Below are 144,179 nucleotides of genomic sequence, written 5' to 3' on the forward strand. Positions count from 1 at the left end.
TCCATTCTATAAAGAATATAAAAGAGGAACTTTGAACCTTTCTGAATTATGAAGTGTGTCTTTAAGGAATCCATGGGAGTCTGTGTTCACTTTTTTTTTTTTTAAAGACAATAAAAACACACCAAAATGGTCTCCTGCTGAATTGCTGAAAGCTTTTTCCATAAAATATAAACTTCAGAAAGCAAATTCTAATAGTGTAGACCAACAACCTTTATTTACAACCATGTAATAAATGGGTCCAGGAACTCATATTCTATAAAAACAGCACATTGAAAAGGGTCTAATCAATTTGAACACTGTCATCTAGTTTTATGCCAGAACAATTATTTTTAAAAGCACAATTTTTCAATTTTATTTGGTGTTGAGCTTGTCCCTTAAAATATGGGTTTGGTTTTAAATTTAGGTTAAAATTAACCTGGGCTCTATTCCCCTGTCATTAAACATATGCATATTTTTCTTCCTATATTTTAATCTGTTTTAGTTTATTGCCTGACCAAGAAACACCCAGATATTTCAGCATATGCTTTTTTTTGGAGGGCGGGGGATACTAGGGATTAAATTTAGGTGCGCTCAGCCACTGAGCCATGTCCCCAGCCCTTTTAAAAATATTTTATTTAGAGACAGGGTCTCGCTGAGTTGCTTAGTGCCTCGCTGTTGTGAGGTTGGCTTTGAACTCGTGGTTCTCTTACCTCAGCCTCCCGGATCAGCATATGCTGTTGATGCTTTGCAACCTGAGCACTGTAGTGGGGCAGAGTGAGAGTCATTCAGGAAGGAGTAATGAGCTTACACTCAATGGCTGCAATTCACTAATGAGACTGATTGTGCCCCAGGCAGCACTGGATTTGGTCTGACTGCTCCATAGAGAAATAGCCAAGAAGTGGGAAAATATAATACACCTGGCTTTAGTTACAAAGACCACATACACTATCAGAGCTCATCCCTAGAAACTCTAATGTACTCTCTATGTACTGCTTGGGAGACCTTCTTTAAGAACCACCTGGTGGTCTGGTCCCACCAGCCCATTTGGGGAGAGCAAGGTGAGTTTGTGTTACAGTGTGAGCACCCAAATGCTCTCTGCCTGCTCCAGCACAGAAACAGTGCTACTAGCATTCCCCCAAGCAAGTAAGTGATGTGGTGTGTGTGTTCTTAATCTCTATTTTAATGTCTCCAACCAGCTAGTGGTTAATTAGCAATTTGCTGCCCACCAATATGCAAATGAATGACAAGCAAAGGGTCTCTGCCTCTGTAATTATTTTGCTGATTTACAAGCCACTTTCTTCTCTGTGTAGGTTTTTCTGTGTGTGCATTCATGCATCAGGGATTTCATTATTTTTAGAAGTGTACTCTCTGCATTTTTATGCTTTAATAAAAAAGATTTCAGTAATTACAGTGTTTTGAAAAAAATGTCTATATATACACATATTTTCCCCCCTCGGCTCCAAATGAGTTTGTCAGTTGTTTTTTTTTTAAATATATAAAAAAGTGGAGAGTTAGATTTATCAAGGGGCTGTAATCCAAATTGCAGAGAGTCAGAGGCGCAAGATTGAAAGATACACATCTCTGCTGCTGCCAAATCCTTATCTGGAATCAGAGTCTTGTAATATTTGATTTTCTCCCAAGCAGCTTTGGTGAGTCGAGCCACGATCTGCGTTATCCATCTGCCTACTTTGGAGCAGGGTGTTTTACTATTTGGCGGTTTAAACGCTTTACATTTTTGGGGGGGGGGCGGTAATAACATTCTGGTGTTNCTTTACATTTTTGGGGGGGGGGGCAGGGCATTAAGAAAGGCTCTCATGTTAAATTAAGTCAATTAATAAATGGAGACACATTAAGCAATCAATTTTGTCAGCCTATCTCCCCAGCATTATGTATGGTTGGCTGTAATCACAAGATAAATGCAATGTGCTGATCTATGGTAATGTTCAATAATACATTCTCCGCCAGGCTCAATTCATCAGGGAGTTTCGGTAGGGGAGGCATTTGTTATTGGCTGTCTCTGCACCTCAAGGATAACATTTCTGTCCTTTTGATTGGCTGCCCCACTGCTGCAAGATTCTAACCGTCTTATTTTGATGATGAATATGAAGGCACGCTAAGCCGGGCTGGAGCGGAGTGTCTCAGAGGCTGCGCTCCTTCCAGAGCCCAAGGACTCACAGCTCCCTCCTCTGCCTTCCTGTGCCAACAACCCCCCAAAAGTTGTGATGCTTTTCTTTACCCAGTGCTTTGGGGCTGTGTTAGATCTCATTCACCTCCGGTTTCAGCACTACAAAGCCAAACGGGTTTTCTCTGCTGCTGGGCAACTTGTCTGCGTTGTCAATCCCACGCACAACCTAAAGGTGAGTCGCTGTCTCGCAGCATTGTGCATGCATTCTGCTCAGGGGCTCGTCCCTCCTCTCGGCGGCCGCGGTGAGCCTCCAGCGTGCGGAGCCCCTTCCAAATACCGGTTCGCGGGTGCTGGGACCCTGTAGTCGTCGGAGGTGATTGCCTGGGCTCATTCTCGCTCTCTAGCTGGCTTGGTGCTCTTGCTGACGGTGTGCTGTTTCCCTAAAACACTGGAGCAATGATCTAGTGTCTTCCCCACGCCTGCAACAGGAGCAGGATTGGCGGGTGGGGGTGTGGATGAAGGTGGTGGAGAGAGTATGTGTGTGGAGCAGGGCGTGGGTGGGTGGGGGGTGTACCCACCACTCTTTCAAATGTTTGTGGGCAAGTGCTCAGAAGATAGGATTTGAAAAGTTACCCAGATCGCTGTCTGTCCCATGTGCTGGGAAAGGCAGTTAAGTACAGGGATTTTGGAAGCCCCTGCTGGCTAGGGGGCTACAGATCTAGCAAAAAGTACCTGCAGGACTGAGCAGCCCCGAGACAGGGAATTGGTGAGGGGGCTCCTTCTGCAAAGTATTGGCCCTTGTCCTTGGACTTGGTGTGTTCCTGCCAGCTAGATGGACACCTTTCTCCTGAGTACAGGAGGAGGGGGAGGAGGGCTTTGCTTCAGTTGTGTAATAATGAAACCAGCTTGGAGCCTTGGCTGCCTGAAGCTCTGCTGGCAGCTGGGTGCTGAGCTGCTGGTGGCTGCCTGGCTACTCCTCTGACGTCCTTGCCTCTGCATGTGTGCCTTCTGTCAAGGCCCTTTAAGAGAGAGTCAAAACATGGGCTCTAGAAGGATCACTACAATCACAGCCAGGGCTGAGGGGGAAATGAATGAAGAGCCACTGGCCAGGGGTGATGGAGAGGAGGGGGGGAAAATGGGGTGAGGCATGGTGGGAGGACTCAGCTGAACTCCCCACATGAGAAACTCTGAGCCACTTTGGCTCTGTCCTGAAGTAAAAGGTGGGACTCTTTCTTTGAGAGTTGCTTTTGGGTGCTCCCCACTGTACTGGAGGATTGAGGGCAGGGGGAGGGGCCAGTCTGTAGCAGGAATGCTGGACAGTGTGCACGAGGACAGATCTGTCCTTCTGACCACTGCTGCTGGGTAGAGTGTTGGATGTTGCCTGTCACTTTATGAACTCTCACCTGGCAGCTGTCCTTAGCTGCCACCCTACAAGCCTGTGCTGATCATCCCTCCAAACCCCATTCCTGGAAGTCCCTAGGAAGGACAGCTGCCTGGAGAGCCTGAGGCCACATGCCAAGGCCAGCCCCAAGTGCAGGAACCATGGACTGCACTGGAACCAGCACACTTGATCCGACCTAGGAACCGACTTCCTGGGACCTTAGCTGTGACTAATACCATCTCACTCAATGTTTCCTGCTCTCTCTCCCTCTCTCCCTCTGGGTCTGGCTCATGCGCGCGCGCTCTCTCTCTCCTCTCATTCCTTTCTTCCTTTATAGCTTAGTTTTATAAATGAGAACTCTCTACCAGTCATCCCTGACAAAGCAAGTGTATAGCATGCATATTAAAATATAATTCTGAATTCCATTTTATGGTCGCTTTTGAGACCACATTCAAACTCCCATTATTTTGTCACTTTACATTAGTTAGTTCCCTGTGGCAAGAAATTTTGTTTACTCCTGTTTTGCATTTTAATACCTTTAAAAATTGTTTACGAGACTTAGCATTTCTGAGGTTTGAATTTATATGGTTCATTGCCTGCAGCTGATGATGGAGGAGAGAGGGGTGCGGAGGTCTTGGTGTGGGGTGAGGGGAAGCCATCTGTGGATATTTTGGGGTGATATCTCCTTGGATATTGACACTTATTCCTGCTGCAAAACCCAGGGGTTCAGAGTCAGGGCTGGAAACCTTGAGTTAACTCTAACCAGCTGTGTGACCTTGAATGACTGAACCTCTCTGAGACTCCCCTTCATCACCTCCAACAGGAGCATAGGAATAATGCTCCACAGCATTGTGAGGCTGCCAAGAGATATGAGGGGCAAATGTGCTTTGTAATACTCTCCTTTAAAAAAAAAAGTATGTTTTTGCATATAATTTGTAGGAACTTCAAAAGTTGTCACTTGGAGCCTTCAGGCAACTTGGAAATCCTATAAGCAGGAACATAAAAATAGGTGACATATGCTTTGAGGGGCTATTTTGCACGGCTCACTTTTTCACATACACTCTCATTTGATTTTTCATTTCCCATTAAAAAAAATCCACCTAGGGAGTTTTGTTATAAAAGAATCACCACTGGTTGGGGTGGGGGGGAAAGCATGTGGAGTGTAAGAATGCTGTCAGGCTTGGGGCACAGCATAGAGCTCAGAGGGGTCTCCATAAGCACCCCACGCTCATCCAGGATCTGGGTGGCCCAGCAGTTAAGTTTACCTACTCCTCACAGCTGAGGCCTAACAGTCATTTGCAGAGTTTCTAAAGGAACAACCCTCTAGAAGTATCACCGCCCCACTGCTTAGATTAAAAAGTGCACAAAGGCTGACAAAAAGGTTCTCTTTGTAAAAGTTAATTTCCATAAATAGACCACAGGAGTATGCCTTCAATGTAATAAGCTGTGATCTACCTAAATAAATAAATATCCCTCTTTCTTAAAGGTGGGGGGGAGAGAGAACGAACAAACTGTGGCAATATAACCCAGAATAGCTATTGATCTGTGGTGCTTCCCCACACTTTGTATGACAGGCTGGAACATGAAATTGTGACCAAGGACAGAGAGACTGCAACCTTGTTTTCAATTTTGCATGTAGCTACAAAGAAGTCTGGGAAGCCTGCATTTTTCTTTGTGGAAGTACTTTTACACTCTTTATCTTTGTCTGGGTTTTCCTGGGAATTCTCACAACATCCAAGAACCTGAGGCAAATGCTGGGTTATCATCCAAATTCACTTACTGAGAAGAGTAACTCGTGTATTTACTATGCTTTTATAGGTCACCTTCATTCTCAATCATATTATGGTGATTACTCAGTAACCTGGGATTCCTTCAAGCCTCATGCCTCTTCTTTTAAGTGGAAGGCAGAGCCTTCCTGGGGCCTGCAGATACCATGGTTAGAGCCATTACACCACTAAGCCTACCCTAATTAAAAGGGTCCTTTGGAGTAAGTGGCATTGTGCTAGAGAGACTTCAGCTCTAAGAGAATGCCAGGCAATACAGCGAATAAGATTGTGTCCCTGTGTCTGTCTCCGTCTGTAGGGATGATTCTTGCAAAGATAAGGGTTTCAAATGATACCCCCACTTTTCCTTCCCGCTTCATGAGAGACGGCCCCCAAGGAGCCAGCTTTCTTGGCTCCATGCCCTCTGCTTCCCAGGTCACAGAGTTATTGCAATGCGGCGAGAAAGCTGCAGGCGGCGCTCTTGAGGCTGCCGCGCCTGGGTCTGATTCAGCATTCCTTCCTTCCGCGCGTCCTTTGCTTGTTTCCGACCCAAGAAGCCTTTCTCCCCTGGCTCCTCTCCCGTTGGCACTGGCTGCCCTGCGCAGCACTGCCTTCTGCCCCGCCTACAGACGGGTAGTACCCTTTGAGGGTGGGCGGGATGGCCCGTTCCTGCAGCCAGATTTCTCCCAGGGAAGGGTCTGCAGCCGCAGCCAGAGCCCTTCTGCGGTCAGGCTTCAGCACTCCTCCAGCGGACAGTGACTGAGAAGAGATGTCTGTGCGACTTCCTCCTTTTAACCACAGGCTTTGAAAACAAGTTCCTGAAAAAAAGAAATGCTTTCTGCAAAAATACCCAAAATGCAAAATGCTTTTTGGCAAACTTCCAAAAGGCCCTCTCTGATACCTCCACGCAGTGCCCTCCTCTGCGTCCTGACCTGGGAACATAAGTCTTCCCACCTCCCTGGGAGGGGAGGCTATTCCTGCCTCCAGCCAGCCAGATCCCTGCTGCTCTTGTCTGTGGTAACCCATTAACCTTGGGCTTACAGACAGAAACACGGAATGGGACAATGATGGGTTTAAGTGCCTGGCAGATTTGAGACCTCTAACTGGGGCATTTCAGTACCATTCCTGTGGTATCCCTGTGCCTTTCATTCTAAGACCAGCCTAGGGGGGAAAATGTATTCTGAGTGGTGGAGCCGGGGAGGGAAGAGGAGGTGATCCTCCAAGGAGAGAAACAGGAGAGATGTGAGATGTGTGGCAAAGCCAAACATCACCTCTAACTGTTTATTGGGGTAATCTTTGGAAATCCCTTGCTGCCCTGGGGCTTTGCTAACTGCCTGACACAGCACAGCAGGGATGTGAGCTGAAGACCTGAGTAAAACCTGAGCTTTGTTTTTAGAGATTTAGAAATGGCCTTTGGAGCGTGCAGTGTGAGTACCTACTGTAAAGCAGTTAAGGGTTTCTGACAGGATTGTTTAAGAGCTGGGCTGTGGGTTACCCAGTTCTTATTTATTCACACAGCCACCTCTGAGGGCTCTGTTCCCAGTCCTCTGACCAATTTCCCCATCTTCTTTCTCTGCCTAGACTGGAGCCACCTCCTGCTCATTAGCACTTGACAGGGGTTGGGGAAAGGTAAGCGAGGGAGTGGGTAGAGGCTGGTGGTCTGCACTCTCTGAGCTTTATCCTAGAGGCTGTCTGCAGCCTCTTCCAGCCCCTTGGTACTGTATGACACTCGACTCGATGGGCACGGAGCAGTCGAGCAGCTTTTCTGGTTAATGGTGATTGCAAATGAGGCTCCCGAGTCACATAATAGGAGGCCCAGAGCCCTGAGCAGTAATTTGGTTAGCTGTGTGCTAGTGATTGAGTTGCAGGGAAGGCTGAAGCAGGTGACTTGCAGAGGGGAGCAGATTACCTCTGTACTGCGTTTACCCAGCAGCCCCCAAGCAAATTCTGTGGTATCCCTTAACCATGGTCCCTCCATCTATAGAGACTATTTGGGAAAATTAGAAAACTGAGACTGAGCTCTTTCTTTGAAATCCACAGAGAGGTCAGAGTTATTTGAATGGCATCCCTGGGATAAGACATAATATATTTTGAGGAATTAACAATATGGAGAAAGGGCACAGAGGCGCACACCTATAATCTCAGTGACTCGGGAGCTGAGGCAGGAGGGTCATAAGTATAAGGCCAGCCTCAGCAACTTAGTGAGGCCCTAAGCAACTTAGGGAGAGCCTGTCACAATAAATAAATAGGGCTGGGGTGTGGTTCAGTGGTTAAGCACCCCTGGGTTCAATCCTGGTATAAAAGAAATTATAAGGGAAAAATGTAACTCTCGGTAAAGGTATTTTACCCTTAAAAAGTCAGCTTCACTCGATCAGCTCTGCTCCCCAAGGGATCAGTGAACCTGTTTAGATGCGAAATTACTCAGAAGAGGGGTCAACCTGGAGAATGGAGACCCACCTTACCATGGGGTCTATGGCTCAGGAAATGTCAGTAGAATGTCAAAGCTGGGAGATTAAACCTTATTTTATAATCAAGGACGCTACTTACGTTGGTTTCCTGTGGCTGCTGTAACAAATTGCCACAAACTGGGCAGCTTAAAAACACAGTAAAGTACAGAAATTCATTGTCTGTCTCACAGTCCTGGAGACCAGGCACTGGCAGGGCCAGACTCCCTCAGAACTAGGGCAGAATCCCTTTGAAGGCTCCATGCACCCCTTGGCTTGTGGCTACATCCCTCCTATCTCTGCCTCCATGATCACACGCCTCCTTCTCTTCTCTGTGTTGTCTTCTCTGGGTGTTTATCTTTTGAGGACCCAGGTGACTGCACTTTGGGCCTGCCTGGATAACACCGGATGAGCTTCCCCTCCCAATCCTTAGTTTATTCATACCTTTGACAATATGATAGTCACTCTTTTGGTGTATAAGATAATATTCACAGGTTTGAGGAATTAGGATGTGGACATACCTTTGAAGACTACCATTTGACCTCCTGCACGACTTTTGCAAAGTTTGCCTATTTAGGGACAGAAATTAGGTCTCCTATTGCCAAATCTGTATCACTAAACTGCTTCAAACTGCCCAAATTACCCAAGCTAAATGTCCCAGGAACATACTGTAGGGGCAGAAACTTGCTAGGGCTTCTTACTGTACCTTATCACCCCACTTGGGGCCAGCAGCCTGGCCTCATGGGCTGCATCACACACCCTACCGTCCCCTTTCACCAAACCCACATTTCTTAGCAAATCACAGCCTCTACATCCTCCTCCTCCTTTATTCCTCCATCCTTCTTCAAATTTTCTGTCCTTTTCTATTTCAAATTCCTTTTTTTGCCGGGTGGGGGGGTGGGGGGATGGGGAGTGGGCGGTGAGGGTGGGGATCAGTACTGAAGATTGAATCCAGGGCCTTGTGCATGCTAGGCCTTGTGCATCCTCGGCCTCCTGAGTAGCTGGAATTATAGGCGTGTGTCACTGCACCTTTCTTCTTTTTCAAATTCATTTACAAATAATATAATTCATACACATGCATACATACCATATTTGAAAAATCAGATGCTAATAAGGTATAAGTAAAAGGGTAGAGCTTTATATTTTATCCTTGGTGCCTATGTTATAAGTCCACAAGATCAATATGGGGAGAAGAAGCGAATTGGGGGGGGGGAATCATGAGCGCTGGGCGAGTGAGTTCAAATCCCAAATGTGCCACTTGCTGACACCTGGCCTTGAACTTAGCCTCTTAGAGGCTCCAGGTCCTCATCTATAAAGAAGAGAAAACGGGGCTGGGGATGTGGCTCAAGCAGTAGCGCGCTCGCCTGGCATGTGCGGGGCGCTGGGTTTGATTCTCAGCACCACATAAAAAATAAAATAAAATAAAGATCATGTCCACCAAAAACTAAAAATAAATATTAAAAAAAAAGAAGAGAAAACAATGTTCCCCTTCTCTGATGGCTAGGAGAATCGAAGGAGCTCACATCCGGCAAATGCCCATTGTGGAGGAGAGTCCCAGCAGCAGCTTCTGTCAACATGCTTATTAGAGTAACTGTGGCTCCCCACACCCCCAACCTGGCAGTCGCCCTTGGCCTTCCCTCTCTCTCTGCCAGGCAGTACTCACGATTTCTTTCTAGTATTTATTTGTAAATTGCCTTTAGCCTTGAAGGGAATTTTAATAAGATAATTTCTTGCCATACACAGACTTAATGTTTAGCTTCAAAGTGCTGAGCCCTATTGGGTTCTGAGTCTAGAAGTCCAGAGGGAGAGGAGCTGGGTCTTGGCAGGACATAGGTGCCCACCATGGGACAGGGGTTGAGTGAGCAGGGTGCCCTGTCATTCACAGAGCCAGGAGCCGTGCAGTGCAGATAAATCTCCTTCTCCACCCATCCTGAAAACTTGCCCCTTATGACTTATTCATGACTTCTTTCCATTAGCAGCAGCTGGAGGAAGCACACGGGTAGGCGGCTCTGGGAGGGGCATCTGACTCCAACCCCCAAACATGCACACTCACATGCACACTCACACTCTCGCACACACAAATGATGGCCACCCTGAGATGTCCACGTGGGTGGACCCTGAGTGGCCTCTGAATAGCAGTGATATTCAGGTCACAGGTGCTGATCCCAGTCGGTGGGATCAGTGCAATAGAAGGAAAAATGGAGATGAACAGGATCCTCCCCCGACCCACCTGTGACTGATCACTCCAGGCTCGGGAGAGAGGAGAGGGGACAGAGTAGTGCTGAGAAAGAAAGAGTAATGTTTCAGCTAAGTATGGGTTTGGGAGTCAAACAGATCTGGGTTTAAACCGAATCCTGCTTTTCTTTTCTTTTTTATTTATATGTGACAGTAGAATGTATTTTGACATATCATATATACATGGAGTATAACCTCCCATTCTTGCGGTTGTACATGATGTGGAGTTACACTGGTCATATATTCATATATGAACATAGGAAAGGTATGTCCGATTCATTCTACTATCTTTCCTATGTCCAGCTCCCCTTTTGTTCCCCTTTGGCTAACCCCCATCACGTTATTTTTATTTTTAAATTTTATCTAATAATATCTTTTAAATAATACATTTTAAATTTTATCTAATAATATCTTTCAAATTCTTTATTTTTAATTGACACAGCAAATGTACAAATATACAGGGTACAATATGATAATTCAACACAAGTACATAATCAAATCAGGGTAATCCGCATTTCTGCATCATTGAGCATTTATCATTCCTATGTGTCCAGAACCGTTGACATCTTTGACCTCCTTGAGTCTTGCTTCCTCACCTGTAAAAGGGTTGGTATAGAGAATACCAACGTGCTCAGGACCTGGCACATTATAATTACTCCATCTACAGTTGTTACATTATCATTGCTATTGAGTCCACGTCCTCAGACATATTACCTGGTGCACAGGGTGTGACTCAGTTTGCCTAACTTGAAAGGGTGAGCAAACTTCCACTACTGGATGTTGGGAATGACTGGGCAGAGACAGAGGTAGAAGGTCCTACCTGTTGAGGGACCAAGTTTCAAACTATTGTGTGTTCAAGCAAAGAAAACCAGAATGATATTCTATGCAAGGTTTGAGTCTCACAAATGAGGCTCAAAGGGATAAGGTGACATGTCCAAGGTCACAGCTGGATGGGCTGCAGTAGGGCCAGTCCAACCCTCATGCTCTTGCTTTGCATTCAGCCACTGCTCTGCCTCTGCCACCACCCCATGAGGGGTGGGCGGCTTGGTTAAGGTCACTGACTCTGTGATGTGTCCCCACAGTGGTGCTGGACATTTTTCCAGAGGGCCCTCATTCTCAGGACGTGGATAAGGTATGAATCTGCTGGGCAGCTGTGGGGCAATAAAACTGCAAATATTCCTTGTGTCTCTAATGCTGGGTTATAATGAGGGCTAGGGACAAGACTCCATGGGATGTCACCAGAGCCACACAGCTATAACCCCCAGACATAGCCTGATGGATCAAGTTCTACCAGCAAAGGTTACATTTTCATCTTGACCATGGGCCCAGTATGAAAGGACCATCAGAAAACAGGTCGGAAAGTAGCCTAGTGTTTTCAGCCAAAGAACAGGGTCTTTGTGGGTAATTTAGAATTGTGGTCTAACTGGAAATGTCAGTTGTACTTGAACAACGCTGTATCTCTTAATAATTTCTTAGACCTTTAATGTATTTTTAATCACGAATCCACAATGAGGCGGGAGCTGTGTGCTGCAGGGCTGCCTGCAGTTGCCTGCGGCGTTGGACTCCACAAGGAGAGAATGGCCTGAGAAAGGAGGGGCTGGCCTGGCAGGAGAGGAGGGCCCTCTGCAGAAGAGCTCTGCAAACCACAGCTGAGGAGGGAGGATGGGGATAGGTTGGCCTCAGAGATGGAACCAAATTCAGATCAATAATTGCAGATTTTACAAGAGACTGGTGAGCAAGCCCGGCCACCTCTGGCTTTGTAGCCAGACTTCATGGCGACCTCAGATCTGACTCACAGAACTTGGCCAAGATGTGCCGAGAAGTCTAAGGTTAGTAGCCACTCAGAACCTCTTCTGCCAGTTAGGATTATATTGTGGTTTTAACCTAGGCTGAGCCGGCTACACATCCTCAACCCTTCAGATGATAGTTTTCTACTATCTCAGTTATGCACAGGATAATAACAATAACAACAATAGCAATAAGAAGTAGCTGCCATATATTGAAAGCATGCTACATCCAGGAACTCTGTTAAATCTTATGCATCTGCCTCTGGGAAATAGTATTTTGTAAATTCATATCCTGGGCTTTAAAGCACTTCTTGACATGTCATCCCTAAGAGTTCACTTTTCACAACAAACAATGGGGCCAACTTACTGGATCCTAGGACTAATATTGGATATACTATTTTTCATTTTAAAATACTTAGCAGGGACCCCATCTCACTCATCCTTATGTATAAAACAGGCACAGATGCTGCAGCTCTTGGTGGTGATCCTGGGCTGGTTCTCTGTATTTCTGTAGGCTGCCCCAAGGAATTGAGCCCCTGTGGCCTATAGCAGTGACTCTGTGCTCTTCCTCTGCTTGCTGGAATCACCTTATCTCAGGCTCTGCTTTAACCCAGATTAAGACTCTGTGTGTGTGTGTGTGTGTGTGTGTGTGTGTGTTACTGCATAACATTTACTGAGCACTTACTAAATGCCAAGCACTTCAATAAGTGATTTACTTGAATTTCTTTTTATTAAGAAAAGTCTCAAGATAATGCCCCAAGTGTATGCCATGAGGAAGCTGAGGCCCAGGCACCGAGAGACAAAGTGACTTGCCCAAGGCCCCATCCCATGCATGAAAAAGTCTACTGCATGCTTTCAACCTCTGTGTTATCTCCTTCTCTCTCTTTCCTGATTTCAGAATAGATTTTCTTGAAGCTTCTGCAAACAGCACAGTATTCCAAATTCAAGCTCTCTAGAAATGATGATTTGCTTAAATACCTTTAGGGACATCTTTGCCACAGCTTTACCTAAATTCCCAACTCAAAATTATCCTGTAGCAAAGGAAGTTTATGCTCCAGGACCTTTTTTTTTAAAATGGGTTACCTGGTTTGACAGGTGGACAGCATGTCTGAAACTAAGACTGACCCCTGATCCGGGAGGTGTGGTTGCCTTGTCAACATCTGACTTGCTGTCCAGTGACATGGGAGCCAGGGACACATTAGAAATGCACATGTTCTCTAAGCATTGGGATAACATTACCAAGATAACATTTCTCTTTTCTCTGAGGAAGAAACAAAGAAAGAAAGAGATCTTTTTATACAAAAAGAAAAAGGCCCCTTTAAGAGAACATGGCTCTTCCCATGCAGCACCTGTTCTGTAAGAGCCACAGGCCTTTGAAACATCCTTTCTCATTAGCAGCCACATTCTATTACTGAATCTTTTTTTCCCTGAAATCAAAGAACAAAATTTTAATGACCAGCTCTTACCTAATTTAGCTCAGCTTTTACCTTGGTTTCTGGTAAGGCCTTCCCCTAATATTCTACAAACATTTTTTCTTTGCAAAAGTGCCAGGAGAAGAACTGAGCTAAGAGGCGCCAGGGTGGGAGTGGGGAGGCCATCCCAGGGGCAAGGAATGGGGCTGGCAGGCTGCTGCAGGGCTGTGCTGGAGGAAGGATGGTCAGTGCTCCTGCTCCCGTTAGTGGCTGGAGGAAAATGCTCAGGCAAGAGCCAAGCAGGGGAATCACCAGAAGATCGACAGGACACACACAGAAGCTACCAAGGGCTGCAGAAGGTTCTCAGGTGACACAGAAGCGGGAAGAATGACCAGGACACCTGAGGAAGGCGGCTGAGACCTGAGTGATATGCCTTCACTCCCCTGCGGGTCCCCCAGGGTGCCTGTTTATGACAGTACCCTTCAGGGTGGTGGCATGGGGCGAGAGGGCTGGCTCTGGCACCGTAAGGGCCAGACTGTCCCCCACCAGGGTCTTGCACAAGGCCTCCTTGTAGGCAGAGGGGCTGCTGAGCACATCAAGAAGTTGTCTCCCTAAGCCAAAGTGATACATCTGTTTATGGTAATTAAATAAATGCCAGTTGGACCCTTCTCAGCATGCTTACTGAAGGAAGAGCCAGAAACACCCTGCTCTCCAAGAATCCGAGAGGGATTGGAAAAAGAGAGGTGAGCTCCCAGGCACTTCCGCCCACTCTCGAAAGTACTTGGCCAAGGAAGTCTACTTTGGATCCCCAGGCAAAGCCGCCTTTGTGTCCTGGCTTAGTCAGTCTCCTGTGTCAAGTCACTCAGCCTCAGCCTCTCCATCTGCCAGACCAGAGGGTGACACTTGCTCTCAACCTCCCTCTAGGATGACCTTGATGTGCAGAGATGGGTATTCACAATTAGATTTATTTACATGCAGCTTTTCAAAAGAAGCCTCTCTTCAAAAGAAGCTTGAGATGGTCAGGAGTGATGGCACACACCTATAATCCCAGTGACTCAGGAGGCTGAGGCAGGAGGATCACATGATGGAGGCCAGCCTTAGTAATTTAGCCAGACTAAAAAGTCCCAGGGTCATAGCTCAGTAGTACAGCGACCCTGGGTTCAAATCCCCACAGCCACAAAAAGAGAAAAATAAGGAGGAGGAGGAGGAGAAGGAAGAGGTTTGAAGAAATTTATGATGAGGTGAATGAATTGGGAACAAAAGTGAAGTAAGCTAATTGCACAAGCTTAGCCCATTCATGGTGGATGAAAGAAATTTAGTAGAAAAGTGAAAACACATGGATGTATTCCAAACACCTCCACGTACTGGAAAGAACATGGACCTTAGACTCAGATGTGGCCTCAGATTTAGTTCTAATATGCAAAACTGTATGACCCTTGGCAAGTTACTTAACCACCTTGAGCTTCGTTTTTCTTGTCTGTAACAAAATATATAACATGAAGTGAATGAAGGATTAATGAGATAAATATATATGAAAGCACCTAGGCCACCGGCTAGCACATGATAGTGCTTTCATAAGTGTTCATTCATCCCTCCATCCTCCCGTCCCTTCTTCTTTCTTCCCTTCATTCTGATTTCATGTGGATTAAGGTAATCTCCAGGAAAACGTCTCACAATGTTTGACTAATGAGGTCAGGAAGAATCTCTGGAGGATTAGGGTGTAGCTCAGACACTTCAAAAAAGAAGCTCTAGGAAGGAGAACATTTGAAATTATGAAAGGAAGGAAACCTTGCACTGTAAGCAAGGGACAAATTTTCATTATAGGTGTGACTCAGTGAACCGATCCAAAGCCACCAGATGAGTCTCTTAAATTCTGAGTCTCATTTTTGTCATCTGAGTGTAGAATTAATATGATGGGTCCCCTTGTATGTCCCCAGATCTCCCAAAGACATCTGGGAGTAGAAAAGAGAATTCTGGGAAAAATTTCCCCCCCAACACAAGAACCTGGGAAGACCAGGAACAGACCAGGGGGACACAAGTTCAGAAGATGTGGGATTCACACTGGACTCTCCAGAGGATGCTAGAACCTGCTGTTCCCCACACCCAGAGCAGGCACCAGGCCAGCAGACATCTGCACATTTACTACTCACCAATTACAAAATAAGGACGATAAATCCAATTCTTTTTATTCTCTGAGATCATGTGGGTATGTCCAGGCAGATGGAATGTGGTATTTGCAAAGTGACCACCGTAAGAGTTCTTGGGACTTCCAAGGCTGTATCCAGCAGCAGGAAATGGGGCCATAGCCACCAGATTAGAGACTAGGGCCATATTTTTCCAGGCTCAGCCCATGCCCTCTCCTCCTCCATGAAGCCTGTCTTGATAACCTCTGGTCCCAGGAAAATCAAGTGCCTCCCTTCTGACTCATGGATCCCTGGATTGCTAAGCGTAGCACTCAGCCTCTGCCGGTTCATTAGTTTATTTGTGCATCTGTGTCCATCTCAGGTGGAGACTTCCTCAAGGGCCCTGTATTCCCAGGCCTAGCATAAATTAATGACCTGCACATAGTAGGTGCTTGCTAAATAATAATTAATAAATGGAGGCTTAGGACTTCATGAACAAGGCAGGCAAATGGGAGCCCTGAGCAGGAAGCTCAGGAGCAGGAGCCTGTGCCCCAGGTGTGTTCTAAGGCAGGAATGTGGTACCAGGAGGGCCTCCAGGTACAAGGCCAGAGCCAGATGAGCAGTGAGACTTACTCCCAAGCCCAGATCCCTCCTGCCTGAGCATAGAGTTCAGTCTCTGCACTCGGACAGTGTGTGAGGTTGTGGATGAATAAACAATAGTCAACAGCAGTGTGATCACGAGGGCTGGACTTTGGAGACACACTACCTGGGATCACTGTGTGGCTTTGAACTTACAACAGAGCTTTTCTAGGTATGTGTAAGATGGGCATAACAATAGTACCCACCCATTAGCATTGCAACTAGGATTGAATGAGTTCATGTAATAAAGTGCTTAGAACAGTTCTTGGCCAAGAGTCAGCTCTGTATGGGTTTATTATTATCTGTTATCATTGCTATTGTTATTATCTTGCCAGATGTGAGGAGGGTCTTCAGTTGCCATGCTTGGTCAAATGATCTGAAGACTGGTTCTCTCTCTACGTTCTGAAGTTCACTTTTTAATGGCCGGGGGAAGAGGCCCTGTCACCATGGTGCCAAAGGTGGTCAGCAGGTTCTCTAATAAATGAGGGGCATTTGGGGCTTTATGGGTGGGGGGGATCAGTTTTTTCTGCCCTTCTAATCTTTCTTGTGGGCTCTCAGATCTCATGAGGACAAGAGAACATTAAAAGGACCCTTCAATTGTGAAAGCAAAGTTCTTTTTTCACTTAGTTTTAAACACACTCACTTATAAAGCACAAACTATGTGCCAGACACACTGTTCTAATTATGCATATTGCCTCATTTAATCATCAAAATAACCCTCTGAAGTAAAGCTATTATTACCGCCACTTCATAAATGAGGAACCTAAGGTACAGAGAGGGAAAGCAATATGTCCAAGGCTACAGAGCAGCGAGTGATAGGGCCAGGATCATGATCATTTAGGAGCTGCCTGTGTCTTCTACCCCTCCATCCTTCAGAAGGCCTACATTTGAGTAAATGCATGAGGAGGTGAGTGAGTCTCATGTAGCCCAGGGTGGGTTGGGCTGCTGGCTATTCCCTGAGTGCCTTGCTTGAAGCCTCCTGCCTCTCTTGCTGGAAGGAAGGGTAATCTCCTGGACCAACCCAGATTTACAGGGATGATTCTGAGCCTCCCAGTTTTGGACCTGAGCTCACTAAAAGCTGTCCAATAACCCGAGAATCCTCTGATACATGCTCCCTTTGGTTTTGGTCTCAAAATATGCTAAATCCTGATTTTCAGTGGGATTTGAGGCCCAGGAGAGTTTTCTCTCTCCCAGCAAGCAGAGGAAGCCCAGGAGCAGGCTACTTGATTATGGGGCCTTCACAATTGAATGGCCTTTTCTTTCCCCTGATAGAGATAGATGCTGATAACTCAATGATGACAAAAACACTGTAAAGTGTCAAGCGCAGCATGTTTAGTTACAAAAGCTAGGAATAATTGCTTCAGCCTTGCTGCTAAGAAAACCAGTTGTTGAGTCCAGGATAATTCTAGTAAGAAATTGGCATTCGGGGATTAATTGTTTAGAATGTAATGACTGCTACAACCCAAACTAATGAGAACAGAAGGCTGTTTCCAATTTGAATTTTGGAAGTGAAACAGGCTTTTCCAGGCTGACTGATCCAGAATGGAAGGGTGGCTATTGCTGGTTTTTGTTGTTGTTGTTTGTTTGTTTGTTCTTTGTTTTTGATCTCAGTGTTGGTTGGACAAAAAAATAAGAAAGCATTTTGCAACAGCAGCTTCTGAGACCGCTAGGTAAAAGTTTGTGCAAGGACCTCAGGAACATTCTTGATTGATTGCTAAAAGTCAGGTTCTGAGCGGCTTGGGGCCAACAAAGCTGCAGGTAGTCACCTTGCTGGGGAAGGAGCTGGCGACTCTGAGCATCAGTCAGATCCATCCCTGCACTTACATCTCTGACCTTCAGCAGGTTACCACTTGCTGGATCTGTTCCCTCCTATAAAAGTGAGGTGGATAGCAGCATGTGCCTTGCCAACCTCCATGGCTCATCCTGAGGATCAAATGAGGAAGTATCTGACAAAGTGCTCAGCAGTCTTCATCTCACAATATGGTAGAGGGGAACATTTGGAGAAATTCCCCCCTTTCTGGTTCTTAGCCTTGATTATTCTAAAAAAGGACTCCACATTTCTTTCCCCCACCCCGCCCCCTCTCTCTCTCTTTTTCCTTTCTTATAACTTCTTGCAAAGCTATGAGAGCCATGTGAAATAACTGTCATGGCAAACAGCAGTACCTCAGTACCCAAAAGGACTCAGGGTGGTTTGCTGAGTCCAGATGTACAATAGCCTGAGAGCCCTACAAGGGACTTGACCTGTTCCAAAAGAGGTAGGGAAGTGGGCCTGAAGCTCTGCCCTTGCCAGGTCTTCAGAGAGCTGAAAGTGCTATGATGGAGGAGACGTGGAAGAATAAAGATGGAGTAGCTCACTAGTTTACTGAGCACCTGCTATGAACATATATTTATATGTTGGGCTCCTACTATGGGGTGGTGGTGCTATAATGGAGAGACACTAGAGTCCTTGGAAGATATCCACGGTATCAGCATTCTCATGGGAAAAGTTCTAAATTCTTCTTTGTTTTCCTAATTCTTAACCTCCCATCTCCATCTCTATTTTCTAGCTGTTCATTGGTAATTAGATTCCCCTGAATTTTTTCAACCAAACAGAAGGTACACTCATTAAAGTCCCACCAAGACTTGAGAACTCTTCTGACATATACATCTCTATCTCTATATATCTGTAACTCTCAATATAGATAGAGATATAGATGTACATATGCTACATCCCCAACTCTCTCTCTGTCTCTCTCTTTCTCTGTGTATAATATATGCATGTATGACATACACAAAAATCCATAAGAGATATTTTGTATATCTCATATATACATAACTATGTACATGAAATTTATTGGCAAGTATGAGAGAAAAACCACCTCTTAGTTTTCTTTGAGGAAAAAAGATTATAGAGAGGGAAACAAGCAAGACTGTTTTACTTCAGATGAATTGCTGGGGATAATGTCAGAAGTGGAGTGAGCACTGGTCGAGAGAACGTTCCAGGATGTAGCAAGTTCCTGACGCTGTGATCTGGCTGGCAGTTGCTGGGGCTTGTGTGTGTTAAAATTCACCAAGCTGCACACTCGAGATTCATGCACTTCACGCACAGGCAGTTTTGGTGTCAGTCAGCTTGGGCTTGCCAGCTACCTGCCCTTGAGCAAGTTACTGATCCTTGGAAACCTCAATTTACTCTATTGCGAAGCAAGTGAGACCAACACATCTACCTCTCGGCTCTGTGGAGGCGCTGAAGGAGTTAGCATCCATCATTGGGAGTTCCACATTAACTACTATCAAATTAGCTCTGTAAGCTATTGCTATTAAAATGCTTTGAAGTGGAAAAGGGGGGGGATATTTCTTTTTGTGCACTTTTTCTAAATATTAAAAAATGAGTTAGTTCTGTCCAAAACTCTCCTCCCTTCTAACCACTCTATCAATACCACTCATTTCACAGACTGATTCCTTTTAAGCCACACTTGAGGATAGATGATGCCTCTTCTGCCTGGTAAATGGGTTTCTGCTTCCCTTTGGACATCACAATGCAACCAGAATTCAGTCCTCAAGGAGGCTAGAATTGCTGCTGAAAGTGGCCCACTGAAAAAGACTTTTGTAGCCAGATGCTGTGGTGCACACCTGTAATCCCAGTGCTTCAAGAGGCTGAGGTAGGAGGATCACAAGTTCAAGGTCAGCCTAGGCAATTTAGCAAGACCCTCTTTCAAAATAAAACATTAAAAGGAACTGGGGTTATAGCTCAGGGATAGGGTGCCACCTTGTTCAAAACCCAGTACCCCAAATAAAAAAAGAAAAGTCTTTGTTGCTCCCATCATGGACCTTGCCTTCTGCCCTGAAAAGGGGTGAATCCTGGCTGCATTCGATTCCTTATGGTAATGTTCTGGCTCTAATCTAATTCCATATGGAGGCTGAGATGAGAGGAAATTTTGACTGCTCTTCTATTGGTAAATAGGGGTAGAAGTTCAAAATTTTTGAACTTCAAAATCCTGAATATACCTTTTTTATCATACTGCTGTTAAATTATGCTATTACCCGATGGAGAATAGGGGAAGTGGGCTTTGATGCAGATTCTCAGGAACCATTACGGGCATCATGAGGGGAAGATGAGCACAACTCTCAAAGAGCTTGACTACCACTATTTTAGACCAGGCCTAAGGCCCATGGACTTTGGCTATGAAGACGGACTCCTAACCTCACACAGTATTAGTCCATCATGGACAGACAGACACTCCAGGGGAGAGGAGCAGGAGAAGGAAGCTGTTCAGAGCAGGCCAGGTGCAGTGGGGAATGTCATGCCTCTATCTCATTTAGTCCTCCCCTGAATAGCAAAGGAATTAGTTATTCTTATTTTACAGATGAGGAAACTGAGGTTTAGAGAGGCTAAGACATGGCCCAAAGTCACAAAACCTGTAAGTGGGAACTGCACTGACTACATACTTTTTGGAGTGCAGTACAAAAGGAAAACATGGGGCCTCTAGTTAAAAATTAACAATTTCACAGTGACAGTAGCACATTACATCAAGAAGAGGGTCCTTGTCAGCTCAGGGACCCATGGGACCACACAGGTCGGATGTCTACAAAGCCACATCAAGTGCAGACAGTACCAAGAGCTGTGGAAGTAGAGGGAGGGAAGGACTCACGCTGGTTGGAAATACTGATAAAATGAAAGCTTTATATAGAAGTAGCAATGAATTAGGAGGAAAACGTCACTCGTTTTCCTATAGTCTGATCACAAGGCCACCCCGGTGACTATTTTTACTGACATAATCAGGGCAAGCTGTAACCAGGAGCTTAGAAGTCTCCTGAGCCTATGGGATTAATGAGTCTGTCCTGAGAGTGAGCCACCTAGACTGATGCTGGGAAGAAATCCAGTTCTGGGTTTATTCTCTGCCATCTAGAACTTTCCCAATCCCTCTGAGGAATGTGACCAACTGGCTCAGAATTGACATGTCTGTATAGTTTCATAGTCATTAAGAGTAAGATCAACTGTAAATAACAACATCAAGCAATGGTGGCTTGAACAAATAAAGGTATATTTTTCTTGCAAGACAGGCCACGAGTAAATGCTTTCTACCGTTATTAGCTCAGGTGCTCAAAATGTCAGTATGGGTCCCTCTGAGATTCTCTTGCTCTTTCCCTCAAATTATTACCATATGGTTACAATATACTTGCTGCAGCTCTAACCATTGTGACTGCACTCAAGACAAATACAAGGGAAAAGGATGATATAGTTCCCTTTAATGAAGAAACAAAAGCTTTCTCAGAATTCCCTCTTCCAAAACATAGCCTCTCAGTTCACACACAGAACTAGGTCACATGGCCACCAGAGCTGCCAAGATCTTCTGAGAGAACAAAGAACAGTGATTGGCTCAAACGTGGGAGTGGCCACTAAATTGCCATCAACCAAACTAAAGCATTGTTAACCACAAATAAAGGGAGGACAATTTACGCTGTTGGTTACTCTATAGACTACTCTAGTTCTTGTGTTCATCCCCATGGATCCCAAGGTCGTGGCTTGTCTGGGTTCAATTTGAGGGCATCTGTTACCCAAGAATTGTAGGAAGCTGGCATCCTCTGCATCACGTGGCCTGCTGGCCCCATGCCACTTCTCCTCTTCCTTTTAGGGTATTTATAACTCAAAGAGTTTAGGTCTCTCTAAATATGCCTTATCTTTCCTTCAGTTCTATAAACTCCTAAAGAGCAAATTTGTATTCAACTTGAAAAAATATATATTTAACAATGTCCATTGTGCTAGGAGTTGTGATTATGTGACTGCCATTAAACATGGTAAAAGCAGCAACATGGACGAGAGGCAAGCTGGGAAGATCAAGAAGGACTTGCAGAGAAGGCTACTTATTCATCCATCCCATCCATCCTTCCATCCACCCACCCACCCATCCATCCATCCACCATCTACCTATCATCTATCCATTCATCCATCCAAATAGTTATTTAGTACCTAATGTGTGGCCAGCACTGTCCTGGGCTTTGGGGATAAATTTGTAAAAGACAGAAACAGGTTCCTGATCTCATAGCATTTATTGTCCAGTCCAAGAAGGAACTGAAATAAATAAATAAATGAATGAATAAATTTAAATGTTTTACCAAGAGTGAAAACAAGTAAGGTTCTACAGACTGGCTCATCCAGGAAACCCTTCTCTAGAACAGTGACACATTAGCTTGAATCTAAATGAAAAGAATTATCCAGGGAAGAACCTAGCTGAGGCCCAGTGGGAAACACCTTCTAGGCACAGTCTAAGGAGAAACTAAGAAACAAAGACATGGAGTGAGTGTTGGGACCAGGGAAGGAAGACAGAGTCCTCTAGATGCTGTGGGACCTGGGTGGAGTCTACCAAGGTCTGGAGGAAAGCTGGATCTTGGAGGATGCAGCCAGGAAACACAGGAGCAGGGAGTAGAGTTGTCCACGGGACAGGGCAGGGCCAGACACAAAGATCTTTGAGAAGGGACCTTGCCTTGGATGCTTCTCAACTCCCTGGTGGAGAAGTGAGCAGGGAGAAGAGCTCCATAGCAGCCAGGACATCCTGGAGGGAAGGTGGCGGGAGACCTGTTAGAGGTTGCAACAACATCCAGAAAAGAAAGGATTTGGGCCCACACCATAGAGAAAGTGGGACACACAGCTGAGTGAAAGAGAAATGGGAAGCAGAAGTGTAATTGAATTGTCATCTCTGGGTGCTTCCTTCCTGGGACCCGACCTATGACAGGTGTGCACTGATGCTCAGAAAAGCAGCAGAGGACAGAGTTGCAGCAGAGAAAGTGCTGCCTCCTAAGTCACCTCTTACTTAGGAATGTTCCCTAAAAGACACTGACTTGTTCATTTTTTCTACCTTTAGCAGGAGAGGGAGATGGGAGAGGTGGGTCCCTGGAGGATGATTGTACAGAGAAGTAGAAGGGTCAGCTCAAATGGCCCCCAGGCTGGACTGGGAGCTGTGCTCCTGGATGGGCTGAAATTGATTTCCTTCCCCTCTATGGAGAGGAGTGTGGGGTGAAGCTGTGGCGTCGTGGTCGCCAACGCGTCTGCCAATAGGTCCCTGCTTTGTCTCTATAATCCACATTCCCATTTATTAACATGATGCTCCCAGAGTCGAGATAATGATTTAAAAGCTCTAATTTTGTTACATTCTGAAGCCTGACTGCCATCAAGGCTGATTGTAATGAGATTTGGGAAGGAGCCTGGCTCTTAGCTGGGGTCAATTCATCTTTGGGAGAAAGTGCTACCATCAAAACGCCCAGGAATTATTAGCACTTAGAGGAAAGCTGCAGAGACCTATTAATGCAAGATGTCTAGGGAGTCCTGAAGTGTGAGGTGCAATTATATTTCTTATTTATTTCCCCCAGCTTCATATTTAAGGGTGAAGAAAAGATGGGTAGGTAAGACCTCGTGAAGATCAATAAATATTTATTAAGCACCTATAATACTGTCACACCGCCTTCCCTCTGCATAATGTGTCACTTCACGAGCATGGACGCGTGAGCACATCATGTTGGTCCCTGTCGCTTCTTAGCACAGCCCTGGAGATAGTAGAGGACAAACATTTTGTTTTGTTTTTATTTTTTGATAAATGAGGGCTCTGAGGCTCAAAGAGATTAAGTCCCTTTCTCTAATAAGTGGTAAAGCTGGATTTTAACCTGGATTTTTTTTTTCAACTCTGGTGCATCATTTTTCTAAGGATATTCTTTATGTGCCAGCCTGATTGAGTCTGGGGCTTCAAACATACATGGTCTCTTTCCAACAGTGTTTTTCAATCTGTGTGAATAATAGACTCATCTAGGAAGCTTTAAACAAAGACAAAATGCTGAAGTCTGGATCCCACCCTCTAGAGGTTCTGCTTTAATTAGATGAGATCGGGTTCAGATGCTTTGAGCTCGTAGAATCTAGGAGAGGGAAAAATTTCATGATAGGTCATGGAGTGGAATGTATCCTACCCCACTTTAGTCATTCTTTGCTCTTATTTTTGCTATCAATAAAACAATGCTTTATTGATAGCCACAGCAGATAGGTCCCCTGCCTGCAACAGGGTCTCATCACAGTAAGTCTTTCCAACAGCCCTTTGATGCAGGGAACACGATTGACACTTATAGAAAGAACCTCATATGGCACAGAGGGACAAAGGGCTTGGAACAAACAGGAACTGACTTCAAACCAAGTTTGGCCAGTTACTACTCATGTGATTTTGAAACTTAAGTTCACTTAAACCTCTAAGTCTAAATTGTATGTAAAATGGGATGTAAAAATTCCCCTAAGTTATTAGCATTGTGAAGACTAAAGAGCTGAAACACATAGTTGAGCTTTGTAGAACTTACTATAGAGATTATTATGATTATTTATTTATTTATTTTTTCGTACCAAGATGCCGCAGTCTGGCTGGGCACAATCAGGAGCCACTTGTCAAAAGAAACTAACTTTATTTTTAGAACCACACACGCCAAACAAAACAGCCTCTCAGGAAAAACCCTCAGAGCCTCAACTGCCACCACCGGCTTTCCATAAGCCTCTCTCTCCCCCACAAGCTTCTCCCCACCTCCCACAATCCTCCTGCTCTTGAGGCCGATTGGCTGGGTCACGTGGGCGGAGCCAAAAAAGTCCCCCAATGAGCAGCTCCGTGGTCTGAAAGGGCAGGGAAACAGCCCAATGAGCATCACCGCAGAGGAGCCAATCAGCTAGATGTTGCTGGGGCCGCTGTGAGCCAATCATCATCCGGCAGCTGGAAGTTTGCTGGGGCCCCTTCGGCTGTGCCTCTCAACACCAAGAATTGATCCCAGTGGTGCTTAAACACTGAGCCATATCCTCAGTCTATTTTTGATTTTGAGACAGGGTCTTGCTAAGTTGCTTAGGGCCTCCCTAAAGTTGCTCAGTTTGGCCTTGAACTTGTGATCCTCCTGCCTCAGCCTCCAGAGCCACTGGGATTACAGGGTACACCACTACACCCAGCTACTATGGAGAGTACTAAAAATGTGATTTAAATGGTACCACAGAGGTGAGAGCTGGTAGGTAATTTGCCCAAGGTCACAGTCACAGCTCAGGCCTTTGATCCACACCCTCACGATTCCACTGGATTGAACAATTGGATTCATACTTTCACAAAGCATTTAATGCTGGCTCTAAAGAGGAAGGAAAGGCTTCCCAGTGTCTTGGGATAGCAAAAGTTGAGACCAAAATGCTTCCAGTGCTTGGGGAATCACAGAATAAATGGAGCTCTCAAGGGCTGAGAGTTTATGTTCGGGTACCTGGAGAATTTTCAAGCTGGAAGGCATATCCATTGTAGATTTCACGAAAGAAAAAGAAATTGGAAAAAAACTCCAGAAGTGGAATGTGACTTAAGGTTTTAAAGTAGTAGCTATAAAAAGACCTGCCTGGGGAAATAGGGCAGACTCGCCTTGCCTATAGCAGTTCCAAGGATTAGCAGAAATAGTGGACAAGTGCTCTAAACACGAAGTGGCAGTTGTTGGCACCAGCTGCATATTAGAATCGCCTGGGGACTTCTCACAGGGCTCCAGCTGCAGGGGCTCTGATCCACACTCTGGGGTGTGCCAGGCAGTGGCTTTGGTAAAAGCTCCCCAGGCAGTTGAATTGAGCAACCAGAGTTAAGAGGCCACAATGGTTCAGCAACATGTAAATAATTATTTACTGTTCAAATCAACCCAGGACTATTGTGGAATGGGTGTCCTCCTTCTACTGAGGTATAAATAAGAGCCAGTAGCTTTAATCTCTAGCAGAAGGGACGGGTTTAACTGAAGGAGGAGCATTGTGTCCAACAGGGGATTAAGAGTCCCTAAATTGGTGGTACATGCTTGTAATCCCAGCAACTCAGGAAGCAGAGGCAGGAAGATTGCAAGTTCAAAGCCAGCCTCAGCAAAAGTGAGGCTCTAAGCAACTCAGTGAGACACTGTCTCTAAACAACATACATAAAGTAGGGCTGGGGATGTGGCTCAGAGGTTGAGTGTCCCCAAGTTCAATCCCCAGTACCAAAAAATATAAAATAAAATTAAAAAAAAAATAGAAGAGTCCCCGAGTGTTTGTTTCTCTGTAGGGTGACCCAAGGAGAATAGACCTCTGTGGATGACTTGGTGGCCTCTGGACTTCATTTGCTCTTTAATAAAGGAAATAAAGAGAGCCTCATGGAGATATATCTAAGGCAGGGGCTGCAGGTTATGGGGGTTGGAGGAGGGGTACAAGAACACAGCAACTTTAAAATCTGCTTCAGAATGAGGATGAGGCTCTGACTGTGTACCCAGCTTCCATGCAGTAAACAGCTGTCATCTATACTGAGGATATCCACTGTTGGAAAAGGAACATCCCTGCCCTCCACATGTATATATGCACGTTTTCAAAATAAAAAATTAGAAATATAAACAATTAAAATCACCGAACATCCTACTGCCCAGAGGTGATCATTATTAATATCATTTTTTGCTTTTTTCCTACTCTGTATGTTTATTTGATAATGAAAACTGTAGCTCACTTATTCAGAGTATTGATCACTCTTGAGTAATAATTTGGAGCTGAGATGAAATCAGAAAAGATTCAAATTCAAATGCAGTTTATTTAGCTGCAAAATAAGTACTCTTAGCTCAGTCTGTTTTCAAATGGTAATATGCTGCCTACTATACTTGGAAATGAATGATTACTGGGGAGATATGTTCACCTCTAAGAAAATTATATCAGAGCTGAAGAACAAGTCCCCAAATCACATACCAGAAAGACTGCGATTTTTGTGCTCATTATTCCTGAATTATGGAAGCAGGATATTATGCAGGTCTGAGTTGAGACCCGGTGTCTTTAGAAAAGTGTCAAATCTCAGCAACTGGTCAGATCTCAGGGCTAGTGCTGGGGAGCTGGGACCCATGACTCCAGAAGCCTAGTTTCTGGGTACACATGTCACTTGCAGCAGGGGACATGTGACATAAGAGCAAAGGCATGTAGTCCCAGCTAGGAACACACAGATGTGAGCAGTCCCCGTGATGGCCGCAGATGACCCTCATAAATCATGCCCAGCTGGTATCCAGTCCCTCATTTGTGCTCCACAAAAGGTGGTTCTGAAAGATAAGAACCAGAAATCAATTCAGCATGAGAAAAAGAACCTCCGGATAGTTCTCAGTGAACACTGGTTCTCGTTTCTCCCTACTCCATTGCTGGGCAACAAACCATCTCTTCACTTCCTTTCTGTCCCACACTCATTGATTATCAACCCAATATTTGAGAACAGTTATTAGTATTTTCCTGGGGGATGCACATCTATGTGATGATAATAATTAAGAGGAGCACAGAATCATTTGCATAATATTTGCTCATAATTAGCACCTTTTTGTAGTTAATTAGGACAATGTTTAAAATTCTTCCTGGTGATTTTCCACCTTGAAGTCTGATTCTTGTTATGGCACCAACATTTTTCAACTGTGTCAGATACTGTACTAGGTCTTGGGCCAATATGATCCAGGCCTTTAAGAAACTGATGATTTCATTGTGGGGACAAAGTTTCAGATAAATATAACATACTCTGATGCAGCTATTAGTACAGCCATGTGTCCCTTAACAAAATATAGAGCTATGTTCTGAAAGATGCATTGCTAGGTGATTTCATTATGTGACCATCATAGTATATGTTCACGCAGACCTAGATGGAACAGGTAAGTCACTCAGTGTGATCTCTTGATGCATCAAGAGACTTGGCAAACAAGAAATATGAGGCTGCTGCCAGCAGAACACAGCATGCAATTTACAGTAAACTTGTTTTTATAAGTAGAAGGAGAATACTTTAACAATAATAAATAGTATGGAAGTACATAAACCAGTAACACTGTCATCTATGATCATTGTTGGGTATTTTGTGCAGTACATAGTTATATGTGCTGTATTTTCCTATGTTACCATAGGTACTGCATCACTAGGTGATAGCAAGTTTTCAGCTTCAGTATAACCCTGGGGGACCACTGTCCTGCAAATGTGTATGTGATGGGCCTTTGATTTAAATGCTACATGGGCAAGATGTACCTATACTAGTGGCCCTAGGGCTGATGTGTATCGAAGTGCTACAGATTGGGCTGGGGTTGTGGCTCAGTGGTAGAACGCTTGCCTAGCATGTGTGAGGCACTGAATTTGATTCTCAGCACCCCATAAAAGTAAATAAATAAAGGTCCATCAACAACTGAAAAACATTTTTAAATACTACAAATTAAGACACTAAACAGAAATGTATTAGGGTTCTGGAGGCTAGTGGTCTGTAATCAAGGTGACAGCAGGGTTAGTTCCCTTTAAGGGCTGTGAGGGAAAGTCTGTCCATGCCGCTCTCCCAGCTTCTGGTAGCCTCAGAGTTCTCAGCTGATAGATGGCATTCTCCCTCTGTCCTCACATCACCTTCCTATGCATGTGTGTCTGTCCCTGTGTCTGAATTTTCCTATTCTGTAAGGTCACCAGTCCTATTGGATTTAGGCCCACCCAGTTGTCTTCATGTACAATGGATCATTGACAAGGACCCTGTCTCCAAGTAGGGTTACAACCAGGGGGTTAGGACCTGAACACCTTTTGGGGGATATAATCCATCCCATAATGGCATGTATCGTATGTACAAAGTGCAGAGGGGAAAACAGAGAGCTTGGTAAGAAAGTCTGGGGAGGAGGGGAGGAGAGAACATTCTAGGAAGAGGAAACATTAAATGCAGAGGACCAGTGGAGGGATCAGTCTCCTAGACAAGGGGAAAGGCCAGGACTCAACAGAAACGGCCCAGCCGCCGACTGGCTCCCTGCTATTCCAGTCCATTCTATGGGGTCAATATCAGAGTATCTCAGACTGGGTAAGTGATAAAGCAAAGAGGTTTGGGCCCATAGGTCCAAGGACTTCTCACTGGCAGAATTCCAGGGTGGCGCAGGGCATCACATGTTAGAGACAAGGAGTCTGAGACCCAGCCAAACTACCTTTTATAGCAGATCCTTTCTCTAAATAACCCATTAAAAAAAAGGCTATCAATCTACTAATCTCATGAATTGATCAATTCATTCAGAGAGCTGAGTGAGCTCCAATCACCATTTAAAAGCCCCACCTCCTCATATTTCACAAGGGGATTGTGTTTCAATGTAAGTTTTGGAGAGGACACACCATATTCGAACTGCAGCACCTGGTAAGGCTAACTAAGTTCCCTGGTAAAACTTGGAGCTCCGAGAGCCCCAGAACCTGAAGCAAAAGGGAGAGGGAAGCCCCAGGTAACCCAGAGATGCCTGCAGAAGCAGTTCAGGGCAGACAGGGGATGGGTGTAGGAGCTTGGTGAAGGAGAGTGGGGTGGTGGGAAGGGGGCTAGCACTCTGGAATTGCTGGCACTGCCACTCATTCCATTCCAGTCGTCTCACACTTCAGTTATAGATCAAGCTAAGAAACTCAAAACATACTCTCTTCTACCTTTTATAAGCACAGCCTTGTGACAACCTGGAAGACCAAGTTCAAATCACAATTCCTAGATTCTGAGTTGCTCCTCAGCAGATGTGGTCGTGTAAGGACAGCAAGACCCTTGCCCATAGCCCACCCTTCTCAGCCAACTTCTGGCTCCATACCACACCCTGGGAGACTCCCCAACATGGGGGTGAGCACCCCAGACCACATTTCAAATCTTCCTCCATCCCCTGAGTCAATACAGCCTCTTGACTGACTCCTGGCTCAGGGGCGGCACAGTGGGGTATAACCCATCCTCAAGAAGTGCTATGGTTGAACGTGTCTTTCCAAATTCAAGTGTTGAAATTTAATGACCAATGGGATGGGATTAAGAAGCAGAACCTTTAAGAAGAAAATATGTGGTAAATGTCCCTCCTTTAGTGAAGGCCTTTATAAAAGAGTTTTCACCAATGACATGTGGCTCGCTTGCCCTTCTGTGGTGTGAGGATGTACCATGCACACCCCTCTGAGGGGTGCAGCCATCTCAGAAGCAGTGAGCAGCCCTCACCAGACCACTGAACCTGCAGGCACCATTATCTTGGACTTCTCAGCCTCTCGTGTTGAGATAAAATACATTTCTGTTCCTTATAGATTACTCAGTCTATGATATCACGATACGGCAGCACAAACGAACTAACACAGGAGGGTAGAGGCCCTGCCAGCTCTGGAAGTGGGTTTGGGGCTTTGGGAGCAAGGACTGGGTCTGTGGAGCAAGATCTAGAAGGTCACAGAGACCGTGCCCCTGAGGTGGACACAGTAAAGGCAGGCCAGAGCAGGTCCTCTGACGCGCAGGGTCTGTGACAACAGAGAACCTGAAAAACTATTTCCATACCACATTGTTTGGTCACCCAGTTAATATGTTTCTCCTAAATCCCAGCTTTTTCTAATTCCTTTGTCTACTCCTCCAAAGTCTGACTTCCTCTTTGCAATAGATCTATATATTTTTTAATGTGGAGTTACTGATTTCTTGCAGAGGCCCTTGATGATCTTCTGAGTACCCCAGTGACCCCCGCTCTGCCTGCAGGCCATCTACCCCGTCAGACCATCCACCCAGTCAGGCCCAACGGTGTGCAGCTCTCAGGCACACTGTGGCCTCCCACGTCTGTGAACTGGTGCACACTGTTCTTTTTTTCATACTCGAATGTTCTTCCCATCTTTTATTTGCTGGAAGCAAAGCCCAGTAGCAAATATGACCCAACAGAACCATCCAAGCAATGGCCTATGGGAGGTTTACTGGGCTGCCATGTTAAAACAACTGGTGCAAGCAGTCCCCGGAGAGTATGATGACCACAGAGGGCCACTGGGACCCATGGTCCTTTGACTTTCTACACTGGCCTTTCTAGCACAGGGATTCCTTGCTCCGTGTCTTTGAGGTCAAAAGCTGACCTGACAATGCAAATCATCACGTCCTGATGCAGCAGGAGGAAGGAGGAAGGGCAAAGGCTAAAGGGCATGTGGCCTGAGGCTGCTGCCCATTAAAGAGCTTTCCAGAAATTTCACCCAGTGACCTCCACTACCTCTCCATGGCCACCCCCTCTGAATGGAAGACAGGGCCATGTAGTGTATAGCCCTGCTCAGATCCCCAACCGACTCAGGCTGTCTTCTGGAGAAAGTGGGGAAAATGGATGCAGAGTGGTCACTGGCAGTGTCTGCTGTGTTGAATATTAACTTCTGGGTTCCCATCAGGGTTGGCATGAGGTCACTTCCTCCAAGAAGCCCTCCATGCCTTGCCCAGGCTCAGTCGTGTGCCCTTCAATTGCTCAGCACCTTCCTCATGGTTCAGCCTTTAGCCAGCACCTTGTAGAGGTGGGGATTCTTGCCCATCTCTCCATTAGAGTATGAGCAGCTGGGGGACAAGGACTGTGTTTCATGAGCTCACATGTCCCTAGCACCCTAGTACATGTCCAGGATGCAAGATTGAAGCAATGAGGCCATAGGCCAAGGAATGCTGGCAGCCCCCAGAAGCTGGGAAAGGCCAGGAATGGAGTGTCCCTTAGAACCTCCAGAGGGAGTGCAGTCTGCCGGCACCTTGATTTTGGCCCAATGATACTGAAATCAGATTTCTGGCCTCCAGAAATGTGTGAGTATACATTTCTGTTGTTTTAAGCCACCAACCTTGTAAAAATTTGTTATAGTACCATAGGAAACAAATGCACTTAATTATCTCTTTAAGTCATTATCTAACCTAACTACATGCAAAAACATAGCAAATGCATATGTATGCGTGTCTTAATTTGGGTTCTCTCAGAAGTAGACCCTGAGATGAGGACATGAACGCAAATAGGTTACTTGGCAAGAGATTCCAGGAAATGTTGGTAGGGAAATGGGAACCTGAGACAGAGACATAAAGGAAGCCACATTAGGTACATGCACAAGAAGGTACCACTGTGAGCAACTGGGGTGAAGACACACACCTGAGACCCATGGGATGGACGTCAGGCATGCTTCAGAGTTGTCTCACCCCTGGGCATCCGGGGATTTCCCCAATTTCTGTCATCATTTGTCAGTACCTGTTCCTGGAGAGAGTTGAAGGAAGGCATTGGAGTGTTGGGGGATGGAGTCACCAGGGATACAGGTGGGAACCTGCAGCCTCCATTGAACACACCATCTCCTCACACATAGCAAACTGGAGCCCCTGGGTGAGTGGATGGGTGCCTAGCTCCAGCAGACCCAGATTCTATTCTCACTTCTAAAATGGGAGTAATGATGATATCCACTTCGTAGGACTATTGGGAGGAGCAAAAACACATATATAAATATAAACTTGTCACACATGTATACAATTGTCCATCAGTATCCCCCAAGAATTGGTTCCAAGACCCTCCTACAGATACCAAAATACCCATAAGCCCAAGTCTCTTACATAAAAATGATTTGTACTTTCATATAATCTATATATATTCTCCCATATACTTTAAATCATCTCTAGATTACCTAAAATACCTAATTCAATGTAAATGCTATGGAAATAGCCACAATATTGATTTTTGGAGAATAATGACAAGAATAAAAGTTCATATGTGTTTAGCATGGCCAATTTTTTTTCAGTATTTTTGATTCATGATTGAATGTGGAAGCCACAGATATGGAGGGCCAACTACATACGTGTGCATGTGCAAACGTGCACTTACAAGGATCCAGATGCTCTTGTAAATGCTTTTGATAAATTAACTCACTTAATCCTTACCGTAATACTGAAAGGCCACTATTTTACTCATGAGGAAATTAAGTAGATAGTAGATAGTAAGTAGTAGCAATGGGATTCGGTGGCCTCGTTTGGATTCCTAGTCATTGCATAGTACTGCCCCTTTCCAATGAAATAATGTTGCCAGATCCAACAGAATAATTATCTGATTGGTAATAAGCACTCAGCATATTGTTGTTGCTGTCACCACTGTAACTGCTACTACCTGAAGCACATGCGTTACAGTAGTACTCTCCCCCACAGCTGTTGCACTCTGAGCGTCACACTGGCTTGGCTGTCCCAGGGCAGGTGAGAAGCAGTTAAATGCTGCCTGTGTGAAGAGAAGCCCTCGCTGAACATCCCTGATGTCAGGGTGGGTGCAGCGCCGTGACATTCTACCTAGAGGAAGCATAATTATAGGCTGTGGCCTTCGAGGGCTGCTGTCGAGAGGGTTATGCTGACATTTACATTCGGATGAATGCCCTTCCTCAAGGGCTTTAAAACTCAGCTGTTCTAATTTATAACAGGATTTTTAAAAATAGATGCACATTATTTTCAGTCTACACGTTAGCCGAAATACACAGTGGGTTGTACGCACCTTTTCTTCTTTGGTTGGAATTTACCATATTTCACCAAATAAATCATCCTTCATTGTCTTGATTTCAGTCCAATCCTTCTCTGTGGTCTTTGTGAACAGAGGAGAGGACCCCTAGAACAGGGTGACAGAGTGGCATGGGACAGAAACCCCAGTTAGACTGCTGTGGTGAATTCAACTTGTCTGGTGTCCATCAAGGTGCAGGAGAGCCATGAAGCAGAGAAGGGCCTGACCTAGCTGCCCTGGTTTCAGTCCTGCCTCCAACTTCCTGTGTGAGCCAGGGCATGGCAGCTAAGCGTCCCTGTGCCTCAGTTCCCTCACCTCTAGAATGGGCTGATGATACCTACCTAACTCATGGCTTTGCTGTGAGAATAAATGAGATTGTGCCTGAATGTGGGGTGTGGCTCCTGGCAAATACTGCATAAATGATATCTGTTGTCATTCTTATTAAATGGACCCCCCACCACTGCCGTGTCACCTTAAGCTCTGTCAGCTGTGTGACCGAAGAAGACACCAAACCCAGAAAACTGATGGACTTGTGTGGATTCTGGAGTCTCATTATGAGGCTGAGGCAAGAATCCAGTTCAGTTTTTTTTTTTTTTGTCTGTTTATTTGTCTGTTTGTTTGTTTTGTCTTCCCACAAAGCCTTCTTGGCTCATAGTGTGAACACTTGTCGTCATCAGGAAAAGCCAAATAGTGTGGCCTTTCCCGGGGGTGAGATGAAGCCATTTCAACCTGGAGTGCTTAGCCTTGTGCAGTGATTAGCCAGAGTTCTCCAGAGAACAGTCTGTGGGCAGGTGCAGTCAACTACCCCTCTGCAGTTGAAGGCCGTGGTTCCAGAACCTCTGTGGATACTAAACTCCGAAGATGCCCAAGTCCCTCACTTAAAGTGACATAGTATTTGCATAGAAACAACACACATCTTCCATGTACTTTAAATCATCTCCAAATTACTTACATACAATATGATGTTAATACTTAGTTGATATACTGTGGTATTGAGGGAATTAACGACAAGAAAATGTCTCTTTGTGTTCAATACAGTCACAAACATTGTTGTCCTGTAGTAACTACAGTTCCAGCCTATGGTTGGCTAGAGCCATGGATATGGAACTCATAGATATGGAGGACTGACTGGATATACGTACACATGTATACACACTCATGGTTATGGTCTGAATGCTGGTGTCCCCATAGATTCATATGTTGAGACCCAATTCACAGTGTGACAGTATTAAGATGCGGGTCTTGTAGAAAGTGATTAAGACAGGGGTGTTCTGCCCTCATGAATGGGATTCATGTTCTTAGGGATGGAAGGAAGTTGCCTGGCCCTAGTCTACTGATGTTTTGATCATGGAATTTCCAGACTACAGAATTATGAGAAAAGATGTCTGTGATTTATAAATTTCTTCATCTAAGATATTTTGTTATAGCAGCAGGAAGGAACTAAGACCCACACAAATATACACATATATACTGTAAATATATATGAGGGAGAAGATTGATTGACTGACGTTAAGAATTAGCTCATGCAGTTATGAAGGCTGGTCAGTTCAAATCTGTAAGGGGGCAGGGAGGGAGGGACACTGCAGACCCTGGAAAGAATTGATGCCACAGTTTGACTCTGAAGACAAGCTAGAGGTGGAATTCCCATTTCCTTGATGGACTTCAATCTGTCTGTCTTCTCTTGAGGTTTTCAACTGGCCCTCACCTTATAAAGGGTAATCTACTTCTGTCAAAGCCTACTGATTTAAATGCTTATCTCATCTAAGAATTATGTGCACAGCATCATTTAGATCAGTCTTTGAACAAATATCTGGTATGGTAGCCTAGCCAAGTTGACACATAAAATTCACCATCACTTCCAGGAAGTTGAAATGCCTCTTCCCAGAAAGAACCCACCATGATCAATTTTTTCATTTCTGCTGGATCTTTGGAGACAAACTTGTGACTCCCCCAGCATCCAAGGAGGCTCTGAACAGTGTGGGGTTGTGAGAAGGGACTGAGAATCTGGGTTAGAGAGAGATGAAGCCTATGCAGGTGACATCACCTTTTTGCATGGGTTATCACTACTCCTTCAAGCCTGCTCCCCTTCCTTATCTTTGCTTATCCTCCTAGAAGTCTTCCTGATACCCCGAGATGGCATTGGTTTTTCTATTAAATGTCCCCTGGCACCCAGTGCCTGTCCCTTGATCTGGCACTTCTATATAATTGCCAGTTTACCTATCAATGAAGTGAACTGTAGCTCCTTGGGGACTGTGCTCCAAAAACGCTTCTTTAACAGATGCATGAGAGTCATGGGTCACATGTCTGCATTTCTTCAAAATTCAGATATTGAAATCCTAATCTTCAGTGAGATGGGGCTTTGGGGGTGATAGGTAGGTAGGTTTGAATAAAAGCATGGGGATGGAGTCCTCATGGTGATATGGTGTCCTGAAAAGAAGAGAAACAGAGAAGATCTCTCTTTCCACCATGTGAAGATGCAGCAATGAGATGCCATCTGCAAACCAGGACGCAGGTCCTAACCAGACTCCATTCTGTCCACACCTTGATCTTAGAGTTCCAGTCACCAGAACTGTGTAAAATGAATGTCTGATGAGGACCCGACCCCAACAGCTCTGCCATCCTGACAGGAGCACAGAAGGCCCCCAGAGGCTTCCATGTGCTGGCTTCTTTCCCTCTCCTGGGAAGGGATGCCACCTCACATTTCCAGCCCAGGGGATACTCACAACCTCTATTTGCTATCTGCACTGGAGCCTGTAAAGATACCCCAGCCTTTCCCCAGCTGGGTTAATTCTTCCCGTGTGTGTCATCTGCAAGACTTTTGTGCCACAGGCACAGCAGAAAATCCTGGGAAATTTTCTGGTGGGAAAGAGGCTGTTTGGTTTCCACAGTCCAGGAAGCAAAACGAACGAGAAACCCAGGAAACAAATTTTCTGTTTGCTCCTCCTGGGTCTCAGGTCCCATCCTAACATTGAGTAAGAGTATCCTCCTCTGGTTGTCGCTGTTGTTGGTGGTGTGTGTGTGTGTGTGTGTGTGTGTGTACATATATATGAACCCCATATGCATCACAGGAAAGCACGGCATTAAGGCAGCTGTACCCCAGGCCCCTAGTGATTCCACGTCATGATGATGATCATTATAATCATTATAATGTTAGCCACCTGCTGCTCCCCAGTGAACGTGAGGATTAATGGGATATCTTTAATATAGTGCCTCGAGTCTTTGGGAGAAAGCTCTTTAGCAGGCAGTATTTTTAGCCTCTTCCTGTTGGAAATTAAAAAAAAAAAAAAAAAGGATACACTAGGAATCGGGCCACATCTGTTCCCTGCCTGTCAAGTCCTAGCCTTGGGACCATGGGCCTGTCATGTAACCTCTCTGTTTCCTTGTCTAAATGGGCTCAGAGGGCTGTTCTGTCCTCTCTTGGGGTCTGGGTGTGAGCAAGATGAGATGTGAAAACCAGAAAGCTTGGTGCGTGCTCCCAAGCTTGGTCCTGCGTTGCCGACCTCAGGCCAAGTGTCTGTATCGAAGAGCCTGGGGACCCCCTGGTAGCTCTTCTTCAGAGTCCCTGGGTCTGCTCCCAGTGTGACTGGCTTGTTTCTTCCTCATGTTCATTGTTTCCTGGGGGTGCCCTTTTGGTGATGGCTTTAGGCTAGAAGGAATGTGTCAGGGAGAGTCCAGACAGCCCCTTCCCACCGGATTGCAGTACAGGGCCCCGCTCAGGCAGACCCCTTCTCATAACTGGAGCAGGCCAGAGGCTTTGTGGTTCCCCAGAGACAGAACGGCCTTCCCTTCACAAGACCGTTTCTCTAAATGACCTCAGATCCCTAGATCAGCAGAGGTGATACATAGATGGAGTGGCCCTCAAAGCCCAGAACAGCAAACTCCTAGCACTTGGAAAGAGAAATTGGAGGGATTAAGAGTGGAAGCCGTCACCTCCAGGCCTATGCCATGACTTCATTGCACCGGGATCCAAAAACGGCCTCCTGAGTTGCAAAGACATTGTCACCCTTTTTCATTTAGAAGTCGTTAAAAGTTCGTTTTCCGAACAGCCTATTCCCTATCAATGAAGTCTGATTACAGAGCTTTCAAAACCTAGTTAGGCTGAATACATTCATTTCTCTTGGGAAATGTTCTCTTTCCCCGCTGTGGCCTGAGTCCCAATTATCATCACCTTTCATCCCAACCAGCCCGTCCTACCTTGTTAAGAAAAGAATCCTCATCACCACCAACAACAGCAACGCCAACCCTTGTGTCCCAGGTAGTGTCCTTGGGTTTTATATGAAGCTTTTTTAATTCTTGAAATCACCCTGTGACAGAAGTTCTACCTTTGTTCTAACTTTGCAGATGAAACCCAGAGAGGGTAAACACCTTTCCCCAGGTTGCACAGTGAATGAATGACTAACTAGGGACTCAAATCCAGCCTTCCATAACTCATTTTCTTAGCTTCTTCCTTATTTTGCCTCTCTCAGGTCTATTAGAACAATCTTTCAACCACATTTTCATGGAATCCAACAAATAGATGTGAGAATGCAAGCTGTATATGCTCTTTTTTTTCTCTCTATCTTGATTTCTGAAAAGTCCATACCAGGTCCTTTCTAGAAAGACACACTGTGAGCCAGAGGACCAGGGGAAGTTTACTTTTTTGTTTCTCCAGAGTTGTCAGTACCTGATTGGCAGCAACAAAAGAGCAAGATTTTATCTGTAGAATTTGTTCAAATTGATCATTTTTTTTGTAGAATATCAATTCTAGGCTCCCACTGGTTACATAGTATAGCAGCATATTATTTCTCTAAGGCTATGTCCCTGACTGCAAGCCCAGCAGTGGAAAAGCCAACCAGTCTCAGGCAAATGCACTGGGCTAAAATTCCAGTCCAAAATTGGTCCCTGTCTCAGCATTTCTTTTCTTTTCTTTTTTTTTTTTTCTAACCTCCCAGAGTGTGATTTGCTCTGATTCCAGGACACATCAATACCCCCATGCCTAAGTCACCCAACACCTGCTCTAGTTACAGAGTCTGAAAAATGCCTCCTGGATTTTAAGTATCCAGAGTGGTTTGCAGCGGCACTATATCAGCCAGTGGACACACACAAAAGTCAAGATATATGGAGGCTCCTGATACAAACAATTCCTCACCCAGGCCTGGTGCTAAGCAGAAGCTCATCCATCCATTCAGCTGACTAGCCTGGGTTGGAATGTCCAGGTAGGGCTGAGCATCCAGAGGAATCTCTCAGGGGACGGCAGAGAGCTCAGGGTCCAGGATCTTGGTTATGCTATTGTCTGAGCTCAGCTACCCTTGTTGAACTGTGCCTTTAGCTTTCTGCCCCAGCACTCTGGGATGGGGAGTGAGGGGTTCTGGGTCAACAAGGAGCCCATGGCAAAGTGACAGTCCTCATCATGAACTGCTGAGGATTTCTTTTGTTTTGCTTTGTTTTACATCTACACTCAACTACATTATTTTAAACATAATGTTTTGGTTTTTTTTTAAATTATTAAAGTAGTAATTGGTCTGTACAGACACTTGTGAAACATAGAAATACACTAAGAAAAAAAATGCCTAGAAGCGTTCCCAGAGTTAGTTACCGTTATCTGATGTTGTTGCATTCAATAATTTTTATTGCAATAAGTTTGATGATTTTTTATGTGTGTTCACATCATGCATGTACAGTTTTATCCTGATTTTTTTAAAAAGCAATTCATTATAAACATTTAGGGTCAGTGTAAAGGTAGGGCCTTGTTGGGTAAGCAGTTTGGGAATTTCAGCACAGTATTCCCTGATTTGAGTGATGGCCTCAGACTGGAAGATGATCCAAATTACTGGTACCCTCAACTGAAACTTTCCTTATAGCAGCAAAGCAAATGATTCTGCCTGTTATCAGGGGCCATCCCTCCATGAGACATAGCTTCTTGGTATCTAGTGGGCACACACAATTTATCTGGGGCATCTGTTGCAACGTCCAGATATTCTTATTTCATTATTCTGTGGACACAAAAAAGCACATCTAGTACTTGTAATGATTTCCAACCCGTAGTCTATAAATTCTGGTGTAGCCATAAGTGTGGAGCAAAAATTATGGAGTCTATTTAAAGGTCTCAGTTCTATGGAGCCCCCAACATCCTCATTCCCCCCACCCTAACTCCCAGCAGCTCAGCCAATTACCTTAAGGCAGCAACTGCTAAAAGGTCAGAGGTTAGGCAAGGCAGCCCAGGATTTATGTCCACCTCAGGACTCATTGACCCACATCAGCTTCTTTTATGAGTTAGGACTGGGCAGGGATCATCAATATTGTTACAACAGGATTGGAAGCCCGCTCATTCCCATGTGAGTAATTCTGCCTAAAGCATAAACACTGGCCTCAGGGTCTCCTTACCCAATTCAGCTCTTTCAGATGTAAAATGGGTACAAATTCTAAACATATTCACAATTGAAGATGGGCAATAAAAGTAGCATTCTTTTCTCTAAAACAGAATTTAATATGTATTTTGAGTTCCCATTCCATCAAGAGTGGAAACAATCTTACCCAAATTGGAGATTCCCTACTTTTCCCAGAGTTGGATCCAAGTCTTGGAAGCCTATGAACAGATGATTGGCATATGCTTAGCAATTGGCTGTTTGAGAAAAAGGTATGCATGCATACATGTACATAAGTTATTATAAATTTTACTGATACAAAGGATGTGCAACACAATTTACTAATAATAATCAAATATATTATACTCTTTATTTTAAATTCCACATACCCACACTTCAATTAGGTTTGCTGAACTCTTGTATCCATATCCAACCTAGAGTTGCAATTCAATCATCATTTGACAAAATCAGACAGCAATGACTGTCCAGGGCAGTAAAGAAGTCACCAATTGCCAATGAACACGTGTGACTTCAATATGTGTTGGTTGATATTCTCTTTTTAACAAAATGAAAGTGAAACATCAAAGATTCATGTCAACTTATCTTTATTACTGAAAAATATGATTTTTTTTACCGAATCAAATGACAGATTTAGAATATTTTCTCAAGTTTCTGTGCTATTCAACAACAACACATACAGCACACTTTTAAGTTTATTTTGCATTAATAACATTTTCCCTATCACTTTTTTTTTTCATTCTACTCAAGGTAATCAAAACAGAAAATCATGCCCTGATTTGTAGCAGTTGCCAATTTCCACGGTATAAATTCTCCTGCCATGGCTAACTCCAAGCTACCCATGTGACATCATTGAACATGAAATTGGGAGTCAATGCTTATTATTATTTAGTATTTCCACCATACAGATACAGATACAGGTACAGGCTTACACATATGTAAAAAAATCTCAAGATCATATGTAATGGCAAAATGTAGCAAGCTGATTAAAAAGTGTAGCAAGCTGATTAAAAAGTAAAGAATATTGTGTATTTGCTGTATTCTTAACTTACAATTAATAAGTTATTTGACTAAATAAATTCACAATTTAATTGTAAGTCCACATCATTAATTTTAACGATTAATGGGTGTGTTTAGCAGTTGGACTCACAAAATCCCTGAACAATAGCTCTTATGAGCTGAAACAATACTGGGCATATGCATTGTCAATGGTTGGATTTGGTGGGCATTCTTTCTAGCTTTTGTCCATACTGACACCAACTCAGAGTGCCATCGTCTCTAGTCATTGGTTCCCGCAGGTTAAGGATGTGTCCTGACTTAAACTTTATGCACTCTGAGTCTTCTCTAGGTCCCTAAGTTGTCTCCATTCACGTCTCTGTCACTCTCAATGCAGATTTTCAAGCTGGTGGGAGGGTAAGGAGATTCTCTTCTCTAATAATATTGATTGCTAATTCTACTCTGCTTCACCTACTGAATAGACTCATGCACGTTTGCATCTATTTTTTTGGACTCTGCTATTCTATCAATTTGCTTTTGTTTTTCATGTACCAGAACCATACTGTTTTAAATACTGTAGCTTTAGTCTATGTTTTACAGTTTGAATAGTCTCCTTCACTATTTTCCAATAACATTATGACTACATTTGTTTTTCATTTAACTTTTAAAATCTATTTAATTGAGTTTTTAAAATCTTTTGGTGTATTTATTATAATTTTATTAAATTTAGAGAATGTCAACATATTTATAGTGAACCATCCATTCTATTGAATAGGTTACACTTTTATTTACTCAATTTGTTCTTTGTGTTTATCAGTAGCATTTTAAACATTTTTTTTCTTGTAGACTTCAGCTGTTTCCTGTAAAATTTATCCCTAGGTATGTTTTTTTTTAAATTTGAATAACTAGTTTTTATTTAACTACATAAAATTATTGATTTATAGATATTAAATTTGTTCTCCATTGAATTCTTCCATATTTATAATAATTTTCTCAGGAGAGAATCTACTTGCTGAACAAATTCCTATGTCTTTCTTTTTCCTATCAGATTTCTTTGGTTACTTTTTGTAGAATGGTAAATTTGGTATAGTGAACATTCTTGATTTGTTCCAGATTTCAGTAATACTTCCAGAATTTTCCCACTAAAAATGATGCCAGGCTACTTATTAAGGAAGTTTCTGTCTGATACTATCTTTTATAACACTTTTATAAGATATAATTCACATATCTTCTAAAGTGTGTAATTCAGTTTTTTTAGTGTATTCAGAGTTGTACAAACATCACCACTCTCTAATTGTGAAACATTTTCATCACTCCAGAAGAAACCCATATTCATTAGCAACTAATTTCATTCTTCCCTCATCCCAGCCCCTGTCAATCAATCTACTTTCTGTCTATATGGTTTTTTGTATTCTGGACATTTTATATACCATTGTAGGCTGTGTGACATTTTACTCAACAAACCACATTGTGCACATCAATGGTCCATAAAATCATGTAGCCTCATGATAGCATAGCATCTCAGTTAATCCAGGTGCCCTCTGTGATAATCTCACAATGGTAAAATTGCCTAGTGACGCATTTCTCAGAATATATCCGGTCATTAAGTGATTCAGGACAGTATATGGTCTTTTGTAACTGGCTTCTTTTACTTAGCATATTGTTTTTAAGGTTTATCCCTGTGGTTTCTAATAATACACTGCATTAATATTAATACTCAATGGTAATTCATCTCAATAATAAACTCACAAAATATAGAGCAGTTATATTTTAAAATGATATGTAAAATCATTCTATTTGTAAAATTTCCAACCACAGTTTACTGTTTAGGAACCATTCTGTTTTCAGTGTAGAGCCATCTGTATCTCTACAAAGGGGTTATAATGGGATAAAAATATGCATTTTTTGCAACTGCTATTGCCTTAAATCTATCTTGTCTCACTCCACTTATTTGGCATTTTTTAATATATAAAAAAATCTGTTCATATCAAATTCCTCTCCACCCTCCTTAAAATCCTTGAGTGGCCCACCAAAGCCTTCATGTTAAGGCCTAAACTCCTGATCAGGACATTTAGCTCAGTGGCCTGTTCTCTACCATTTCTTATCACTCCCTCCCACCTTGACCTTGAACTCATGGACCCAGGATTGGGAGCTATTTGTAGTTTTCAATAGTGCTGATTTGTATGGGTCCTTGCTTGATGTCTACCTGAATAACCTTTTCTGACGCCTGCAACCTGCTCTTGGCCAAGACAATCCCATTCATCTTTGAAGGCCCAGCTCAGTTGGCACCTAATCTGTGAGATTTTTCTCTTTCTGCATCCACAGCCTGGCAGGCTTATGTCTACCATAGAACTGATCACATGTGTCTTATAGTTGTCTATTTTCCAGCCTACCCTCCCTTAGAAAGTATACTCCTTAGGGGACAGACATTGGGTCTTATTTATCATTTAATCACCAGGATCCCAGTTTCTGCCACATGGAAGGTGATGGATAAAGTGATGAATGAATGAATAAAATTAAATCCATACACTCCATCTTGAAGCATATCAGTAGATACTACTGGACATCTTGCTGTGTACCCACCAGTGACCTGAGAAAGACAATGTACAAAACGCAGCCCTCTCTTTTAAACTACTTAGAAGATAAGTCACTCTTTCTTTACACCCTACCAAGCAGGATTTATGGTCTTTGACTGATTCAATACAGACTCCTTGTTCTGCCTTCTTGAGCTTGTCTAATGCATATTAATTTGGGATGGCAACATGCTGAATGCAGATCTGGAAGTAGTGGAGGGGTTCATGAGCCACATCCTGGCCTCTGATCTTTTTTTTGGAATCCTGCATTACTGCACTGTACTGCGTTATCACTGTTTATCCCAAGACACAAGCTGTAGCTCTTAGACACAGCAAATGTGCTTCCCAGTCTGGTGCATGAATACCTCCGCTGGGAATTTGTTCCAATAAATCCAAAAGTTTTGCTCACTCTCTTTCTTCCCAGAGACCTTATCCCATAATCCAAAAGAAGGACTAACTCAATCGTTCCTTCTCTGCCTCAACCAACGTCACCCCATAATATCACCACCCTCAGCGTTAAGTCAGGGCCCCATGACTGGAAAAAAAACTTATTGTCATCCTGTCATTTTATTGAATTGTCTTACTCTGTTACAATTTTCTAGTCCATTCTTTTTTGTGGAATGTCACAATTTCTGTGAGAAACATTTGCCATGCCTGTTGCTTGTGTCTTCCCATGTGTGAGCATGGATTGGAGAGCCTCCATCCAAACTAAGTCTCCATCCAAACTAAGTATCTTCACCTGTGGCCTAGACCAGCGCCCTGACATAGGGAATGCCAGTTAGCAAAATTTCCCACCTGCTTGTATTTGAAATCACATAAGACCCTAGGTATGAAAACACTTTAAATTGGTGAAATGATGGTTTGAAGTAATAGTCTCTGACTAGAGAGGTGGCATAGAAGTAAATAATGTAATGAGTCATTAAATATAGGTTGAGCCTCAGCTCTGTACACGTTTCCATGGTGATTTTTAGTCACTAGGCCTATCGTCTTCAATGTATCCTGAGTATCACAGCCATGCATCTAGGATATGGAACCAATCAAAAGGGCCATAAAATCCCCCTCCAACCTTCCCCCCTTCCTATTGCTCCCAAAGTTCTCCGGGCAGATGGTACCCAACTTATGATTCCTTACCTGTACAGTGCTGTGAAAGCAAGACACGTTCAGTAGAACCTGTTCATTCAGTTTTGAAATCTGGTCTTTCTCTGGACTACCAACATGCAGGATGATGCTGGGCAGCAGCAGCAGCCACAGGTCCCAGGCAGCCCCCAGATCACGAGGGATTGAGTCCCCTACAGCGGACTCTGTGCTGAGCTATGATGTTTGGTAGGTGAGGTGTGTCAAATGAATTTTTTGACTTAGGATATTTTCAACTCATGATGGGTGTATCAGGGTGGAGTTCCATTGTGAATTAAGGAGCATCTATAACCTGCCCACACCTTTTCTACTCTAAGAAAAACTTATTTCTCCTTGTTTTCCTGGGGTCTCCCCAGACCATGAAAGACCAGCTCCTTTCTGTGTTTGAGATGTTCTCCATCCATTGGAAGAGCTTTTCTCTCCTCCCAGATCTCCGCCATTGTTTCTGGCCCATTTCAAGAGTCAGGTTCTACAAGTCAAGCCATTTGATCCTGAAGAGAATGCAGGCTGCATTTCTCCATGCATTGGACATTACAGAAACAAATGGCATCACAGTCAGGAACAGGTGAGTTTCTGGTGGTCAAAATAACAATGTCAATAATAGTCTGTGTAGTGTCCAACATATTCCAGTCACTCTATAAGCATATGCTGATTGATAAGGACCTTGGGGGAAAGGACCCAGAATGTAACATCTAAATGGACCCAGGCAGTCTGTCCTTCCCTGGGGATAGTTGTCGAAGTGAGGCTCCATCCCTCTCTCCATCGTCAGTGTGGCTCCAGGAGAGGTCACCCACAAAGACAGCAATGTTCTGTCTCATTACCGATTCTGTTCCCATGGAAGTCCTTGCCGGGGCCCTTAATTTCTTGTGTTAAAACAACAAACGAGGTGACCCCAGCACCATCTCTAATAGGTAGCACGGGTCAACAATTATTCATTTGTACTAGTGCTTTTCGCATGACGGGCTGAGATTAAAATTTGTCCTCTTCCTGGCAAGAGCTATAAATTAGTTTTATGCCACTGTTAAACCCAGAGGCAAAAATAAAAAGGGGGAAGGGATTGGAAGTGGGGGAGGGCCAATGAGCACGGCCTGGCTGCCTCCAACAACAAAGCAAGCTCCTTTTTGGACCATGAGGACAAGGGAGGAGGGGGCAAAGGAGGTCAGTGAGATTGAGCCCAAGAGAAACTGACACAGTTCCTCTGAGACAAGACCATAGCTTCTTTGAGGATCTGAGTTAAATCTTATTCTTTTTTTAATCTGTATTTTGTTTGTTTATTTTTATGTGGTGCTGAGGATGGAATCCAGGGCCTCGCACGCCCTAGGCGAGCGCTCTGCCACTGAGCCACAACCCCAGCCGCTTGGTTTTCTTTTTATGACTGATGTCTGGCAGGTTTTGCCAAATGAATGAAAAAATACACAATTGGATGCAAGCAGCAGTTGTGTTTCTGAGCCAGCTTTGAATAAAACCAATTATGCCACCTCCATATGAGTTCTCCATGGCCAAAAGAGACACTGAAAGGAGAGCACTCATCTACATTTTTTGACATGTATTGTCCCACAAGCTATCAAGCAGGGAGAAAGTGGCTCATAAGGCTGTACATGCAACACTTAGGCATTTATGTCAACAAGGCACTAAAAAAAGTACACACTTAAATGTCAACCATGATACTGTCAGGATGGGAGCATCCAGAGGGTCTTCTATTCTCTTCTTTGCACAGTTCAGAATTTTCTAAAATTTTTGTGATGAGCATACATTATCTCCTGATCAGAAAAAAATTAAAATTAAATTTAAAAACCATCCACCCCGAGTTATCTGAGGTAGAAAAAGAGAAGGTTGATGTAGCTCATCAAGAGGATGCAGAAAATCACCCATGCTTGACTTTGGAATGTGTTACATACATTTTCTCCCTCAGAAGATTTATCTTCCTAATTATGCTTTGCTCTTTACTTAATATTAGGATTAGTTCTAAGTCCCTGAGCTCCCCTGCCAACTAATGAGCTAAGCTGAATGGGAGGAAGAATCAGCTCAGAAGGAAATGAAATATGAGCTGCAGATAATCCACACGGGGACAATTGAGCGTTGGTGACTGGCACGGAGAGGGACAGGAGGCACCCACACTCTGCCGTCAGACACTGCTACTAACCCCCAGGCCTTGGGAAGGACCCTTTTCTATTCTGTGCTCCAGTGTTTCTGTCTGCAAGCTGCTGTGGTAACAGTCTCCACTTCCTGGAGGGGTCAGCAGGCATCTGTGACCCTGGCCATCTATGACACTGGCCACGCGCTTAGCATGTAGGACTCAGCAGGGGTCAGCCTGGTCAGTGTGTGTTCCAGGCATGTCCTTCCGTGATTGGCATCATATGATTTTTTTCCTCCCAACTGGATTGTACCCTTTAAAACCCATGTTAACATATTTGTCTTGTCATCCAGGAGGGAAGCAGGTATCAATCAAAGAAGCGACTGTCTAGGGAAATGAGAGGAGCCGCCCTTTTATTTACTAAGGAGTGGAGGAACCCATCACCCAGTTCTCCACGCATCCTTCTCACATGTGTCGCTGTCCCCCACCCCACTGGCCACTGCTGGATTCTCTTCTCCATGACTTCATTCCCTTTCTGAGTCAACACAGGGAAATTTAAGCTTCAACCTGAGGCCTACCCATACAGACCTGTGAAATTTAGACAGTGAATTACTGTTAAGTGCTTGGGCTCAGATCAAATGTCCTGGTAACAAAGAGTTCCAGAAACGGGGACATTGTAGAGGCTTAGGTTCATCCTGACTCCTTGTCACGAGGCTGGTGCATTAGCAGAGCTGGACTGGAGACATGTCATTCCTGTTTTATGGAGGAAGGCTTGAGTGCCATTATCAACTTGCCCTCTGTCAGAAATAGTCTTCAATATGTGCATCATTGGAAGAATTTGGGGGCAGCAGTGGAATGGGGGGAGGGACAGAGGAGGAATAAAATCCTTCTGAATCCCTTCTCCTTTGTGCATAATTTATACACAGGTCAATTGTTTCAAGATGACTTAAGGCGGATCCTAGTCCCTTCTTCCTCTGCCATCTGGGGCAACCCAGCAAGGTTCTATCTTCTCCCCCTCCATTCCCACTGGGTCCAGCATTAAGAGAGGAGGGAGAAAGCAGAAAAGAGGAGACGGTCTGCACTCAGGATAAAAGATGAAGTTTGAACTATTCAATTTTGTTAAAGAGTTTATTTGACAGGACAGAGAATAAGGCAGCTCCAAACCTAAAGTGGTTCAGGGCTCCTCTGGAGGTGGTAGAAGGATAAGCCTTTGCAGAGTAAATGCAGAAATGGAACAAAGAAATCCTGTGATGGGTTAAAGTTTGAACCATTGCCTTCTTTGAATGATTCCAGAGGGATGTCCAGGACTGTATTAAATAATGCCCAGGGGACCATCTGTGATTGGCTGAGCTTCAGTTTCATTTTGCTTATGTAGAAATCCAGGGTGTCAGAGCCACCTCGGTCTAAATGGCCTCCTATTTAATTATTATTTTTTATTTATTTTATTTTATTGGTGCTAGAGATTGAACCCAGGGGTGCTTAACCACTGAGCCACATCCCCAGCCTCTTTTTTATTTATTTAGAGACAGGGTCTCACTGAGTTACTAAGTGCTTCACTGGCTTGCTGAGGCTGGCTTTGAACTCCTGATCCTCCTGCCCCAGCCTCCCGGTTGGTTGCTGAGATTATAGGCGTGTGCCACTGTGCCCAGACTATTTAATTATTTTGACAGATCTCTACAAGAAACTGGGCAGGATACTACCCTAGCCATTCCACAAATATCTTCCTGACCTGAAAGCATTTTTTCTCCCTCCTGGAAAAGTAAGTTCTCTGAGGAGAGGGACCATGTTGCTGTGTTCACACTTGCATCCCCTGCACCTCCCCCAGCATGTGCCAAATGCTCAATTCACGATTGATTGAATTCATTCATTCATTCATTCATTCATTCATTACATAACAGCAAAAGGGAGTGGAAATCAGTGGTCCCTGCAGAAAAGCATATGTGTATATACATTACTACTTAAAAGGAGGAGGCTGCTTCTAAATCCTGAATAAGAATACTCAATTAAACTAAATAGTAGGAAATTACAGGCAACCATAAAATATGGTGAATTTATTAAATTTATTAATTAAAACTAAATTCTCTCCTAAAACATGACTCTAAATACTGTGTTAAGAACGATGACAAAGGAACTCCCCATTCTCTGCTTAAGAATTACAGCCCAGCTTCCCCTCCATCCCCCTGTGAAGTCTGCCTGCAGGACTGTGTGTGACTAACAAATCACAGTTATCTGCCCCAACAGGGCGGCCCTATTATCTCCATTGTGAAGGTAACAATGGAACCTGAGGGGACTTGGAGGTTGCTAAAGAATCAAAGACTTTGAGAGGAGGGTCTGAGGTCATTAAGAAGCTTCTATTTGATTCCCAAAGGAAACAGGGATGCCAGTCTGATGCTCAATGAACCAGCAAGAGTGAGTCCAGCCTCTAGCTCTTCAAAGTGTGGTCTGTGACCCCCGAAGCTTTGACATCCCTGGGAGCTGACCCAACCCTGCAGAACTAGAGTCTGCATGTTAATAAGATGCCCAGGTAATTCCTGTGCATGCAAACCCGGGGGAGATGGAAGATCCTTGGTTTAACTCACTCTCAGCAGAGTAGTGAAAGGAGAGTTTTGCTGTCTGTGAAACTGCTGGGAAAGTTACAGATGTATATAAGTGCAGGCCGCAAAGCCAGGGGCTTTGCATTGGTAGAACTTCCCATGTTCCCTCTCTTCTGTGACATTCCCTCGGATGGGGAGGAGCAGGGAGAGGAAGAGAGCCAGCCTCCCACGGTGGCCCAGGAGGTGACCCGAGCTGCAGGATTACACAGGCTGAAGCCACCCTTGCCTGCAGGAAGACTGAGCTAGAGACTGGAGACTTAATCTTCAATTCAGAGACTGAGTCAATTGGAGAGTTTTAGAGTGAGCACTCTCCAGTGGGGAAAATGTGACTAAAATTGAACCAATGCTGAAAGGTAGCCATGGTGAATTCTGGAAAGAAATACATTTATGGGGGCAATTGAATTGCCTTGAAGTAGAATAGGCTAATTATCTTAGCAACACTAATAAACTTGTTCCTTAGAGACACACGGTGACTGTAATAACTGAAAGATGAATATTAGATGAATGAATGGCTTGGCCGGTCTGTAACCTCCCAAGCCCAGGGGGCACCAATTCTCCCTTCTGCCTTCTCATGCCTCTCCCCCAAGCCTAAGAATTTTTATTAAATATGTACCCAGCTACTGGCAAAGATTTAGAGTCAATAAAACACCTGCCCCCTCCTTGCTTATGGGGATTTACTTGGAGCCGACACTGGGTTTTCGTGACTGTGCTGTCCCTCAGATTGGGGTGAGGGCGGTCACACCACAGAGAGGAATGGAGCCATTTGTTTGGAGAGGCATTTACTCAGTCAAGGGTGAGCCTGTCCCCCTGACAATCATGCTGAGGCCCTGGTTTCAGTGCTTAAGTCCTGTGTCTAAGAGTCTCAGAAACAAGTCTGCTGTCCCTAGGACCAAAGGCCAAGTTCTGTACCTCTCCAGGCATGCTGAGGACACCTTCAGTGCCTTTCCTCTGGGTTTCCAGGCCCTTTGTCTCCCTGGGACACAAAGGTCAGGAGCCTGCTTTTCTTACTCTCCCTTTTCCTATCTCTGGCATGATTCTTATCCTTATCCTCCAATCCCCTGAGCTGTTAGCATCAAGGGAAACCAGATGCAGCCTCCAGCAGACGGGCCAAAGGAGCGAATGAGAAGGTGAAAGAAAAGAACCTATAAGGTTCACAGCCCTGTGAGATGTGCCCAGTTATCAGTGACCTGGAGACAATGACCAGACACACCCATCCTCTTTCTCTCTCTCCTTCCATTACCATAGTCCTAAGGCCAGAGGCCTGGGGGTCCCCATAAATCAGGTCCAGCCACAACCCCAAAAGCCAAATGGAAAAACAATGGCAAAAGCAGGAAAGGAACTTTAATCCATATAGCTCTATTGGAAAGGCAAAGCGAGCTGGTATCTCAGCCTTACCTCTTGGGAACTGACATGAACCCTAGGTTTAAATGGAAGAAGATTTGGGGCAGGAGTGAGAGGTCTGTTTAATCAAGCAGTCTTAGTCAAAATGGTCTGGGTGATCAGTATCTGAGTTCTGGTTCTGGGAAGTCCTTATCACTAGAGGGGGCAATCTCCACTGCTCCTCAGGATGTTTATCCATCAGACCTGTGATCTTGGAAGGAGGCAACTTGGGTTCCCATGAGATGATCACTCTTGCTTAGAGCTGGTAGCTCATCATGGGGGTGATCTGCCTGCCAGGCTATGCTATTCCTGAAAGGTGCAGAGCAAAGACTAGAGACTTGTAGGTACCTGTCTATGGGATCTGAAACAGGATGTTATAAATGCTGGAAGTTAAATGTCTTTGAAAATACCTTAGTTACTCTTACAGTGGTGTCCTCCGTCTTGAAGCGGGCACATGGCCAGTTTTACATGAACATTCCTGAAATGATTAAAATGCCCCTGTGCAGAGTTGAACAAGAATCTGACCCAAAGTTTAAAGTAGAAAGGAGGCAGATACAAAATGAAGGCAGAGATGCTGAGCATTTATCCTGCTTTTAGTTACCCACTGGGCATCTGCAGACCCAAGAGTCAGTACTTTTAGCAAAGGCAGACTCCGTCCCCGCTATCCATTCTTCCTTCCTCCCTTCCTCCAGACCTTTCTCCTCCCTTCCTCCTTCTCTCCTTCCCTTCCTGCCTCCCTCCCATCTTTCATTTTCTGTTCTTTGATGTATAGCACACAGTGAAGTACACAGGTGTTGAGTGTATATTTTAATGGCTCTTCACATATGTCCCCCCATAAGATAACCACTGTTCAAACACTTATCACCACAGATTGGCTTTGTACATTTTTAAACTTCATACAAATGGAATTCTTAAATACATACTCTTCAGTGACTACTTTTTCATTCATCATATCTTTGAAATCCACCCCTGTTGTTGCAGGTAGCAGCTGTTCATTCTTTTGTTGTAGTTGTGCGGTAGTGTGTCATGTGAGTATATCACAATTTATTCATTTAAAGGACATTTAGGTGTTTTGAGATTTGGGCTAGGATATATTAATGCTGCTATAAACATTCACGTGCATGGTTTTTGATCACATAACACTCATATCTATCAGGTATTGAATGCAACGGTGAGGGTCTCAGATTTTACACTACTTTCAGGCTCACAAGCTTGCAAGTCACAACTGGATGGATGTGGGTAGGAGACATGAGATTCCTGGGCCAGAGATGAAAGATAATCTCTGACTCACAGCAATTGCAGTGACCAGAGTATTCACAATTTTGTACCAGGTCCCTGAGACCCGGTTCCCATGAGGTAATACAATTATGGTCAAATGATGCCTGTACTTACAAATAGATTGCCTTACAAAACTTTAGAAAACATGATCTTCAACAGTGGACTGTGACCTTTCCTGCTCTTAGTTCCTAAGGCAGATACCATCTGTTTCTCCCAAGGCTGTAAGCAAACTTGTCCTTTGCTCCCAGAAGAGATGCTACTTTTTTAGGTTGTTCAGTATACAAATATCTTTGAAACAATAGTTTGGGATAAGAGACAATTAAGTTCTTATCGTGTAAGGGCAAAGGGAAATTTCCTATGCCCTTTGAAGTTTTACTGTAAAAACTTGACAAAGACAGATAGAAGTTATACAAGTGTATTAACATAAAAGGGGGGAGAATCACAGGATGAGCAAAGATAACACAAGGTGACTACCTACCAGCCCAGTATCATTCAGAAATTTAAACATATGAGAGAAGGAAATGTAGACAAACCTGAAGGGTTATAATTGAACCTGGGGGTGCTTAACCACTGAGCCCCATCCTCAGCCCACTTATTTTCTATTTTGAGACAGGATCTCTCTAAGTTGCTTAGCATCTTGCTGAGTAAGTTGCTTAGGGCCTTGCTAAGTTGCTGAAGCTGGCTTTAAACTCAGATCCTCCTGCCTCAGCCTCCCAAGCCTATGGGCTTACAGGCATGAGCCACCGCATCTAACTTTTATAAGTGATTTTGAAGGGCGCTCAAGGGCTTGAAGAACATACGGTAGCCTCGGATAAAATCTGTCTGGTTGGCAAAGGAGACTGTGATTTGTAAAAGATTCCCTTTAGACTTGAAATAGAAGACAATGGTGTGTGACAAAAGTCTGTCCAGGTGTGTTAACAGAGTTTTATCTCTTGCTGGCAACATAAGTTTAGTTAATGGAAACTTGGGGAAGGGATCAGAGGTAGTTTCTTCTTTATGGGTCCAGATGTTAGGCTGATAAGGAAACTTTGCAGAAAGCCTCTCCATGAGCTGGGAGGGGGAGAAATAGACAGTCAGAGGAAACTAGATTCTGGGGTGAATTCTAAGGTCTCTCCACATGTCAAAGTACCAGACATGCAGAAATGCATGAGAATGGAGAACAGTCTCCCAACAAGTTCATGCCTGGGAGTGGAACTACTAGGTCTAAGGTCTGGCTTTTGTAGATATTGAGTTTCTTAAAGTGATTGTTCCATCAGCAGTGCCCAGGAGTTTCGAGTGTTCCACATCCTTGTCAACACTTGATACTGTCATTGGTTTCACTGTAGCCATCCTGCTGCGGCCATGCCTCCTTCCCACCTCAGGGTCTCTTCCACATAGAACTGCTTAGATGTCCTTTATAATTATGGTTCAAGTCAACATGAATATTATTTTCATTACATGTTCTCAGAAACACATTTCATGATACAGAAAGTAGGTGCTGCGTCCTCGGCAGTGATTACTGATCTTATATCTCAATCAGTTAGCTGTTCAATAATAATAATAATTATGTGATGATGATGATGATGAGAGCATCTACCACTTACTGCTTTCTTACTCTGGGCTAGAGGATATTAGATAGTGTTCTTTTTGTCTCATTCAATTCTTACTTCAACCCTAGGAGATATTATTATACTTGCTTTATAAATGAAGAAACTAAAGCATAAAGAGGTTAATTAATGAGTACAGGATTCATACCCAAGTGGGTCTGACTTCAAACTATAGTTTTTTCATTTTTTTCTACTGTGCAATTCAGTCTTTCTATCTCCCTTGGTTAAATGACACATGTCCTATTTTAAGGGCAGACTTACATGAAGGCCTAATTTTCTAAAGATGGTTCTGTGGTTGGAAGACAGCCATTTGTGTGAAATAGCATGTCTCCCTGCTGCTCCAGATTTGCATGTCTTTGATATTAGCACATGGGTATCTTTGATATTAGCACATGGGTGGGAAAGACCTATGGACTACATCTGCACTTGGATGTGAGCACTGTGTCTCCTGCCATCCAGAACATTCCTAGTCTGAGTTATTCAGGCAAGAGGCAAGTTTTAAGGAAAACAAAATTTTCAGTGGAGAGAGTGAACCCCTGCTTCTCCCACAGTCCTGCTGTCAGAGTCTGGAAGACTTGAGTACAGATGTGGAGGTATGAATCCATCCGAGTGGGAGATTTGGAGACAGTCTGGAGCCAGCAGGGAACCGGCCTGATATTATACTCTAGGAGGATACACTTGACCCCAAGCACTGGCCCAGATTTAAAGCCTGGTGAGAACATGAGCATTGCCTCAGCTTCAGTTGAATCCACAAAGTAGAATTCAAAGATACACCCAGGAATGGGCATGTATGTGAGCAAATGTTGGGCTCTGGTGACCCTCTAGGTGACAGGAACTTCCATGGTCTCAGAATCCACCAGGTCAGAGTTGAATGGAGCTGAGATTTTCTATCTTTAGAGATCCAGGAATGGGAGAAATCAGGAGCAGGAACACGTCCACCCTCCAGGGACATGTGCCCTTACTTGAGTCTTCTAAGATGGAAAAGGTTAAAAGATGCAAAGGAGTTTGTCCATTCATTTAAAAATACATTAAATTCCTTCAGTTTCTAAATAATCTTCCAGAGATACATCAATGAGTATAACCAGGTTGTTATTCCCAAGAAACTTAATGTTGCAGTAGGGAAGACAAACAGGACACAGATAAATAATGACCTACACTCTCTCTGTCCCCTAATATACCTTATCATGGTATTGATAAGTGAAGTGAAATAGGGGAATTCAAGTGGGTTTTTAACAGGTAAGAAAGGACAGCCTCAGAGTAGAAATAACTGTACAGGTGTGAATGAAGTGGAGGAGTGAGCCACATGGGTATCTGGTAGTGTTCCAGGCAGAGGGAATGGAGAGTACAAAGGCTCTGTGGCAGGCATGTGGCCAGCATATCCAAACAACTGCAAGAGGCCAGTGTGCTTCAAGTAGAGGGAGTGAGGTAGGTATGGGAGAAAGGATTATGAGACCAGAGAGTTAGGTAGGTGGCAGAGTATGTTGGTTCTTGATGACCCTTCCTGAAAACCATTAGAATATTTAGTGAGAAAAGTTATAGTCAGTAAGGGGGAAAGAATGGATGCAGGAAGACTCATGTATCCATTTTCTAAGACTGCCATAACAAATTACTACAAACCTGGTGGCTTAAAACAATACAAACTTATTCTGTCACAGCCTGGACACCAGAAATCTGAAATCAAAGTGTCATCAGGGTCACACTCCTTCTAAGCTCTAAGGGAGAACCTACCCTTGCCTCTTCCGGTTCTGATGGCCCAGGCCTTCCTTGGCTTGTGGCCACATCACTCCATCTCTGCCTCCCTCTTCCCATGGCCATCTCCTCTACTTCTGTGTCTTCGATGTCTCTTCTAAGAATATTTATCCCTGGACTCTGGGCTCACTTGGATGATCCAAGAGGACCTCATCTCAAGTCTTAATCACATCTAAATCACATGTGCAAGGAGCCTTTTTTTGAAGAAGGTCTCTTTCACAGGTTCCAGGTCAGTGTGTGAGCACATCTTTGTGGGGGGAGTCTTCCAACTCACTCCAAGTAGGAGGCTACTGACAGGCAAAGTGGGTGACTTGCCTTTGAGTGGTGATGGGCAGATGGTGAATGTGGTTAGATGGTGATGGAGTCAGAGGGAGGAGTCATTCATCCTCTCCATTAAGAGTTCTGGGGCACCTCCCATTTCCCAGCACTGTGCTGGTCCTGGACAAACAATGGGGAAGAAACAGACCATGTTCCCCACCTGGAGCTCACCTCATGGTCCAGCAGGAAGATCAGATGTTAAATAAGTTTGTTGCATGTTAGAAAGGAACACACAACAGCTAGACCTGACCTAATCAGAATAAGGAACCCCTTAAGGATGGATAAAAAAGTTAACTGAATAAAGCAGGTAGGGAATGGGGAGAGTGGAGAGCTTAGACAGAGTGAGCTGAATTTGTGGAGTTTCTGGACAAGATGCCTTTGAATAATTGAGAAAAACAACTTTGATATGTGGCCTAGGGACAACCTAGCCATCAAATTTTCTCAGATCACTCAGGACACGCCTCTGCCCACACATGCCTTAATAGATTTGCTTCCAAAATTTGCATTTGCTGTTTCTAGTTTCTAACCTCCTCTCTAAGGTTAGTACATTTGTCAGCTTTCCATGACTGTGACAAAATACCTGAGATAATCAACTTAAAGGATGAAAGATTTTTTTTTAATGTTTTTTTTTTTTAGTTGTTGATGGACCTTTACTTTATTCATTTATTTATATGTGGTGCTTGTAAGGGTCCCGCGAAACATCGGAGAAAGAGACCACCAAGTGACCACTCATGCAATTGGCAGAAGGGGATTTATTGAACCAGCATGCTGGGGCTCCGTGCCCACTCAAGAAGGGAAAGCAGCCCAGAGCCCCGAGCAGGGGCTGAGCGCTGCTTAAGTACACTTTTTGGGGAGGGCGGAGGGCTTTGTATACATCAGAACAAATCATCATGAGGTGCTGGAAAATTGAACAACAACTCCTAAACATGATTAGTTCATTCATTGGCGGGAACAGTTCAGGCTGGAGTGATAGGTCATTCCTAAGGAGGGGGTTACATTCAAACGGATTGGTTCAGGCCCTGCAAGGCCTGCGTGCAACCACACAGACCCCTTCAGTTATTAAACAACCAGACAATCAGGGGAAATGTTTACTGGGCGGTTCTAAGCATTGTCTTAACAGCTACAGAAATTTCAGGTTTTGCAGGTAACATAGAAACCTAACAATACCTCCTTTACATTTTAACTCAGACCTTGCAGCTTAGAAACTTTTACAACACCCGGTCTTTTACCCTTTAACTTTTACGCTTTAACTTCAATTTCTTTTACCCTTACAGTGCTGAGAATCAAACTCAGTGCCTTACACATGTGAGGCAAGTGCTCAACCTCTGAGCCACAACCCCAGCCATGAAAGAATTATTTTGACTGATGGCTTCAGAGGTTTTAGTCCATGGTTACTTTTGGTCTGTGGGGACACAGAACATTATGGAGACAGGAGTGTGGTGGTAGAGCTGCTCACCTCCTGGTGGATGGAAAGCAAAAAGAAAGAGAGAAGGAGTTGGGGGTCTCAGTATCTCAGGACTTCCAGGGCACATTTCCAACAACCTAACTTCCTTCCACTAGGTCCCTCCTCCTGAAGATTCCACCATCTCCCAGTAGCACCATCAAGTGGGGACCAAAATTTGAACATATGGGCCTTTGGGAGACATTCCAGATCCAAACCATAATAGTTAGGAGACTAACTTGGGCCACAGCAACCTGTTATGTTGTGACTGTTGCCAACAAGCTAAGGGTAGGTTAGGACACTAAGGGTGTCCAGATGGGCGGAGGTTGTACTGTCAGCAAACCCATCACACCTCCCTTGTTACCTTGTGGTCCTGATGTCAATCTGCAGAGATGCTTCCAGTAAATGGAGCTTAAGGTATTTAAATTTTAACCTTTAAATTCCTCATGCAGCCTCAGGTTTCCCTTTCCAATTGCAGATATAAAAATCTGACTATGTAAAAAGGTGCTTTCAAGACAAAGTCTTTCATCTACAGGACTCATTAGCATGCTCCAAGCCTAACAGTTGAAAAGCAGAACCAAAGAATAAATGGAAAGGAAGCTGCCTTCCTCAACTATTTGCTTTGACTACAGACTTGCTCCAAATGTTTGCAGGCTCCAAGCAAAAGTACGAGTGAAGGCCCACACTCTGTAAATCTAAATACTTAAAAGTAAAAATCAAGGCATGAGATAGTTCAAACATGTTCTATCCTCTTGCCTTCATAATTACACTTTCGTAATGAGCTGTGTTCCCAGCCAGCCACCTATCTCACTTTCTCCCATTTCTGGCTTCCTCCTATCCTATGATGGGCCTCATGCAAAAGCAAATGGACACCCCAATTCACACATCCAAGCTCTGCGCATACCCCCTAGAATAGCCGCTCAATGGCCACACCTCCCATCCTATGATGATGATTCCCTGGGCCACTGGGAACTGATGTGGGCCATTGAGAGGAAATTCCCAGTTATCTGGATGGGGTGTAGAAGTGTGGACATTACCCAGCAGGAGGGGCAAGGATATTCTTTGGTTGGGTTGAAATTGCCTCCTGGTGACTGATATCAGAAAATGAGTAAGGAGATTGATTGGGAGGCCTCCAGGCTTTTGTTAAGGCCTCAGCCCTGCTGAGGCGTGGGAGGGAGAGTGGTCTGGATCCATCCAGGAGGCAGACAGACTTCCTGGGTCAAGCCAGCAGACTATGCTTCCCAATCCAATGTGAGAAGCAATTCGTGATCCAAAAAGGAATGCCTGAGACTTTGAGTCAACTCTGTAAAAAGTAGAGGCAAAAAAAAAGTGCCTCTCTGACTTGAGAAGTTTCTTCTTTGAAGCTTTTATTGCACGTGCATGCTGGCAGCTGGTCCGCCTCTCAGTCGGGTTCAAATGCAGCTTCTGGGTCCCATCCCTGTCAGTTTTAGGGTGAGGAACTGCCAGGACACCATCCTGATGAGCTCACAGCTGTGGACTCCTTGTACGCACACACACACACACACACACACACATACACACATACGCACACACTTGTCCAGCAGCTGAGAAACAAAGGTAGAGGATAGAGCCTTCACTGCAGGGGGTCCCCAGGGTTCTGTTTATGAATCATCCACTCATTCATACATTCAAGCAGAAATATACTTACCAAGAGTCTATCAGATGCCAGGTACTGTAAAGTGCTGGATTTGCCCATTACTGGACCAGACACTGTCCCCCTAAATGACTTCCAGCTGGAGGAGAGAAGCCACCAGCTACTGATTTTCAGTGCAGGTTGAAATGAGTAGTGAGTTGAATGTGAAGATCTTTTTTCTTTTCTTTTTCTTTTGGTTCCAGGGATCAAACTCAGGGGCACTCAACCACTGAGCCACCTCCTCTGACTTATTTTGTATTTTATTTAGAGACAGGGTCTCACTGAGCAGCTTAGCATCTCTCTGTTGCTGAGATTGGCTTTGAACTCAGATCCTCCTGCCTCAGCTTCCCGAGCTGCTGGGATTACAGGTGTGTGCCACCATGCCCAGTGTATGTGAAGATCTTAACTGCTGTACGACTACTCCAGAGGCCAGGGAGGGAGACAGGCTCGCCATCTTAGAGCAGTTGATTATCTCAAATAGACAACCCCAGTTAGATCGATGCTGACACACTTGAATGATATAAAGGACAGAACCAGTGTGAGCCTCATAAAGGAAGCTATGATTAATGCATCCATGTGTGCTATAAAGAGGGGTCAAGCATCTGTCTGATGCATACTGGCACTGTGCTAGCCTGAGCAAAGAGTCCCTGTCCTGATGGCACCCAACAAACAGGAAATATTCTGGTCAGCCAAGAGCTGGGATCTAGAAAGACGGGCCCTGCAATTCTAGCTTAGGGATTCAGAGAAGTGGGTTTTGTTTTCACAGTAAAACCCACATTTTCCTTACCAGACCCTCATGTAGCCAGGACGGCATTAATAAGAGGGCTGGCATGGGAGGCTTTTGAGATCATAGACCAATGTTTGCGAGGACATCTGTATGGACCTCTTCTCTATTTTTCACCGGTGGGTCTTGGTTTTAAATAGATTTGTCCTCCAAGTTGTCATTTTCCTCTATTCAAAGTAATGTCCCATATCCCTCTTATCTAAAGAGTCAATGACTTAGAGGCTCCTGTGTGTGCTCATCAGTCTCCATAATTTTGGTCACTAGGAAAGAAATATTGCATGTAATGATATTTCAGAGAGAGATCCCAATACTCCAATACTCCTGAGAGATGGCATCAGACCGTCAGAAGCCCTGACCCAGTGGTTGGACATAGAACATTTAGGGAACAAGCTTTTAAAACCCATTTGTAAAGTAAGAAATCTCCCTGAACGTTGTTACCCGGTCCTCACTCCCTTCCTCGCCATCCATTATGCTGATTGACAAACCACTAACGTCGCCAATGAAGACCCAGGCGGAAGTGTTAATTAGCAGCATCTGGTGTGAATCAGAAATATGGCTAGGAATTGAAGCAATTGTACTCATTATTTCTGGGGTGAGGGCTTTTCCAATAAAATGTTAGGTGATAACCTTGAAGTGAGAATTCCTGATCCAGGAATTGGCAGCCCCTGGAGTATGGTTTTTAAAAGATGGTATATCATATATACAAAGTATTATATATCTATATAATATATCTTATCTATGTATATCTCATATTATTTATACTAAAGTATTCTGAAGAAAGGTGCAGACATGATATAACCTAGGCCCCAAATATAACCGAAATCTGACTCTGGTATGGGGGAAAGGAGCATGAGATACATTCATTAAGAAGTCCTACCCTGGGGCTGTATTTTCTAGCTCACTTTGTGTTATTCCTTCGCTGTTTTGAAGCATTCCAATGTCCTCCTGGGTTTTGTGTACACATACAGAGTTGCACTAGGTTCTGAGGGAGAGAATGGAGAGCCAGGAAAACCAAATGGACAACATTTAGCCTCCACCTCTGACTATCCTTCCCAGAAACAAAATACCATGTCATGTAGGCACGAGTACGCTCCTCTTCTTAGCGGACCTGACTTTGAACTTGGCTCAGGCCTTGACTTTATCCCCATACTCTAATGCCGATTTTTAAAGTCAGCTTTGCATTGCTGAGACCCAAAGACCCAACCAGAACAACTTAGAGGAGGAAAAGTTTGTGTTGGCTCACACCTGAGCTTTGGGGAACATCTCATATCCAAACCCTAACCCTGCCCTGGTGTTATGTTACCCCATCCTCTCTCCACCTGCTCTTCCTTCCTCTGTGTGAAATGCATTCATAGAATCACTTCCTTTTCCCTCTTCACCCAGGTTGAAAAAGCCTCTGTTAATTAATACAAATAAGAGCACGGACAAACTCAAAGCAAGAGCCTGTCATTTAAAATTGGGTGCAGAATCCTCTTTCTGCCGAAATGCATTAGCATGGCCGTGTTCTGGAAGCAAGTGGAAAGGAAAATCAATCCTGTAAGTGAGCTTGCTGACCACAGGGAGTGCAGGCTGGAGAAAGGGTCATGTCATAATTCCAAGGGCAGGTTTTCCCTTTGAAAGCCAGGATTTGGAGGTATAGCCATTACCAACCATGGGAGTGTGGCTGATCAAATTAAAGAATGCGTTTTAAAATTCAATTACACCCTCAGTGGAAATAGCCTCACAAATGCTTGGGGGGAAAGAATTATACCCAGTCTATAAAGCCCAACATTTCTAAACCCAATTCTGCACATTATTCTAAAGGTTAATTCAAAATCTCTCTTCCAAATGGGAAGTTAAATACAGCCAATGGAAGGAAGGCATCCTCTGACTGACTGAGGGGTTTATCAGTCTGTAAGAGTTCATTAGTTTTAATTAGTGTAATCACTAATGTTGCATTAACAGTTTAGTGAAGGAAAGTAATTACTCACACATCCACTGTATTAGATGGGAAGACTAGAATTCATTTTCCAAAAACGATTAGCATTTTGCCAATTAAAAGAATCCCTTCTCCCTGCCAGCAGACCTGTGACCTCCCTCACCCAAAGATCGTTTAAATGAAACATATTTTGCATCAGAAGATGGAGTAGGAAGACATGAGGAATTAAGATTGCATTTATTCTTAGCGCCTTCTTGGAGCACAGCAAGTGCCCCGGTCTCCATGAGTTCATAATGTCCCACTCTATTTGCATAGTCATTCAATTCGGTCTCTTTGGATTATATCCTTGGCTGCTTTGTGATACAGCAGCAATTTAAAAACAAAACATAAAAAGGCTGGCAGATGAAGAAGCCCAAAGGAAGCAACAGGAGCGCTTAGGTGGAAGAGCACTGTTGGTTCTACTGGATGGACAGGGTGGGGACTGGCTGCTGGCCCCACTCTGAGTGCTAGTTTGGAGCAGGCCATCCTCAAGAACACTTTAAAGTGCACAGCTGAGTCCTAGGCCTTCCTGCTGGTTTCCCACTGGGCACTGAAGGCCATCTCAGCCTCCCCTTGATTTGGCAATAAGGCCCAACCCCTCTCCATCTCCACCAGATGGTCCATCTGCCAGTTCTGTTGGAAACTTCTTGTCGCTTCTTAAACATCTTGCCTTCTTTCGCATCTGGCCCTTTCAAACTTGTTGTTCTCCCTGTCAGCAAGACCTTTACCTATTTTGTTAGAGAACTCACCCTTCTTGCTTCACACAGAATAAATGTCCCTCACGCTCGCTAGAATAGCCTCCCCTACTTTCTGCTATGAGAGCCCTTCATGCATGAAATCCTCCCTCAGTGTCTGCTGGGATTGGTTCCGGAAACTTCTGTGGTACTCAAATCCATGGATATTCAAGCCCCTCATGTAAAATGACCTAGTGTTTACATATAACTCATGGACATCCTCCCAAATCCTTTAAACCATCAGTAGATTATTTATAATACCTACTACGATGCAAATGCTGTACATTTTGTTTAGAACATAGTGTCAAGAAAAAAATGTCTGTACATGTTCTATACAGATATGATTTTCGAAAATATTTTCAATCTGTGGTTGACAGAAAGCACAGATACAGAGGACCTGCTACACTGCATTTTTGCATTATGTTATAACATACATGATCCTAGGGGCCAGTGAGCCAGGAACAAGGATGCTCTTCTGGATTCTCAACCCTTTGCACTGTTAGGTGACTACCTTGAGTTGTGGTCATGTTTCTCTCTCCTCCCCACCTGAAGCCTCATCAGAGCTCACCTACCACATCACATAGGAGGGAACAGAGATATTTGCATACAGATAGGCATCCTCTTCCTCCTCCGCCGCCTACCTGCCTCGCTCAGTACCATTTCCAAAGGGAGTCAACACTTGCTTGGTGCACTTGTGACTCCCTTTGCTGACAGGTTCCTGGTTGCATTGTCTGATGGGGGGCACTGGCAGATTGGAGAGAGGGAAAAGGGAGCTCAGGGTATCCCCCCTCCTTCCCTACTGTGACTTCACATGTCTGACATTGGCTGCACAGCACAACACAGAAGAAGGAGAGTGGGCTGGGGAAGGGCTTGTGGAGGTTAACTAGCCCAGAGGCCACTTCTGAGATGGGAATCCCAGGACATTCTGTCATCATGCGTTAGGCCAAGGGCAAAATCAGGTTCTGCAGGCTCTTGTGGTAGCCTGTGTTCAACCAAATTGCCACCCACGTGTGAAGGTCAAGTGACCAGGTTGGAGAGAGGAAGGCATGGACCAAGGCAGAAGGTCACCAAAGTCTTCACCCCCAACCCCATATAAATGGAAAGATCATCTTCGTATGAACACTTGACTTCATTTTTAATGCCATCTTAAGGCATTATTTTATTGCTTCTTAAACATCTTGCCTTCTTTCGCATCTGGCCCTTTCAAACTTGTTGTTCTCCCAGTCATCAAGACCTTTGGGGTTAATTATTTTTGCCAATAAGAAAACTTCCTTCATCACAGCTGCTGGACAAGTACACAGGGAAGTAGACAAAAGTCTTTTGAGATCCAGACTGTGTTCTTCCCAGACTATGATCCTTGTCCCCTTTAGCTATTCTGGGCTCCATTTCCAGCCTCATCTTTTATGTGCTGTGTAACTTTGAGCAAGTGACTCAGTCCCTCTGTGTCTTAGTTTCTTCATCAATAAGACAAGCATAACATATTTCTCTCATGATTATTATAAAGCCCATGTGAGAAAGGGGTCTTCTCAGAGACTGGGTAGGGGCAGCATTTGGGGCTTCCCATCAGAGCACAAGACTAGGCTTTCTTGAGCACAGCTGAAAAGGCAGACCACCTTTCAGGAAGGTGCAGACTTCTGGAAAGACCATGGAGCCTAGCTGGTATTGGGGACTGCATATCAAGTCAAGATGGTGCCTGGCAGTTTGCCAGGAGGAGTGGTTTGTAAGGTAATGCCACCAAGCCACTTAGATGGTAGGGATTCCTTATTGGCTGATTGCTGTAACTGGATGATGCTAATTGAGTCAAGCTGTGTGTAACCAGTTAGGTATATATATACCTCTGCTGTTTTGCAATAAGGCGGCTCCTGCTACCTTGGGTGCCTGCTACCTTGAGTTCCCGCTCAGTTCCTGCTGAGTTTCCCCGCAATAAAGCAGTTCCCGCTTCAACCTTCAATGTTGAGAGCTACGACCAAGTCAAGATGGCGCCTGGCATTTTGCCAGAAGGAGTGGTTGAGGGGTAATGCCAGTGAGCCATTAAGATGATGATAATTAAGTTAAGCTGTGTATAATTATTAAGATAATGACTGATTGCTGTAACTGGATGATGCTGGATTGGGGCAGGCTGTGTATTCAGTTGTGTGTGTATGGACCTCTGCTGTCCCGCAATAAGGTGGCTCCTGCTACCTCGGGTGCCTGCTACTTTTGAGTTCTCACGGAGTTCCTGTTGGTTCTCGCGGAGCTGCCGTGGAGTTCCCGTTGAGTTCTCGCGGAGTTCCCGTGGGTTCTCGAATAAAGTTCGTTCCTGCTTGAATCTACAAGTGGCTCGTGACCTCCTGGTTATTGTGCCCAGCCGGACTGTGGCAAGCTGGAGCCTAGCTGATGGAGATACAGCCCTGGATTTCTTGGGAGGAACCCTCCCTTTACCCAGTGAGTAAATGGTCCAGGCTGCCGGCAGGCAGATGGCAACTCAACAAGGTTTAATTTATCTGTAAACAAACAAAAAACCCCAAACTGATCTTTACTGTGAGAGAATTAATGAAATAATTATTTTCTAAAATCTACTTTTTGTAGTGCCGAACACTTAGTAGATGCTACATACTAGGTAACTCCCTTCTCTGTGTTTAATACTAAAGGGTAACTTATCACTAGCAGAATTCTGGAACATAGTCTGTTGCCTCGCGGCTGAAGGCATGATGTCTCCCTTAGGGGTGAGGATGGGTGACAGCAGGCGGCCCAGTAGCTACCATCAGAGTCAGGAAGGCGCTGCTGGAGGGACTTCCATAGCTTACACTGCTTATGCAAGAACCCAGACCCCCGGAAGCTAGAGCTAACAACTCCAGAGCAGACCTCATCTATGCCCACCTGCCTCTAGGTCACCTCCACCACCAGGTGGCCGTCTCTGCATACCATGTGTATGAATGTGTGTATGTGCTCATGCTCTAAAGAGGGGACGCCAGTCAGCCCCTGGCAGTTAGCCACAGTGAGCTAGAAGAGAGAAAAATTCTTGTAACCATGGTGGTGAGTGTAAAAGGCAGACTTTCACCCTATTTTCTTTGGGAACAAACTGAAACAAGGAGAAAAGACAGGTGCCCAAAGGCACTTCAAGTCTGGAAAGCATTTGGAGAACTAGGGCAGACGGGACTTTTGCGACCTGGGGGTAGCCTAGGAGACCACTACCAGGTGAGGGCCCCATGCCTGGGGGGGCGCTATAAGGCTGCCACCTCCACCCAATGGCCCAGATCCTTCAGTGGCTAATTAAAGACAGAGAAACTCGGGAGTGAGAGTGGGGAGCTGAAGGCAGGCAGAACTGGGGTGGGATACGTGCTCTGTGTTCTGAGTCAGGAGGTGTGGAAATGAATCCCTGTCTGCGGCTTTCCAGCTTGGTAACCTCAGGCACATTGCAACTGAAGCCTGTATCTTCAACTGAAAAATATGAATCATAGTCCTCATGTCACAAGGAGGACCCCTGTCAAATGTGTGATTAATTATAAGCATATTAATGTCTGTACCACCCACACCAAGAGACACGGTGTCTATTGCTAACGCCTTCAGGGTCTGGCCACAGCGGGTGCTCCATACATGCTTACAGATGCCTGATCAGAAGGTGCCATCACAGGTCTGACTGTTATTAAGGACATTTGTGGGCACACTGCCCTGAGGAACAAAGGGTCAGGAGACTGTCACAATGGAAGTGCCTGGAAGTGAGCCCCTGAGAAGTTGCTCTGGAGCAGAGAGCGAGGAATAGGGTAGAAGTGACCATGGTGGGGGACAGAGCCCGGAGTCAAGGGTGGGGCTTCCTCCCTGGTGACTGGGGTCTAACTGCACACAATTGCCTCTGTGTCCCAATGGTTGCCTTAGGACCTGGGAGAAGGATACACAAAACTGTATGACCCCTGATAACCCTGGAAGGACAAATAGATATTATTGAGTTTTTATTCTAAAAATAACAGCAATAATAAAATAGAAAAAAAAATCCATTGACTTCTATTGTCTGCACAAAAAATATCAACAGTATCAAGCAAGCAAAAACAAAAACAACCAGGGTGGGGGGTGTTCTTCATGATTGATGACCATTACAGTACAATGTTATTTGAGGGGAAAATTGGCTATTTGCTATTTGCTTGGATATCTTATTAAAGAATCACAAAGACATAAATATTGCATTTTCTTGGCCCAAGTTTCCAGAATCTTAACCCCCCATCATCCCAGGTACCCACAATGTCCCTCATCTTTAAAAGAAATGAACCTTTCTCTGTTGGCACTAAATAATCTGCTTTAAAATTTTTTTTTAATTGTAATTAATCCCTTATTTTATTTATTTAGTTTTATGTGGTGCTGAGGATCGAACCCAGTGACTCATACTTAGTAGGAACTACAACCCCAGCCCGACAATCAGCTTTTAACATTTTGGTCACCAGGGGAGTCGCAGCCAAGGACAGACACAGGTCTCATGCCCCACTAATACTACTCTCTTTCCTTCTAGTATGTGTCCAGTAGACGTGCCATCACTCAGAGCACTGCAGAGCAAGGCAGCTTCCACCCTCACCATCTCCCCCACCACCATCGTCACCACCGCCACCACCACCACCTGCGCCACCACGCCCACCCCCACCACCTCCACCACCAGGAGGCAGGGCTGCACGCTGCCCAGGTGACGCCCTGCCTGTGCCCCTTGTTCTCCTGCCAGTGGGAAGGCCACCTGGAGGTGGTTGTGCCCCATCTGCGTCAGACCCACAGGGTTGACATCCTTCAGGGAGCAGAAATAGTCTTCCTGGCCACAGACATGCACCTGCCGGCGCCGGCCGACTGGATCATCATGCACTCCTGCCTCGGCCACCACTTTCTGCTGGTGCTCAGGAAGCAGGAGAGGCACGAAGGGCACCCCCAGTTCTTTGCCACCATGATGCTGATCGGGACCCCCACCCAGGCTGACTGTTTCACCTATCGCCTGGAGCTCAACAGAAACCATCGGCGTCTCAAATGGGAGGCCACCCCCCGGTCTGTCCTCGAGTGCGTGGACTCGGTCATCACAGATGGGGACTGCCTTGTCCTCAACACCTCCCTGGCCCAGCTCTTCTCTGACAATGGCAGCCTTGCCATCGGAATTGCTATCACTGCGACGGAAGTCCACTCCGCAGAAGCTGAGATGTGAGGCCAGGAGCCACCAGAAGCCCACACACGGCCTGTGAGCCCCGGACCTCCGGATGTCAGGACACTAGACTCCTTTGTATTCTTCTCCTTCTTTCCTTCTTTTTTTTTTTTCTTTTAATTTTGTCTCAGGTATTTTGTGGTATTTAGTATTTGTCTGCCTCGGGCATTAATATCATGTAAACATCCTGTGATTCCAGATCTTGGTGTGATGTCTGTCCTGTTTTGTTGACATAGTTTTATAGAATGTTTGTAAGATTCGATCAGAGTAGATATTTCCTGCCACCCCCAGTTCCTTTCTCCACTATTTCCAAAAGGAAAAGACTATTGGAGTTGAAAGATGTACTGTCCAAATCGTTTCTTCTTTCTTTTTTCAGTCTGTTTTAAGAGGGAGTCCTGCCTCTTTAGGTTGAGTCTGCTTCTCCCCTCTGCCACACTTCAGGCACTGGGGAAGCATTACACCCAAACCCCAAGAAGTGCTCACTGGGACCCAGTGGGCCTTTCGCCAACCCATTCTGTCACCTCAGCTGGATCCTGGCAGGCCTCCAAGTGAGTACTTAGTTTCAGGCAGATTGCCCTGGCTGCCCATCAACAATCTTTTCTTCATCAAAAATAATTCATCCTGAAACACAACACCCTCCCCCTAAACAACCCGAGTAATTCTCCAGCCACTTTTGCTGCCACCTTACACCCCAAGAACCTGAAAGAGGTCCTTGGAAGATTTGACAGTGCAATCCTCTTGAGTCACACATTAATTGCCAGAGCCCTGGGGCTAGGGCTTCATTTTTTCAGAGCCCTGAGTGGGTGACAAACTTTAGGTTGCAACCTGCTTGCTCTCAGAGCTACGGGACATGCACCCCCGGGGCACTGGCACTAGTTTTCCACCTCCACCCACAAGAATGGTCCAGGAATGACTTGAGGCTGGTTGGTCAGTGCCAGAAAAAATTAGGCTTGTCTGACTCCCTACTTAGTCCCCGGTCCCTTTCTGTAATCCAAGACCTGCTTGGCTGTAAGTCTGATAACTGTAGAAGCCGCAGTTCCTCTCCTGACTTCTGATACTCAACCATTTTGAAAACATCCCAGGTGTCCCAGATAAACAAAGGAACCTCATGAAGAATACAACTAACATTCACAGGGCCTCGGGGCTCCTGAAGACATCACCTTTGCCTTCTTGTGCCAAGTCACCTACCTGAGCCAACCTGGGAATAACTTCTGGTCGTTGTTATTGCATACAAGACTGTGTTATGAGTAAGTGATCTTGGATAGGATCTTCTTGCATGTTGGTTTCTAGAAATCCTTAGAATAAGGAGGAGGACATGTGCTATTTTCTTCCATCTATGGTACTTCCAAAGAGACCTTTCTCTCCATATCCACATGTAAGGAATTAAAGAAAAAGGAGAAACTAACAACAAATAAGAAATAGAAAATAATATCCAAAAAGTGTGTTTGAGCTTTAGTGCTCTTCAAGGGCTCTCTCTCTCTCATTTGAGTCTCAGGTTAATCCTCATCAGTATCCTCAATATACTAAAAACAATAAAAATGCCCAGGCAGGACATTACCTTCTCCAGGTCACACATGGAGTGATCAGACCACAGGTAGAACTCAGATTAACCAACTTCACACTTAGGGTTCTCAAAATAAGAAGACTGCCCAAAATATTTAGCAATGTTCCCACATCAGCAGTGGATCAACTGGGTCTTTGCCCTAGAACAGTTGGGAGAATAAGAAGAGGAAGACTAGAGTGGAGTTGCTTTTAGGGGCATCTGGTCAACCTGGGAATAGGCCAGCCCCAGGGAGATGATGTGGGGACAGTTATGTGGAGGTCTCAATGCCCTTTCTTGTCTCTCTTCATCCACTGCCAGGCTTCTTAGATTCCCAAGAACCCCTGCACAGCCCTGGGTTCTGGTTGTCTCATTCACACTGAGGTGCTAGACTTACTGACATCCTCTGAGGAACATGTACATTCTAAGAAGACCTAGAGAGACAGCAGCACTTAATGGGAGAAAGGAGTTACCCATATTTGAATCACAGCTTTTTCTGTAGGTATGGAGAAAGAACCATCCCTCTCCTTGAGCCAACATGAATGATTATTGGTGAAATGGATGTCAGGCCATACAAGGAAGGTTGTTTTTAACAATCAGTATTCACATGAATCACTATCTTCAGATAGAAGTCATAATAGCACACACGGCTACCATTTATTGAGAGTTCACTACATGACCCAGTGGACTAAGTATTTGAATATACTATCTCATATAATCTCCCTAACAACTTTATGAAATGGATACTGTTTATTATACCCACTTTATAGGTGAGAAACACCTATATGTCTGCCTCCACAGTCCAGGCCTCTGACCAACATCAACCATGTCATTCCTATGAACTCACGACCCAAGGCTCAGAAGGACCTAGCCATGAAGTACGAATGGCTTAGGAACCTTTTAGTACTGTGGTACTAAATATGCTCTTTCATTTCTCCTTTTTCTTCCTTTTTTTTGCCAACTTCAAACCCAGTGGTACCCTAGAGCTGCCATGTGTTCTGGTTGTTAAATTCTTAGCAATTTTGCAAGCTGATTATTAAGTACAGCCATTATTAAAAATTAAATTGTATAAATTTTCAATTAAATAAATTATATTTAATGCACAAGTAATAAGTACCCAACCTAATCACTTCTTAATTATTTCATCACTCTTTGCTTTCTGGGCTCCTGACATTATTTGTATCAGTCAGATCCAAAAGATGAACTTGCTACACAAGGATGTTCTACAGCTCATCTTCCAACTCCACATTTAGTGACTTCATTGTGATAACTCAAAATTGGCCATGGTGGGAGAATTTGCACCATGGAAATTAGCAAACACAAGCCAGGGGTTCCCCTTCTCTCCCTAAGAAATCAGTTGTTAAACATTTACCAGTAGAGCATTATCTTGACGTTGCTAATGCACACAACAGGGTAGGACTCTTGCAGACAGTGGCCTTTGGGAGAAAGCAAGACCTCGGTGGCCATATTGATAGGGGTAGAGATGACAGTCAAAGAGCAAATTCTCAGAAAACCCAAACCATCCTGGAGAAGAGATTCTGAGGCTTGTAAGGAACTACAAGAGCATTTCCTGCCAGAGGGCACCCTCCTCCACCCCACCAGGATCTCTCTCTATCTCTGTGAGTACACAGAGCTGTATTTGCTGGCTTTTATGGAGAATCATGGCCCATAAAACTAGTCCATTAGCAATTCCAACCCAAAAGCAGAACTAAGCTCTATAAATAGAGCTTAAATCTCCTATCACTTAGGTGCCCCTCCCTAGTTCTAGATCCTTACACATAGGTCAAAACCTAATCTAAAGAAATGTTCTATTTTGAAATCAGAGATTTAAAATATCCAAAATCTGAGAAGACACAGTAAGCAGTAGTTTCAGACATCACATAAAATGAGTTCCCATGAAACTGGGGCCCTCGGCAGGAATCTGAGAGACAGAAAATGTAGTCAGTCAAGAGATGTCACACGAAGAACAGGGCTTAGCATTTTCTTTTCCTGCTTTGGCTACTTCACTTCATTGCAACCCGACAAGGACCCTGCAAGGGTATACAGTTTCCCCTAGGGCAAAACTCATGGGACAGAACAGGCTAAGTCCCTGGAAAATGGCAGAATCTCCAAAGTCAACTGTGAATCAGTGACTCTGATCCCAGTGATTTCCATGTAAGGGATGGCAGAAGTGAGGCTCTCTGAGGTTCCACCTGGAGCCAGTTTCTGGTGGGAGGGGGGTATCACAACTGGGCATCAAAGAGTTAGGCTTTGATTGACATTCAGCTCCAAATTGCATCAAGTGGGGTCTCCCAGAAAGATTGTCAAATTTGTTCTGAAGATTTCCTTTAAGAGTTGGTTTGCTATCCATTGTGTTAACCTGGAGGATGGCCAGCTGAAGAAAACCTCCACTGAAGAAAGATCCCAGAGATCTATTGTAGATAAGCATTGATTTCCTCCAATATCAGGTCATCGTATGAGTTATCTACAGGGGTTAGAGTTTGTTTTTTCCAATACTGTGAAAAAATTTCACCTTGGTTATACTATAAACGTTCCTTATCCTTTTTTAACCTTGGTTTAAGGTATGAGATAAGAAAGAGAAAGGAAATTGAGAGGCATTTTACTTATCCTGAAACTGATGTGTATATAGAATTTTCTAGGCTTTCTAATGTTAAAGCAGCAGCAGCGAACGTAGAATGCTACTTTATCTATACCCTGTCTCCCATGGAAAATGTCATTAAATCACATTTGATATTGTTTCCTGGAACCCATTGGAGTTGTTTTGTTGTTGTTGGTGGTGGTCCCCCCCCCTACACACACACACACACACACACACACACACTCACTCACACACTAGTAAGCAACATGAAGGAAGTGCTATTATCAGAGAGTCGCCAGCTGTCACATTTGACTTAGGTTTCATTATCTTCCCCTCTCATTTTATATTTAAAAGTCATAATTAGATGCACAGAATAAAGCACTACCAGAGGTAAATAGAAGCCCTGGCGACTAACTTGCCCCAGTCCTATTGCAGTCTAGTGCTGTCCTGAGAAGAGAGACCAAAGCCCTTCTCCCCGCATGGTAAAGACTTGCTTCACTCCCCTTCTCCAGTCTCCCAAGTCCCTTATCTTAGCTGTCCTCTGCCTCTGCCTAACAACACTGTCCCTGAAATTTACTTCTGGGCCTATCAGATCAGTTGTCAAAGAAGCCTTCATGGTTTAATTCTGTAATTTCAGGCCACTGTTAGTTACTCGCAAGATCAGAATTGAGCAAGAGTTCTAATCCTATTGCCTGTCAATTCATTTTAACCTCAATCTTCTTCCCTTCCTCCTTATTCCCTGAACCTGTTTCCTGCTCTCACAAAGGCTTAGAGAAAGTTCCTTGAATGGATCTGAGTGATCAAAACTGACCCCATGGCCATCATGAATATTCATAAGCCGGGGCACTTTTTAGGCCCTGTCCTCTCTGGGAACCACTCTGTACCCCACAGTGGCCGGGTTATTTGCCCTTTGCCTCACAATTCCACACTAACTCTGCTTACGTTAATGCTGGAGAAAGACTCCCCTGAGGGAGAACGTGGTCCCCGAGAAGCCCAGCAGAGGGAGGAAGCCCTAGCTTGATCCCGCCTTGACATCCAGAATTTTGGATCTCAAACTTCAGTGTGCTTAAGAGTTACCCGTAGAACCCATGGGATTCTGCTGAGGCTATTTGGCCGAACATCAGGTTCTCAAATCCAGAGCCAGAGATCTGGTGAGAAAACAGGTCACCAAAAACAAAGAAGCAGGTGAAGTCACCTGGGGAAGATAGCTGGGTAGTTCTTTAAAAGAGGCAGGAAAGCAGGAAAGAAGTGACTGCAAACGGTCATACTTGCATTCAATGGAGAAGCAAGAAAAAACTAAACAGAGTCTAAAAAGAGCATAGAGGAGTATTAGGCAGGAGTCCTCTGCAACCCAGTGTGAGAGGGAACTCAGTTCTGTCATCTGGGGCTGCAATAGCAGGCAGAGAGGACAGAGGAGCAAGAAAAGGGGGGTTGGCAGGCAGATGAGGATGTGGGAGCTCCTCAGCCATGATGGATGAACCAGCCCAGCGTGGAACAGTCCCCAGTGCCGAGTGCCACACAGTGAAAATCCCCACAGCCTGGTGCTGATAAAGGGACTAAAACCCTATAAATCTTCCTTTGAGCACTGAAGTAAACCCCTGTCTGGTCCTAATTTATATTTAAATCTCTGCCCCCAGCCCTGACACAGAGTCACCTCGCAAATCCCTAGAGAGGCTTTTATTCATCATGCAGGTCTCCCCTGGCTGCCTGGGTAGGGGTCACCATTTCATGACCTTCCGACCTTCCTGGGGAATGTGAAATATCAGATCTCATTCTCCTGCAGCTCTGAACTCAGCCCCCTGTAAGCTTCGCCTGCCGGGTGAGAAAGAAGGAAAGCGTTGAACTGGTTCCCTATTGGCTCGGGGTAGACAAGGCAGACTTTGCATTTGCTGTGTAAGGGCCAGCGGGAAAAGCATCTATTAAGTATCAAAGTTGGGGGCTTTGATTACCACCCAGCTAGAAGGTAATTGAATCTCCCATTCTGTCTCTTCCTCGGTTTCAATTCTATTTCCAGTAATACACAAGGGGTAGGCATGTCTTGATTTTTAGATCAGACTTTACAGTGTTAACTTTAAAAAAGATTGACACAGAGGTCAAAGGAAATAGCATTTATTTGAGAAACAAAGAATTGCAATTCTAGTACACAGAAGCAGGGTACTCAGAGCAGTGTCCCACGGGGCATGCACGGGGAGGTTTCTTTAACAATATTTCCACAAAAGTTGTTTTCAGAGGCAATTCATTAGCTGGACAGAAATTCTAAATCACAAACCTCTTCTGATTGGTTTGTTAATTACGTTACTTCTGGCTGAGAGATGTTGAAGTCAGCGGCTGCCCAATTTCACCTGTTGAAGTGTATTGGAGCAGGTTTGAGTACAATCTTCTTGAGGTCTCCCTATTCCATTTAAGAAAGACTCAGCCTCAGTGGGAATTAAAGATTTAAAAAATAAAACACAATCAAACCAGAAATCAAGTGCCTCAAAATGTCACAGTGTCCCAGTTACTCAAACGCAAACCACTGCCTACCTCAAGGTCCCCATGGTCCCGTTTCCTGCAAACAAAATCTAGGTTAATCAGGGAAACGCAATGGAATTCTCCTGAAAGGTGTGTGCATTCCTTAACATCCAGCTCCACAGCATCACCATCCCAGGAAGGGTGCTTTAAGGAAAGAAGAATAAAAAACCCATTTCTGGAGGGAATTTAGAGAGGATGGAGCTCAGGTGGGAAATGGGCTTAGAGGAGAAAGGGAAAAGAATAGTCCTGCTTAATAAGATACTGGACACCCAGTTAAATTTTAATTTCAAATGAGCAACCAAAACAAAATTTGGCATACATATATCCTTTGTAATCTTTGGGACTTATTTATACTAAAATAATATTTATATCTGATTCAAGTTTAACTGGGAATCCTGTGTTTTTTATTTGTTAAATCTGGCAAAAGTAGGAAGGAAGAATCCATCAAATGCATTCACTGTTCTGAGAGTACAGGTTGCTGTCTGAAGCAAGCACGCAGGAGGGAGAACTCCTCTGGGCAAACTCATTCTCTAGGGAGCCCACTGTGTGGCCTGTTGCCTCTGGCCACAAGTCTATTAGGTCCTGGGCCTGTTCACTGGTTGAACAGTCCTGGGCTGGAGCTTGTCTCTGCATCTTAACAAGATCAGTGTGGCTGTGGACCCGAATCTCAGATAACATCAGCACTTGGGCAGAAGCCATCAATTTAGAAAATAATCCAAAGTTTTTGTGCTCCATGAAGAAAAGCATTAAAGAACAGAAGGTATGACTGAGTGACTAAACATTATTGGATGCCTATTGTATGTTGGGAAGGAAAGATCTAGTCTTACCCCTCAAGGAACTTCTCGGTGTGCTTGAAAACTAAACAAATGCACTTAGACCTGCATCAGGCAACTATGGAGTGGGCTAGACGTTCCCAGTATCAGCTATTGGTTTGGTTGTTTGCTTCTGCAGATTTGACCCATAAGCAGACAATAAGCCCAAATGTAATTGGCACTAACTATTTACAGCAATAGGAACATTTTTGTGCAGGTTCCCTGAGCCCCAATTCCAATAGGATAACAATGCACCAAGGGCTAGGTGTTGCCTGCACACACAGAAGATGTGTGTTAAAGGAAAAGAACCCTGGGATTAGGACAGGAACTCTCATTTTATATAAGACTACAAGCAAACATACCTATCCTCTCCTCTGGAGAGAGGGAAAATATTTCATTACCCTGAAATGTAAGCAAATCTCTCTGAGGACGGATCTATCTTCACCATCCAGCAATGTAGTTTGGTCCAGAAGAGTCACTGTCGCCATGTTTATATACACATTTCAGAAGAGAATTCTGGAACAATTGGCCATTCATGCCTAGACATGTAGAAACACGAGTGATCTGTGTACATTTGTGTGCCAATAGCAAAATATGGCCCAACACAATGAAAGTTAATGGAAGACTTTAACCGGTATGGTTTCAAGGGGAGCTTGGTAGCAGCTCTTTTAGTTAAAGAATGATGTATCCACCACGAAGTATTTGAGGTGGTCCCTGAAGACGATGTAAGTAATGTCCCCAGACTACCAGCCCATTTTACCCACTAGAGCAGGGGTCCACAAATTTTTTCTGTAAAGGGTCTGAAGATAAATGTTCCAGATTTTGCTGACTACCTGGCCTCAATCAAAACTCTTGGTTCTGCCATTGTGATATGAAAGCCACCTTTGACAATATGTAAATAAATAGTTGTGGCTGTGTTCCAATAAAACTTTATTTATAAGGAATAAGAAGTAGGCTGAACTTGTCCCATGAGATAAATTTTGTCAACTCCTGCTCTAGAACATGACAGCGAACATCCTAACAGATACAATAAGATGATCTATTATTAGAAGTGGTAGAAGGAATTTATTCAAGTGAAAGAAACCTAGATGGAAAAACAGTGAGGGAAAAAAAAAAGAGAGGAAATATTTTCATGAGGTAATGCTTGGGGTCTTTTACCACTCAACAATTTCATAATTGTTTAGGAACTTGGTAAAGTAACCATAAATTTTACAGGTATTCTGAGATTTCCCTCCTAAACGTAAGAATGAAGTCAGAATCCTACTGGAATCTTCATATTAGTCCGTGCATTCACCTCGAAGATTCTGTGGGAACAGAGCAGGCCACAGAGAGCCTTTACTGTGTGATAGGTCCTGAAATAAATGATGAATGGGACCTGGAGTCTGAGGGTCAGGGACCCGGCCCTAACACCAGGATGACACTATAACAGGGAAGGGGATGCATTCATGGGGAGTCCTGCATGTACATTCCTGAGGCAGAAGACATTTCAACTCCAGGGCTCTGTCTTGGGAAATCCAGCTCATTACAGGAGTTCGACTTTGGAACAAGACACTGTATGAAGCTGATCAACTCTTTTCTTTCCCAGTGTTTTAAGATGTGCCCAGGATTTGTTTGAATTGGGTTCAGTAAGACATCAAGCCTGGACACAACTGCCTTTAGAGAAAGGCTTATCCTGTAGTTCCCAAGAGGAGGGCACACACACACACACACACACCATCCAAGACCACACATGGAAGTACCAGGGTCCCTCAGGAGGCAGAGAGATGGGGGAAAGCCTGGGAAAAAGCTTTCATTTTTACTTTCATGGAAGGACTCGGGGAGGCAGAGTAAGCAGCTGAGTCGGTGTAGGATTGGCTAGTTTGAACAGTTCTGGGGGGAATCTCTAAGTTATAGGACTGACCTCTAGTTGTACCTGGAGGGATTTAGGACAGAGGGTAATGGCTAGTCTATAAGAACTTAATTAAAGGGGTAAGGTATGGACTTAGGTTTGGTTAGATGGCATATCAAAGGTATGTCCTCATATAAGTTGTCTGGTATGTCTAGAAATTAGATAACTCTAGAAGGGACAGTATGTCCCCCAGGTCTGCAAAGCCCAAAGATGGCAAAACTTTATTATAATTTATTTTTTCATTTATGGAAAAATGAAAGCCATGACTAATATACCCCACCTGTGGAAAATTTTGTTATAAGTGCTTGGACCAAAGAAACTATAGCCTAAATAAAAGAGTTCTAATCTCTTGGAGAAGGCTCTGAAAGAATGGTAATCTTTGTAGAAGATTGCACCTTCACACTTGGCTGCCAGACAGCACAGGCTGTAGAGTGAGGCCCAAACTGTGGCAGTGGGAGCAGCAGAGCTTAGAGAAAACAACACAGCCGTTCACAAAGCAGGGCTGGTCAGCCTGTGTAAATGGTGTCCTCTGGGTTGTACAGTGTAGTAACGGCACAGCTGTACACAGAAGTCCAAGTTGTAAGCCCCCAGGACACACAGGGAGAGGATGGCATACCAGTCAAGGTTTTTGGTTAAAGACAACAAAATCTATATTAGCTAGTTCAATCAGACCATAATTGGTCATCTCTAGGAAGGTTAGAGAGTCACACAGCTAGGAACAGAGCAAATAGAAAAAACACCCAGCTACCTCACAGAGCTCTTCTAACAAGAATTCCATTGCTATTGGCTTCTGTTGTACGGCACTGTGGTGCAAAGGACAGGACACTAGGGTCAGAAGCTCTGCCCCTGCTGCCCCAGAGAAGCCACTGATGCCTGCCATCATGCTTGACAGAAGGCCAAATTCCTAAATCGTTTGAGAAGTCCCAGATGCCAGGGAAACCTGGGAGTATAGGTCTTCACTTTCCAGTTGCATCGCTCAGAAAAGCAAACTCAAAGGGGATCAGAATCCAGGTAAAATGAGCCAATGTGCTCAGTACTCGGGGCCACAGTGAAGAGCCAGAGACGTGGAGCTCCAGAAGCAGTACCAGGGCTTAGAGGTGACTACCCTCCCAGATAAACCCTACTTTCTTCATTGTCCCCATGTCCCTGTGAGCAGGGGAACAACGATTGGCTAATCAGAAGACAGAAGCACCAAAGCCCTTTAACAGACACAGTCCCGGAACAACAAACTAAATCACACACTAAGTGCCACATATCATATTTATCACTTTAAGAATCCCACAATCCTTTTGCAAAGTGAATAACCATCCTTCTGTGTTTCTTTCATGTGAAACTGGATTTAATATATTGAACTTTCTTAAATGAAGGCACACTATCCCATAGGAGCCTTTTAAAGGAACCAAACGTCACAAATCTCATGAAAGGAGGCCATAAAAAAATCAGTTTTGATGTAACAGGGCATCACATAAGAGCGAATGGAAGCTGGCACCTGCCCATGTCTCTACCTTCCAAAGTAAGAGCTGGAAACCATCTGTCTGGACATGGACGAAAGCAAGCCGAGTGATCCTCATACCTGGCTATGGCCACTTACTTAGTAGCTAATGCCCCTGGGGTATTGAGTGGACCACTGTAGCCCGTGGGCTCCGGCATCCACACGTGTGGCTGGATGGGAGGAACAGGTAATCAATGCTCTCATGAAAAGCAGCGCAGATGGTAATTAACACCTCACACCATCCCCAACACGCAGAGCAGAACTGCTCAGGCTGCACAGAGTGGGGGTGGACTTCCTGTCCAAGCTTGGCCTCTTATTTCTTACTATTTAAAAAAAAATTTTGCCCGGAGAGCTGGAGACCAAAAGCTGAATATTATGAAAGATTTCTCTGCCGGCTCACTCAAATCTCAGCTCATAATGGAGATTGGTTCTCTTTAATAGATTCATGTACTCCTTCCCTGGTGCCTTGTCAAATAATAGCAGTCAAAGCAATAACAGAGGAGTCCACACTCCACATCTTCCACATCAAATAGGAGGAGGGGGCTTGTTTATTGCACTGTCTGGAGCAGAATCAAATTATTTATGGACCATTTAGATGCAAATATATCATTCATTTAGCAAACAGGCTGCATATGCGGGCAATTTAGCCAAACAATGGATCTATAAGGACATCCCCCCTAATCTCCAAGTATCAACTGTGTGTTTTCAGAGGGGATTTGGATTTTTCTCTGAATTGATCAAACTTGACAAGTAATTTCTACCTAATGTTTAGGCTAGCCTCTTCTCTATTCTCCATCTGTAGGTGAGAAATCCTATTTTCTGCTAGTGCGGAGATAATGCGAAAGGCTACAAATGGAGGTTCAGGAAGAGGAGGAGATATTACGCCCAAGACTACATTTGCCACAGAAAAATAAAACCATCTGAAGGATCTATTTTGTTGGGTTGCTCTGAAATTACAAAACATTTCCATTCGACACACACCCCACCCCCCAACTAACCTGTTCATTTGTGCTTCCTGGGCTGTGGCTGAAGACACCTAACCTGTCTTTGCACAGAGAGCCTGAGCTTCCCCACCCACCCAGGAGAATGTTTAAATTTCTTCCAGGAATTGTAAAAGAGCCACCGGATGTTCCAGCCACTCTCAGAATCAATGAAAACTACATTAGGGAGAAAGACACCAAATTTGAAAACTCGGCTTCTCCGCCTGGAGTTCATTATCAAAATGTCAGCTTGATTCAGTTGTTCTAAACAATTGGGTGAATGGGAGACAGGGAACTAATAAGCACAGCAGGTTGGAGAGGTAAAATGGAATTAGGTGGATTTTTCTGCTGTGGCCGGGAGGGAGCAGCTGAGGGGCTGTGGGGTAGTACTGCTTCTGAGATCCCCCTGTGAGCACGTACTCTGCTCTCAACACTGAAGCCTAGTGGGTTTTTGTCCTGGTGCCAGGCAGGAGGTAACTTTTAAAGAAAAAAAAAAAGTTACATTGTCCTTTGTCCCTATGCAGATGAAGAAGGGATAACCTGGCATCCGCCCATGGCCTCCTCTAAGAGTCTCAGCCCAATAGAAGCTTCCAGACACTGACCTGGGCATTGGGAAGCACTCATTGTATCCCAAAACTGTATCCCAAGTTGCCTGCTGTTTTACTGGAATGCCAACCAACATCTGGTTTCAACTCATAGTAATCGAGTTCCAGGACTAGTTTCCAAGAACAATAGGCTACTAGGCTACTAGGCGCCTTTTAAATTTCTCAAGGAAAAAAAAAATTCTTAATAGTGTCATCCAAAGAAGTTCAGGTGACCTGTGATGCAAAAATTTAAAAAAAAAATTTTAAAAAAAGGAAAAAGCATTTATTTGGGGGTCTTAGAATTGCTTCTCGGGGATCACAGACTTCAAATAGAAACTAGAATGAATCCTGTTAGGGAAGAGTTTACAGGGTCATTTTAAGGGGGGTAAGAAAAATAAGGCTGTTTAAGTGGGGCCTAATTCTCAGAATGACCAGTGGCTAAATTTACTTCTGTAGCTCCTGGATCCGGCACAGCGCAGCGCAGACCAGCTCCTTGTTCTTGGAAAGTTGAATATGATCCTCTGGACGTTCCTTCTCTGCAAGTAACTTTTCCTCTGGCCTGTCAGTTCACAGAACGGTCACCACAGCCCAAGGTGGAGTCATTGTTGTAGACTCTCTTAGTCACAGCTGCTTTTTCTTAGTTCAACAAACTTTGTAAACGGAACTCATGTCAAATGAATAGCAATTCATCGTCATCTACCTCAGCACTAACCCAGCCACCTACACACATACACACACACACACACACACACACACACACACTACTCAGTTTCCCACTCTGCTCTTTCCAACTGTTAGGAAAAAAAAAAAAAAAACAACAGAGCCTAACACCAGTTAAAATGGTTAAAATCGGGTTTTACTGGGGAACTATTGAAAAGGGGAAAAGAGACCTCAGTATAGAGCTGAACTCAATTCAGAATACAAGGGAAGGAGCGAGTTGGGGAGGGGGCCAGTGGGTGGAAATTTACTAAAAAAAGAGACGTGAAGGGTAGGGGGTTCTTGCTAAGCTGACCTGACAGGATTCTTGCTCACAGCTGGCCAGCTTGATCAGGTTATCAGCTGGAGGACGAGAAATTGGACTGGATACTGAGAGTGATCAGATGTCAAGGACGAGGGAGTCTCTCTACATTGACTTGGTTTCAGCAAGACTCTTGCTAAGGTTGGGTGGTGCAGTCCCGACAAGGACAGCACGAAAGCCCCAGGCAGGAGCCTCTTGAGAAGACCTCTAGCGAGGTCCAGGAAAGGGTGGACCTTTAAGCAATCCAGATACCAGAACCCTTTGAGAAACCAGCCTCTACCTCAGAGCAAAGCCTGTCCAAGAAGGGGGGCGTGACCCTTGTCCTTAGAAAAACCCACAGAGCACTCCTAGGCACATACCACCCTGCTGAGTTATTTATCTACAAATAACAGGAGAGATCTGCAGCACCAGGTGTCCCTGACTCAGTCAGGCTAGGTGAGGACCCATAGCAACCCCCTAGCAACCACCAATCAGCATGAGACAGGGAAAATACCTGGGATGCCAGATGACCCTCCCAGTAGTTTATGGTGGTTGATAACGTGTTGGGAAACCATGTAGTGTAGCACGTACACACCTCGTACACACCTCGTGGCCTAAACCAATCAGTTCAAAGGAATCCCCCTCTTGTAGTAACCAATCACCCCTACCCAACAACTTGTTCCCGACAGTGAATGTGCTAATCATGTTTTAGAGTTTTTTTATGATTTTCCCACGGTGTGTGATGATTTGCTAAGAGATGCTATGATGTATGTGAAGTCCCTGCCTTCCCCCAAAGAGTGTATAAAACTGCTGCAAACCCTGGGCTCAGGGCCTCTCAGTGTCACCAGTTGCTGTGTGCACATGGAGGACCAAGCTAGCTCGCAATAAACACCTCTTTGCTGCTTACATAGATATTGGTCTTTGGCGGTCTTTTGGGGTTCCCGAATTCGAGCAAAACACCTTCTGCTTCATTAGCCTCTAATGTCCCTGCTTTCTGAGTTCCAGCTTCATCCCTCGAAACTCCACTGCCTCAGCCCTTTGAAGGTCACAGCGGGACTGAGGGTGAAGCTCAGTGTAAGAGCATATGCTTAGTGTGCACGAGGGCCTGGGTTCGATCCCCAGCCCCATGGAGTGAGGAGGAATAAAAAGATCACGAGCTACTGCCTTATCCTACATTCGGTGGCTCAGTGTTCATTTTACTCAGTCTTTGCCACACCTGATGTTGCAGATGCTCACAGATTTCCAGGGAAGCCTGAGCACTACACAGAGATGCCCACTGGGCTCCCAAACTCAACAGACCTGAAGTTGACATTTGCATCTGGCATCCCCAGGGACTCTCCCATCTTGAGCTCCCCGCCTCTGGTAAGGCAGCACTTTCCTCTCTGTGGGGAGCTAGAACCCCAGAGGCATCCTAATCCCTTCCTTTTCCCCACCTCTCCTTTCCAGACACCTGGGCATCCCCTTGATTCTTCCTCCTCATCTCTGCTCCTCCCAAGATGAGTCCCACTATTTAGAAGAAATCACATCACACATGGAAGAATGTCTCCAGGTCCTCGAGTGGCCGCCTGAGACCCCCCTGCAGTCCTCCCCTTCATGATGATCTTCATGTGGGTGACAATACCTGGCCACCTCAGTGCATTGTAATTTCTGGAACCATGAGAGTACATTTGTTGTTATGATCATTTTTTATTTTTGTAAACCTCATTTCAGATGGGGTTGATAAGCGTTGCCCTCTCTTTTAAGTCGCATTTAATCTTTTCTTCCAGGCCTGCTGTTCCCTTACACATTCTTACCAAATCATCTCTGCACCCTGACACTAATCCCTGTATCCTCGACTTCTTGCCTGTCAGTCCTCCCTTTGTACAGTTGAGAGATTATCTTTATACAGCACACAACACACCAGTCACTCCCTTCCCACAGAAATCTTCAGTGGCTCCCCACCACCTCATGAGGCAACTCTTGAGTGTGATGTGTGAAGCCACTGCAATGGTCCCCTATTGTCCCCCAAGCGTCTATGGGTCTACCACACACTCTGTGCTTCCATAGGAAGCCAGAATATGCTTCCCCAAATAGGAAGGATGGCTGAGCTGAAGGCCATTATGAGGAAGCAGAGGCAGGAATGCTCGTTGCCCTCCAGCCAGTTTGCCTAAAAGCAGGGCATTGATTTATAAAGACAAAGCCACCCCCCTCCCCCATTTCTATTGCTGAAGATGACCTTGGACCCTTATTGGCCTTGAGATGGTGCAGAGGAATCTACTTTAACAAGTTCTACCAACTAGCCTTTATCTGCCCACACCTTGCCACTCCTGTATAATCAAGTCCTTTTCCTGTCTTGTGGCTTCTCTAAAAATGTACTACTCTCTTGTTGAAGGTGCTACATTAGGTGGAATTCAAACCACCTCTTTAAGAACTGCTCATCTCTGGGTGTCTCCTGCGTATATATGAAATGCATGTGTTAATAAGCTCATTCGTTTCTCTCTTGTTGATCTGTCTTTTGTTACAGAGGTTCCTTCCAGCCAAGAAATTACGAAGACTGAAGAAAAGAGGGTTTTTCTTCCCCTACCCTTCAGTAACTGGGACTCACTGCTCTGGACTTTGGCTTGCATTGTTCCCTGAACTTGGGCTCCTTTTCTCTCCTAGCAGATTGATACTAGCCTTCAAGTCTCTGTTTGTAGGGGCCAGTTCACAGAGAAAGCTTCCTGACCCCAGTTTCTTCCCTGCATGCCCCCTGAGTGCCTTTCTGAGCCCCATTAGAGTGCCAATCCTTCCTTCTTGCACAGGAACACTGCTGTCTGTCTACATACCTCTGTCCCTATCAGGTGCCAGTCCCCCAAGCTGGGACTATCTGGCCTTTCTTTGCATCCCTCTTACTAGCTAGCCCTTTGATATGGTGGGTGCTCAAGAACTGCTTACTTCGTTAAGAAGCTAAGAGTCAACATATTTCTGGAGAAAGGCGAGGGAAGACAATGGAGGGCAGACAAAGCTTCTGTCTCGACAGCCCTCTTAATGGAACTAAATTCAGGGATTAGGGCTCCCCCAGGAAAGGTCTCAGACATTTCCATCCCATTATTTTAATTGAAATTAAAAACACACATCAATAAAGCAATGAGAAGTAAATGCAGTGCTTTCTTAAAAGGCTATAGTACAATGCCCACTTGTGGAGACTTCTGGAACTCTGCCCCAAGTGGCCCCTCCACCCCCCTCTCCACCCTGGGAGTTCTTCCCACTGGCACCGATACAGGTAGGGAACACTACTGCCAGAGTCCTTCCAGCTGCTTACTCAGTGGAGGCTTGCAGCCTGTGTCAGCCCTAGCCACCGTGACACTAGAGCTCTGCACTGCCATCAGCCCCTTTGGGGGCCTCTTTGGTCCCTTGGATCCTGCCCTGTGCACATCCCAGCCTCCTCTCTCCTCCGTGTTCATCGTGCTGTCTGCCTGGCCCACTCCACTCCTCCCTTCCCCTCACCCTCTGTTCTTTTTCAACTCTGACCATCCTGCAGGCCTGGGACTTGCCTAGCATCCTCTCTCTTCAGGATTTCATGCTCTTCCTCTGCTTGCAATGCTCTTTCTCTAAGTCAGCCCACTGGCTGCCATTGATCTGGATAATTCCCTCTCCTCTTCCTGCCTCAGGGAGGCCTTTCCTGACACAGCAGAGTCTAAGGCTCCTGCTCAGTTAGTCCTTCTGTGAGCTGCCTGCATCCTTGGCCATGCCGAGTAGCTTTGTTTTGGTGGTTGTTGCTTGTTTGTTTGGGGTGCTTGTTTGGCTGTACCATAATTTCATTGGTTATATTTATTTGGTGCGATGGTTTTGAGACAGGAGAGAAGAAATAAAAGATAGGTTAGAAAAGAGGTAAGAGGAATGCTTTGGTCAGCTCTTACGCTGCTGTGACTAAAAGCACCCGACCAGCGCAACTGTAGAGGAGGAAGAGTTTATTTGAGGGCTCTCGGTTTCCAAGGTCTCAATCCACAGAAGGCTGGCTCCATTCTTTGGAGCTCAAGGTGAGTCCGGACATCAAGGCGGAAGAGTGTGGCAGAGGGAAGCAACTCACATGATGATTAGAAAACACACACACACAGAGAGAGAGAGAGAGAGAGAGAGAGAGAGTCCACATTCCAGGTATAAAATATGCACCCCAAAGGCACTCCCCAATTCCCACCTCCTCCAGCCACACCCCACCACTTCAGTTACCACTCAGTTAATCCCTATAAGGGGATTAATCACTGATTGGGTTAAGACTCTCAGAGCCCAATCATTTCTCCTCTGAACCTTCTTGCACTGTCTCACATTTGAGCTTTTGGGGGACACCTCACATCCAAACCATGGCAAGGAAACTAGAACTTCAACCTAAAGGCCTTCTGTTAAAATTCTGCATACCTTCCCTCCCCAGGACAGTTCTCTCTCCCAGGCCTTTCACTCCTAACTTTCTGGGAAATCTATAAATCTTCACTCATAATCTTAAAGTTACTGGAAATTCACTCACTGGTGGAAATTGCTCTGTGCACTGTTAGCACACACGCTTGTGTTGTTGTAACAAAACACTTGAGCTGTGCATGCAGCTGGCTCTCTTTCCATTTTTCTGCCATTGTGAAGCAGTCAGGAGGCCCTTGTCGGCATGTCAGCCCCATGCTGCTCAGACCCTCTAGTCACTGAACCTGAGACAAATAAACCTCTGGATTTTATAAAGTACTTCTATGGTTTGGATATGAAGCATCCCTCAAAAGCTCATGTGTTAAAGATTTGGTCCCTCCTACAGCTACATGCAGAGGTGACACTTTGGGAAAGTGATTGGATCATGAGGGCTTTAACCTTCTCAGTGGATTAATCCACTGATGGATTCATAGTGTGGTAGCATTATTGGGAGATGGTAGAAGTTTTAGGGGGTAGGGCCTAGTTGGAGGAAGTGGGCATGACCTTGGGGACTATGTCTTGTCCCTAGCACTTTCCCCCTTCCCCTGCTTCCTAGCTACCATGAGCTGAGCTGCTTTCTTCTACCACACCCTCCTGCCATGATGTTCTGCCTCACCTCAGGCCCAGTGCAAAGGAGACAGTTGAGCATGGACTGAAACTTCTGAAATCATGAACCAAAATAAATCTTTTCTCCTTTAAATTGCTTTACTCAGGTATTTTGTCACAGCAATGAAAAACTGACTAATATAAGCACCCAGCTTCAAGTATTTTGTTAAAACCACTCAAGATAGACTAAGACTGGGCTATAATTATTTAAATGAAAATGACTAAAAGTAATTATAATCCATGAGGTCCAGATTACAAATTTCTGTAGCTTCTCTACTGTGTGAATAAATTATATATTCCTTAAAAAACAGCTGTACCACAGAATGGCAAAGATTTTTATTGTCAAACAAGCTATCTGTGTTAGTTTCTTGAATTTCGTCATTTTCTTGGTATTGGTCAGTTTTCTGTCAATGTGACCAACATACCTGACAAAAACAACTTAGAAGAGGAAAAGTTTATGGCAGCTCATGGTTTCAGAAATGTAGTCCATAGTTGGCCAACTCCATTGCTCTGAGCCCAAGGTGAGGCAGGACATCATGGCAGAAGGGTGTGGCAGAGGAAGCTGCTCAGCTCATGGTAGCTAGGAATCAGGGGAGGGGGGAAGGTGCTGGGGACAAGATACTGTCACCAAGGTCATGCCCACTTCCTCCAACTAGGTGGCCAAGAAACACAGAGAGGAGGGAAGGGGCCACAGGGAAGGTGACTACTTTTAGGGTACACCCCCAGTGACCCATCCCCTCCAGCCATGCCCCCACCTGCCTATAGTCACACCCAATTAATCCATTAAAACTGGAATGGATTTATTAGGTTACAACTCTTGTAATCTAACTGCTCCGCTTCTGAGCATTCCTGAATTGACAAAGGAGATTTTGAGGGACACCTCATATCTAGACCATAATATTCCTTAATTCTGTTTATAGCAGAAAAGGCAGAAGTTTTACTTTCTGTTCAACTTTGCATTTTTACTATATAACTTGCTGTGGCAGTGAATTTTGAGAGGATGATAAAATTTAAATCAGATCGATTTTATTGACATCAAATTTTATCAGTTTGTTGTTCAAATAAAAAGACACTGGGAAAAAAAATGATTAAAAGATATTTACAACTTGGTTTTGAAAGATCAGTTTTAGTGCCAGTGGAAATTCAGTGATCTCCATATAAATTCTCTAGATATTGCTATTGGCAATATCTACTCCAACAAGCTTTTAAAATTTTAATATTCTAGGTCTTAAACATATCGAAGAACATTTTTATGAATCATATAAAATGTGGAAATTTATTTGGAAATAAATGCATTTCTGAAAAGTAATCAGTCCTTGAAAAAATATATCTTTTTAATGTTATTAAAGTAACCATACCGGTAATAAGCATCCAGGGAACTCAGGATCAGTCAGACGGAAGACCCACGGGGCAAGGCATGAGGAGTACGCGGAGGGCACCCTCTCTCTGCACATTACCTTTCTGACACCTTGATGTGCTCAACAACCCTGAAGCTCCTGTGGTAACTTGTTTCGTGTTTGTCATCCCGAATCTGTATCACTGTACCATAGGGTCCTCAGGGCCCAGCACTGGGTCTGGCATGCCACGGAAAATCAATAACTATTTGCTGGATCTAAATGAGTGGCCTGGTTGGTCTGCATATTTCATGTGAGAGTCTACTACACGTCAGACATTGTCCCCAAAGGGTTGGGGGAACAGCCTGACCAAGGTGGACAGAATCCCGGCTGTCAAGGATCTTAGAGGCCAATGGGAAGAGACACATTTCTAAAAGACATGAATATATATATATATATATATATATATATATATATATATATATATAACTAGTGATGTTGAAATCTTTCCTTCTTCCTTAACCAGTTCAGGTTGCCAAAGTTATACAAGATCCAACTCCCTCGAAGCCCTGATCAAAGTGAGGATGATTTTGGTGGGGAAGAAGGGACACTAATAATGGGCTTTGGGTTGACATGTGGTATCTGCCACTTCTTCTATCTCACTTCTTCTAACTTCTATCCATTCCTGTGTCTACACCACATTTCCATCTCAGGTTCTCTCAGATTAGAGTTATTCACAAATGGCTCACTTTCCTTTGGGGAACAGGAAGGCAGGAACCCTGAGCACAGCTCAGCACACAGAAGGAGCTCAATAAACACTTGCCACTTTCAATAAAGGTGAATTTTAAGGTGAACTACAGAGAAATAGAGCAAAGAGCAACTTGACTTCTGCATACTCTGGAAACAGACAATTCCACGTGATTCAGCTCTGGGTCTTTCCATTAGTATCCATTAGTATCCTAAATCTGGGTCCCTGTCAGCAGATTTAGGGACTAGCTACAGTGACACCAGTCTAAGGCCCATTCTGTTATCACTCATCTATCCTACCTCTTTGGTTCACTGAACATCCTTTCCATGCCTAACCCCACACCCATTGTCAATATTGGTAACAGCCTCTTCTGGGCATCACCAGGAGCATGGCCCCTCCTCTAGCAGAATTTGGCTCCCACAAGCCATCGCCATTTCTATCCATGTCAGAGCTAAGCCAGGTGAACTGGGGGTGCACAGAATATCAGTCAAGGCAGGAACATCTTGAAAGCCTGGGTTAAAAGTAGGACGTTTCAAAGGTGTGGCATCAAGGGGTCCTATTCCTCTGCCCCAGGAAGTGCCAGAGAGAAAGAGAGAGAAAAAAAAGAGTGAAAATGGCAGTACTGTAAGTGGTTGGGGGAAGATGGGAGAGGAGGAGGAGGGCGGATTAAGGAGGAGCAGAATCAGGCCCGCAGAGAATAAGGCCAGATCTTTGCTTCTCCAGCTTCAGGGTGCCCAGAATCATCTGGGATCTTATTTAAATGCAGGTTCTGATTCTGTGGGGATGGTTAAGGCCTCATATCCTGCACTTCTGACAATCCCCCAGGTGATGCCTGTGCCTCTGGGCCTCAGACTACACACTGTGCAATAAAGAAAGAGATGCCAAGGTCGCCTCTGTTCTGGGATGGGAAGTAGGTAGTCACACTGACTTGCAGGTGCAGGAAAAGGAAATCTTGATTTGGGTTAGCCATTTGCCTGGATAAAATGGAAGATCTTAGTACTATGTAATACAGAACAAATGACCACACCAACACCACCACACTAACACTGAATCCTCGTTTGCTACTGCTGAGCACCAAGTTGCTATTTTATTTGCAAAGCACTATCTGTGAGTGCTGTCACTACTCCCACTTTACAGCTAAGAAAACTGAGGAGAAGGGAGGCCTCTGTGTTTTGCCCAAAGTCCCTTAACCTGAAATGGCCAAATTAGATTTTGAATGCAGTAGGCCCAACCAAGGACTGTGGTTTTGTTGTCATTCTGTCGTGGCCAGGTGACTTGAGTTTTAATGAAAACCATATCACTTCCTGGCTGTGTTCTCTTGAGTCTGCAAGTGAGCACTCAGAAATAGTGTCTGTGATTATTATTATCATAATTAGTATCACTAAATGAAAATTTCAAGCATTGAGACCATGAGGGAGGATGCCTGTAGGGTTTAGAAAGAGGAAGGAGGAAAGGTCAATGGGATGCTTCTGATCTCCTGGCCAGAATTTAACCTTTGCCCACTCGAAGTCCTGAACCAAGAAGCATCATCCCATTCTTGCCCTCCATCAGTTCACCCCTCCACCCAAAGCATCGGATACTCAATAGGGAAGGAGCATGAGGGCAAAAGTTGAACTAGACCTTGGAGTCATCATTTCTGTCACCAGCATCTGCAAGACGGGACACATTTCTGTTGTAGAAAGAGGACCAGAGATGCATGGTCAGCAACTTGGTTGCTGCTCAGATCACCCAGGAAAACACGGGCAAGATTCTGGATCTCAGGTGGCAGGGGACTAGGAAGGACCTTGAAGCTGCCACAGGACTAGGAAAAGGGTGAGGAGAGTGAGGCTTTGGGTACAAATGCAAGGTGGTACTGAAAACTCAGTAATCAAGATGAGTAATATTTTGGTGCAAAATTTCACTAAGTTCCCTCTAAAATTAATTGATTGAAATCCTAACCCTCGGGGTGATGGTATCAGGAGGTGGGAATTTAAGAGATGAAATCATGAAGGTGGTGCCCTCATGAGTAGTATGAGTGACCTTACAAAAGAGACAAAGAGTCCTCCTTTGCCCCCATCTGTCACATGTAGACCAAGTGAGAAGACGGCAGTCAATGAGAAATGGGCTCTCAGCAAACATCAAATTCACCATCACCTTGACCTTAGACTTCTTGGCCTTTAGAACCATGAGAAATAAATTTTTGTTGTTTATAAACCACCAATCTAAGATATTTTGTTATAGCTTCCCAAATACACTGGCATAATATATTTTAAAAATGAAAATTGATGCAAAATCTTAAAAACCAACAATGAATAAAGTATCAAAACTTTACATTTTAAAGAACAAATCTGACCCAGCACTTTTCACAACCCTAGGTGTAAGTTCTTCATTCATTTTACCTGGTCCCAACCTTGATTAGCCAAGAATGAACAAGAGATTTTGTCCCCAATGTGCATGTGCAGGGACAAAAAGAGGAAGTACAGTTTCAACCCTTCAGGAACTTGAAGGTTTACCCTAGGGAGAGGTCACAAGAATATAATTGCTTGCTGAGCCATGGGGCATCAGAACAGTATTTATGGAGATTAAAATGGAAGTATGAATCAAAAACCTTTCAAAACATGCATGCACTTTAATTCAGCAATTCAGTGACTGAATGCAATGGGTTTGTGAGTGCAGGAGCTAAAGGAGCAGAGAGAAGTTTATTACTTGCAGCAAATAAGGTGAGCACTGGAGTTAATTTGCAAAGCAAAGTTCTCCCCAAAGAAAGCAAGCTTTCACTGGGAAGATTTATATAAATAAAGAAATATAAGTATAAAAATCATTTTATTTATATAAATGTACATAATTTATTAAAAATATTATTTTATTTATATAATTTTTTACATAAAAATACATATGCGTCTCCATCTGTACAGGGAAGATCATCACATGCAGAGGTCAGCACATTTCTGAGCATGGTCAGTTAGGGGTCTTAAACACTTGTTCAAAAAAATGGATGACAGAAACATAGCTGGGCAGAAAATTTAGTGTGATCTTGAGCAAAATATAATACAGGGCACCTAAAAATAGCGAATTAGAGTGACTTGGTGATTTTGCCTGGTTCTTGTAAGTTTTTCCAAAGAACCTTTTTCCAAAGAACAATTGCTTAAAAGGATAGCAGCTTTCCCTCCATAAGTATAAAGTGCTAACCTTTAAAAGTGCCTGTCTTGCCCAGCGGTGGACAATTCCACTTCCAAGAATTTATCTTAAGGAAATAATAATAGATACGTGCAAAGGTATTTAATATTGCATAGTTCATATGAGAGGAATATTGGAAGCCACTTAAATGACTAAAAGTAATTGCTTTTTTAAACAATAACAAAATACCCTTGTGTGTTAGTCAGCTTTGTGTCCCAGTGACCAAAATACCTATAAGAACTTAGAGGTAGGGAAAGTTTATTTGGAGTTCATGGTTTCAGAAGTCTCAGTCCATACAGACCCTTGCTGTGAGCCCAAGGTAAGTGAGAACGCCATGGCCAAAGGAGAGTGTTGAGGAAAGCAGTCTACCTGGTGGTGGCCAAGAAGCAGAAAGAGGAAGAGAGGGAGAAGGGGCCGCAGGGGAGATGCACCCTTCCAGGGCAAGCCCACAGTGACCCACCCATCTCCTACAGTCACCACCCAGCCAGTCCACTCAAACTAGGATGGACTGGTTACGTGCAACTCTCGCCATCCAGCCATCTCACCTCCGAACATTTCTGCATTAGCACAGGAGCTTTCAGGGGACTCCCCACATTCAAACCATGACACCATGTGTAACGTTCTGTTCTGTCATTCAAAACTGTGCTGTCAAAAAATTGTTAATAACATGAGAAAAAGCTCATGACACATTGTAAAGTGAAGAGAGTAACAATATCTATCTGGAACTATGGCTGAAGGGTGAAAAACGATTATCTTGGGGTCAATGGCATTATTATGGGGGTTTTATGTCATATTGTACCACCGACATTTTCTAAAATCAATGGCTTGTGAAATCAGATGTTAGCAGGCTGTAATGTTTAAGAAACAAGGGAAGGTCCTATTTACAGACCTCTTGTGTTCTGAGAGGACAGAGGTGTAGCAAGGGTGGCCCTAGAAGAGGGACAGAAGAACAGCCTGCCGGGAAAGGCAAGGGGCACGAACAGTGGGGGTGGCCAGGGTGGCTGGAGCTGAAGAACAGAGGGTCCCAGGGGCAGAGAAAAGGTTCTTGGAGCTCAAAGTGAGAAGCAGCTGATCATGCAACTGCCAATTCCAGAAAACCCTGATAATCCTGAATCCTGTGAGAAGGATCCGGTGACCTGTTCCTTCAGGGGGTGGAAGGAGCAAGGGGCATAATTTAGAGGCCATGATGAAAGTTCCAGCAGCTCCTCTGATTAAAACCGCAAATCCACAGCTCTCTACCTAATCCCTTGGTGAAAAGGGAAGATTAGCACAAGTCGCAGCCCTGATAACTCCTTCCATCTCTTTAAGTTGCATGTAAAATTTCAGGCATCTCCCTGGAGACTCCACGCTGGGCTATCGCCATTGCTCTCCCACTAATTGGAAAACTATAATAAGAAAGTAAACATCGCTGATTCTGTAATAACCTGAATAATGGAGCAGCCTGCCTTGTGCTCCTGATTACTCTATCCGTTTACTAAATATACTTGCAGGATTTGAAAGGATGAATGATGGGGGCTATTGTAAGCCCTTGATGTCACTGCATTTTTCATTATATTAAAACAATAACATCTGCATTGAGAGAGATCATTTGTCCTGAAAAACCTTTGGACTCCTGTGGGCTGGGATAGAGGCTTTGCAAATTTGAATGACTCCCTTTGGGGACATAAAGACATCCAGCTTGCTTTGCCCACAATGGAATCATTAAACCACAGCAGGAGAAAGAGGCTGCAGGAACACAGGTGCCTGGGTAAGGCTATTGCTTCTTCCTCACTTTTGTTCCACACCATTTCACATCTGGCATCCGCTGGATCTTAGGAGGCCATCGCTGTGTGAGGCAGAGGAGGCCAGGCAGAGTTCACGGGGGAGGGAAGGCCTGGAGCCCTTCTATGCAGAATGAACGAAGTGGAGCCCAGCTCTGCTCTGCCCAGCCACTGCCTCCCTGGCTTCCAAACTGGCCCTGGGGTCTGGAGAATAGTGCTGCTGGCCGCAGACTGCCCTGCAGCATCTGGGGAAGACTCAGCCACTCACCACCAAGCCACAGAAGAACTTGCAGAGAAGATGAAATAAAAGAGATGTCATATATGCCCAGCCCTGGGTGGCCCTTATCAGTCAAATCACAGTGGGATCCAAAGACTTCTAATACAGAATCCATTGATTTCCTAACTGATGCTTTCCCAGGATTTTTTTTTTTTCCTAAGCCTCTCCGGTTTTTATTGCTGGTTTCTGTAGTGTTAGTGAGGCATGGGTATGAGACAGGCGTGTGCAAAATACTTTATCGGGATGTGTCCCCAGTTCCATCATTATATCTTGTTTTTATTTTTTTTCTTGCATTAACTGAAAAAGTATTAAAACATTCTAGGGTATTAAAAGAGTGGACAGCATTAGTGGAAATATAAGAGGGTGATATGTTTTTTAACGGATCAGATATAACATACTCAGGGAAGGCATTAATGAAATTTTAATGAGAAGTCAGCTTGCAATAATTTTATAAGTAATGATTCCCTTCATTCCAAAAACTGTCCAAACAAGTGTCACCACAGTGACGCACATGGTTAGCAGAGGCATGTATTACTAGGAAAAGCAGTCCACAAATAGACCCAGATGGCTATTTTTGCACGAGAGTATCAGGAATACTAACTGGTGAAGCTGTCTACACTTTACACAAAGGAATTAAATTTTTCTTAATGGGCTTCTAGTTTGGGATAAAATTACAGGTGAAGCAAAAAAGAACACTTCTGATAAATGCAGAGCAACTTTCCTTGGCATGGCACAGGATTCTGTGGATGGCACCTTTACCTGGAGTAAGCCCTGGGCAACACTTGACAGCAGAGAATCTTCAGGCCCTGGGGTTAACTAGGTGCCACCTGGGAAGAAAGGCGGGGGAGGGTATTGCAAGGCACAAGAGAGGGAGTACTGAAGGACAAAGCATAACAGGGAGGGAAGAAAAGGAGGCACTGGATACACTGTATGGTGGCCCTTGACATTATTTTTCCTTTGGCTTAATCTCCATGACCATACTGTTTTGTAAAACCCTGTACACAAAATTTCTAGGAAGATATTTTCCAAATGTATCTCAATTCTCTTTTATATCATAAGAATATCCCAGACTTATTAGAACAGTCTCTCTCAATTTTTAATACAAGTGAATTACGTGGGAATCTTTTTAGAATTCTGATTTGGTCCTCTTGGGTTGGGGCCTGAAATTCCTGCATCTTTTTTTTTCTTTCTTTCTCTTCATATTATATATATATATATATATATATATATATATATATATATNCATATTATATATATATATATATATATATATATATATATATATATATATATATATTAGATGTTGATGGACCTTTATTTAATTCATTTATTTTTATGTGGTGCTGAGAACCAAACCCAATGCCTCACACATACTAGGCAGGTACTCTACCACTAAGCCAAAACCCCGGCCCCATCCTGCATCTCTTAACAAGTTCATCTATCAGTGTTGTAATCCCCTGGCCCACGGACAGCACTTTGAAGAGCAATGTTGCACAGGGTGAGTTTTTATAGGTGCATGGTGTGTAGTGCTTACCCCTCATTACAAACTGCTCAGGTAGTGTTACTTTCTCCCCTTTAGTAGGAAAGGAGACACAGGGGTTCTGTAATTAGCTTAGTATCATAGCCAATAAGGGATAGATAGAGCCAGGATTTGATCTCAGGCAGTTGGGTGCCAGAGTGTGGGTCTCTTTGATAGCTAACTTAAAAAATTCAGGTTTAATTCTTACAAATACAATTGGTCATGCGCCCCTATCCCACTATGAAGTCATGTACACAGGTTCAACTTTCTGCTCACAGACATTTCTTAGCAAAATTTACCAAGCAACTATATTCAAAGAACAGACCCTATTGGAAATGTCACCGAAAGCTGGGTCCTTATCTCTGATGCCAATTTAATAAGGAGGACTCGGTTGTGAGAAAAAAGAAAGGAAAAAGAAGCTTTATTGCTTTGCTAGCAAAGGAGAAGCACAGGGGACTCCTGTCCCAGCGGCTGTGGTTCTCCTCATCCTGGGAGAACCCAGGGCTTTTCAAGAAGCTATTCAAAGGCTACAGCCCAGGTGCTCCCTGTGCTGGGGGTTGTGATTCACTTGTTAATTTGGGAGCCAGGAATACTTTAGATCTTCTGATGGCATCCCCTTCCTGTGATGGGAGTGTGCTCAAGGACAGAGAACTGGCCTAAAATGGGGAAAAACAATAATCTTGTCTCCCTAAACCTGTTAGGGAGGGGGAGAGGGAGAAGAGAGAGAAAAAAACATGTCCCTTTTAAAATAAGCCTCAGAGCAGAGCCACAAGGGCTATGTACTCAAAGCACCAGGTAGATCACTGTGAGAGAAGGAGCTCACAGGTCTGGGGAGAGGGGTGCAGAAGAATAGAAACACAGGTAAACCAACAGTTCTACTGAAATTCGTCCCACCCTGGGACCACAGTATGCATTAGATACACTTGCATTTCAAACACAGATAGGGTAGGTGAATCTTCCTTAAGTGGAAGGAAAGTGAAGACAAGAAGAGCTAAGTCTCCCCCACCTCATCGCCCACTACATGTTTGACTTTGGACACATGTGGCCTCATTGAATCCTCAAGTCAACCTGAAGTGCAGTAACATTATCCCTGCTTTAAAGCTAGATCAGACTCTGTCCAAGGTCGCAGAGCTAGCCAGGTAGAAGTTGGCCTTTCTCCAAGGCTGGTTTTTTTCTCATACATCACTGTTGCAGCAATCGATTGCTTCAAAACTACCCCCAAAACCTAGCAGCATAAGATGACACCCATTTATACTCAAGATTCTTAGGTCAGGAATTCAGGCCACAGTGGGGTATGTTTCTGCTTCATGATGTCTAGGGCGTTGGCTAGGAAGATGGATAGGGGACGCTTGGCTGAGGGATGGGGACATGAGAGTTGAGGTAGGAGGATCCACTCCTCAGGGGGCTTCCTCACTCAGTCTGGTGACTGGGTTGGGAAGGTTTAAGGATGAATTAGTTCAACTAGGTCTGTCACTTGGAGTGCCTTCATGTGGCCTCTCTAGCAGGGAGTCTCGGGTAGCCAGACTTTACATATAGAGTCCTAGGAACTACACAAGTGAGATGAAGATGACTGACACATAGCTTCATTTCACCTCACTCTACTGATATATTGCTGGTCACAGAGCACCCTCAGATTCAAGGTTGGAACATAAACCCTATCTGTCGATGAGATACGTGCCAAAGAACTTGTGACCAGGTTTTAAAGCACAAGCACCTTCGCCCAGATGAACCAACCTCATTGGTAGCCCTTGCCTCTTGGAGCCACACAGAAGCCTTTGAGTAACTCAGCCCAGGGTAATGAGGACATCAAACAGCACAGCATGTGTCTCCTTGGACCCCATCCAAGAGAGAGTTACGGAGTGACTAGGAGATGAGCTCACCTCTAATGCCCCCTGTGGGAGGACATGTTCACAACAAATCACAAAACTGACACTGACTGATTCTCCCATTAACACCCAGCACTCCAGTGGAATGCTAATGCAGGAGATATTGCCAATGATCAAAGATTGCTTCTGACCCATTCACCTCCGTTTGTTGTTTGGTACTAGAGACTGAACCCAGGATCCCACACTTGCTAAGCACACACCATCCCTGAGCTACATCCCAGCCCCTTTCCACATCTCTGTTGGATCTAACCCCACACTACAGGCAGCAGCTGAACCTAGATCAGGAAGTGTGGAAGGCCGCCCTGTCATGTGACCAGTGTTTTCCCTCTCCCGATCTGTTGAGGCTCCGTTGGTCATCTCCCTGATGATCTGGCTACTCTTAAGTTGCTGAAGACGGTAGCCCTGATCTTGAGGGTAGAAATAATGCAACCAAATGTGTCTTCGTGCATGAGCGTGCCTTCCTGCAGCCCCATGGGTGGAGCTACGCTCACCTGTTCCTTTGTGATATTACCCCTTGCCCTGTTTGGGATAGAATGTTCCATGGAAATGCCCTTTGAGTGTCCCCTTCTCTTACTCTGCCCTTGAGTGTGGCCTTCCTAGATGTCAGTCAACCTGATGACAGCAGACATCATGAAGCTAGACTCAGCCCCTTGAAACCTGATCCCTGGCCTCATTTGAATGGCTTTTCCTCAATAAAAGGGGTCAACATATGCTTGCTCTCTCTCTCTTTCTGTGGACCCTTAAGGTCAGAGGAACCATCACAGCACCCCCAAAGAAAAAGGTAATTCTGTCTCTTGTGTGGTTATTTCTCGCAGACCAGTTCCCCTGAAGTGACCCCTGAGTGTTTTAGTCACATGCAATGCAACAAGGAAGGATGGAATGGTAGCTTCCAAAATCAGGCTCACTTAAGCCAGTATCCCAAAGAAGGCCTTGTTTTCCAGGGCACACCTTCCGTGGGGACCTGGCCTCCAATAAGGAGGCTCTCTCAACCTGCACTTAGGTTAGAGTCTCTTTCCACCCTACCTCAGGACTTCATGTCACAAACCTCTTACCTTCCAGAGCCTGACAAGGAACCAGAGGAAACCATTCACCATTCAATGTGGCTGACAGGTGAGAACACAGATAATAACTGATGGAGAATTGATTAGGCAGGAAACCATTTAATCAATGTGAGCAGGCGCTGCAGACCACTCATATTGAGCTCAATCAGAAACAATCAGTGTGTGAGAAATGCCTCCTGTACTAGTTCTCAAAAATTTGCAGCTTCCCCCAACCCCCGCCACTCAGCATGGATTTATTTGGGTTTCAATTTAACAATGTCTCTTCTAATGTTCAGGGCTTCCAACCCACGGACTGACGGACTGACTTCTTTCCTTCCTTTCTTACCTGCCAATATTTACTTGACAATCTAGGTTCTAGGGAAATATCAGTGAACAAAACAGACAAGAAACCCCTGTCCAGCTTTCATTCCAGTTGGGCAAAGACAAGACCAGTAAGTAGAATAAACGAGTAATTTTCACAGTAGTTAAATGTGGCAAATGTTTTGGGAAAAACTAGGACTGGGTGAGATTACAAGCGTTGGTGGGATGGTGAAGTTTTAAATTGAGTGGTGAGGGAGGAAATCACTGTGAAGATGGTATTTGGGCAAAGAAGTGAAGCAAGTGAGGGGATTACCTGTGGTGCTGTTTAAGAAAAATGCATGGTGGGCAGAGACAGCACAGCCATCTCCTGGGAGGAGGTACCCAGCAGGATGGTTGAATAGCAAGGATACCAGTGTCACCAGGGCAGATGGAGCCAGGAGAGGAGTCAAAGATGAGGTCACACGGGTATGAAGGACCTCATTATGGATTTTGACTTTTATCCTAGGATAAATGGTGTGTGTGTGTGTGTGTGTTGGGGGGGGTGTGGATTTATACTTTTCAGCAATGTAGTGACATAATCTAACTTAAATTCTTAGAGGATAACCTTGGCTGACATAGTGAGAACAGACTAAAGAAGAAGGGACAGAAGATGGAATAAAGGAGACCACTTATGGGGTCAGAGACAGGAGAGAGAAAATAATGGACAACACAGTGCTATCTCAGAGCAGGTGCAGAGGTGCAGTCAGATTCTGGGTATGTTTTAGAGACTGAGTGACCAGAATTGACTATAGGAGTTTACAGGAAGAAGAATGGCATCAAATGTTACCCCCAAATTTTGGACCTGAGCATCTGGAAGCCTGGAATTCTGCTGTCCCAGAATGGACCAGGGAAGACAAGGAGTTCTGTTTGGGACAGTTGAGTCAGAGTCATCTCCAGACAAGCCTGGCATGGTAGCACATGCCTATAATCCCAGTACTTTGGGAGGCTGAGGCAGGCAAGAGGATTGCAAGCTCAGGGCAGCTTTGGCAACTCAGTGAAACCCTGTCTCAAAATAAAAGTAAAAAGTACTGGGAATGCAGCTCAGTGGTAAGAGCACTCCTGTAGTATGAGAGAGAGAGAGAGAGAGTGAGACAGAGAGAGACAAAGAAAGACAGAGAGAGATCCCCCAGATGTTCCAGAGGAGATGTCAAGTAGGCAACTCAATGGCAGCGGCATTACATCCCAGAAAAACCACCTGGTTTTACCTAAAGATATGAAGACTTTTAATAAAATATGATAGCGAATCAGAGGACAACTGATGTACCAGCATGTGACTTCTGGCACCTGCTCTGTGACTACAGTAGGGGCATGTGAGAGACGAAAGAGAAGGCTGTGGTGTGGCTATCTGCTTCAAGGCACCTTTGAGTCCCCAGCTGAACTGGCTGACCACACCAGACACTAGATGAAACAAAAAGAAGTGCCAAGACACATCCCAGGGGTATCTACATTTAGGGAGAAAGACAGAAGCCAAAGAAAGTTCAAAGGTAATTGGTGAAAAGTTATAAGAAAAATAAAAGTAGGGAAAAACCCAGAAAATGACCTCTTGTCAGGTTGCTTACTGGGGATTGGAGTACGAAGTCAGGGGGAGTGGACACCTGCTTGGGTTTTAGGCAGTTCTCTGTCTACAGTCCAGGTCTAGAACATTCACCACTGGTTTTCATAAGCCTTCCAAGAGGTGAGGATTCTCTTTGCTGATAATGGACCTTAGAAATTATTTCAAACATGAACACTCCTGGGCTATTTGGACATATCAATTAATGGTTTCCAAACCTTAGTGTATTTAGGAACTTGTAAAAACTCAGAATCCTGGACCACATCTCCAGGGGTTTTGATTTTGCTGAGTGATTTTTCGGTCAGGAGATCCTAGGACTATACATTCTGAGCAATCTTTCTCTAGACATGATAGCCATCACTTTCATGGTGGTAAACAAACAAACAAAAAAATCCTACAGAATGCAGGCTCCATGGAAAATAACTTAGCTTCCAGGGTGAGGAGTGCAACTCTAATAACCCATGGCTGCAGCCATGGATTGGAATGAGCCGGCTGCCAGGTCCCTAAGGATTAGACTATGTGGGGAGAAAACAGCGAACAGAATTTAAGGGGCCTTTTGCTTTGGTATCAATCTGATTCTTGCTCATTTACTGATTTTCTCAGAACTCATAAGTCTACTTCAACTGAATATCGTTGTCATACTTAATGAAACAGAAAATGAGAAATATGGTTAAAGTCCATTTTGGGGGGAAATGCAGTGGAGTGTATTTACCCCACACTGATGTGTATTTCTCTTCAATAACAGAAGAGTAATAAGGGTCCCAGTTGGGTCCGCCCAGTTCCCTTCCTGCTTTTGATGCATTTATGTGTTGTAATTTTTTTAATCAAGGGCTAAGGAATGTAGCTCAATGGCAGAGCATTTGCTAAGCATGCATGAGGCTTTGGATTTGATCCCCAGCTCCACAAAAAATAAAAAAGTAAAACAAAGCCATTTACAATTCAATAGCATAACAATATCATTTCTAATCCCGGGCTATTTGGACATTTCTTTCCTTGAAAGTTCTTTGTTCTAGTGACCTCTATTTGTTTATTGATCCCCCTAAACTTGAACACATCAGCATGTGTTTGATAAGTTAAGTATGGTTCTTTGAAAGAGGAAGTGACAAATCCATGTAAACATGTGTCTCCTGTGCTCTGTTATTTGACCTAAGCAGAATGTTGTGTTGGATAAGGGGTGCCCCCTGCCCCTGGCAAAGCTCATGGGTTAGGTAGAACGAGAATGTTCAGAAGTGAAATGGTTAGATTATTAGAGCTATATCCTCATCAGTGGATTAATCCATTTGATGGATTAATAATTTGAAAGGACTATTCTACTGGGTAGTAACTATTGGCAGATGGGAAGTGGCTGGAATTAGGTCACTGGGTGTGTGCCCTTTGGGATTGTATTTTGTCCCTGGCCATCTTCATGCATTTTCTTCTCTCTCCTCTCTCTCTCTCTCTCTCTCTCTCTCTCTCTCTCTCTTCTCTCTCTCTCTCTCTCTCTCTCTCTCCTCCCTGGCCTTCCTGGTTGCCGTGAGCTGACATGAGCTGAGCAGCTGAGCAGCTTCCCTCCACCATGCCCTTATGCCATGATGCTCTGTCTCACTTCAAGTCCAGAGGAAAGGAGTCATGTGGTTGACCATGGACTGAACCTCGGAAACTATGAGCCAAAGCAAACCTTTCCTTCTCTAAGGTGTTCTTGTCAGGTGTTTTGGTCACAGCAATAAAAAGCTGACTGACACACAGAGTCTTCAGTTCATTGCCATAACATGCTGGATTCTATAGTCCATGACATGTCAGAATCAAAGAAAAGGTCATGGCAGACTGGTACTTTTCTTATTTTAGGCCGATTTAAAGAGATCAACTTCTTGAGCATTTGTTGACATCAAAGATAAAGAAACGGATCTGCTCAAGACTCCAAGTTAAAAAGTTGTGCCTTTAGAATTTGAACTCAGATCTATATGACTCCATAATCAATTGCTTTTCCTCTTTCCCTATGGAAAACAGCAAGATCAACCAGGTTGGGGCCTTTTCCACCCAGTTAGTGGCATGGAGAAGTGACAGTCTCTTACCTCTGCTGTGCTAGGTCAGTTCAGAATCACCCTTGATGGAGAGTCCCTATTTGGTGAGAGCAGCATCTTGTACACACCAAAAGCAGTACAGACAAAATTAAAAAATTGCTTGAGGGGTAGGGAAGGAGCCCCACGAAGCCTCCTTTTGTAAAAGCAAATCCAGAGGGTGCATCACACATGAAATGTTTATAAATATATTCTTGTTCTTCATTCCTTGTAACCATGGCTTCACTCAACCCTTTAAATCACTGCAAATAAAAACTGCCCTGAAGACTCACCTTGTGCCAACATAACAGCATCACTATTATAATCCTCGGACCTGGCAGGTGGATGGAGGGTGTGGGAGGGAGGGAAACACAGGAAACTGGATGGAGCAGCCACTGAAATCAGGAAAACATCAGCCAAATTGAGTGATTTCTAATCTAATGCATTAAAGTCTGACTCAATAAAGCTTGGCCTGTTTACTGTGTGACCGGGATCTCAGCAGATTCTGATTAATACTTTGGGTGCTTTCTGAAACCCTCTTTCTCAAGCTTAGCAATGTAGAGAGTTTTAATGCTATATACAAACTCCTGCTTCCTTTTCCCTACTCTGGGATCATGCTAAGGTTGCACTTACTGCCTTCCTGTGATTGGGTGGTCCCTGCAGCCAGTTGGGGCCCATGAATTATTCGCTTCTTCCAGGTGGAACCTTAATTGCAGGTACAAGAACTTCCTGGGCATTCTTTTCTTTTGGCATGGCCACTTGGAGTTGATGGCTGCTCTGTCATTCTGGGTCCTTGAATTATTACTATAAGTCAAGACTCCTTGGCCCATGGTGAGGTGCCCCATGGTGCAGTATCATACCAAAGTCTGAGTGGGTAGTGCTTCAGCCTGGAAAAGTCAAGTGTAGTTGGCATCCATAAGAAAGTGGCCCAAACCACTGGCATCTCTGTGGACCCAAGGAGGCAGAATGTCTACCAGGTCCCTGCAGGTCAACATGCAGGGATCACTCCAAGCTCCTCCTCCTCCTCCCCAGGAAGCCCTAGGCCCCAACAGGGGAGACTCTTCTGCTAAAGAACAAGACCAGTGATGCCCATTCGGAATGTCTACAAGAAGGAGAAAGACAGAGTCATCAACAATGAGAAGAACTTCAAGCCATTGGCTGGAGGCACTAGGGAAGAATAGCGTTAACTTAGATTAGGTAGAGGGAAGTGATGGGAGGGGAGGGGAGGGGATGTGGGGATAGGAAAGATAGTAGAATGAAACAGATATTATTACTATATGTATACAGGTATATATGTGACTACATGACCAATATGATTCTCCAACCGGTATACTCAGAAAAATGAGAAATTATATCCCATCTATATATGATATATCAAGGTGCATAAATGCATTCTACTATCTCGTATAACTAATTAAAATACATTTTAAAAATTTAAAAACGCATATTGAGAAAATTTAAGAGGAAAAAACATAAATAAATAAAAGTGGAGGGTGCTGTGGGTAACTCAGTAGTAGAACACCTGCTTGGCACATGCAAGGCCCTGGATGCAATCCTTAACACTGCAAAACAACAACAACAAAAATCCATGTAACATGTGAGTGTCTATCTATTTGTCATGACTAATAGGCTTATAACGTGCATGTAAAATAAAACTTTGAGTTTAAAATCACTGAGATTAGGGAGTTTTCCTTATTGCAGCATACCTGGGCTTGTCCTGATAGATTCAACAACCAAGCTTTTGAACCTGGAATAAACAAGGAAACCAGGAGCTTTGAGATTGCAGGAAGCCTTTGCCAGTATCCCCTCTGAGGAATTACAGATCCCTAAGTCTTCTGGTGTTCCATGAGGACCTCTGGTTCTGGAGAACTGCAGTATAAAGATTCTAAAGCCTTCTGAATTTAAGGGTCATCTGTGATTCTGGAGGGTATGAATTTTGTACTTGATATGCCACAACTCTCTGCAGAGAGAGTAGATGTCAATACAGACTAAGAAATAAGTAACTAGCTTGTTCAGGGAAAGTGTTGCCCTTCCAGCTGGGTTCCCTGCTTTCTCGTGGTTGGAATTATGAACATGCACCTGAAGCTAGACTGATTAGGTTCAAATCCCAACTCTATCATTTACCAGTTCCATGACCTCTGGGCAAATTGTTTACTATCAATTGTTTTCATCTGTGCAGAGGAAATAAAACTGTTACCTATGTTGGAGGATTGTTATAGGAATAAACAAATCAGAAGTCGTAAAGGGCTTAGATCCATGCCTGGCACACATTAAGCATCATATAAATAGTTATTAGTATTATTGACTTGTTAATATTATCATAATCCTCTTTCCCCTTTATCAGTGAATATCTTTTTTTTCTCTTTTTTTTCCTTCTTTCCTTCCTTCCTTCCTTCCTTCCTTCCTTTCTATACCAGGAATTGAACACAAGGTTCCTTAACCACTGAGCCATATCCCCATCCCTTTTTATTTTTTAAAAGATATTTATATTTTAGTTGTAGACGGACACCCAATATCTTTATTTCATTTTTATGTGGTGCTGAGATTCGAACCCAGTGCCTCACACATGCTAGGCAACGCGCTCTACCACTGAGCCACAACCCCAGCCTTTACTTTTTATTTTGAGTTGAGGTCTTACTAAATTACTGAGGCTGGTTTTCAATCTGCAATCCTCGTGCCTTGGCCTCCCAAGCTGCTGAGATTACAGGCATGCACCATGATGCCTGGCTTGAATATATTTTTCTTATTAGACTGGTAAATCTACATAGGCACAGAAAGGATTTTTATTGACAGTAAAAAAAAAATATATTTTCAAGTGGAAATGCAGATTTTAGGTATGTTATTTCTAGTCCTAAAGACTTGAGCCATCCTGCTGCAGGGACGCAGATGACCTTGCCTTGGCTGCACTTTGCTGTTTCCAGTGGCACATACACATCAGCCCAGTGCTCTAGGACTCAAGTGATGTTGTTGTTGGCTCTGGATGTCATTATTTTAGAATTCTGTTTGCTGTGTAATATTCACAACCCTCGGCTCTATAGGACATATTGAGACCTTTTGAGCTAGAGACCTAATTTTCAACTTCTGGCTGAACCCCGTGCTCCATTTTATTGAAAATCCACATGTTGAAATATTATATTAGAAATACAGTATTAGAAATATTATAGTTTAGGTGAAAGTTAATATAAATTCATTCATTTGGATATTCATTTGTAGAAAAGAAAAGGGACGATCAGGTTGTACATCAGCATTTTTTCATCATTAATCCTATCATTTGGGTCTGGAGTGTCCCCCAAAAGTTCATGTGTTGAAGGCTTGCTCCTCAGGCTGTGGGGCTATGGAGAGGTGTAAGACCTTTAAGAGGCGGGGTCTACTGGGAGGTCTTAGGTCACAGGCAGCATGCCTCAAAGAGGACTGTGAGGTCCTCATCTCTTCCTCTCTTTCCTTCATCTCCAGCCATGGGGTAAATGGTTCCTTGCTCTTCAATGTGCTCCCTGTCATGATACCCTTCCTCTCCACAGCCCCAAAGTAATGGGGCCCACAGAACATGGACTGAAACCTCCAAAACAGTAAGCCAAATTAAATTTTTTTTATATATAAGTTGATTTATCACAGGCATTTGTCATAGTAACAGAAAGCTGATTAACACAACTAGGTCCCACTTGACTTTCAGAGTATCTGTCACCAAGGAATCTAATATCCTTTGGAGGGATTCCTGGAGCTCAGTGAACTCACAAACACTCTATGCTTCAAAAATATCAAGCCTCCCTTGCTAGCTATGCTCCGAGGTGCTATGGACCTGTCACATGGTACTTAAAATGTGAAGCACTGACAGCTGACTTGTGGTAGGATGTCCAGGCATTTGTCCACCCCTGCATCTTTGTTCCCACCCAAATCCCCCTTGCTTCATCTATCACCCAAATGTGAGTCTGCTGTATGGGTTCCTGTAAAAAGAAAGGAAGAAAATATCAGCCTTGGAAAGTTTGGGACATCTCTGTGTACTTATTTATTTTTAAATCCAATTTATAGAGATCAAATGTATATACAATAACTCTCCTTGCAGTGCCAAGTTCTCTAAGCTTTGACAAAGTACACGCTTATATATTGCCGCAGCTGTGCTATTCACAGTGAAAAGATTCAGAAACTTCTTGTGGAGTTCTCACACAGATGTCAGGATATCTGCTTAGGGTCACAAATGCATCTCAGGTTTCTGACTTACGGGTTTGCATTCTCACCCTTCAACCCCCCAAACAAATGATAAAAAATACTTTGAACACTTACAAGTGAAGGGCCTGTAAGCCCCACTTTTCTATTAGACCCTGAGAGACTGAATTGGTTCCTTTTAGCCCAGCAGTCATTTACTCATGGCTCAATCATGCTTTTATACTGCCTGCCTGTTTTATTTTCTGTATTTCTGATAATTGGACATCTGGGGCCTCATTGACCCTGGTGAGACATCCACTCCCAGAGCCAACCGATTCCTAGAGATAGCAAAGGTCACCTGCAAGCGTACCTTCCATCTGCAAACCAGCACCAAGCCCACATCTCCTTACCTCCTCTATCTGATTTTGACAGGGCTTTCACACTCTTAAGTCATGCATTCCCTGACCTAATGACCCGAGGGTGAAGTACCAGATAACTAGATAGAGCCTCTGGAAATTATTCATAGTCCAATCCTAAGCCTCCCTAGCCTATCCCATGGAAACCACAATCAAGGCTCAGTCCCATCTTCTAGGTCTCACTTGACTGTTGTCCACTGTTGCTCAGTCCCTCCTGCTCCTTCTGACTCCTACCTGACCCTTATGTCTCCCCATGTGACCCTGTATAGCATGGGTGCACCTCCTCTTGGGAACTGTGAGTAATAAACTATTTGAATGGCAGACATCTCCCCTCTGATGGCCCCACCACAACTGGTTAATAACAAATTTACAGTTTGAAACAATGGACATCCACATGTTCTGGAAACTTTATAAAGTATAAGTCAGACTAACTATGTGGAGAGCTCTCACCAAGAGGCATGTCAGTGTCACCTCCATGCTCTTCAACAGCAGCTGCACGGCTGGCAGGTGGGTTAATTCTGACTCTCACTCAAAGCATCATTAGAAATATTACTGTTTAGGTGAAAGTTAATGTAAATTCATTCATTTGTGCCGCAGTCTGGCTGGGCACAATTCAGGAGCCACTTGTCAAAAGAAACGAACTTTATTTTTAGAACACACACACCAAACCACCCAGCTCCTCAGGAAAAACCTTCAGAGCCCAACTGCCACCACCAGCTTCCCACAAGCCTCTCAACCTCCCCCACTCCTCCTGCTCTTGAGGCTGATTGGCTGGGTCTCATGGGCAAAGCCAAAAAAAGTCCCCCAATGAGCAGCTCCGTAGTCTGAAAGGGCGGGGAAACAGCCCAATAAGCATCACCCAGAGGAGCCAATCAGTTGGCAGCTAGAAGTTTGCTGGGGCCGCTGTGAGCCAATCATCAGCTGGCAGCTGGAAGTTTGCAGGCAGCTGAAGTTTTTGCTGGGGCCCCTTCTGCTGTGGCTCTCAACAATTTGGATATTTGCTGAGTATCTGTAATGTAGCAGGTAGTGCCTATTGTTCATAGGTATTCAAGGAAGAATAAGTCATGGCCCAGACCACCAATACAAGTGAGTTCAGTACAAAAAATATACACATTTATAGTAACTGTACCACTTATGGCCTATAAAATGTAAAAGTAGTAATTTTTCCTCTTGCTTCTTAATTAGGGTTTCATAAATGGTAGGGTAGGAGCCCAGAAGTTTCCAGCCACAAGACAGCCAGAAAGAATGCTAAAGGCATTAACAATCATAAAAACTTAATGAATGAAAAATCCTCCTTCTCCATGAATACCTCCCCTTGCTTCCTGAGTCCCCAGCCTTTGGCTGACCCAGTTACCTCTATTTGTTAATATTTACCTCACACTTGCAGAGAATTTTTGTTTCTGTTTTTCTAAAAAAGACTATGGCACTAATGTCTTCTGGGTCATCTACTACAAGATCTGGCGTATGTGCCACCCACTCCTAATGACCAAGCGGGAATGAGTCCAGTCAGAACAGACTGCTGGCCCAGAAGATTTTCATGCCCATGAAGGGACCATCCAGTGGGATGTCCCAGTGAAGGGCAGTGTGGGCCAAGGAAGTCCTGTTGGTTGTGACTGTTGTCCACTGACTCTTCTCACCTCTCTGTCAAGAAACAAGGAAGAAGTACTCTTGCTGGTTCCCTAGGTTTGGATAGAGCCTTGTGACCAATTTTATCCAATAAGTTGTAAGCACAGAGATATATTAGTCATTTCTAGGTTGGGGACATAATTGGATAGAATACCCTGGAGCTGCAGTGTCTGGTATAGCAGCCACTAACCACATGTGACTGTTGAGCCCTTGACAAGTGGCTAGTCCAAATTGAGATGCACTCTAAATATTAACTACACTGAACTGCAAAGACTTAGTTCTGAAAATATGTGCATATGTATAAAATCATTAATATTTTAATTGATTATATGTTAAAATTATATTAGGTAAAATAAAAAACATTATTAAAATTATTTCATCTTTTACATTTTACCTTTCTATTGTAGCTAGAAAATTTACACTTGCATATACTTTTGTGGCTCACATAATATTTTCATTACGCAGGAGGCTTTTTTCCCCTCTGCTACAGTGACTAGGTAATGTGCCAGAAAAGGTCACCTATGACAGCCAGGGTCTTGGGTAAAGATAATAATGAGATAGAGAGAGTCTCCCAGTCATCCTCAAAGGATTTGTAGCATAGGCAAGAAGCAACTCTCATTAGTCTAAGCAACTGAGAGTTGGGTTTGTCTACTACCCAGTCTATTCTAACTGGATGAAGGATGAGGAGCCAGTCTGGATAAAGATGGAGCAAGACACACAGCAGAAAAGGAACAGAAGAGAAAACATTATCTAAATCATAATCTTGCCTATGATCATTCAATCTGCATGTATGTGTACACACACACACATACACACACGCACAGACTGCTGTTTATTTCATCTAGAAGAGAATCCAAGACATGAAATACTGTTTCTCTCCTGTGACACTTCAGAATACCAATGTCGCTGAGCATTCACAGGTCTCATAAAGAACTCAGTTTGCAGGCATGGTAGATGGGGGTTTTAGCTTGGCTGTGTAAAATAATTATTGTGCACGCTGTCGTGTTTTTGACTCATTTCTTCCTGTATGACCATTTCTGATATTTGACTTCTAGGGCTGACAGTCATGATCATGCCTCATTAAACCCAGATCCTTAATGCACTTAGACTCATGATGATGGTGCAGAAAAAACAATCCTGGAAATGGATAGCTGAAGAAAATTTTGTAAAAGTACACAATACCAGGTCATTTGGTCTTCAGTGAACATTGAGAAAGGTGGATCATGAAGTCCAACGGTGTGAGGGAGGTGTGAGCAGTGACTCTGAAGATGAGCTGGACAAGAACCAGAAATCCAGACTCCATCACCAGTCGTCTGTCCTGGAGCTACTTCCTCCATTCCCTGTTTCAATTGGGGCTATTTGGCCTGTCAGTAATAGAACTCTTAAAATAGGAATTTATTTTTCCCATATAACAAGAAGTTCAGGAATGGTCCAGTCCAGGGTAGCTGTATTGCTGCACAGGACTGACTACCCCAGGTTCTACCCAGCTTTCTTTCCACCTCTCACGCAGGTTCGGGTGCTTCTTCTTGGTGATAAGATGGCAGGTTTGTCTCCAGGCATTATACCCATCTTTAAGACAGGAAGAAAAGGGAAAGGGGCCCTATCCCTGCTTTAGGAACAGTGGGACAGATGCCCAGGCATCAAACTTGGAGAAATAACATATTGTACAGAAAAAGGTATCGGGGGACTGATGTACCTTCTTCTTTAGAATACATGGGCCTTGATTCAGGGCTCCATCAGCTTGGAAGATAGAGTAGCTTTCTGAGATGTTTTTTCTGCCCAAAGGGATCTCCTTTTTTTGCCACAAACATGAAAGCATTTTTCATACTCGTGGTATGGACCTAGTTAACCATGGGTGAAGGTAGCTTCCTACTCTTCCAGGGATATCCTCAGCCAGATATAATGATCACTTTTACCAGGTAAAGTGATTGAGAGTTTGGAAAACAGTGTCTTAAGGGCTAGAGCACATGGCTCACAGTGGATCTCCCGATCTGTCTCCAGTCCCATGCTAATCCCACTCCTCATCTCTCCCCTACTCCCTCACCACCAGCAGCAGCAACACCCAGAAACACAACAAGCTCACACCTATGCTGTGGCAGCTGATCGACATTCAGCCTTGTCAGAAACTGGGCAGATAATGACAAAGCATTCTGCTCCTGGAAGCACCTGCTATTATTAATAGGCTATATGGAAATCTCAAAAGATTTTCCTAGAGCTTGCAGGCCAGCAGTAGTTATAGGCTTGAACCCGAGAGAGGGCAGCTGTGGAGGAAGCCCATCTCACTCCTGGTTACTCCACTTCCAGTTCTAGAGGCCAGGGGGATTTTCCACCACCCTCTACTCGGAGAGGGAAGCTGTGCCCGCCCATTCAGCAAAGACGACTCTCACAAGTGGCATTTCTGGCTCGGTAAATTGCCCGGCAGCAAAAAGAACTGGTGTTAATTTAGTGTTCAGTTCTCATCAGTTGAAATGTTTTTATTTTTGGAGGGAATTGGTGAGCTATAATTATTATTGATCTCTGTGACAGCAATCAGAGAAAGCCTTCGTGTGTCCTCCAACAAGCAGAGCCAGAAATAGATGCAGTGTCTTTCTTGGCCTATCATAGCTCGTTCTTGCTCTAAATTGATTTTATAGCTGACATGCCATTTAAAGAAAAAAAAATTAAGTTCTATATAGTGAATTTGGGTGTCCTAACCCTTCCCCTGTCAGTATTTATGAAGCATTCACTGGGGCCCTAGCCATATAGTCTTAGAGAATGCCTTACCTGACTTTCAGCAGATGGATGTTAATGGGATATTTATTTACAGAGTAAAATTAAATCGGAGCTGCATCTTAATGCACAATTTACATAATCAGCTTTGTTCTGAACTGATGAGCTGTTTTCAATGGCACTTGGGATCTTTCTGTCACAGCTGCCTCAAAGCAGCAGCCACTGAGAATGGAGATTAAACAATTTCCTAAAGCTAGAAGTCTTGATGAGAATCTATTATCCCATCCTGGAGACCTCAAAATTTCTCTAGACACTGGCACGGGATCAAAGATTCATGTTAGTTTCTTGCCATGGTTCAGGATCAAAAGAAAGATGTTCCCTTTGCTTGTGGAAACCATTGCAGTCCTGGGTAATCTCCATGCTGATCCTTACTTCTGTAAAGTACACAGCATTTCTGTTTTTATAATGCCCCCACACGACACACACACTTACCAACCAGCCACACTATGTGCATGGGGACCCTGGAGGGAATCTTTCATTTCATACCTGTGTACCTAGCACTGGTCTGCAGGGAGGGCAGATCCTAGGTGAGGTTAATCCAGAGGCTGCAGAGAGACAGATAGCTAATGCTCAAGGGAAGTTAGCAAAACTGGCTTCTTAATCTTAAAAAAAAAAAAAGTTACCTTTTTATTTCTGCCCCAGTTAGAGGGCAGTGCATTGACCAAATGCTGTTTGTTTCTCTGATCCCTCTGGTTTTGACCAACTCACTGGTGAACGGCTGTTCTCCTGGGAGCGGACCTAACAAGAAACACTTGTTCTGTGCCTGTGGTTTGTTTCATCCTCCCTACAGTCTTAAGAGACAGTCACCATTATTATTTCCCCTCTTTTTTTAATTAGTGGCTCTCCCTCTTTTACAGATAAGAAAACTGAGTCTTAGACAAGTTGAATATTTTTGTCCCAAATCTCCTAGTTAATTAAATGGAAATAACCAGGACTTGAACCTGGTTCCAGAATGCAAAGTGCTTGCCCTCCAAGACACATGCAATCTCACGGAGCAAACAGCATAGGCAGTTCTGTTAATCGACCTGAGGTTCCCATTTATTAATAGAAAAGGAAAAAAAAAAAGGGATGTTTAGAATCAGACTTCTATTCCTCGGGGCTATATTTGCTAACCTTGAGCATTGGGCAAACACATAAAATCCTTAAAAGGAAAGCTGATCTAAATTATTTATGTATTCATTCCTTCATTCGTTTATTCATTACAAAATGTCTTATCCCAAAGTCAGCTATAGTTAAAATATAATATAGAGAGGTCAAATCCATACCCCCTGGGGAGGAAGCTATGTATATAATTGGGATCTCAACAAATTTGGGATTTTGTGATATCAACTGGTTGTTTAAATAAATCCAAATTCTAACACAGTTGTTTCTATATATAAGCACCATGTTTCCAAAATCCACTGAGATCACAAGAGACAACCAAATGCAGTAGGAGAAACCTTCACCTAGTAAAGTTTAAGTGGCCTAATGACTCTATTGTTCATTAAACACGTGGCCCTCAGCTTGTAGGTCTATTTTGTGATGGGCTAAAGGCCATTGACATCCTGTTCAGGCTTAAAAGCTCAGCTGTTTCATCATGACTCTTCTTGCTCAGGGAGATCCACAGACTAATAGATAAGGGCAAAAAAAAAAAAAAAAAGATAGGGATCACTCTTCCCTATGGGCTTCAAGAAGGTGAGCCTTACATAAAAAATATGAGGCAAAATTAAGAAGAGTCGCTCTACCTTTTGACATCCTCACATCTCACTCAGACTGCCTTTCCATGGGTTCAGGCAGCTATAGGCCCAAAGTCTTCAACTAAGATCACCTAGTCCCTTACCTAGTAGAGCCTTTTTGCTCTACTAAAATTGTCCTCATCTGTTTAATTCCCCCAGGAGCCTCTTCTCTGACCACTGTCAGAGATATTTTGCTTTTTCTTGGGGCCCTCTAGAGGTACAATGCTTGCATTTCAGTTGTGGTTCTAAATAGTCACAAAGATATGTCCATATTCTAACCTTTAGAATCTGTGAAGGTGACTCTATTCGAAAAAGTTTCTTTGTTGATATAATTAACTTAGAATTTCAAAATAAGATCATCCTTGATCAAGCAGGAATGCCCTAAATCCAATGACAAATATCCTTAAAATAACAGAAGAGAAGACACAGACTCATGGGCCATGTAAAGATGGAGAGCCTGCAGTGACACAGCCACAAGCCAAGGAACGCCTGAAGCCACCAGGAGCTGGGAAAGGAAGGAGGGAAGGAATCTCCCCTTGGATTTGTAGAGGGAGACAGCCCTGGGACAGTATGATTTCAGACTTCTGGACCCTAAAATGTGAGAGAATAAATTACCATTGTTTTAAGCCACCAAGTTTGTGGTAATTAATTAGAGTAGTCATGGGATACTAATAAAACCACCTTTAGGAGAAGCCTTCTGTAACCATGCCCATGTCTTCTTGCCTCTTTTAATCAACTTTTGTGTCTCTGTGGCCAAAATACCTGACAAGAATAATTTAGAGGAGGGAAGGTTTATTTGGGGCCCACATTTTAGAGGTTCAATCCATAGATGGCAGAGTTCATTGCTCTGGGCCCAAGATGAGGCAGGACGTCATGGCCAATGGGTGTGGTGGAGGAAAGCTGATTACCTCATGGTGGTCAGAAAGCAGAGGCAGGGAGAGTGGCCTTAGAGAAGATGAACCGCTTCCAGGGCATGCCCCACCCTGTGACCCACCTCCTCCAACCATGCCTCACCTGCCCACAGTTAACACCCAGTCAGGCCATTCAAGCTAGGATGGAGGAGTCAGGTTACCACTCTCATAATCCAATCATTCCACCTCTGTATATTTCTGCAGAAACACAGGAGCTTCGCGGGGGACACTTCATATTCAAACCGTAACACTGCCTTCTGCACTAACAGGAAGAAGCAGTCTGAACCAGTCCCCTGCCTTCTGACCACCACCTCATCATGGCTTTTCGGAAAAAGGACTCATTGTCCTGTGAAGCCCTGGTCCTGTTGTGTGCCTGACAGCTGACTGTCTCTCGGGTGGCATCCCTGTATTCTGCATGGCAGTTCCCTACCAGCCCCATATGCCTACCTGGGAAATAAGGTGGAGAACAAACACTTGAGATCCTCAAAATGGGAGAGCAGGTCATGAGAAAAACCAAAAGAATAAAATCTATGGCATCAGGACATGCTTGAGAGACAGAATGACAGTTGCCTAAAGTATTAGAAAGAGGTTTAACCTAGCAAAGGGAGGTGATAGAATAAAATATGGTGGAATTAAAATGAGAAAAGAGATACTTAGACACATATGGGACTGCAAGAGCTAAAAGAGCAGTCTGCAAGATGGTTTCTATAGGTAGATGATGACAGACATCACTCAGGACGGTCAAGCTAAATTGGTCTGCAAGGATGCATACAGGAGAAGCAAAACACATCATCAGGGCCATTAATTAGTGAAATAACTCAGAAAGAGGGAAAAAACATCTAGCCTTTAGGAGTAAAACAATTCTCTCATCTAAACTAAACCAAACAAAAAAGATCTTTGTGTGGGTGGAGTTTACCTGGCATTGCTTAATTGTCTATCAGATTTTTAAATGCATTCAATTTTCCTAGGGATACCTAGTCAGGGTTAGGAAAACATCCTCTGCAAGCAGGACAAATTACCCTAGAGAGGATATTTTAGTCAGCTTTTTCATCACTGTGACCTAAAGACCTGCTAAGAAAAACGTGGAGGAGGAAAAGTTTATTTTGGCTCACAGTTTCAGAGGTTTGGTCCATGGTCGGCCAACTCCATAGCTCTAGGCCCAGCTGAAACAGAACTTCAAGATGGAAGGGCATGCAGAGGTAAAGCGGCTCAGGACATAACAGCCAGGAAGCAGAGAGAGAGAGCTCCACTCACCAAGGACAAAATACAAACTCCAAAGGCACACCCCCAGTGACCTATCTCCCCAGCCACACCCCACCTGCCCACAGTTACTGCCCAGTTAATTCATACCAGTGGATTAATCCATTGATTAGGTTATAGCTGTCATAATCTGATCATTTCACCTCTGAAAATTCTTTCATCGCCTCACATATGAGCTTTTGGGGACTATCTCATGTCTAATCCATTACAGTTGATTTCAGTAGACTCCAGTGACTAATTCCTGGAGCTCAGAGTCCCTCCCTCTAGGTGGTTCTGAAGGCCATATACAAATGGAGTTTGGTGCCACCCTTATCCCTAGCCCTCAGCTTCATTTCCCTCTCCCCACCATGCCCACCCAGCGGGGCAACATGTTCTGAGGGCCACCAGGAGTCACCTGGATAAGCCCACCTCTGTGGAGCCACCTGTCAATCTCCTCAGGGTCCACTGTGCCTGTGCTCCTCTCTAAATAGGGAGGCAGGTAAGGCCTTCTGTCCCTCCGGCACCCAGTGAAGGCTTTGCCAGCGCATGTGCTTCACTCTCCTCAGGAATCAGGCTGTCCCCAGGTTTGCACAGGTTCCTTTACTGGGATGAGCAGACTGGGTCCTCTTCTGTTCTGCTTGCCCATGCCATCTGGGTTGGTAGTGTGATAGGAGGCTTCCAAAAAGGAAATAACAGGCGACAGTCAACATAATAATGTTTCTCCCTCTTTAATAAAATGTAGAGGTAATCAGGAGGGTGCTTTTTAATCTTTTTTTTGCTTTTATCTTCAGAATGAGTAAATTGTTTCATGCAGAGGATGAAACTTCCAGTCTTCCCACTGGGGCCTTGAGATCCACCTGAAGGATGTGGAAAACAGCAACCCCCAGGGAAAAGGGGAACAGAACAACAACCCCCAGGGAGAAAGGAGGACAATGGACCCTGACTTTCACCATTTTCCAGCAACTGTGAGCTTTGAACTTTCACTCTGCTTCCCCTGACTTGGGCTTTGAACTTGTACAACTAACTATTCCCATTCTGACACATTCTGCTATGAATAAATGTATCTAACTAATTCTCTCTACACATTCTGCTGTCATTCAAAATCTCACTTGTTATGATTCAAATCTCACTTAAACCCTATAAAAATCAGACCCTTGTTGTAACCAGTTACCATTTTCTTTCTTGAAAATGTGACCCTTGATGCTTAACTCCGCTGTTTGATAACAAAAGGCATCATTGATCTGTCAAGGTCTGTCCCCATTTGTTTATTTTTGCTTTCACTACCCTCATCTCATCCCAAAATCATCTCCTCTTACCCTGTCCTCACCAATTGGCTCTGCCACCCAGGGTCTTCAAATGTGCCACTCTCCTACCTAGAAAGATAGTGCCCCACTCCTTACATGACAGCTCTTCCTCTCCGTTTAAATCTCAGCTCTAACGTCTCGTGGTGGTCTTGGGACTTCCTGTTTCCAGTCCAGCATGTGAGGAAGTTGGAAATCATCATTCTCATACACACACACACAGACACACACACACTCACAGGCTTTAAAACTGAAAATGAACAATGTTTAGATTCATCAGAGAATTGAAATCACAGGACAAACTTCTGCCTCAATATTGGGAGCAACAGGCAGATACAGGGGATGGCAAGATCCTACATGCCATGGGAACAGAAACGTCCTCTAGAGCTAGTACCTGGCTAGGAAAATCAGAATCAAGATTGATGAGTTAGTGGAGGCTCCATGTGGACAACTCGGAAAGTTAACGACTCTGGGGCAACCCAGTCATAAGGGAGCCCCATGCTACTGTGAGAATTACTTCCAAGAATCTCACTGGGTCTCACAAAGAAAATCAGAGAAAAATTCCTTTGTGCTTCTGGCACAAGGAAGGGGAAAAGGAACCTTTTTAAAATACTTATTCCAGGGTATTCTGTTCTTTTTAACAATGCTTGCCCTCAGGAGAAAATCGTTTTCTGATCCATAACCTGCTGGGGTTTTATCAGAGCCTAACCTACCTGGAAGAAGGAAAATACTGTACCCAGCTCTAGCCACCTCCAGCCACCCTTCCTACCCAGGAGTAGGAGCACTGAGAAACACTTGGGAAGGGGTATGTGCTCACTAAAAGACTGAGACTAGGACTGGGGTTGTGGCTCAGCGGAGAGCGCTCACCTAGCACGTGCGAGGCCCTGGGTTCAATCCTCAGCACCAAATAAAAATAAATAAATAAAATAAAGGTATTAAAAATAAAATAAAAGACTGAGGCTACAGGACAATAGAACACTTTGTCTCTACCACACTTCCCATCATATCAATAGGGAACCTGCATAATCAAGAGGAATACAGCTACAGGACTCATGTCAGCTAAGGTCTGAACATTAGTGTCCCCTCCAAATTCACATGTTGGAATCTAATACCCAGTGGTGAGGGCAGTGTCCCTTTGGGGAAGTGATAAAGTCATGTTTAAGGGATTAGTGCCCTTATAAAAGAGGTTAAAGGGAGCCATCTTGTCCTTTCCACCAAGAAGGTGTGCTCTTCAAAGGAGAAAGCAAGACCTCTACCAGATGCCAACTCTGCTCCTGCCTTGGTCTTGAACTTCCCCACCTCCAGAACTGTGAGCAATAAATGTCTGTTGTTTACAAATTGCCCAGTCTTGGGCTAAGGGTATGACTCGCTGGTAGAACACTTGTCCAGCATTCATGAAGCCCTGGGTTGAATCCCCAGCAACACACACACACACACACACACACACACACACCAATTATTCTTTATATAAACTACTCAATCTAAAGAATTTCTATCACACCCTGGATAGACTAAGACAACATCTCAGACTCAGGAAGCCTCTCCTGGCAATCTTGTCTGAAATTGTCAAGTGCCTCCTGGCAGCTCGTTTCCTACCACTTTCTTCATAGCCTTTAGCACTACATAAGATGACTTGCTTATGTGATTACTTGTTTATCTGTTGTCTTCTTGTCAGAATGTAAACTCCATGTCTGCCTTGCTCCTTGACGACTCATTACCCAGAATGAAACCTGGAACACAGTTCAGTGTTTAGTAAATGTTTGATAAATTACTGAATGACTAAATAAATTCAAGCTCACTGAATTTATTTATTTATTTATTTGCATGCCTTTCTCATGACACATAATTTGACCTGTTCATCTTCTCTGTTTTGAATCTTCTTGAGAAAATATTTTTCATTTTCTTGTGTGTGTGTATGTATGTGTATGTATGTGTGTGTTATCTGTACATAACACTGTGTGTGTGCGTATGTAATCCAAGTGTGCTCTAGCTCTTAGTACAACTATTCACATACATATGATCAAAATAATTTCCATATTTAAAATATCAGTCAAATTCACTGGGCTGTCTCTATCAGGTACATAGTCATGGAGAAAGCAAAACTTTGGTAGCTTGGCATAATATTTAGGGTTAGAATAGAATTTTGGGTTATTTGCCCACTTATGTTCATAATAATATTCTTTATCATAGTGTCACATTCTACTTCTATTGAAGAGTTCTATTTGTAATACTAGGAGAATATTATTTTGGATAATTTATAGATAATGACATTAGTTAGTGTTGGAGAATAATTAGCAAGTTTGAACATCAATAAGTCCCTAGAGCCTCTGAAATCAGACAAAGGAGTCAGACTGTAATGATCATATCTTCCCTTGCTATGGTGGGATGGTTAATTTTATTTCAACTTGATGGGGCCATGGGATTCCCCAGAAAGCTGGCAAAACAAAATTTCTGGACATGTCTGTGAGAGTGTTTCTGTAAGACATTAGCATTTGAATGAGTGGGCTGAGTGAAAAGACTGCCCTCACCACTCTAGGCAAGTATTATTCAATCCAAAGAAGACCTGGACGAACAAAAAGAGGGAGGGCAGAGGAAGGGTGAGTTTGCTCCTGTGTGATCTTGGACATTCATCTTCTCCTGCACCCCCACCTCCTGTCCAGCTCTCAGGCTTTTGGCTGGGGACTGAACTACACTACCAGCTTTCCTGGTTCTCCAGCTTGCAGATGGCAGATCATGGGGCTTTCCAACATCCACACTCACATACACCAGTTCCTGTTCCCAGTGGCTTTGTTTTTCTGGGTAATTCTACTACACACTACAAGGATCTACTGTACCTAATTTATGGCATACAGATACACTCTCTGATTTTACCTTCCTGTGGTGTATTATACACATCAAGTCAAAGCTAATTCCTTCCTACCAAGAGTGACCCTTTCTTAAAAAAAAAAAAAAATCACTGCTACAGTTTATCTGTCTTCTTTTTCATTCAAATATGTGAAGGATCACTGCCTTCCTCCCTGGCCATTGTTCCCCCAGGATGCAGTGAAGTGAAGAGGCCACTGTGTCCTAAGCATGAAGTGCCATTTAGGATGCCTGTGGAGGTCATCTCTGCAGACCTTTGAACACAAAACCCTGCCAGAAAGCTTTTTCCGCCTTAAGCTCCAACAAATTCAATTCCTACAAAGACCATGTATTCCAGCTTCTAGTGTGTCTATGTGTGTGTGTGTGTTCAAGATTACCATGAAAATGGTTATTTTCACTAATTAATAGTCTACGAACTCTAACAACTAAAATAACACTAGACCTCAGGCCTACCCAAGCGGCAATGGAAGCCACCATGCGTCCCAGCATCAGACATGTTTTTCTAACACAGCAATTCTCACTTCTCTGTCTCTGCTTGGGATGACCTGCTTCTCCTCATTTGCTACATTCATAAACAATAACAACTGCAGAGAGTTAGAGAAGAATGTTGAATTATACCTGTTCTTAATAATGTTGACTTCAAAATTCTGATATTTGGGATTTAAATCCTCATCCTTCAATACTGAGAGACAATTTAAATAAGACCCCATTTGCAAAGGGCATGAAAGCATCAAGTTTTTAGCTGCACTGTCAGCAGACAATGAGCATTGCAGTTGTCCTCCACATTTTTCCTGAGTTTCTTATTTTTCGAGCACCTAATGCATTCCAGGTACTGTGCTGAGCATTAAATTTTTAGACGATAATTTCTGTCCTCAAGGAACTCTCAGACTGGGGGGAGGAACAGATATACAAACAGACTACTTCTTGACAGTACAGTGAGATTGAGTAGAAGAATATGCATGGTTGGGGCGGGGAATGGCATTACACAAAAGGGAGGTCTTCAGACTAACCTTGAATCTCTAGGAAGATTCCTGAAACACCTGACTCTTGAATTGATTCTTGAGCGATAGTAAGAAATGCAAGATACAATAGAACTCAAAATATATTCAAGATTCAGAGAAACACCTAGGCAAAGAATGATAGCCAGGGGGCTAAAAGCAGGAACATGCTGCTACTCTTAAGGCAGAGGGTAGCAGGAGATAGACCTGGAAAAAGGAGACTGTTAGGAAGAGCTTGGGTTCTATTCTATGAGCCTTTTCCACATCATGGCATACATAGTAAATTATGGCTGCATGCATATGGGGGTAAATCAACAAGGCTGCTCCCAGCTTGGCCATCCTTTGAACTAAAGGAATCAATATATCTTCACACCTGTAATTGAACTCAACATACTGGTGGGAAAGTTCTCAAAATAAATAAATAAAGAGCCACTGAGAGCTTTGAGGCAGGGTTATGACACAGTCGATGCTGTGTTTTAAATTGTTCACCTGAACAATTTAAAATGAGAAAATGGATTTACTTAGGATTTGACCATAATCGTTTAGGCAAGAGCTGATGAGGCCTTAACTGGGTCAGTGATCAGATAAAGAGAAAAGGACAAGTTTGAAAAATTGGGAGAAGATAAAATTGGCCACATTGGGTGATCTAATACCAGGAAACAAGGGAGAAAACAGAGTCTAGGGTAGCTCCCTGGTTTCTGGCCCAGTATTGCATGAATACATATGTACATAAACCTATTTTGTCCAAAAGGTTAAGAGCTCTCCCCATTCATCACATCACACATATTTAAATAGAGATTTTTTAAAAAAGTCATCAGACAAGCAAAGAAAACACTGAGGGCATTAGGAATGCTCTCCTCTTTCCCAAAATTTTGTCTGAATGTCAGAGTCAACACATAAAGAGACACAATTGAGAGGGAGGGAGGGAGAGAGAAAAGGAAGAAGGGAAGGAGGGAAGGAAGGAAGTAGTGAAGGCAGGAATGAGAAAGAGGGGAAGGAATTAAGAAACTCGCTGGTTTCGGTATAACAGTCTGATATTAAATTCTTCTTAGTTTGGGGCCATCTTGCCATCTGTCAGATTTCAAAGCAAAATTAGGTCCTTTGCTTCCACTCTTTCCGAGGCATGAGGTCCCAAGGTAATTCTACAAGGTCTCAAATTTTTCACATGATTCTGAAATAAAGAAAGCATAGCCACTTGGGCAATCTTGGTTACATTACCTCACAGCTCTAGGGAACAGCTCTCTGAATAGTTCTAAATTGTCATGGTGTTAAATACCCTGAATGGTGTCCTCAATATTTCCTGGGAGATGCAGATGAAGCTTGAAAAACCACACTGGCTTGTCTACACTGAGTGCATTAGGGCCTGGCCATTCCATGTCCCTGGCCTGACCTCAAAGGACTAGCCAATTCTGGACACCCCAAAGAAATGCACTAAAATTAACCTTCTGAAAACAAACTTCAGAATTACAACAATAAATGCAAATGCGGGGATCTTGCTTGACTCAGACAAATAATGGGAGAAATTTTATTATAAACTGGGTATTAAATGATATTCAGGATTTATGGTTTATTCGGTTGATGTGACAACAGTGAATACATTAGAAATTAAAATAATGTTTATCAGTGATATAATACTGAAGCATTTACAGATGAAATCTGATACTTGCTTTAAAAATACCCTACAAAAGAAAGAGGAAGGGAGGGAGGGAGAGAGGGAGGGAGGGAGGAAGGGAAGGAGGGAAGGAAAATAAAGAGAGAAAGAAAGGAAGAAATGAGGGAGGGAGGAAAAAAGAGAGAGAGAAAAGAGGGAGGGGAGGAGGGAGGGAGGAAGGAAGGGGAAAGTGGAGGAAAGGAGAGAAGAGGGGAGGAGAGGAGAGGAGAGGTAAAGAAGGAAAGTGAGGAGAAGTACACAAGGATTGGCCACCAGTTGATCCGTGGAAGCTGCATAATGGAGTTGTGAGGACTTACTATACCATTATTTACTTATTTAGCATATCTACCTATGTTTTTCTGAGGAAATTTCTATCATAAAGCTCTATTCTACTTCTACTTCACATATTGACTCACCTGCTGAATTTAAGTTTTTAGCATAATGTAAAGCAAATATGCATTTGTTTTAAAGGAATAGGGCCTGGGTAACTGCTAGATTCTTTTTTAAACCACTGGTTCTGCTACAGTACTATAATAATCATAGCTACTATTACTTAGTGTTCACTTTATTCCAGGCACTGAGATAATTATTTTGCATGCATTTATCCAATTCTCACCATAAATCTGTGTTTTAAAACATAAGGAGGAGCCAAAATGCTAACTTTACACAGGTTCTCTAGGAACCACCAAAAAAAAAAAATGTTCCAATTATGCAAATGAAAAAAATCCTCAAAAGTCTTGAAGGCAGTTTTCCATGGATTGCTATAATTTTTATCTATATCCTTGAAGATACATAGGAAGCATAATGATTATGATGGGAATAGTGGGCAATGACTAACAACTATTGAGTGCCTCTAACATACTGGTCTGTTCTAAGCATTTACCATGCATGGCCTCACCTGAGTCTCAAAACCACCTATGAAGTAGATTAAGTGCATTGAGGGCCCAATCCTTGGCTCCCCTGTATTCTTGCCCTTTGCAGTTCCTATCACCAACAGGGGAGATGCATTTCAAATCCCTTGAATTTGGGCTGGCTTCATGACTTGCTTTAGAGCGTGTCTGGTAGAAAGGAACATAGACCACCTCCAAGCCTAGGCTTCAAGAGGCCTTGCATACCACCATGTTTTCTCTCTTGGACTCTTGCCTCCAACATGAGACCAAGCCAGGGACGACTTGCTGGTTAGTGAAAGAACACATGGAACAGAACAAAGGAGCTTAGCAGCCATCAGCTAAGCAGAGCCTCCTAGTTACCATCCAACTGACCACAGGGACATGCAGGAATCCAGCCAAGACTAGAACTGCTCAGGTGAGTCTAGCAGCCTAATTTGCCAAACAGAACAACTGTAAATGAAATAAATGATTACTTCAAGTCACTAAGTTTTGAAATGGGTTTGTAATTCGGTGACTGGTGACTGCTATAGGTGTGTATTGTTGTTTTTTACATTTTATAGATGAGGAAACAGAAAGCTTGCCTCAGGTCACATAGTAAGTGGTAGAGCTGAGACATCCCCGCAGAAGTCTGACCCTAAATCCATGTTGCTGGTGCAAACCTGTGATCTTTACTCAATGAAAAGAGCAGTATGAGAGGTTATTGGTTTTTGATACCCACCAGCACAACTGCATCCTATTCGAGTTTATTACAAGCACCTAGCAGGAAAGGTATCCCATCTGTCTTAGTCAGGTATGGTTCCCATAACAATATAGCAGAGACTGGGTGGTCCAAACAACTGAAATTGATTTTCTCACAATTCTGGAGGCTGGAAATCTGAGATCAGGACAGCATATTTGGATTCTGGTGAGGGCCCACTTCCTGACTTACAGACTGCCACCTTCTTTCTGTGTCCTCACATAGGAGAGAGAGAGAGAGAGAGAGAGAGAGAGAGAGAGAGAGAGAGAGAGAGAGAGACCAACTTTCTAGTGTCTTTTCTTATAAGGGAACTAGTCCCATCATGAAGAACTCACTGTTGTGACCTCATTAAACCTAATTATCACCCAAAGTCCCCACCTCCAGATATCATCACACTGAGGGTTAGGACTTGAACATATAAAGTTGGGCAAACACAATTCAGTCCTAGTACCATCCTTTCTCATTACTCCAAGTATACCTTCCCCAGAGCTCTGCCTGCCCTTCTCAGGAGGAATCATTTTTGTCCTCTTCTAGATATAACTGCCTTGAGACAGGGTGACAATTGGGCTCATTTGAAGGAGCCCAGTGGGGATCTAGAGAAGCAGCGATGTGATAACTGAATTCTGATGGTGAGAAGAATATAAAGTAGCAACTACACTTAAGCAAGAAACCCATGGTAAAATTTTTATCCCAAAGACTATGGAAAGACAGTGATGAACTTTAAGGAAGGAAATGCCAGGATTACATGCACATATTTAGGAAAGTCAGTCTGACTGCAACACAGTGATGGGCCAGAAGTAACCCTGGGAACAGATCAGTTCAGAGCTATGGCCATCACCCAGAAGATAACGGTAGCTGGGACTGGAGTTGCATCACTGGGAATAGAGAAAAATTTGAGAGTCCAAGGGCTATTTTAAGAGACACAGAACTGAATGAGTGAAGGAGAGGGTAAAGGTGGACACCACACTAACATAGACCTACAAAATGTAACTGGTAACCAAGAAACTCTCTTCCCTTAGTGACAAATGACTAGTTTCTGAAAAGGATTTTTGCTTAGTGCTTCCTCTTCCAGAGGATTTTGCATTTCAGGCGGAGAGTTCTGAATTGCCCTATCTGCAAAGAATAAAGGCAGCCTTCCAGAGAGAAAATGTCATAAATTAAACAGCCACTTGTCTTGACAGCATTAAAAATAATCTGTCACCTGCTCGTAACTTTGTTCTTGGTTAGAAAGGCCATTGTTTGAGTGAACAAAGAGGATAAGAAATCTGGAAAGAACTGTTTACCCAGAAAAACTGATGGGAGCTCAGATTGCAGAAGACCTGCATGAGAATAAGGAAGGGGGTGGAAAACTCCGAGTATAAACATTCTCTCTGCTGTGGAAGACGAGAGTCCAACTGAGAGGCTCAAAATTATGAATGGAAAGCAAGCCAGTTCCTAGCAGCTGCTCTTGGTATTTCCATAATACTCTGAAAATGGCCCTGTTTCTCAACAAAAGTCATTTCTCATCTGATGAATCAGAAATTCAACTTTGAGGACAATGAACTGATGGTGACTGAGGAGGACTTAGGGGTCTCCTGTTCTTCCATCTGACACTTTGTCCCAGTTTACCCTCCTCTGTGCTGTTTCTCATGCTGCCCAGGGTGACACTGGACCTCAGCAGGCATTGAAGACTGTGACCACTCTAACTTATGGAAATTTCTTAGAAAAGTGAAGAGATCGAGAATGAGATCTGAGCATACAAAACACATACAATTTTCTTCAGATTTTTTTTTTCTGGTTCCCATTGCTGTCGCTCTCTACTAAGTTGAGGACAATTGCTATGATCATATCATTTGAGCATGCCCCCCAAGGGTTCACGTGTTGGAGGCCTGGTCCCCAGGGTAGTGATGTTAAGAGTTGGGACCTAGGGGAGTTCTTTAGGTCACTGGGGGAGTGCCCTTGGAAAGGATTAACATAGTCCCTGTGGAACCCTTTGGATAGTTCTCAAAAGAGCCTTGTTATAAAAGAACATTGTTGTCCATAAAACCTGGGCTCTTTGGCTTCCTATATAGCAGTATAATCTCTCTATATGTGAACTGCTCTGCAAAGAGCAAACAGGCTTGGTCATTCAAGGAGGACCTAAGGTTGGACCAGGAGGCAGACACAGAACTGAAAAAAGGATCGAGATGCTAAAAGAAAACTTTCCTTTAAAAATGAAATTTTATTCTGTTCTACCAGAGGTTAGGTCCCACTAGAATGTTAGCTAATCTGTGACAGATTGCATTGTACTGTACAATGTAACATTGTTTTGAAATAAATCTCCTCCGCTCCATAAAAATGATGTTGTATGGCTTGTCTTGCTAATTTTTCACCCATTCACAATCTGCCTGACAGAGAAAGTTGACATTGTTAAATAGTATTAAGTTCTCTGAGCTCTCTCAGCTTGTGAGAAAACATTCCACTGCTGTTATATAGATTAATCCAAGTTAAATATTTGGAACATGAACGTGGGGAGTGTGTGTCTTTAGTCTTCTCAAATTTCTGTCTACAATAACAGAAATCAGTTTGGTTTCATCAAAAACCCTACCCACTGGAGTTACTTCACTGACTTAAACAGTGTCTGGGATTTCATGATGCCCCAAATGATGAATTTTTCAAATATAGGAGGCAAAAAATGCAAAGGTCCAGAGGCCCATCAACAACTACTTCCAATTTTTCAGATTTGGGTGACGACAGTGGAATAAATTGCTCAGCTTTTGCATGCACCCCACCCCACTCCCTCACCCCACCCCCACCTCAGGTGCAGATTAAAGGCATAGTCACCAACTGATGAGAAGAAATACCATTCAGACTGTCCTCTCCCCTATGGAATTTCCAACTTGACAAGTTCTTGAACCTGGAAAACAGGCTCTGAAGCCATTTTTAAACTTAATTTTTAGAGACCAGGAAATTGGCAATGTAAGCTCAAGGAGTTTGAGCTCGGCAGTTATTCAGTCTATATTGAAGACCCACACTGGCTCTTCCCTTCTGGTTAGTTGGCAAATCACTTGGATTTCCCACTTGCACAGCTGTGGAAAAAATGACATTGCCCACCTCACAGATTCTAAGGATCACAAGGAGTCATCAAGAGAAAAGGGAGATACAAAGGACTGTGTGGTGGGGGGCAGGAGTTGCTGCCTTTTGGAATTTGCTCAAGTCTCAGAAATTTAGGCAGCAATAACACACATTAGGAGTGAGGATATTTCAGTCTTAAACTCATGTCTATTACAATACAATGATCAGCTTTTCCCTAAGCAAAATAAATTACTTTTTCCTCCCATGCCTCCTAGTGAGTGGGGCATTAGACTGAGAATCAGAAAGCCAAATTTCCCTATTGCTGGGATTCCTCAACTTTGCTGTGCAATGGAATCACTTGTGTAGCATTTGAACATCGCAATGCCCAGTCAAACCCAAGAATAATTAAACCAGAATGTCTAGAGGCATTTTTTTTCAAGGACCCTTGTGTTCTGGTTTAGATACCAGGTGTCCCCCAAAACACTCATGTGTGAAACAATGCAAGGAAGCTTAGAGGTGAAATGGTTGGATTCTGAGAGTCTTAAATAGTGCATTAATCCCCTTGAATGGATTAATTGGGTGGTAACTGTAGGTTGGTAGGAAGTCGCTGGAGGAGGTGGGTGTGCCTTGGTGGTATATATTTTGTCCCTGGTAAGAAGAGTTCCCCCTGCTCCCTTGTTGCCAGGTTCTGAGCTGCTTTCCTCCAGCACACCCTTCCACTCTGATATTCTGCTTCACTTTTGGCCACAGCAATGGAGTTGGCCATCTATGGACCTCTGAAAGCGTGAGCGCCAAATAGATTTTTTCTCCTCTAATTGTTCTTGTCAGGTCTTTTGGTCACAGCGACAAAAAAAAAGCTGACTAACTTACCCTTCAGGTGATTTCATTAAAAAGCAAAGTTTGGGAGCCAAACTCCGCTCTTTAGTTGCCTGAGGCTACCTTTCAACTTCTTGTTCTAAAGTATGTTCAACTTTAAAATGAGAAATTTCAAAAAGACCAAGACACCCAATCTTGAGCCTCTATACCTTCATTCAATGAGCCTGGTAGCCACCTGTCCAAGCTCTTGAATCCAAGTGGAAAGTGTGAATCCAGGAGTATAAAGGTGAGCCTAGGGTCAGGGAGAGCAGAGAGCACCCCTTCCAAAACTTGGTTATCAACAAAGTAATATAAAGAGGGATTCCCTTGGAATCCAATAAAATCAGGCAATCTTGGGTTCCCCAAAAATAAGCAGATAACTTTGTAGCATGTCTCAGATGCTTTAAGTCAGAGAATTCTGAATCTGATGGAGAGAATTGTAATAGGATTGCCCCTGTAGAAATCTTTGTTTTCTCAGAGCATTTCATGGACTTGTGTTTCAAGGGCTGTACTTTGAGAGCCCTGGGGCAGTGTTAGGATTTTGCTTTCCAGGGGATATTTGACAATCTCTAGAGACGTATTTGCCTTAGCTGTGGGCCAGTTGGCCTTAAGTGGCATCTGATGGGGAGAGGCCGGGGATGCTGGAGAATACCATACAGGACAGTCCCTAACACAAAGAGGTATGCATTCCCTAATGTCTAGTGACACAGTTGAGAAGCCCCAAGTTAGAGTGATCTCTTCTCCCTCAATGCTATAGCCTCAGAAATAGGAGATAAGAAAGACAAGAGGAAGCAGAAAAGGAGGAAGGAAGAAAGGAGGAAATAAAAACAAACAGTAAAGGCAAAAGAGAGAGACTGGGGGAGAAAAGAAAAAGAAAGTAGATTCATAATTGTTAAAACTTGGAAGCCACCAAGGTGTCCTTCAGAAGGTAAATGGGTAAATAAACTGTGGTACATTCATAGAATAGAATGGTATTCAGCGCTAAAAAGGAATGAGCTATCAATCTACAAAAAGGCATGAAGGAAATTAAATGCATATTGAAGTCAAAGAAAGCAATTTGCATGCAGCTTTTGCATGCACCCCACCCCACTCCCCTACCTACTGGATGATTCCAACTACACGTCATCGTTCTAGGGAAGGCAAAACTCTGGAGACAGTGGTTGCCAGAGGCTGGAGGTAAGATGACTAAAGAACTGTAGGACAGTGAGACCATTCTGCATGTTACTACAGTGGTGGCCATGTCATACACTGTCCAAACCTAATACACAATTTCAAAAGGGAATCCTAAAGTGTGCTGCGGACTTGGGGAGATAATGATATATCGGTGTAGGTTCATCAGTTTTAACAAACATACTACTCTGGTGGGGGATGTTGGTAGTGGGGGAACTGTGCATGCGAGAGGGCAGGGGGCATATGAGAGCTCTGTACCTTCAGCTCAATTTTTCTATGAACCTAAAATTGCTCTAAACAATTCTACTTTTTGCAAAAGGAAAAGAAGCCAAAGTGGCATGCTGGTGTTGGCTAATCCCAGCCTCCTAGGCCTTTATTTCTTCTCTGAGTTTAGGAGGTCCCTTAATGCCTCTCTGCAGCAGGCACACACTGGTGGGTAAAGGCAAGGACAACGAGGGAAAGAGGGGGATTTTCTTTTGCCCGGTGTGGTGTTCTGTCCCTGAACTTCGTGTCCCTGTCCACTGCTAAGGCCTCAGACCCTGCTGGGCTTCTTGAGGTCCTTGTTCTTGGACGGCATGAAGGCATAGAGCTCCTCGATGAGCATCTCCATGCGGGCGGTGACCTCTGTCACCGTGTCGATGACCAGCCTCTGCTGCAGCTTCAGCTTATTGTTCTCCCACAGGGCCTTGTTCTCCTCCTGGAAGACGCGGTGCTCCTCGCGGAGCACGTGCAGGGCCCTGTTCTCCTCCTGCAGGAGCCGATTCTCCTCGCGCAGGGCCTGCAGCGCCTGGCTCATCTCTCTCATCAGCTGCAGGGGCTGCTCTCCACCCACCAGGCTTGTGACCGTCTTGCCCTCGTCCTCCCTGGAAGGCCCCGACAGGTTGCTGACCATCTCCCTCAAGGCCCGCAGCGTCTTGGAGTCCTCTTGCGGGCTCGAGGGTCCTTTGGGCTCTTCAAAGGGAGAGGAAAGGCCCGGGCTCTGGTCGGGCAGCAGTCCAGGCCCGTGCGGCTCCTGGTGGGGGGAGGGCACTGGCTTGCTGTCCTCCACAGAGGTGCTCTTGTCCTCGGCCTGGATCCAGTAGGCCTGCCTCTGCTCCAGCAGCTGCTGCAGGGCTCGGTTCTCCTCCCGGAGGAGCTGCAGCGTGCTGTTCTCCTTGCTGCACTGCGACGGCAGGGCCGCGTTGTCCTTCTTGACCGCCTCCAGCGACGCGTTGTCCTTGTGCAGCGGTGGGGAGGAGGCGCGGCTCTCCTCGCGGCCCAGGGCGGCCTTGTGCTCCTCGCAGAAGACCTGCAGGATCTTGTTCTCCTTACGGAGGCTCTTGTTCTCCTCCCGCAGGGCCTTGTTCTCCTCCCGCAGGGCCCGGTTCTCCTCCTGCAGCAGGTACTCCTTGGCCAGCCTCTTGTGGTGCAGCTTGTGGTGGAAGGAGGAAGAAGGAGAGAAGTAAGGGGACTGGAGGCGACAGTTCTCGTTCACCCACCTTCCGTCCTGGAACACGAACATCTCGTCACTGAGCTGCACCCGCGGCGGGTTGTAATCCAGCTCCAGGTCCGCCTGGGAGGTGGGGCGCTCCATGGGTTCGAAAGGCACGGAGGAGAAGCGGTTGAGCGGGTAGGAGTGCTGGCTGACCACCCGGCGGCCTTGCGCCGCCTGGGCCTGCCGCGAACAGCGAGGGGTGGAGTACAGGCTGTGGAGCCTTAGGAAGGGCTCAGCAGTGCCCCTCTGTGGGAGAGAACAGGGAAGTCCAGTGTTAATGGAGGGACGGACACACCCAGAGCTAGTGGACAGGCCCAGGACACCCCCCAATAAACCCTGCAAGTCTAATAGGCTCCTGGTCCCTGGGGACATTTTTGCCTCCTGGGGTCCTCACAAGGAAATAGAGCCAACCCTTGTTATTCTTGGTAGTTTTGTTGTATAAAGTCATCTCCAACCTTGAATTGATAAATTCTGAACCATTGTCCCCAGGGGAAGTGCAGGACTAGGTTCCTGTGAGCCTCCAGTTACAACTGATCAATACATAACCTTGTTTTATGTGTGTTTCTGTTTAAAGATGTCTTAATGAATATGTTTGATTGATTCGTTAAGATGGAGCACATCATTAACAGCACCGTCATTCATGCTGGAACAAGACTTAACAAACACCGTGCTTTCTCCATCAAAGGCTTCTTGTGATTAGGGACAATAGATAGCACCTTCAACTCTACCTAAAGAGCTCTATGTTCCAGTATGAGAGTTCAAACAAGAAGTCCCCACGTTGGAGTCTCTGCTACAGACCACATGCACTACTCTGTATGTCCAATGGCCATAGAAGTGCTATAAGTGTTGATTCTGGGGTTACAAGCAAATCTTGGTGAATAGGCAAGTGTACAAATATAAAATCCATATTAATTAGAGGTTAATGTGATTCAGATGTATATGGTGGAGGCTAAAGTATCGATTTTAGAAGCAACCAAATATTTACAGTGCTGGACTTACCACTTATCAGTCACAAGAATTTAATCAAGTAATTTGAGCGACAGTTTCAAAGTGGGACATAATGGTACCTCCTTGATTCAGAGATATTTGAAGTCTTAAAAAAGATCATGCACAAAATCACTAAGCATGAATTCTGTCACATTTCTGTCACCCTAAAAGAACAAATATTGTTCTCAAGCTACCCCAGCTACAGGTGTATGCTTGCAATTGGCATGAGCAGAGGGATAGCATGAATCACCCTGATAGCTATCCAAATCACTGTGTTTAAGATGGGGTGATGTTGATCACCCCCCTCCCTTCTCCTCTGGACCACTCAGGTTCATCCTCCTCTCTTAGCATCTTGGAGTCTGTCCTGACCACTGCCCTTTAAACATCCATCTCAGCCCTCAACACAGTGCAGGGCTCAAAACAAAGTCTAGCTGCTCATTTTGGAGAGACGAGCACCATCCCAGACAGATCACTGAGTGCTGAGAGTTGGACCCGTAGGAATGAAGACACAAAGGGCACTAAGGAATTTATAAAGAGGCTCTCATGGTGGTGGCCATGAACCTCAAAACTACAGCATAAAAAGAGGACCCGGATCTGCAAAGCTTAATGGCTTTTGCAGTTCCAAGCATAATCTGAATGAGTTTTAAATGCAGATTTCTGAGCCTTCCATTTGGGAATCTAATTCAACATATTGAAGTGGGGGCCAGAAATCTCCATTTCTAACCAGCTCCCTTACATGATTCTGGATGACGTGGTTTGGACACCTCTAAGAGAGCAAGATTAAAGAGAGAGGGGCCAAGACCTGGTTCAGGTTCTGTCACTGGTGAGCAGTTCGAAGCTGGAGGTTGTCTCACATTCTCTGAGACTTGGATTTTTCACCAGTAAAATATAGCGAATCAACCTCTGTGATCCTAGAGGCACCTTCCAACATTAAAAGTCAATGATGGAGGCTGGGGTTGTGGCTCAGTGGTAGAGTGCTTGCCTCACATGTGTGAGGCACTGGGTTTGGTCCTCAGCACCACATAAAAATAAATAAAAAACAAAGGTATTGGTCCATCTACAACTAAAAAAAATATTAACAAGGAAAATCAATGATGGGCTGAGGATATAGCTCAGTGATAGAGTACTTGTCAGGTATATGTGAGTCCCTGGGTTCAATCCCCTATACTATTAAAAAAAAAGTCAATGAAATATATCTGTAAAATACAGATAATAATATGTACCCTGCTTAGTTCACAGCACCACTGTTATGAACTAAGCAAATAACAGAGACAAAAATGTTCTTTAAATTACCAAGTGCCTTAGAAATGTAAGATATTATTATCATTGAGAAAAGCAGATTTTAATAGTGCAAGAACTATGAGATGTATTCAGAAAGACGTGAACAGGTGTAATACACACTGGAGAAGAGACAACCATGGCAACAATGAATTAAATAAATATAAGATCACGATAGTTACTTCTAAAGCCATCCAAAGCATTTCATGCAAGTACATAAAAATGCTTTCCAGATATTATCAACTCCTCATTTCTTGGGTGATTTTCACAATTTTACAGAGACAGAAGGTAGAAAACAAATTATCTGCAGTGTGTGTGTGTGTGTGTGTGTGTGTGTGTAGAAAGAGAGAGAGAGAGAGAGAGAGAGAGAGAGAGAGAGGCAATTTACACAGCATATAAAGTTAGAATTCTTTAAGATGCAAAAAGCTAGATAAATAGAAGACACAGTTCTATACCATTAACTTTGCAATAAGTACATATCATTAACTCAGTAAAAGTAAGCTCAATCTTCCAGGTAGCAAAGGTGCAAGGGCATTCTTTAAGCAGAACCTTATTTCATTTCAATAAATTTAGCCTCCATGGTTTTCACATTTCTCAATTAGGGAAGCATAAAGGACTCCTGTGGCTGAGTCTGTGATCAGAATGAACCTCACTGTGGATAGTCCAGACTATTTTCCAATAAAAGTTTAAGACCCCTGAATTCCAGATTTCTGGGATGACTAGCCAAGGCCAAGTAAGGAAATACCTCTCTATTCTTGCACCAGAACGCATGCAAGGCTCCATCTCAGCAAGATCTAACTCCTGAAGATATTACCATGAGAAGATGTAGTTTAGTGCCTATCCCAGTTCTGAGAGGGAAAAGGAAGTAGGAAACAAATATCGAGACACAAGATCCTGAGGTGAGCATTCTCCATACAGAATTCATTTCATCCTCACAACACTGGCACATAAAATATTATAATAGGTTGAGCACTCCTAATCCAAAAATTCAAAATCCAAAACTTCTTGAACCCTAACATGATGCCACAAGTGGAAAATTCCACACCTGATCTCATGCAATAAAAGTTGCAGTCAAAATATGGGCCCACTAAAAATATTGTATAAAATGATCTTCAGGACATATGTATAAAATATATGTGAAACATAAATAAATTTTGTGTTTAGACATGGGTTCCATTCCCAAGATATCTTATTGTATATATGCAAATATTCCAAAATTTTACAAAATCCAAAATCTGAAACATTTGTTTCCATGTATTATACATAAGGTATACTCAACCTGTATTCCCATTTTACAGACAGACTGAAACTCAGAGAAGTCTATAACCAGCCCTACTACACTGGATTAGACACAAACCCCCACTTCTGGTTCCCAGAACTTACATGTATAAAGCACACACTTGGGAAATTACCATGGATTTGCCAAAGGACTTCCAGTAACTTGAGAATCAAGATGGTTTTCCTCAACTTTTTATTATGGAAAATTTCAAACATATATGAAAGGAGAAAGAATGATCAAATAAATTTCCACTTACTCCTTACCCAGCTTCACCAGCAATCAAATCAAGGCCACACTTGTTCCACAACCATCCCCCACCACATGATTATTTTAATGCAAAGAGAAATCATGTTTTTATTCATAAATGCATCAATGTGCATCATTTCACAGAACCACATCATTATCATCCCTTTAAAATTTAGCAATGTTCCCTTAATATCATCAAATACTAAGTTGATGTTCAAATTTCCCTAATTGTCTCATAATTTCTCTTTAATAGTTGCTTTGTTTCAATCAGAGATGCTCTTCTTGATCCAACTGAGCATCCAAAGAGGATGCTCACTAGTCAGCATCCACTAAGGCTTTATATCTGTTCCTGTTTATATCCATGCTGGCCTTTCAATCATGTCACTGAGCTTCTTTTGTTCCTTAGGCACACACTGAACTAGGTACTCAAGGACTTTCCAACTGGCCCCTCAATAGAAATATTCTCAATAGAATATTAACATGTGGCAGATCCCCAGCTCTGGACAACCTGGGTATTTGACCCTTGTCCTTATGCACACCATAAACTGACCTTGGTCATATTCTCTTACACTGCAGCCTTGTTTTACACTGCTACATGATGAGGGATTGGAAACACGACCTCTAACTTTGGTCTCACTTTCTCTGGTCTCCTGGAGCCATATTTGCTGATTGGCATAACTGGGGCTCCAGCATCCTTGTTGACATCTTTCCTTGTCCTTCAATGGCCAGCTTTTCCCAAGCAGACCTGGTGCCTTCCTTGTCCCATACCCACAACAATTAATCTAGAAGGCTGACAGGCTAAATAGGTCCCCTTTACTTTCTCATCAGAGAACCAAATCCTTCCCTTACAAATGAGCCCTACTATCTTTCCTCCTATCCCCTAGGGACCCAGTTAGTGGTCAAATCCAGTGCTGCCTCATGGCTTGACTTCTTAGAACACTTAAATACCTCTAAAACTTTATCAGGCGTGCATTTATTTGAATGGGTATTAGAAGAAAAATAAGCTTATTTTAACAAATTCAGAATTCTATGGATATTATTAAGAGGCACTAAAATAAAGCAGCATCATTTCTTTTTCTGAAAATGAGAAACTTTAAGGAAAAAAATTGCAAGTCTGTTCAGATATGACAGAATTCAGGATTAAACTTTGGAGAAACATTGAGTCGAAACAAATTCATTCTGTCTTGTGTTTTTTCTCCAATTCCAATCAGAGCTAGCTGGAATTCTTCCTCCAAGAGGAGCTCTTTCTTGGCCTTTTGAAAATTCCTCACCTTAATCATACTCCCACTTAGAATGCTATTTCATCAACTCTTCTCCACATTGTTGATTAACATTAAAGTTGGTATCTACTGTGTTCCGAGCTCACAGGTCTTGATCTCAAGAAACTTCCAGTCAATTTGAAAAATCAGTGAATAGCATCAGTTATTTCTTGGTGAAAATTAGAGGTTAAAGTGCAGCAAGCGTTAATGTAAGCAGCAAGTTAGGACATAATAACACCTGAAGAGACTCTTGGCTCTGCACTGTCTGAGTGCATAACCCTGACAAAGTCATCTAACTTCTGTGCCTCACTTTCCATGTCTAGAAAATGAGGGGACTAACACACCCCATGTATTTTTGCAGGTTATACAGTGCCTGACTCTAGGAGATGCCATTCACTAACATTGCCGCGTACAACTCATACCGCTGTCTATCCCAACCTACTTATTTCAGAGAATTTTTTGTAGAATTCAAAAATAAAAAGAAAGAATATATTTTCTTTGTAAAGAATAGTTGTTACATTCACAAGCAGTTGCTTAATATTTCCTTAGAGGAAGGTTGCACACAACAAGCTAAAGGAAATAACACTGAGTGACTATTATATGTCTAACAATATGCTAATGGCTTTCTTTATTCATATGCAATATCTTACCCAAAGATCTGAGATGTTTCTACCTAGCATCCCATAGCCAACAAGGGGGTGGAGCAAGGTCTTAACATTAGTACATTTCACTCCAAAATCCATGCTCATTCTAGCACTTCATAATGGCTAAGTATTTTATTTTGCATGTGTTGTCATCATTCCAATAGTTTTCATACATCCTGTTCTCCCCATTTATTTCTATAAATAAATTGCAATTCTCTAAAGACAGTAACCTGTTATTTATTTATTTATTTATTTATTTTAGACATTCCTAGTCCTGAGGATTAAAACTATAGATTTGACATACAGTGAAGGCTTAATGTGTCCCTGTTGATGAATGAATTGACCAACATGCACTGAAAAGTGGGAGGAGATATTAGACTAGATTCTATGAAACTGTTCATATTCTGTTATTTTTGGGCCTCCAAAAGTGGCCATTTCTTTTGTTTTGGAAAAACAACAAAGGATCTGAAAAGAGTTCTATGCTCCTAAAAATTCCTTGGAATACCCTGAAAAGGTTCTCATAAGCCTGGGAGCTACCCTATGGCAGCACTGTTCATTTGCCCTAAAGGATAATGAAGTGTATTTGGTAAAGCTATATCCCCATTTCATTTCATATTTTTTAAAAATTTATTTTTAGTTGTTGAGGAACCTTAATTAATTAATTAATTAATTAATTAATTTTTATGTGGTGCTAAGAATCAAACCCAGTACCTCACACATGCTAGGCAAGTGCTGTACCACTGAGTCACAACCCCAACCCTCAATTCAAATTTTAAAACTTTAAAATAATCCTAGTGCAGGGATGTGATTGCATGATGTAAAAATCTCCAACAGTGGAGTTTGCTACCTTGTGAATTCCACAAACTCCCAGGTCCCTCTGTGTGCTTCCCTTGAAAGAAGCTGCCTCTGCCCACAGCATGCCGCTATCCATTTCATCATCTTGAGCCTGTAATCCAATCACAGTAAAATCCCCAAATTTCCAATATCTTTGAGCTCCAATTCCTGTGGTTGAGTACTCTTCAGAAAATCTCTTAGCTGCTCTGAGTGTCACCCCCAAAATAAGCCTAAACAAAGCTGGTGTCTACTTCCTGGGGTTGTAAGAGGACAAGGGGCAGGCAAGATGTCACAAAGATCAAACACACAGTCAGCTCTACTGGTAAGATTTAACATCTCCTGGCCTGAGCCACTGTTGCAAATGCTGAGTATATTTTTCTGCAAGAGCCTTTTCCACAATGTGAGCCTCTGAGCTAAGCAAACACATGCAGGTATGAATCGCAGGCCTCCTCAGTCTATGTTTGCAGCCAGTTCCTTTCAGTAGGTTTTCTCAACCAGTGTCAGTGGTCATTGGATTGGTTCCCTGGACTGAGCTAATCTGCCCTGATAAGTCAGGCCCTGAGAAGAGGTCTGTGCCCAAATAAACCTTCTCAAACACCCTGAGAAGGATAAGAGGCAGAGCCTATGGCCATATGGTCCAAGTTTCCCACAAAGGAAAGGATCAGCTCTTTCCTGGTCTCTGGGAAATTCTCTCACACAGGGACAGAGACCCAGTAGATGGGGAAGAAAAGGGTTGTCTCCCTTCATGGAAGAATAAGACATTAAGTGGCTACAGGACAGGGACAACTTATTATACCTTTCCATCAGGTGTTGGAAAAGCAACCAAAACCCTGTTCTCAGCATCAAAGTGGCTGTGACCAAATAATCTCTTAATGCTTATGATCCCAAGAAGATGCCTGGGCACAATTTGTGCCCATGTAGATGTCTGAAATCCCACCTATGCTCAAGAATTCTTTCTCAGTGTAGGTTTGGCCCCCTTCCTGGCATCTCCTTTTAAATGGGAGTGATCCTAGAAGGGAAATGCTTGAAATCCCCAAGGACTATATGCCTTGGTCAGATCACTAGCCTCAGGGATAGTGAGAGTATAGAAAAGAGCAACTCATGGAAAGGAGAGGGGAAAAGGGCAAAGGGAGCCAAGAGGAACGGAGTCTCCTATTGGTGCTACAGGATTTCTAAGGAACAGGACTCTTGTGAGTGGGATCTTCCAGGGTGGAATTACTTTGGGGATGGGACTGTACGGTGATTAGCCAGGCTTAGCTGACATGGACTGCTATGGTTTGAATGTGTCTCCTAAATTTCATGTGTTGAAAACTTAAACCCCCAAATAATGGGCTAATCATTTTTGAGAGGTGGGACTTTTGGGAAGTGATTGGGTCATGAATGGATTAATTCATTCACGGATTAAAGGATTATAGCAGGAGTGACTTTTTATGAAGGTGAGCTCTCTGTGACTGGTTTGCTCTGTCTTGCCATATGATGCTCTCTGCCATGTTAGGAGGCAGCAAAAAGATCCTCACTGGCTTTTGGTCTTCTAAGCTTCCAGAACTATGAGCTTAATAAACCTCTATTCTTTCTAAATTACTCGATCTCAGGTATTTTGTTATGGCAATAGAAAATGGACTGATACACATATTGAAGTTCTCTCTACTCCTACCACAACCCAGAAGAGATGTCCAAACACTCAAGGAAAAATCAAAGTCTATTGACCAAGTTTTTCAACATCTATTTTACCTCCATTACTGAAGGTTACTAGCAGAGAACATTTAGTCATCCTGGGTACTTCTAAAGCTTATAGAGTGGAAAGGTCCTCAGATCCTGAAATGAAATAATGCCAAACATGCTACCAATTTGCAAATGAGATGACATAACTGACTGAGTCTCATTACCATTTTAAAAAATTAACTTACCTCCCCAAGTCCTTTGATAAAGTCAATATTTGTTTTAATAAATTCTAACAGGTAAAAGTATAGTTCACCAGGTCAACATGACTGATTTTGATAGAATTACAACACTTGTAGCAAAAAAGAGAATAAAGAAGAGATTATACATGGTGGTTTTCACTAATCATTTAACACAGACTGTCCTGAAATCTTTCCCTGAAAAGTTATTCATATTGGCAGAGATACTGGTACTGTCAGAGGGATCCCGTCACTTCTGAAGAACAAGCCCAAAAAAATGGGGAGAAAAGACAGCCAGGAGAGGAGCAGGGGGGCACTGGAAGGTGCCATCAGAGCTCATTCTGGCCTGGTTAGAGATCCTTCATTAATGATCTAGGAGTAAACAGCACTTAATGAAATTCCCAGCCAGTGCTCACTGGGGAAGTCAGAGTACCTGTGAGCACCACATCATTATGTGCAAGAGGAACCAGGAGATCAGTTCACTTGGGCAGGAAATAACACTCATGACTTGCAAGTTAATGTGCTGGAGGGAAATAGATCAGAAAACACAAATATTTAATGTGAGGAAGAAAAATGGGAAATCAATAAGACTTGAAAAGACCTAAGGGTGATAACAAATCCTGAGTCATACGCATTTACAGTCTGATTGAGAAGCCCAGATGCCCAGCAGGACTGGAGCTACTGCCAGAGCTGCTTCTTGGAGGCAGAGCTGCTGTTGCTCTTCCCTTCCCCAAACCCATGGACTTGGTCTCAAAACTGCACAGGGCAGATACACACAGGGAGCTTGGAATTAGCTGTTAAGATTGGGGGAGGGGACCTTGGCCCATTTATTGATTGGGTTATTTGGTTTTTTTTGGTTCTTGGCTTTTGAGTTCTTTATGTACCCTAGAGATTAGTCCTCTATCTGATGTATGAGGGGTAAAACTTTGCTCCCAAGATGTAGGCTCTCTACTTACTTTGCAGATTGTTTCTTTTGCTGAGAAGAAACGTTTTTAGTTTGAGTCCATCCCATTTATTGATTCTCAATTTTGATTCTTATACCAAAGGAATCTTATTATGGAAGTTGGGGCCTAATCCCACATGATGGAGATTAGGATCTACTTTTTTCTCTATTAGACACAGATTATATTACAGGGACACAGCCACATCAGTGTCTATAGCAGCACAATTCACAATAGCTAAACTGTGGAACCAACCTACCTGCCCTTCAATAGATGAATGGATTTTAAAAATGTGGCATATATACACAATGGGATATTACTCAGCAAAATAAGAGAATATAATCATGGCATTTGCAGGTAAATGGAGGGAGTTAGAGGAGATAATGCTAAGTGAAGTTAGTCAATCCCAAAAAACCAAATGCCTAATGTTTTCTCTGATATAAAGGAGGCTGACTCATAGTGGGGTGGGGAATGGGAGTGTGGGAGGAATAGATGAATTCTAGATAGGGTAGAGGGGTGGGAGGGACAGGGAGGGGGCATGGGGTTAGAAATGATGGTGGAATGTAATGGACATTATTATCCAAAGTACATGTATAAAGACATGAATTGGTGTGAACATACTTTATATACAACCAGATATGAAAAATTGTGCTCTGTATGTGTAATAAGAATTGTAATGCATTCCATTGTCATATATAAATTTTAAAAATTAATTTTAAAAAATCAAGAGGAAAGAAGTTTTTTAAAAAAGATTGGGAGAGGGGAGACACTTGCTCTTAAAAACTAGAGAGGAATTACAAATCTCAGACCCAACCTGGCCCAGCCAGGTGACAGAGAAGAAAGGATGCTCCTATTCCAGCTCTGCCATCCCTGTTGGGCTTCCCATATCTGTAAAATCTCTACCACTCACCGGCACGGCCCTGGCCCTGACACACAATGTCATCAGTGCTCAGTCAATATTTCTTCCTCTCCTGGTTTCTCAGATTTACCCTTTTCCCTTAAGCTGCATGCCATCTCATTGATGGAGGTATAGCAAGAACATCAGTCCCTCTTGTTTGGTTCAGATCATCTGTATAGAGATATCACTCCCCTCCCCCAGAGACCCAGTCAGAGCATCCTGGCATGTAAGCCTGAGGCCACATCTGTTCGTGTGGGGTGCGCACACCCAGACAGCAGAGATCCCCTCGTCCCGTGGCCCTCTGCCCTCTAAGACCCCATCAACTGCACCAGGTTTGGCAATACAGAAAGTGAGCCACCCCAGAAAAAGCTCTAGCCTTCTTAGAGGATTTTTTTTCCTCTTTGACTACAGAGCCTATTTCTCTCCCTGGGAGCTGGAAATCTCCCAGGGAGAGAAACAGGAGAAATGGATAATTCTGTGATTATCCATACCTGAGGCAGAACCACATTGGTGGGGGTTTCTAGGCTCTCACATCTGGTGTCTTTTTTTTTCTTATAAAATTTGGCCTTGAGTGCTGTGGAAAAGAGAAAACAAGAAGGTTTCCACTTCCCATCTCTATCACATGATCAAATTCTCTTCTTATCCCTACGCCCAGGTTGACATTCTCTGCCTGTCCTTTAGCAGAGCAAAGATTGGTTTATGTGGACTATGAAGGAACCACAGGTCAACACCCACCCTCAGGGAGGAAGTAGTGGCCAACAGAGCTCAATGTGTGTTTCAAGCAGAAACAATCAGAACTAAAAATGTTTCTGCGGCTTGTTACCATCTTGTCAAAAGATCAGGAGAAATCATCTAATATGAGGGCTATGCGTCATGAGCTGAAACAGAAAAGTGGCCCTTCCATACAAAGCCATAAGGATGATGTGACAACAAACATCCAGGATGTCTTCTTGTCCTGTATATTTGCCTCCCATTGAACATATTTGCCGGGATGGTTCTAATTGTAAACATAGAATGCCCACGGGTGACTGTCCTCCTTGTGTGTCCCTGGACAAACCTTTCAGATAGTTACCTCTGCATTGGATTCCTCCATCCTACATTTCAACCCTTCTGGTTGCATGGCCATGGTCTTCCAATGGGGCCTTAGGTGACTCTGGAGAAAGCAAGGCCAACCCCTTTATGACATAGCAGCAGTAGAAACAATCCAACCCCAAGGACCACACCAAGGAAACAGCTGCTTGCGGGAGGAGACCTGAGAATCTCAAGACTGCCAGGACTCCAACAATTTGTTGGCCTCAGAAAACAAACACACACACACAAAAAAAACAACAACAACAGAACATGGCCATCCCTCTTACGTTCTGTCTTTGGCACATAACCAGGCTTAATTATCTCCATAACCCTAAATGACTCTGCATCCCTTAGTATGAGTACTAGGTTTTCTCCTCATGGATTCATTCTTACACATTTGATGTCAAGTTCAAGTTGTAATTCACCTCGGAAATCCAGAATAGTTACACAACAGCCTGTAGCAAAGGATCTCATTTGAGAGGGTTGGGTTATTTCTGAGTATGCTAGAAACTTGAAAGGTTAGGACTTTCAGGTGGCTCATCTAACCAGCCTTCACATTCAAGGATCCCAAGCTCATGTGGCATCCCCAAGGCCCACAGCCGGGGGCGGGAGGCATCTATCACAACTGGAATCCAATGGCCTAATTTCTCTGCTTATTCTACAACATCTTACTAGAATCTCTAAAGAGGAGGGTTATTATGCCTAAAACCGATGGGCTACATCCTTCTGTGATTATCCATACCTGAGGCAGAACCACATTGGTTGGGGTTTCTAGGCTCTCATATCTGGTGCCTTTTTTTCTTGTAAAGTTTGGCCTTGAGTGCTGTGGAAAAGAGAAAACAAGAAGGTTTCCACTTCCCAACCCACTCTGGGCCTCAACTGCTCACCCAAAATATATAATGACTGTCTGTTCATCTATTCCCTTCTTGTGTATTATGTAAATTATGAAAATCTGAGTCTGGAGATATGGATCTATCTGATTAGATGCTTTGTTGATGTCTGAACAGAAATTAAGACAGGGATTATAGTTGACGTAAAAGCCTTTTGAAAGTCTTTGAAGCAGAGATGGCTTCAAAGATGGCTTCAGAGATGGCTATACCTACTCCCTTGCCTAAGACTATTATTTCTATCTCAAGTAAAAAGTCATACCAATGTAAGGTGCCAGGTATAGGTCCTATGCAGAAGCTGGTCACCAAAACACTCAGAACATTCCAGAGGTGACATCACAAAACAATATGGTGTTTTTCAGGGTTCATGGCTTTTCTCTGAGCACTATAGGCAAGAATGATGCATCTGATAAACAAGAAGAGTTTGTGCTGGCTGTGATCACATGGCTAGTTAGGGTCAGCGTGACACATAATTGCCCAAACACTTGGCCTTGTTTGGTCATCCTGGTTGCCATTCACGTCCTCACTGCCAGGCTAGGTGGAGACTTGTAACTTCTTTCCACCTGCATTTGGATCACTTAAGAAGGAAGAAACAAACACAAACCAAACTCTGCCAAGACCCAGGGAGGAAATACAGTCTGAGCTGTTTTTTGACACCAACTGGGTGTCCTACAATTCAATTCCTTTCTGACATTAGCTCCCAGGGTTAGTGTCAGATCCCAGAAGTCAGGAGCTCAGTCCCATAAGACTGCCTTCACTTCAGATGTCAATCGCAGGTCTAATTCACCTATACTTCCAACTGATCAGCTATAAATCAGGCGTTTCCACCTCCTCTTCCCTGGGTTCAGCAATTTGCTAGGATGGCATACAAAAATCAGGAAAATGCTTTACTTTTGATTACAATTTTATTGCAAGGGATACAACACAGGAATAGACTATGAAAGGAGGTGTACAGAGCAGGACATTGGAGAGATGGGTGTTCATCATTCAAGTCTCCTCTGGGCATGCCATACACCCAGGATCTCCATGTGCTCACCAATCCCGAAGCTCCTTAAACCCAGTTATTTTGTGGATGTTTCATTTCATTAGCATGGTTAATTAACTCATTGGCCATTAATAATTTAACTCAATCAAGCCCCTCCCCTCTTCTCAGGATGGGGGATGCTGAAAATTCCAACTGTAATCACTTGGTTAGGAACCAACCAACCAACCAAGATGGTTCCTTTGGCAACCATCCCCCATTCTCCCAGAATCACTCCATTATCAGGAAATTCCACAGGGGTTAGGAGCTCTATGCCAGGAACCAGGGGCAAAAGTCAAATATATATATTTATTGGACCATATGTAGAAACTACATTAAGACCACAATGCCCAGTCCTTCTGGTCTCAATTCTGTCAAACGGTTCACCTCTATAACAATTATTAGTGAAAGCCCTCTTGTGTATATTAAGCCTCTTATCCAGAGAATCCCGCTTCTGCATTATTTTGCTGTTCAGGGTGGGAAAGGAGTGGTAGACCGCAGATTCAGAGACAGTGGGACAGCCCACTTGGGTCTCCCACACCCCAGTTACAAGAAAATCTTGCTGTAAGAAAATTCAATATATAAAAGTTCAAAAGATAGACCTATAGAAAAACCAGAAATCTGATTAAATACATTAAAATAATTTTTCTTTTTACAAAGGAACTTTCCCAAAGTCTTTAAAATTTTGAAATCATGATCATAAATATATAATGTTAAATTTACCAATTTACCATGGTAACCATTTTTTAAGTGTACAACTCAGTAACACTGAGTATATTCACTCCACTGTGAAATAAATCTCTAGGACATTTTCATCTTGCAAATCATAACTTGCATTACCCACTAATTCCCCCTCTCCCCTCCCCCATTCTTGAGCAACCCCTTTTCCTTTTCCACTCTCCATCTCCCTTATTTTGACTCTATTAGAAATCTCATAGGAGGGGAATTACAGAGTATTTGTCCATCTGTGACTGGTCTATCTGTGACTTCACTTAACATGATGGCTTCAGGATTCATCCATGTTGTAGCATATGACAGGATGTCTTTCCTCTTAAAGACTGAATAATATTTCACTATATGTGTAGACCACATTTTGTTTATTCACTCTTCCTTCAATAGACATTGGGGTTGTTTCCCCCTCTTGGCGATTTTGAATAATGCTACCAGGAACATGAGCATGCAAACATCGCCTTGAGATCCTGCTTTGAATTCTTTGGGATCTGTATCCAGAAGCAGAATTGCTTGCTGGATCACGTCACTGTTTCATTTTTCCTTTTTTGAGGAATCGGCACACTACTTTCCATAGCAGCTGCACCACTTCACATTCCCACCAAGAGAGGAGTTCTGAATGCTCCACATCCTCACCAACACTGTTTCCCTGTTTCTCCAAGTGTTATTAATTCCTATGCTGTCTGAAAACAGACTTCTGTCTTCCCTGACAGACATCATACAGAAGCACTTGCACATCCTCTGGGTTACAGTGGGAAGAGCTGTTCAAAGCACAAGGGAAAGGTAGATGACACCAGGAATGGAGGTCTGGGAGGGGCTCCCCTGTACAAAACTGTCTCATTCCTTTTGACTCCATTCTCCAGCAACTGACAAGTAATTGAGGCTTCTATTGGTGTGGTGTCAAAAAAGGCTTGATTGCGTAGCTCGTGCAAGGGCTTGTTTATTTGCTTACTGGTTAAATTGATGTGCTTTTTATTTTTCAAGGGAGGAGCATTTTAACCTGGACCACCCTGGTACTGGCATCTACAGTTGCCCATTAGCTGGGTTTCTTCCTCCTCTGTAGAACGTGTGCATTCATAACCCAGTACTGAGAAGCTTCCCTGAGATCAGGCTCCCAATGTCTGTTATTACTCAGATTAACACCATCATCAATCATCCACATTCCCATGAGCATCTGCCGTGGGTGGGTGCTGCACAGAGCACAGAAGCCGACATGCTTCACGGGCTTCTAATCTGAACAGACAGGTAGAGCAGAGACAAAGGAAAGGGCACGTGTGGATCTGTGTCTCTCCAGGCTTTCCTCACCTGCAGCTGCCTCATGATATAACACATGGGGAGATTCGACAAGCAAGAGGGCCAACAGGGAGCCCAGGGCTCTGTGTCCTTCCCCAGAGAGTCGCACAAGCTGCAGCTTTATATCCAGGAGGCAGAGGTGGGCATGGGGGTTATTCTGACCTTTCTTTCCTTCTCATTGGTGGAGAAAGAAATAGGAAAGTGGG

The 144,179-nt window shown here is 43.9% G+C and overlaps 2 protein-coding genes across 2 annotated transcripts in view; one reads left to right on the forward strand and one right to left on the reverse strand.

Moving 5' to 3' along the window:
• Positions 1-2,103: 2,103 nt before the first annotated feature.
• On the forward strand, positions 2,104-71,105 carry Siah3 (siah E3 ubiquitin protein ligase family member 3). Its single transcript, XM_015484027.2, has 2 exons — positions 2,104-2,336; positions 66,194-71,105. The coding sequence occupies exons 1-2, from the start codon at positions 2,202-2,204 to the stop codon at positions 66,860-66,862; spliced, it is 804 nt and encodes a 267-aa protein (XP_015339513.1). The 5' UTR covers positions 2,104-2,201; the 3' UTR covers positions 66,863-71,105.
• Positions 71,106-127,611: 56,506 nt separating this feature from the next.
• Positions 127,612-144,179, reverse strand: part of Cby2 (chibby family member 2) — an 80,219-nt gene continuing 63,651 nt past the window's right edge. Inside the window, exon 2 of the mRNA XM_048800556.1 lies at positions 127,612-128,954. Within this exon, the coding sequence (XP_048656513.1) occupies positions 127,767-128,954 (1,188 nt within the window). The 3' untranslated portion in view covers positions 127,612-127,766. The remainder of the gene's footprint in view (positions 128,955-144,179) is intronic.

This window comes from Marmota marmota, unplaced genomic scaffold, assembly GCF_001458135.2.
Source record: "Marmota marmota marmota unplaced genomic scaffold, marMar, whole genome shotgun sequence".
In the NCBI taxonomy this organism is placed as follows: domain Eukaryota; kingdom Metazoa; phylum Chordata; class Mammalia; order Rodentia; family Sciuridae; genus Marmota; species Marmota marmota.

Bases quoted from the DNA above. Each gene is read 5' to 3' on its own strand.
- Siah3 (XM_015484027.2), top strand. From the start codon at position 2,202: ATGCTTTTCTTTACCCAGTGCTTTGGGGCTGTGTTAGATCTCATTCAC. The intron at 2,337-66,193 runs GTGAGTCGCTGT...CTTTCCTTCTAG, and splicing joins ATCCCACGCACAACCTAAAG to TATGTGTCCAGTAGACGTGC.